Below are 144,179 nucleotides of genomic sequence, written 5' to 3' on the forward strand. Positions count from 1 at the left end.
TGGACCTGCCCTGCATAATTACTAACATTTACCTCTGACCTGTTCAGTAAGAATGTAATGATTGTAACGAGGTCAGCTAGGTGGACATTATAGAACATGAGTTCTCTGATTGGGGCTGTTAATCTGGTCCAATGAGGGAGCCCCGCCTGACAGATAAGAACAGGAGTGTCAGACATCCTGTTCACTCTGAGAACTGTATCTGAGGGAGCCAGGTCAGTGGCAAGTGCTAGATACAACAAAGAGTAACTTTGTGGCAGAATACTGGCCTCTGTGGAGCTGTTTCAAAGGGGTCATTGATACTGCACTTTGTGGAGGTTCCCTTGGATGGGGTGGTGCAGTGGAGGGACACCATCTTCTACCAGGGGAGGCCACAATGTCAGACCATGCCAACCAGGCCCCAGATTCCCACTCTCTTGGGACACCTCACCAACTTTCCCTTACCTGCACTAACAGTAACACCAACACTTTCACCTCATTTAATAACCCCCTTTCTTCCATTTGAGGAGAAAACGGCCCACAACAAGAAAGAGTCAAGGAATAGACTCTAATGAAGTCAGGGCCCTGAGTGGCCGGTATCTGAGGCTGAATACATGTGCTGACAGCCCCCTGGTTTGTCTCGCTTTGCTGTGCCTGAGGACTGCTGATAGCCATGGTCACCTTCCTGCCCTTTCCATCTGTGCTAAACAATAAGTAGGGCAAGGCAAAGCATGGAACCTGTGGGCATGAAGGTCGGCTCAAAGTGCGGGAGTGTCAGGGAAACAAATGAGCTGCCCCTATCATGCAGCCCAGTCCCAACCCCGGGTGACCATCCCTACATGTGAAGTGTCCTTGAGGCAGTATGCAATGGTAGTTGCTACTGCGCCCTCAGGTTTAGCTCTAAAGTGCTCTGTATTTGGATTGGAGATATTCCAACGGGATGCGGGAAGGATGGTATAGAATGGATGCAAATGGGAAATGCTTTTATTTTATTCATTCATGGGATGAGTGTGCCACTGGTTAGGTCAGCATTTATTGCCCACCCCTCACTGCTCAGTGAGTAGTTTAGAAACAACCACATTGCTGTGGGCCTGGAGTCACACGTAGTACAGACCAGGCAGTTTCCTTCCCTAAAGGGCATTAGTGATCCAAATGGGTTTTTCCTGGCCATCAACAATGGATTCATGGTCATCATTAGACACTTAATGCTGACTTTTTTTTGTTGAGATCAGATTTCAACATTTGCTGTGGTGGGATTCCAACCTGGGACCCGAGAACATTCCTTAGTCTTTGGATTAATAGTCCAGTGATAAAAGCACTAGGTTATCACCTCCCATTGTGCAATGTCTGACTGTGGAGCATGTGCTGGGCGTTGAAGGTGGAAGTCTGGAGGAGCACGTGGTGAGCTGGAGTCACCAGGCAAGGGGTATGGACCAAAGACCAAAGGTACATGGAGTTGGGTCACGGAGTGGTCTCATTGAAAGGCAGAACAGGCTGGACAGGCTGACTGGCCTACGCTTGTTCCCATGTACCCACTCTGACTTTCTTGTCAGGAGTTATGGATATTGTGTGCCCCCCCGTGCTGCCTGGTTGCTTTGGAGAATGCATACCAATGAAGTGAGATTTGCAATCAATGAGGCCAATAATGGCCCTTCATTGCTTTAGCGCCTTGTGAAAATCTCACCTCGATCTCCGGTGCTCTGTTTGAAAATGCAGTGAGTTGTACCAATTTTGAGAGAGGCCTTGCCCAACGTCTCACACGTTTGTCTCAGATTTCTCACTACAGCCCACATCATTCATGCCCCTGAAAGATTCTGCCTCCTGGCAGTGCCTGTGTCTCCCTGTGAGGAAAGGGCATGCAGATCTCACCAGGTTCTCTGATCTCCTGCCACCATGCCTTTCATCCTGAGGTCCAGTAGCTGGGGAGATGGAGTGCAGGCATGTGCTTCTCTCCAGCAGGCCCGCAGGATGCCAGGCCCGGTTCTCCACGGCAGCTGCCAACCTGTCTGTGGGGGCAGATGGATGTTAACAGGAACAGTGCATTGCTCTTCTATACGTGTCTGCCATTCTTGTTCCTCCCTGTGCATCTGGATTAAATGCTTGATTATCGGTGTGACAGCATCCCCTCCTGCCTGAGGCTTTGCAGATGCCTGACCTCTGGCAGTTCTCCATGTGCCAGTGTCTACCGAGTGCCAGTGAACTTGGGCATTTCTTGGGCTGGGGACAGAGCTGTTGCAGAGAGGCGCTCTCCAGCTTGTGCTTCCAACAGCCGGCTGTTGTACCGTGAGGTAAAGGGAAAGCTTTTGCAACCTGCAAGAACTGCCAAGACAGGGGAGTATTCCATCACACTCTTTATTAGGAACCGAAATGTAGGCACCTCTCCACCAGCGCTGGCTTTTTCTCCCTGTTATTATTTTTTCTAACAGGAAGAGAGGGGCCGAGAGAGATGGAAGTGTTTGATACAGCTTTCAGTGCTGATGAAAGGTGGTGAGGAATAGCAAGTGGGCAGCGCAGAGAGCTAGCAGAGTTAGTGGTGTGGGAGGTTATAGTGGTGACAGTAAGTAAGGGAAGATGGAGCAGCTATTAATGAGTGTGGCAAAGCTAAAGGCTTTGTTGGGAGGTGGGTGCAGGAGAAGGATTTGAGAGAGGGTGAGGTAACAGAGAGAAGAAGTTGGCACTTGTAATCTCACAGTGGAGGATGTCATTAACCTGCTTAAGGCACCGCTGATCGATCGAATCAGCATTGACCCAAACAGTGACCTGGGGCTTGGCTGCCAGAGTGTGATAGCATGGGTTCTCCTGCCACCCGCCTGGGACAAGGACTCCTCTCTTTTGTACCACTCCATCCACCAGATCCCTGTCAGAGAATCCCAGTCCCGCATCTTCAGAAAACATTCCTGACCAAGCAGGACAGCTTCAGAATGCCACTGCTCTGGTTACTCAGCAACCTTTCAATGGTGGCACCAGAGAAAGGAAATGTTGGTTTCTTCAGCAGATATCTGCTGCGTGGTGAATTGTTCTGGGGACAACATATGGTAAAATGGGATTAGAATGGATATTAGAGACACCACAGTACAGCGGTATGTTATTAATGAGGGTGCATTTGGTAAGATATGATGAGAGATCTTGCTGGACCTCATGGTGAGAATCTCCTCAAAACACAACTTGCGCTTAGCCTTAGAACGCATAAAGTTCACTCCAAGTTTATGATGTCAAGACAGAATGAACTGAAAACAGCATGGGTCAGAGGCTGGAAAGAGAGTAAGATTGTTACATTAATAGGAGAAAAGTCAAGCACTGAGAGGCATCACTTATGTAGGGAAAGAGAATTGAAAATGAAACCCTTATTTACAATGCTTACTGTTGACTTGCCTGGCAAAATTCAGAGGACTGTCAATTGGGGCGTTGTGAAGCAACTTGTTGTTGTAATCCACTCGGTACTTGTTGCTTTAAGTTTCAGTCTGGGTCTGGGCCCTCTTACAACACTACTTTGCTGGTGACCTTAGTAATGTAATCCTTGTGAGGCACTCTTCACCTCTCTAACAGTAGAACTATTGTGTACAGATTTAGTACTTTCAACAGCATGGTTACTTATGAAGGTTGGAACTGACTTTCAAAGGGGTATAAGGAGAGGTGGAAAGCAAGTGCAAAGAATTCCTGGCTGACAGCCTTTTCTTTTCAGGTTATTTTCCACGGTGACTTCATTACTGTGATCATGCTGGAGCTGGTGAAACATTAAGATCATAAATGAATTCTAATTACTGAGCAGTTCAGACATGCCAGTAAGGAGAACCCAAGTTTGGTCTCTTGTCTGAGTTGAATTTATTAACTGCAATGGGGAAGACGAGAAGAAAGGTACATTGCCTTCGGTATCCCTGGGTTAAGGAGAGAAAAAACAACCAGACTTTCTATTCTTGATGGTTATCAAGCAATTCTTGCTGTGTTTATGAGTATATTGGAGAAAGATATTGGTGTGCACTGTGAAAACTTCCACACGAACAAGGCTAAGCAGAATAATGGTGTGGTGGAGGGTTGGTATGGATACCTTTGGAATAATAACAGAAAGGGGAGCGAAAGCCTTCAGGTTAGGGAGCATAATTAGGAGAGAAAAGCAGACCAAGGAGAAACCATAAATTAAATTGTGGTAAAACATTACAATCACTTCGGTTCTGCATATCTGTTTTCTCCAATTAATTATACGTTAGGATAGTGTTGTTGGGTAAAGATTACTTTCTAGGGATTTTCTACACCAGAGTTAGAATGTGGATGCAAGGCCTACTCCAGATTTTGGGCACAAAAGTCTAGATTGACAATTCAGTGCTACCCGATGAGAGGTGCTAGCCTACATATCTGCGGCACACAGTGAGGTCTCCCCATTGCTGGCAAGGTCAAATTCACACTGGGCAACTAGTTTGCACAACGCATCGGCTCAATCCACATGTATGACCCTGGCCTTCCATTTGCTTGCTATCTCACCGCACCATCGTGCTGTTCTGCTCACATGTCTGTCCTCAGCCTGCTGCAGCATTGCAGTGAAACAGCATCTCAATTTCCATTCAGACATTTTGCAGCTTTCTGGTCCAATCAATGAGTTCAACTTCAGACCATGAGCTTTGCCCCCATTGCCCTCTCTGGCCATCCCCAAATACCTTTTCCATTGTTTTGCTTTCAGTCAGAGTTCATGCTTATTCTTCAGTTGGAACCAACACTGGATCGATTCAAGCATTACTTTGTATTTTGACTTTTCTTCTGTAACACCTTTGACCTCCAAACTCCCTTAACCTTTCCCTTCTGTTTTGCTTGCCTCACCAGGCTCTCCATCATGGTTCCACCTTGTCTTTTATTTATTCTTGGACGTGGGCTTGCGTGGGGCTTCTCCCATGTCCTTACCCCAGCTCCCACACTCCAGGCCTTGTTATCATACAGTCTGCTGTTACACATCACCCATCATTAGCCACTAATTACCCACTAATACCTATTCACTCTCCCTGCCAGATCGTTATTAACTCCTTTGTCTGTCCAACTGTCCTTCTCTCACTTTGGGCTATATCCCCATCTATATTTTATTCTCTACCCACTCCCCCCACTCTATCTAAAGCATAAGTACCAATCTTTTCCTAGCTACCATCAATTCTGAGGAAGGGTCACTGGACCCAAAATGTTAACCCTGATTTCTCTCCACAGGTGTTGCCAGATCTGCTGAGCTTTCCTGTTTTTGTGTCAAAGATGGTAATCTCTGGATTAGTCCTGATGACACATGGTAGTGAGAGTAGCACGAAGAAGAAAGGGCAGATAAATTAGTGGCAGAGGAGATGGTGCAGTGGGCAAGGATTCAGAATTTGTTGGTTCATTGGGATCTCTTCTGGAGCTCTTCTGGACCTGTTGAAAAGGGATGGGTTTCACCTGAACTGGTAGGTAACCAATATCCTGGTGGGGAGATTTGCTAGTGTTTTTCGGGAGCCTTTAAACTAGTTGGTGAGGGCATGGAATTAGTGATCTTACGTAATGGTGAAAATAGAAAGACAGACGAAGATGGTTCTGAAGTTAAAGAGAGCAAGTTAATTAGACAAGGCAGGTAAGAATTAAACCACATTTATTTCAATGCAAAGTGTCTTACAGGTAGGGCTGATGAACTCAGGACATGCATGGAGACATGGGGCTGGAACATCACAGTTAATACAGAAACTTGGCTGAGGGAGGGACAGGCCTGTCAGCTTAATGTGTGATGGTATAGATGCTGTAGGAAGGAGAAAAAGGGAGGTAAGCGAGGAGAGAGTGTGACAGTTTTGATTCGGGGAAATTGCTGCTGTACTCCGAGAGGATATTTCTGAGGGATCGTCCAGTGAAGCCATATGGGTGGAACACGGAAATAAGAAGGGGATGTTCACCTTAATAGGATTATATTGTAAGTCCCCCAATAGTCAGTGGGAAACTGAGGAGACAATATGTAGAAAGGTCTCAGATATATGTAGGGATAATAGGGTTGTAACAGTAGGGGATTTTAACTTGTTAAACATAGTCTGTTACTGCCATAGTATTAAAGGCTTGGATGTGGAGGCGATAACACAATGTGAGCTGGAGGAACATAGCAGGCCAGGCAGCATCAGAGGAGCAGGAAAGTTGATGTTTTGGGTCGGGACCCTGTCATTGGCTATTCTTACTACCTTTGGATGTGGAGGAATTTGTTAAATATGTCCATGAAAATTTTCTTTATTAATATATAGATGTATCTACTGGAGAAGGAACAAAACCTGACCTGCCCTTGTGAAACAAGTGACTGAGGTGTTAGTGGGGGAGCACTTTGGGACTAGTAATCATAATTTTATTAGTTTTAAAATGGTTATGGAAAAGGATAGGCCTCGTGTAAAAGTTAAAGTTCTTAATTGGAACATGTCTGGGCTGAGAGGTGGCAAATGGAGTTTAATGCAGACAAGTGTGAGGTGATGCACTTTGGTAGGAGTAACCGGAAGGCAAAGTACAGGGCTAATGGTAAGATTCTTAGTAGTGTAGATGAGCAGAGAGATCTCGGTGTCCATGTACACAGATCCTTGAAAGTTGCCACCCAGGTTGACAGGGCTGTTAAGAAGGCATACAGTGTTCTAGCTTTTATTAATAGAGGGATCGAGTTCCGGAACCAAAAGGTTATGGTGCAGCTGTACAAAACTCTGGTGCAGCCGAACTTGGAGTAATGTGTACAGTTCTGGTCACCGCATTATAAGAAGGATGTGGAAGCTTTGGAAAGGGTGCAGAGGAGATTTACTAGGATGTTGCCTGGTATGGAGGGAAGGTCTTACGAGGAAAGGCTGAGGGACTTGAGGCTGTTTTCATTAGAGAGAAGAAGGTTGAGAGGTGACTTAATTGAAACATTTAAAATAATCAGAGGGTTAGATAGAGTGGATAGGGAGAGCCTTTTTCTTAGGATGGTGATGGCGAGCACGAGGGGGCATAGCTTTAAATTGAGGGGTGAAAGATATAGGACAGATGTCAGAGGTAGTTTCTTTACTCAGAGAGTAATAAGGGAATGGAACGCTTTGCCTGCAACGGTAGTAGATTCGCCAACTTTAAGTACATTTAAGTCGTCATTGGATAAGCATATGGACGTACGTGGAATAGTGTAGGTTAGATGGGCTTGAGATCGGTATGACAGGTCGGCACAACATCGAGGGCCGAAAGGCCAGTACTGTGCTGTAATGTTCTATGTTCTATGTTCTATGGCCAATTTGAAGGTGTAAGACAAGAACTACAAAAGTTGGTTGGAGAAAACGGTTTGCAGGTAAAGGAGTGATTGGTAAGTGGGAGGCTTTCAAAAGTGTGATAACAGGAGTTCAGAGGCAGCATGTTCCTGTTGGAATGAAGGATAAGGTTAACAAGATTAGTGAACAATGGATGAATAAAGATATTGACGCTCTGATCAAGGATAAGAAAGTGGCATATTTTATATATAGACAAATGCGATCTCTTGAAAGGTATGAGGAGTGTATGAACACTCTTAAAAGGGAAATAAGAAAGGTGAAAAGGGGATACAAAATAACCTTGGCAGATAAATTTAAGGATAATCCAAAGGGATTCTAAAATTACGTTAAATGCAGAACTATGGAGAGAATAAGGCCCCTTAAAGACCGATGTTCTCATCTATATGTGGAACTACAGGAGACAGGAGAAATACTAAACAGGACCGAAGAGTTTGTATGTGTTCTGTATGATTCCATTACCCTATAACTGTAAGTATATTCCAGGATGTTGTGGGAAGCTGGGGAAGAAATTGTGGGGCCCTTAGAAAAAATATTTGTATCATCGAGAACTATAGGTGAGGTGCTAGAGGACTGGAAGGTTGCTAATGTTGTGCCTTTATTTAAGGAAGCCTGTAAGGAGAACCCTGGGAACTATAGTCTGGTGAATCTGACGTCAGTGGTAGGTAAACTGTTGGAGGTGATTCTGAGAGATAGAATTTACATGCATTTGGAGAGGCAGGAGCTGGCTAGGGAAAGTCAGCATGGTTTTGTGCATGGGAAATTGTGTCTCACAAACTTAATGAATGTTTTGAGGACATGAATGAAAAGAAAAATGTGGGCAGAATGGTAGGTGTTGTCTAATGGACTTTAGTAAAGCCTTTGATAAGGTTTTGCATGGTAGACTGCTTAGTAAAGCTAGATCACATGGGATTCAGGTTGGCTTGATGGGAGAAGACAGAGGGTGGTGCTAGAGGTTGTTTTTTGGACTGGAGGCCTGTGACTGGTGATGTTCCACTGGGACAGGTGCTGGATCTACTTTTCCTTGTCATTTATTTATTTGACAGACAGACATGCATACATACACACACAGACACGCACATGCCTAGTGAAAAAAGTATATCTAGGGAGATGCCTTCCTTTATCCATAGTCTAGATGACACATTTGGATTGGTTGCTGTCACAATCCTTTTGAGTCTTTGACGATAACATAATGTTATCTGTATGGTAATGTTCAGTGTTTTGGTTGATTGTTTGGACCAGGGTCTTTCTTTTTCCTTTAGGTTTTGGAATTCCATTTTTCTTTCAGCATCTCTGAGTGTAGATTTCCTGCTCTTTCACCAGAGAATTGGAGACAAGAACTTACAGGGGCCAGAGATAGTAATATTAAGGATGATAGCAGCTTCTGGTTGTTGCTTTGCTGAACTCACAACAAATGGTATCAATTGGTCTGGACTCAATGTCCACAAAAAGTAACATTGTCTGATGTGGATCAGCTTGCTTCACTTATTTTTCTAAGTTGAAAACAACTCCTGGTATTTTCTCCCTGTTTAAAAATGTCAATTTACCTCATTTTCCGTCCACAATCTAAAAACAAAAAAAAACATAGTCTGTACATACTAAATGTTCAGTGAAAACCAAGAGAACAGATTCATTTGGGAGAACAGGAGAAATGGACTTTGGGACACTGATATTGTCAAGCATCTTGGAGAGGCCAGGGAAGACTTTAACTAGAGAGGGCTGAACATTTTAAGGAAGATACATTGTTAATAGGATTAATTAATTGATAGGAATATAATCAAAGGTCTGTGCTATGAAAACAAATCTACTTGTGGACGTAGAAAATAAATGTAATTTACATGCAATGACATCTGTTGGATTATTTCAATACCATGTTACTTACATCTTGTTTCATACAAGATAAAATATAAACAGCAGATAAAGATACCCTGCTGGGGCAAGACACACATGGTTAGCTGCAGTGATCATTTATAAAGTGCTCCAAGATCTCAGTGGTAGATATTTGGAAGCATAATTGAAGACCAACTGAATAATAGTCCTGGACATCAAAGAATTCAGAGAATCAATAGTGCTAGCCTCAGTGAGTGTGAAGGGTGTAGACAGACAAATGCAGAAGACAGAGTAAATTTCTTTCCGATCAAACTTTAGGTTCCTACAAGCTAAAATCAATTTCTAGAACTGAAACCACAAATACAGGAAGGTTGAAGGTTACAGCCCTGTGTTGGTGCAATTGATATTCTACTTCTTTCTCTCTCTCTCTCTCTCTCTCTCTCTTTAAAAAGTACAAATTATGTAATGATCTTCCACTGTAGCATTTGGTTTTGGAAATGGAGTAATTTAACATTAGAAAATGGGATAAATGCAATTAGAGCAAGTTTGGAATATATTACATTTAAAAGGTTGGGGCCTTTTTAATTTAAGTGGTTAACAGTTGGAAAGGTGAGATTATAAAACAGCAGGTGGACTTACGTGGGGAAGTAGGAAGAAGGGATAAAATCTTCCAGGTCCCTAAATGATGTGGTGAGAGAGTTGCTTCATCAGGTAAGATGTCCAGTGAGAACTTTCTTGACTTTGAAAACAAAATTTCTCATTTTCTGATCATGTCTTGAAAGATTCTCACCAATGAGCAGTGAGAGGCTGATTTGTATGCATTAGTGTCCTTGTAGGCACCTAATCTCAGCTCATGGATATAATTTCTCCCATTCTCCCACTCATTGGACAGAAACGACACAGTCACAATTCCTGATATGAAAGTCAGAATTATTGCCTGGCAACACCAGTTTGCCGCTTGCTCCCCGTAACTCCATCTTAAACACCAGCTACCAATATCCCAGAGTGTGCTCCATGGGCTTTGACCGCAAATCCCACGTCCATGGGCCTTAGCATCCAACATAAACCAGTGTCATTTTTCTGAAGAAGGGTCCTGACTTGAAATGTCAACTTTCCTGCTCCTTTGATGCTGCCTGGCCTGCTGTGTTCCTCTAGCTCCACACAGTGTTGTCTCTGACTCCAGCATCTGCAGTTCTATCTCCCATTTCACTGTACCTGCATACCAAATACTGATCCATGTACAGTAAGGTTTTGCGCTTCAGTGAGTCAAGGGCAGCATCTCATATCAACCCAGGGTCTTGTGCAGAAATTGTTTGGCTGCTTGGGACAGTCATGGTCTGTAAACAGTAATCATAGGGATTATGGAGCTGGGTGGAGGGTATTGGGTTGGCTTGGAAGGTACTGGATTATGGCAGCTACCTGCCCTGCTGTGACTGCTGTGCAATGTACAGGAGAAGAAAAGGGAAGAGATTATTTAAAACCAATTTTACAGAATTTGCAATTGATACAATTGTTGCCCATTTTATAGGCTCAATATAGTTTGTACAATTTAAACAAAAAGTGCAAAATAGCTATCTCACTTCTGGCCACAAGGTGACACTATCTCCTAAATTGTACAGTGTACAGGGAATCACATGCATACTCCTCCAATCTGGAAACACAGACCTGAGCATTGAAGATGTTGGACAAACAGAATGGGGGCAAGGAGGATGCAAGAATGATTAAAGATGCTTATCCATAGGAGGATCTGGAAGATGAGGATGGCGATTTCAAAGCATTTGAGGGAAGGAGTTCCACAGTGAGAGACATAACTGCTGGAGGAACTGATGCTGATGATAAAATCGGAAAAGAGAATTGAGAAATGAGAACAGAAAATACTAGATGATCTGCGGGCCTGAAAGCAACATTGGAGAGAGAAACTGGGTTCATGTTTCAAGCCTGTGAGCTTCTATCACAAATTCTGATGAAAGCTCATAGACATGAAACATTGAGCTGAGTTTTAAGAAATCGGTTCAGTGTCAGTGTTTGGTGAGTTTCATAGAGGATTTCTCTGTTTTCTCAGGGTAGTAACTGCATCTCATTGGCTGTATCCTGTCTTTATGTCTTTTGGCTCATGCTATCCTCCCTCTTACCAGAGACGAAAGTACTCACACCTGCCAGGACCTCTTGAAACTTCTGGTGAAGGCACGATATTTACAATATACTTGTACACCAGATCCAAGCACTGTCCATCAAGAACTAGCCTGCACAGTCCCTCTTTACAGGAATTGCCCCAGAGCCAGTCGTCAGCAGCCACTTAGATCCATGCTTTGCCTACACAGACCTCGAGGTGCTGGTGGATTGGGCAGACTATCATCCTTCCTCAGCTCTGCCCGAGGAGACCACAACAGCAGACTCTAGCCCTAAGTTGTCACCCACATCAGGGCAGTACCCAGCACAGCCTACAGGATAAAGAGATGGCTGTTTTATAATCCAAGATGTGAGCAGCTCTTGCACCATGTGCAGGTTATGGGAACATAGAAGATACTTGTTATTTTAGCAGTGAGACAAGTCTTTCCAAGACACAAGACATTGGTTATGTATTACAGCAGGAGTATGATATGGTCCAGTTTGCAGGTCAATATGTGAGGTCTTTGTGTGATAACAGCTGCCTTCCACCTGCGCTGAGTGGGTGCCTGTTTAAAGCTGTTTGAAGGGCTTCACATCACACAGATCACACCATGCCCTCACAGAATGGAACACATCCCACCGCCCCAATCGGTGTGTTCCCATTCCTACGTACTTGCTCACTGCGTGAGGATGGAAGGAAACTGCGTATCATCCTCTGTATAAAAAGTTGTCCCTCAGGTTCCCATGTATTCTTTCCCCTCTTATCTTAAACTGATGCCCTCTAGTCTTTGATTCCCCAACCCTGGGAAAAAGACTGAGTGCATTCATCTTATCCATGCCTCTCATGATCTTATGTACTTCTATAAGATTCCCCCTCAGTCTCCTACACTTGGAAGAAAAGTGTCTTAGCTTGTCCAACCGTTCTCTCTAACTCAGTGCCCTGAGTCCTGGCAACATCCTTGTAAATTTCTTCTGCTCTCTTTCCAGTTTAATTATATCCTTCTATCCTTTGCTATCCTTCCCATAGTAAAGTGACCAAAACTGAGCACAATATTTCAAGTGCAGCCTTATCAATGTCCTGTACAATTGAAACATTACTTCCAAACATCTATACACAATGCCCTGACTGAGGAAGGCCAGCGTGTCAAAGCCTTTTTCACCCTGCTATCTACCTGTGACTCCAATTTCATAGAACAGTGCACCTGAGCTCCAAGTTCTCTCTGTTCCACCACACTCTTTTAGGCCCTACCATTCACCATGAAACTCCTACCTGGATTTCCAAAATGCAACACCTCACACTTTTCTATATTAAACTCCATTTGCCATTTCTCGGTCCATTTCCCCAGCTGATTAAGATCCTGCTGCAATTTCTGATAATCTTCTTCACTGTCCACGATACCACCTACTTTAGTGTCATCTGCAAACTTACTAATCATGCTTTGTACGTTCTCATCCAAATCATTGACATAGATAACAAACAGCAATGAGCCCAGGACTGACCCCTGAGGCACATCACTAGTCACAGGCCTCCAGTCTGACATACATCCTTCCACTATTAACCACCGCTTATTACCATCAAGCCAACTGTGTATCCAATTTGCCAGCTCCCTGGATTCCATGTGATCTAATCTTCCAGAGCAGACTACCATGTGGAACCTTATCAAAGGCTTAACTGAAATCCATATAGATTACGTCTACCGCCCTGCCCTCAAAGAACTCTAACAAATTTGAGAGGCATGATGTCCCATGCACAAAGCCATGCTGACTGCTCCTAATAAAACCCTGTCTTTCCAAATGCGTGTATATCTTATCCACCAGAATCTTCTGAAGTAACTTACTTACCACAGATGCTAAGCTTACTGGTCTACAGTTCCCAGGCTTTTCTTTGTGACCCTTCTTGAATAAGGGCACAACATTCACTACCCTCCAGTTTTCTGGGACTTCACCCATGGCTAACAATGATGCAAATATACCAGCAAGGTCCCCAGCAATTTCTTCCCTAGTGTCTTGTGGGGTTCTTAGAAATAGCCGGTCAGGACCAGGAGATTTGTCCACCTTCATACATTCTAATACGTCCAACATCTCCTTTACTGTGATATAGACAGTCCCCTATGATACCGCCACTTACTTCCCCAAGATTCCCAAGTCTTCATGTCTTTCTCCACAGTAAAATATTCATTGAGAAACTTGCCAATCTCCTGCCATTCCACTGATACATATCTTCTTTGGTCATTGAAAGGTCCTATTCTGTCTCTAGTTATTCTTTTTCCTTTAATACATTTTAAAAATCTCTTTGGATTCACCCTAATCTTCTCAACCAAAGCTATCTCAAGCCCCCTTTTCACCCTCCTGATTTTCTTCTTCAGTAAACTCCTGTATCTCCTATATACCTCCAGGGATTCCTTGATCCCAGCTGCCTGCTCCTGAGCCATGCCTCCGTTCTTGTGGTCAAAGCCTCAATATCTCTTGACATCTAGGGTTTCCTACTCGTGCGAACCTAGCCCTTCACCCTCAAAGGAACATATAGAACTTGAACTCTAGCTATCGCACTTTTAAAGGCCCACTTGCCGAAGGTCCCTTTGCCTGTGAACAATCTACTCCAATGAACTCCTGCAAGTTCTTGTCTAATTCTATCAAAATTCGCCTTGCCCCGATTTAGAAGTTGAACCCGTGGGCCAGTTATATCCCTCTCCATAACTATTTTAAAGTTAATAGAACTATGATCACATGTCCCAAAGTGCTCCCCAACTATCACTTTGGCCACCTGCCCTATTTCCCAGAAATATGTTGAGTTTCACCCCTTCTCAAGTAGGACCCTCTATAAACTGCTTGAGGAAACTTTCCCGAACACACTTAACAAATTCCACCCATCTAAGACCTTAACTCTGTGGCAGTCCCAGTCTATGTTAGGAAAATTAAAATCCCACACTATAACAACCCTATTGCACCTGCAAGTCTCCACAATCCCTGCATATTTGTTCCTTTAATTAGTGTCAACTAATTGAGAGCCTATAATACAACTGCAATAGCACCACCATCTCCTCCTTATTTTTTAGCCTCCACACAAAGCCTCAGTGACAATCCCTCAGTTGTTTCATCTCTGGCTACTGCTGTGATACTCCCTTTAATCAAAAATGCATCTTTTCCTCCCCTCTTTCCTCCACCTTCGTCCCGCCTAAATCACCTGTACCCCGGCACATTGAGCTGCCAGTCCTGTCCCTCCCTGAGCCATGTTTCTGTAAGGCCAAAATATCCCAGTCCCATGTTCCTATCCATGCCCTGAGGTCATTGGCCTGACCTGTCAGCCCTCTTGCATTGTAATAGATGCAATTTAACACAACAGGCATTCCTCGCTCCCTGTCCTGTTCCAGCCTGACCTATCTCTTCAACTTGCTATTTCTGTTTACTGTATCTCCTTCCAGACTCTCACTTGCCTTCCTGCTGTTGCGGATCCCACCCCCCCCCCCCCCTTCCAATCTAGTTTAAACCCTCCTTTGTAGCATTAGTAAATCTGCCCACCAGGATATTGATAGTGCATTGTCTCCCCACTGGAACCAGGAGCACTTACTGTCAATGATCTTCCCTCCTGTCTGACTGCGACTTCTCAGGCTGGTTATTCTCAATCTGGAGAATTGACCAGTGCTTGCTCCCCAAAGCAGTCCAGTGGACCTCTGACCCTGACTACCCCCAACTGGCTGACTGACCATGTTGGAACCCTTGCACTAACATTGTAGGTTGCTGTTAAGTAACTTTGCTGGGATCACCTGACTGTGGTCAGTCCGCCTTAAACTGACTGAGAGCTGCACCTCCCCGACCTCCCGTAGACTTGGTAACGTGGCTATTTGGTTGAAGCACACACAGTCTGTTTGCTACATATGTAGCTGTCAAATGATGCAAGTGGGAGTACAATGCAGCACAGGGCTGTGCAATAACATGTCGACCCCTTTGACTGATCATTGCTGACAACCGTCACAAGCTGACTGTGCTACGGGACAAGGCAAGACAGAAATACTGTGAGCTCTGGCTGAGGGCAAAGATGTAGAAAGGCAAGACAGAGGTGCTGTAACGTAGTGGACGAAACAAAATGAGTGAATGTGAAGAGAGAAAGAGAGCTGCCCTGAGATACAGCCTGGTCGAATCCATGAGCTGGGAGCATGCCCCTGTGTGCAAAGTGCCCTGGCAGCAGCAGTGCAATGAGGCTGCTGGCGCATTGCAAAGTGTAGCATTGAAGTGCACAAGTGTATTGGGTCAGAGAAATGCCATGAGTCTGCAGAGAGGCTGGTATGTGTTCAGTGCTGTCCTCTGTAGATGGGTGGTGCAGGTGGTCACTGCCTGTGGTGCATGACCAGAGATGTTGGTTACTGTTGTCCAAGGTGAAGGGCCAGGGGATCACATGGTGAGCTGGAGTCACCAAATTCCTGCTCTGACTTTCCTGTCAGGAATTGTTGCTAACTAGTTTCTACTTGGTGGCCAGGGGAAGAGAGAAATGCATATCGCTGAGGTAAGATTCAACATTAATGGCATACTAATATTGCGATTGGATGCTAATAGGTATCTTGCCACTCTTTAGTGAGATTCTTATTTCACTGATCAAAACTTGACTGGCATTTGTTGCCTATACCATCAGGTGCCTGTTCCAGACTGGCTTGTTTTCCAAACATTTTACTAAACCAAACAAAAGCTAACTGCCCAGAAAACAGCTGAGAAATGAACACCAGCTCTGAATAGAAACCCACATTGTATGGAAGCTAGTAGTTACATGGAAAACATTATGATACATAAGTTTAGAAATTAAAATGTGACATTTGATAGTAGCTCAATTTAGTGAATAAAAAAGCTTGAAGCACAAAACTTGAATGTAGAATGCAACATATTAGAATTTACGAAGGAGATGCAAGTGGTAAATGCATGAGATTTATTACCTGGGAGATCTGGGAGCAGGTATATTGACTCACACCCCAGAAAATTGACTTGTTGTCATTTTCCTTCCTGTATTTTACAATATTTTGAAATCTGTATCAATGTCTTCAAAGCCAGAAGCACGTTATGCAGTTAGTTAGTACTTTTATGGAAATAGCTGGGCAATCTTGAATTCAGAATTGAGTTCTATCCTGTGGGAATTTAGCTGCATTTACACTGTGTCAGTCAGTGAAATGAAACATTTACAACATGCACCAACAATAAAGCCCTGGTACTGCATCCCACGTGAACAAAACAAAGCTTACTATAGCATTTAGACCCAGTGATGGATTTTGTAAACACACCCTAGCAAATTGCAAAGGAGTAGGTCTAGCTGATTTAAGGAATAAACTCATTTAAGGGTATGCTAATTTAAATATTCTAAACTGAAGATAATTCATTTTAAAAATGTATAGGGAGGATTGGGAAGTCGATTAAATTAACAACTAATCTACACATGAGTTCTGAAGTGGAGTTTCCATTTGACATTATTCAAGCTACATTTCAGGTACTGCCTTTAAAACCCTTAAAACATGCATTGCATTTTTTTGATTCCATCATGTGAGGATTTTTTTGTCTTGGAAATAAAAACCATAAAGATAAGCTGAAATGAAATCTTATATATATGTAGAAAGGCAAGCATGTTTACAAACATGCTGCCCATGAGTGTGGTAGAGGTGGTGTGATGCAAGATTTCAAAATGGTATCAGATGGGCATTTGATAAAAATATCTATGCAGGCCTATGGCAATTGAGTGAGGACACTGCCTTCAGAGATTGACCTGAACTCAGAGGGCTGAATGGCCTCCCACAACTGTAGCACTCTATGAAACGCAATTTTAAATTGAAGGTAAATGTTTAAAGATTTGATTTTTTTTCCCCAGTCTTTTCCTCTCACTAGATACGTGATGCCTCTTCTTAACATAATTTAATAATCCCAGCTTGTCTCCCTTTGTGTTTTCAATTCTTTCTCTGTCTTGACATTATAAATTCCATATTTCTGACATCGTTCTACTGATCTCTCAATTTGTAACAAGTCTGTCACCGACAACATTCTGGGAACATATTGATGTGTACAGCAAATTCTTTTCAAATCTTTATTTTCAGCTGACAATGTATCACAATGGGAAATGCAGTAACAAATTAACTAAATGGATGAAGAAGTGCTATCCATACAAGTGAACTTGCTGTAGATAGGTGGTGCAATTCAAACCATATTCTGAAGGGCACCTTGTTACAGATCTATGTTTCTAAATTAGAACAATGGGAGGTTTCGTCACTAAACTGAGGTTATGAGTTTGGGGCTCTGGCTAAACTCTAGAGAGTAACTTCACTGATCCTACACCACTCAGTTAACAGACAGCACAGCTCAGAGAGAAGGCCCCAATATCATCTTTTATTCCCTCTGCGTACAACTCTCCAATGTAGATCAACTAATTTACCTTCACACAGTTTCTTACACACTTTTCTTGCACAAAATATAACTTATAAGGCTAAGCAACATTCAAAGAACATATTTTATACAAACTGAAATGGAAACAATTAAAGAATGGGACGTTACCATTTTCACAATGCCATTTGGTCATGAGTTGAAAGCAAAATTATAATGTGAAAATGAGTCTAAGGTAACGAGGATTTCTTTTATGTGATCTCTATTTTAATACAATGGTTTTCCAAAGATCACTGGAAGAAGCACTGGGTATGAAATTAATGAGTTTTATTCTCTTTATGTGCTGCTGTTAGCACATCTCTTAATAGATAGATAAAATGTATCTTGGTGTTGTTTAATAATGACATTAAAGCAGGGTGTACAAATGTGTTGATGGTATGGGGTGGAGGGAATGAGGGGTGTTGAATTTTATAACGTGGCACTATAAGCTTTCTTTTGACTTCCAAACTGAACAGCAGGACTTCTGATGGGAAATGTGCCAGGGCTGTTTGCATAAAGTTGATAGGACACATTAACATTTGCTGTTAAGTTTGCGGAACCATTATATTGTAACTCAAAGAGATTGATCAATGACAAGGAGTATATGAGATTTATTTGATGCCAGCACTGATATTTTAGAGCTCAGTTGGCATTGTCTTAACCTTGCACATTTGAATATAGGAAGGAATGCCCACTGCTAAACACCTTTGCTGTTTAAAGGGATCATTGGCTAGTTGTTGGTTTATCTCTTTTGACTGTTGCTGCAATCCCACATGTTAATGATACTTTCCATCATTGTTTTAAGTTTGAAAAATCAACAGAGGGTGTTGTGGCAAGAACTGAAGGCCATTTTACTGACTTCAAGACTTCTGTTCAACAAGTTGCTCTGAGACCTGGGCACACAGGTAAGCATTCTTTTCTGAATTAAGCATCAATGGGAGAATGAGCATGACAGACAAAGCAGAAAAGCTACTAGAAGAGAGAAGAGGAAATCAGGAGAGAAGTGCTCTCAGCAGGAGACAATATACACCTAGAATGTTCAGGAGCATTTCATATACTTGAATCACAAGGATGACTGATTTTTGAAATGAACTTCACTGAGGAGATTGCTTTGGGTGGCACAGTGGCTCAGTGATTAGCACTGCTACCTCCCAGTGCTAGGGACCCAGTTTCAATTCCACCTGCGGCCGACTGTCCGTGTGGAGTTTGCACATTCTTCCCTGTGTCTGTGTGGGCTTGCTCCAATTTCTTCCCACAGTCCAAAGATGTGCAGGTTAGGTCGATTGGCCATGCTATGTTGCCCATAGTATTCAGGGATGTGTAGATTATAGGGGGTTATAGGGGGAATGGGTCTGGGTGGATTTTTGGGCAAAGGGCCTGTTTCCACACTGTTGGGATTCTATGAATTCTGCTGCTTGTTGTTGCAACATGTGCAATCTCAAACAGAGCAAACTTTGTGCCAGTGGTTTTGAAGGTGAGCAAGACTAATAATATTTATATATCAGGCTCCTTCCAGTAAGCTGTTAGCTTCATTAGAAAATTCTTGCTGTTTCTAATTCACAGTTGTATAAGTGAGATCTCTAAGGTTCTATATTCAAAGAGATATAATTTCTCAACTTTGAGGATGAGTTTCAGCAGCTCTGGGTCCAAGAGAATTAACTGCACACTGCAGCAGCTTAGGATGAATGGGTGGTTAAGGGGTAATAGCAAGGGAGCTGGAGGGGAGAAGAAATGCTGTTATCCTGAGAGAGGTCAGCAGGCTGTATTCTATAGCACCACTTCCCAGCACCTCAGCAATCCTGATCAGCTGAAAGAGGACAGGATTCAACATTCTGCAGTCAATTCTTATACTGACTTCCATGAAATCTGTTTGAACTTCTGATGAGGCTCTCAGACACCTAGTGAAGCATGTTTGTGCTACAATGCAAACAGAGGTATTGACCTTAAAGACTCTCAATGGATGCCGTTCTTTGCTGGAAAGGGCGGGCTCCAAGCTCAGAGCACATCCTTGTGACAAGTTGGTGCCAGACTCTGGCAAGTTCTTTGGCATTTATCCAAATTAAACTCCATCTACCACTCCTCAGCCCATTGTTGTGCTCTGGAAAGCTAAAACCTGGGCTATCCTAGCCTTTTTTTCTAGCTGTAATGCACATTTGTGTTATCACTCCAGGTGCAGATCCTCTCTGTGGGTCATCTTCTAAGAAATGGATAGTGACAGTATTTGGGAACTAGTGACTGCGAGTGTGGAATCAAATGACAATGTGATTTCATTGATATGTTGGGTTTTGGGTGTGAACTGCTGGTGGCTTGTGGTTGAGCTCATTTGCTGGCACCAGCTTTCTTTGAAACTTGAAGCTAATGGTCTGTCTCATTCTCAGCTGTAGTGGACAAATCACATAAGATCTTATATAACATGATGCAGTCCATTGCATGATGACAATAAGCAAAAATATTAATGTAATAATTACATCTATCAGGAGATGGAAATGACCCATCTGACTTCATCAAAAGAGTTTCCCTTACAACATCTCCCCTCAACAGGTTTACTCCCCAAAGTTAACATTATACATTCAAATATCTAACTGCTTTCACATTTACCACTGCCTCATTTCCCCCAAGCCTCTGACCTCACATAAGCAGGTAGAGCGCAGTTTGCACAATGTCTCCAGAATGAATTCCCTTCTGACTTGGAAGATTTTTAGCCGAATAAATGTTTACCTTGCTTCAGATAATGACGTTTATTGATGTATGAACCATTCCTCCAGTGGAGGATCATTATTTCTTGGACGTTCTTCATGGAGCATGTTGTTACTGCTAAACCCAAAGATGCATTCATTACTTTTGCTGGAGGATATAAATCCCTGAAATGCTTTTGCAAGTGAACTCTTCCCTACTAATGCTTGTCCCATAATATCACCTGGGGGACTTTTAATCTCATGAATGACTACCATGAAAGATGGCTATGCTTTTAAAACCAGTACTATTTTTGCAGTCTCCTGGGTTTCTGTATCAGGCAATTGTTCATTGATTTGAACAGGCATTTCCATTTTTATAACATCCTAGATGCCCAAACCAGCCAATTTGTTCTTCTTGGTCAAGCCTTGGATGTTGAGACCATCAGTATTTAAAAACAAAACACTCATTTTTGGTTGGGATTGAGAGCTGAAGTTGAGAATAAAATTCTGAACTTTAAACGTCAGTTTATTTTAAATAAAGAGAGAACGAAGATGTTTATTGTTGGGAACTGGCCTGGAAAGATAATGCAACTTGATTACCACTCTAAGAACATTGTAAATCATTGACCATAGAGCTGTGCCATGCTCAGGGACGGATGGTAGGTTCAATGTTCAATTGCTCAATCAAGGGAGAACCGATGCTGGCCAGCCAAACACAAAATATTGGGAAAGCGTTAACTGGTTTGGACTGGCCCTTGTTTTGAAAGCATCCAGGTGGTGCAGCTTTTGGTTTGCTCTCTCTGGTTTCACTTCAGCTATTAACTTGTTGAATGTTCTGAGAAGAGAATAATTCTGAACATCTCCGGAGGCTGTTTGCATTGTCTGGTGACTTCAGAATTCAAGCAAGATGTAGATTCCTACCTGTAATAAATTGCATTGCCGGAGGATTTCACCAAAGCCTAGTATTCAACATCAAATCAGTTATCAAACTAATAAATTATGTTTGTGTTTTTAAAATTTATCCCTTAATTGTATCTGTCTGCAGACTCGATGGGCCAAAGGGCTTTTTTCTGTACTATATGATTCTAAGATTTTCAGATTGTAGCACTCCAGGCGTAGAAACATAGTGACCTGAAGTAATTTATCTAAACACTCTAGTTAGATGAGAACGATCTATTTTCATTAAAATAGAAATTTGTTGAAGAACATGTTATCAGTTGTACTGAAGTTTGAGGCTAGGTTGAGAAGCATGAAGAGACTCATCCATAGATATCTAACTACCATAGAAATCATCCAAAGTACCACATAAATGCTGATGACACAGCTCACCTGTGTCACAACTCTCAGCTTCACCACCTTCCACAATAACCTCATTTCAATACCTTTGTGTTTTCAGTCTTCTTACCTGACATCCTATCCCAGATGAGCAAAAAGCTATTCCAATTACAGACTGGGAGGAAGAAAGCCATCATTTCTTGACTCCTACCACAAAATCCATTCTGAGACCACCAACGGCATCCGCTGGTGGAGCAACAAAGGATGGAGGGATGTATTTGGACAGCCTGATGCAGGAAGAAATTGGCTTGAAATAGGTAAGTTGTGGTTGTGATAAGGACAATAGAGAAGCGGTTGGAAGAATCCTCATCACTGATCAAAACCACAGGTTGGAGAGGCCACAGCAGATAAAAATCAAAGCAGTTGGTGTGGAACTGAACAGTAGTTTAACAGATGGAGAGATCCAAGCAATTCAGGACAGCAGAAAAGTTGAGAATGAAAGGCAAGGTGGAAATAAAAATCACCAAAGAGATGTCACTCAATGTTTCATCAGTTTGTGGGTGGAATAGAGGGGTAATACTGTGGATGGTATGGCAGACAATAAGAATTCAAAAGAAGATACATGTGGTTTGGACCAATATTTGGGCATGATATAAAGCAGACAAGAATATTCCTTTCTGGTTAACAAAAACTGAGTTTGTAGAATTGAAGGTTAAATTTTGGAATTCCACTCAGCAATAATGTATGGACAGATAATTAGACTGCAAGGAAAACAGGAAGATGATAAATTAAAATACAAATCCAGAAGTGTTTCAGATGCTAAAAGGGAAACAAGCTCTGTTCCGAGATCAGGATGAACAGGCAGAGCTAAATCTACAAATATTAACAATACTGTGATGATAGTAATAAGTGAAAACTGAAAAGAACTGTGGATGCTGTAAATCAGGAACAAAAACAAAGTTGCTGGAAAAGCTCAGCAGGTCTGGCAATATCTGTGAAGGAAAACAAAATGGAGTTAACGTTTTGGGTCCGGTGATCCTTGCTCCGAACATGCAGCAGTTCTGAGGGTCACCGGACCTGAAACGTTAACTGTTTTTCCCTTCACAAATGCTGCCAGACCTGCTGAGCTTTTCCAGCAACTTTGTTTTTGTTTGCTAGTAATAAGTGAGGTGGTTTTCTCTGCATAGCTAAAATAGATTGGGGTGACATAACTATGGTTTGCTTAGAACCACGTTATGCTACATTTATGCGTGGTTCTGGTGTTCATATACAAAAAAGGATAAGGAAGCATTCAAATTTGGGCAAAACAGATTTACATAAGATGATACCAGAAGGTACCATCAGGGAAAACAAATTGAGATACTATTCTCTAGAGAAAGATAAAGACAATATTTTCACTCATGGACATATCCAAAACTATGAATATTGTGTAGAAACTAGTGGCTATTGCCACATTACCATTTAACATTGATTTAAAGGAACCAGGCACGACTGCAGTCTTTTTGGCCAAGACCTCCACAGGATTGTTATTTCTCTGACTAACTGGATGGAACAATGTTCAGAGTTCTGAACATTGGAATTCATTACTAAATAACTACTTACTTTGGATAGTATCTATAACATAGTAAACATTAGAAGCTGCTTCACAGGAAGGTGAAATATTTTGTCAATGAGTCATACCAGGAGAAATGACCAGAAGATAATAAAATGTGAGGCTGGATGAACACAGCAGGCCACGCAGCATCTCAGGAGCACAAAAGCTGACGTTTCGGGCCTAGACCCTTCATCAGAGAGGGGGATGGGGGGAGGGAACTGGAATAAATAGGGAGAGAGGGGGAGGCGGACCGAAGATGGAGAGTAAAGAAGATAGGTGGAGAGAGTGTAGGTGGGGAGGTAGGGAGGGGATAGGTCAGTCCAGGGAAGACGGACAGGTCAAGGAGGTGGGATGAGGTTAGTAGGTAGCTGGGGGTGCGGCTTGGGGTGGGAGGAAGGGATGGGTGAGAGGAAGAACCGGTTAGGGAGGCAGAGACAGGTTGGACTGGTTTTGGGATGCAGTGGGTGGGGGGGGAAGAGCTGGGCTGGTTGTGTGGTGCAGTGGGGGGAGGGGATGAACTGGGCTGGTTTAGGGATGCAGTAGGGGAAGGGGAGATTTTGAAACTGGTGAAGTCCACATTGATACCATATGGCTGCAGGGTTCCCAGGCGGAATATGAGTTGCTGTTCCTGCAACCTTCGGGTGGCATCATTGTGGCAGTGCAGGAGGCCCATGATGGACATGTCATCAAGAGAATGGGAGGGGGAGTGGAAATGGTTTGCGACTGGGAGGTGCAGTTGTTTGTTGCGAACTGAGCGGAGGTGTTCTGCAAAGCGGTCCCCAAGCCTCCGCTTGGTTTCCCCAATGTAGAGGAAGCCGCACCGGGTACAGTGGATGCAGTATACCACATTGGCAGATGTGCAGGTGAACCTCTGCTTAATGTGGAATGTCATCTTGGGGCCTGGGATGGGGGTGAGAGAGGAGGTGTGGGGACAAGTGTAGCATTTCCTGCGGTTGCAGGGGAAGGTGCCGGGTGTGGTGGGGTTGGAGAGCAGTGTGGAGCGAACAAGGGAGTCACGGAGAGAGTGGTCTCTCCGGAAAGCAGACAGGGGAGGGGATGGAAAAATGTCTTGGGTGGTGGGGTCGGATTGTAAATGGCGGAAGTGTCGGAGGATAATGCGTTGTATCCGGAGGTTGGTAGGGTGGTGTGTGAGAACGAGGGGGATCGTTGTATCCGGAGGTTGGTAGGGTGGTGTGTGAGACCAGAAGCTTGGTCACAGTGTTTATTTTTTTAAAAAAGGGGGCATTTTAGAGGAAAAAGGCCGAGCGAGAATTCTATGGGTCTGGGTGGGATGGTCCAAGAGTTGGTGTGGACTTATTGGGCTGAAGGGCCTGTTTCCGCACTGTAGGGATTCTATGATTCTATAACCTGGTGCTTAGACAGTTGAAGGCACAACTGCCAAAAATGGAGGCAGTAAAAAATGCAATATGCAGCAGCCTGAACTAGATGAAAATATTTGAGTGGGTTGCAGGGCTAGTGGTTAAGAATAGGGAATAGCAAAACCTTAGGGAGCTTTGTAAACAAGATTATCAAATGAGGTTTTGCCAAACTGGCAGTCAATACAGATAACTGAGAACAGAGGTGGTGGGTGAAAAGGACTGAGAGAGTTACAATACAAACAACTAAAGTTTGAGTGAGATCCAAGTATAGTATATAAAGGATGGAAAGCAGACCACTATTATAGCACTGAAATTGTAAGTCCTGAGATGCGAAAATAGTGCATGAGAGTTAAGTGGAGCAGACATGTGGTTGAACATTTGTCAAGAACAAATGTGACAGCAAGCCAGTCAATAGTCTGGTTCATTCTGAGACAATGACCAGGGAGAGGGGCTAACTTGGTAGTTACAGAATAGATGGTTAGATGGGGGATTTGGTTCTGCTCATCCAGAAATGGATTCTTGACATACAGCTTCATAATTCTGGGACAGTGGACAAGTTGAAAGAGATAGAGGATAGGTAGCGTTACCACTGCGCATATGGAACCAGATGATATCAACAAGGGGAACATGCAAAAGAGAAATACAAGGAGTTAGAGAGGAAGAAAAATCAATTCACCTGATGTCAATGGTAGAAAAATGTTTGGATCAATTATTGAAGGTGTTTTAACAAGATTCTTGGAAAATTACATGATGATTAGGTAGAGTCAACATACTTTTAAAGGAATCTGTGTTTGATAAATTATATTCTAGTCTTTTAAGGGTGTATCTTTTAGGAGAGATAAGAGAACCTGTAGATGTTGTCCCCTTAAGATTTTCAAAATACATTGATATGTTGCCAGTCTAATGGGAGGCTGATCATAAGTGAAAGAACCGGGAACAATGCAAAACAAATCTGTGTAATACATTTTTTATATTTAAGAACCTGGTGCAATGGAGTGGAATGGTGCAATCCACCATATCTGATTAGACAGAATTTAAAAGGCTATATCGGTGGAATTCAGAAATAGAATAAAGCATATTGGAATGGCCTGGGAGGGGTGGGATTGGGTCTTTACTATGTAGTTACAAAGATGCAAAATTATTTCATTTGTCAACTTGACATGTTTTAAACTAGCCAATAAACAGACAAGAATCAAATTAGATTCTTAAAACATTTAGAAAGCAGTTAACCCAAACAAAACTAGGTCATGCATCTGTGGAAATAAAAGCCAGTGAGATTTATACCATGAACTGCAATTTTTTTTATTTAGTTTACATAAGTATCTATCAGTACAGGTTGCAGAAAGAAAATGTTCAGTCATATTTACAATCATTGCAAAACTCAGCTCTATACAAATTTGATCCTGATCAATATGAACAATATTTTGTAGAACTATAGCATATAAAGCATTTTAAAAGCAAATAACACAGGTAAATGAAAAAACATTATGTCTACCTATGACATACACCATTGAATTCAATCTGAGCAGATGCTTTTATTAGATATAGAACACAATGTCAACCTGTGACTTTTTCAAGTTGCTATTGTTACTTACATAGTATATTCTATTATACTACAAGCAAATCTATACTTGTTAATAAGTTCTATACTCATGTACTGTATAAGATTCTTATTAAATATATTCTACATATCTGTAATTCAGTTGGAAAGAAACACCTCCCACTGAAAAATATAAAAACTTTATTTTTTTTTACAGGTTCAGATGAAAGTAGCTCATGCTCCAGTGCTGTGCAAAAATCTCTAGGTTTTAGTTAGCATATCATTTGTAATTTATACAAAAGGAAAGGGAAGGCCAACTTTCACATATTAGGCCCTTCTGATAATTTGGTTTCCCTATCTTTTGTATCATTGCAAGCACTAAATACAGAAAAGCAAAATATTACAAGTACTAAAATAGTTTATCATATTACTGAGAAAGAATATATGCTAATGCTTAATGAGTGCCTTTCTCCCATTAGGTTTCAAATCTGTAACAGGTTAAAAATAAGCCAATAGTGAATGGTAAGGTTATAAGATTTAAAAAAAAATAGGCAAGATGGCTAATGAGGCTTTACTACAAATACAGTAAACATACACAGCAGTGAGAAAGATGCTCGAGGAAAGCTTCTTCCTCCCTCATTAAGGCTACATATGCACTCAATGCACTGGTGTATGCTGCAAGATTTACTTGGTACAACAAATTAAGCTGAAGGTAATGCTCCATTAAAAAAGAATCTTTGAAATCAAATCTACAAACTCATCAAAACACAGGTATGTTTACTTTACTCTGAGCAGCAGACACACTTGTAACAACTTTAATGAGTATGGAATTTGCAAGCAATCATCAAAGATTTGAAGAACAAAAATTACTTTCACTATCATCTACCAAGTCTTTCATGTAATTTAATCTTTCAGTAAATCTGGTTTCATCATCTGGTTTAACAAAGCAACATTACACTGCAGTCAACAGTGTAAATTTCCTCCAGGAAGTGCCTGGATTTTAAAAAACTTCTTAAAAATGCCATGATATATACCTTCCAACTCTATAAAGTAGTGAGAACAGAAAGGATTCAGTGGTATGGAAATTCTTCTGTTTAATTTTATCTGTATATACCTATATAAATAAATACAGAAACTGCAGACGGCATTACTACCGTCCAAAATTTAAAAATGAACACTACAGAAAACAGATTTAAAATAAATCAAACAGTAATGCTCCAGTTTTTAATATTGGTTTCATGAACAATCAAGTTTGTTTTTATAAAAGGTCCTTGAAGCAACGTTACTTCTTTTCTATACCAGCAGCATGAATGACAAGGACTATATTACATCACGGTTAGCAGTTTGTCGGAGTATTTACAGAATCACACAACAATTGCTCTCTCCAGTCTTTTCACGGTTCCTTTGACCTATAGACATTAAAGAAAAACATTATGAGAAACAAATTCACAGAAAATACCCTCTTCCTCCCTATTTTCCAGAAAAGGCTTTCATTTTTATATAATCCCCACTAGATAAGAGTGGAACAACATTGATCATTCTCTCACGCTCTATCCCCTGATACAATGTATATAAACATGTAGTAAATACATAGAAAACTGAATGAACAGAACCTTTAAAATGAGTGTCCAACTTAATAGCTACTTACCCTGGGAATTTGGCTCTGGCAATGTCTCTCTTGCAACCAAATGCATCACAGTAGTTTTACCAAGAGGAAGCTTTAGTGCTGTAAGGAAAACGTTATGTACAATAATCAAACAGTCTGAAATTAGTCACTCACTCCAATTTCTTTCAAACCTACAACTGATGTTTCAAAATAAAAAGCAGAGTCAAACTTTTCCAAGAATACAGACAGATATTACCAGAGAGGTTTACTACATAACATTGACTTCTTTCATCTTGAAAATATTATTCATTCTGCCTCACCATTCCACATGGTGATTCTAATTTTATGCTTATTTCAACGGTGCATTCCAGTCAATATCAGGATTAGAACAACCTACGTACTTCGGTTGACAAGTGGCAGATAGTCACTTATGTTGCACAATTGTTTATCTCAAACACAACAATCCCAATCACCTCCCATCTTCAACATTATCATTATCAAGTTCCCTATTACCAGCAAGTGTGTTAGCAGCCAGCAGCTGAAGTTTACTGGGCATAGCTGTGAGAAGTATCTCACCTCATGAATCCTCAGAGCCTTTTCACTAGCTGCAAGGCTTCAGCCAGGAAAATAATAGAATATTCACCACTTTCCTGGATGGGTACTGCTGTAATAGCTGTCAGTTTGTATGCTCAACATTTTCTTCAAAAATCAGTCCTCTGACACAAAGCCTTGTGGGTTCCCTTGGTACTTAGGATTTTCTTTCTGTACCTCACCATCCAGAACTGAACAGTCTTAAACGTTAGGCCTGACTAAAAGCTCTATAACTTTAGCATGACGGCTCCAGATTTTCATTGATTTGATGTGCTAATAGTATCTTTTCTAGTGAAAACTTCTTGCAGCCAATCAGTGAACCATTTCAAACATTTTCAGTTTCAACCCTATCTACATCCTCAAGGGGATTTAGTTTAAATTTGTCCTTTGAGACTCTTCCTGCCAATGTATTACCAGAAAATATCCTTCTAAAGCATTGTAAAAAGACAAGGAAAGAATAAATTAGACTTTGTGTCACTTTTGTTCCGTTGAAGGACAGCTTGAAATTTCTCACTGCTTCCATAAGGAGACATTTGAGATCAAAGGCTCCATGAAAAGTACAGAAACTTATTCATGTCTATAAATACACCATACAGTAGGGCAGCACAAACAAAATTGGAAGATTTCTAGTAATACTTCATCCGACGATAAAGGAAGTGGGGGGGTGGAGAGAAAGAGGAAGGGGGAGTTGAAGGGAAATGAGGAGGAATGAGATACCACAAATTAGAAAGAGGGAACTAAAGAATTGATGAAATTCATTTGGCCCATCTAGATACATGACAATTCTGTTCCATCTTCACCCTTTTATTGGCAGCAAGCACACCTTTTGATCCAACGATATTTACCAAGCTACCTCTACCCCTTCCCATATTGCTCCTGCTGCAGTCTCTCCTCATGACAATGCTCTCTTTGCAATTCCTAGTTATGGTTCCCCCTTCAACTATCACTTGATTTACAGGAACACTATCTCTTTGATCTTTACCCTCCAGGTCCCAAGAGGCAACGTATCTCCAAATTCAGAGATACTTTATCGCCGCCTGATTCTTTTGATAAGAAGAATTTACTGAGCCATTTTTCTCAGTCCTCAGTTCTTGTTTTTCTGGCTTTAAAAGAAGCTGAAAAAGAAAAAGAATGCCCTTTTCACATCTTCTATCAGTGGAAAAGGCAAATGACCTTAACATGCTCTATCTGGAGCTTGTCAAATGGAAACAAAAGATCTTTACTCTTATATTTAATCATTACCAACAACTTCAACTTTTCTTCTGTCAAATTACAAAAGTACAAACTACAGTATAAAAACAAATAATTCTTGCACATATCCAAATATAATGATCAATGTTCTAGCCTAGTGATAATGGGAACTGCAGATGCTGGAGAATCCAAGATAATAAAATGTGAGGCTGGATGAACACAGCAGGCCCAGCAGCGTCTCAGGAGCACAAAAGCTGACGTTTCGGGCCTAGACCCTTCATCAGATGTTCTAGCCTACTTCTGTTTCAACATCTTAGGATGAAAGACGTGATCCTAAAATTTAAAACCTGTATTTCTAGTCGTCAGAATTCCTCTATACCAAACCATAAGCCAGTTATGTAATTTAATGTATACACTAACTACTATAGACTGAGCTTGTACCGATACAAACTTATTAGTAAAATAATTATGTGTCAAAGTACCTACTACACACAGTTTATTTTCCCTTTGCTGGTATGATAACTTTTGATACATCTAAACTCAGCCAAAAATGAAACATTTTCATGACTTGATTTTCTACAAGTTGAGTCACTGCTGTAGCGTAGGCAGCTTGGTAGCTAATTTGTACTCAGCAAGAAACTACAAACAGAAATGAGATGACATGACGGCCAAATTGTCTTCCAGTGATAAACATCAGCAAGAACACCAACTTTTACATCCACCTGAAAGGAGTCTTGTTTCAATATTGCATCTGAAAACTAGACCCAACAACGTGGTAGCCAACTGTCAACTTAGATTGTGTGACCTTGCCAGTTCCTTCAGAATACTGAGAAGACAGGATGAGAGGGTTTGTGATGATTGCATCATAATGGAGGTGATACAAACGATCCACAGAACATGGAGCTTATTGATGGAAGATCAGTGGTGGATCCCATCATGTTTCTGAGAAGGACTTGAGAGATACAACAGAAAACAGGATAGATATAGCTGAGATGCCTGTTTGGAAAGTGGAGGGAATCCACATCTGAAAATATTTCAGGATCTTTGTTGTGGAACGGAGCCCTATCAAAATATTCATGACAGAGCTGGAGATCTGAGAGAAGTGATTTAAACTTTTAAAGGAAAATTGGTGAGAAAAGATTCACAAATTCAGATCTTGACCAGTACATGCACACACTGGTTGCTTGGTGTGCCTTCTTTTTGTTGAATGAAGGCGTTATAATTAAGACTACAGAGGACGTGCCAGGAGCAGCACCAGGCATATATAAAAATGAGGTGCCAACCTGGTGAAGGTACAAAGCAGGACTACCTGTATACCAAATAGCACAGGCAGCAAATGATAGGGCGAAGTAATTCCATAGCCAATGGATCAAATCTAAACTCTGTAGTCCTGGCACATCCAGTCATGAACGGGGGTGAACAGTTAAACATCTCATTGTAGACATTTGTGAATATTTGTGGAGACTCCTTTAATGAGTGGGCTCAGGGAGCCGAGCACATACACACAAAAGAGAAGGCTCAAGCATTTGCAACAACCTTCAGCCGAAAGCGAGAATGAACCAGGGGACCTCTGGAAGAGCCCATTCTAGAACCCCCATTTCAGAATGGGCTCTTCCAGAGGTCCCCTGGATTACACACATAAGTCTTCAGCCACCCCACAGGATATGAAGAAATGGCTAGCAGCATTCAATGCTGTAAAGGCTGTGGACTCTGACAACATTCTGGCAATAGTACTGAAGAGCGATCAGAACTTGCACACTCCTAGCCAAACTGTTGTAATTACAACACTGGCATTACCTGACAATGTGGAAAATTACCAATGTAATTTTGGGTTGCCAATGCCCAGAACAGATCTAACCTGGCAAATTACCATCCAATCAGCTTACTCAACTCACTATCATCTGTAAAGTGATGGAAGATATCATCAACAGTGCCATTATGTAGCACTTGCACAGTAAGAGTCTGCACTCTAATACTCAACTTGTATTCTGCCACAACCACTCATCTCCTGACCTCATTATGATCTTGATTCAAACATGGGCAAAACAGCTGAACTCCAGAGATGAGACAGAAACACAAAGTAGAAGCAGAAGGACACTCAGGGCCCCTTCAAGCTTGCCTTGCTATTCAAATATGATTATGGCTGATCATCCAAACTGATCCCAGTTCCACTTTCTCCTCATAACCTTTGATCCCTTTATCCCGATATTTAACTTGCTCTCAAAACAAAAAAAAAAATCAATATTTTGGCTTCAGTTGCTGTGGCAGAGAACTCTACAGGCTCACCCTCACCAGGATAAGAAATTCCACATCTCAGTTAAATAGCTTATCTGCCAGCCTTATATTGTGACCTTATATTGTAATTTGGTAAACCTCTATTTCACTCCCTCCATGGTCAGAACATCCTTCTTCAGATAAAGTGACCAAAATTTCACAACAGTCCACATATGGTCTCACCAAGGCACTGTACAATTGCAGCAAGACACCCCTGCTCCTTTGCTCAATTTCTCTCACTATGAAGGCCAATATTTGCCTTCACAACCTGCGTGTTCTCCATACACAAGATGAGGGATCTGTCCTCAACATCAAGGCACCCCAGCAAAATTCTTCAATGGGAATCAAGGAAAATATTCTGTTGGTTAGAATGATACCGAGCAAAGGAACCTGTACTTGTAGAAGATCTGTCAGTTCAGCCTCAATATCTCTTTACAAGAGTTCCTCAGGGTATTTTTTTTTAAAAAAATCTGTTCAGCCCTGTTATGACATAACTTTGGAGCAGGTGGGCCTTGGACCAAGGCTTCCTAGCTCAAAGGTAGCGACTCTGCTGCTACACCAAGAGCACTATGGTTTATCTATTATTTTCCTTTATCCCCCTTGTCCAGACTGGCAAACTATAATTTCTAATTAACCACTTCAGAGATGTTATGACAAACGTTTGGAGCAGGTGGAACTTGAACCCGAGAATTCAAGGTCAAAGACAGGGACACTGCCACTGCACCACAACAGCCTAGTTTTCACAAGGGAAATTTTTTTTTAAAACAACCTGATAGGTTATTGTTTACCTCTGAAGCAGACGGAACTTGAACCCAGACTTCCTGAATCAAAGGTAGGGACAGTACCACTGGTACCACAGAAGTGTGTGTCCAACAGGGCAGATATTTTCTAATTGCTAACCTGTTTATAGATGTCATTACACATTTTCGGAGCAGGTGGGACTTAAACCTGTCTCTCATAGTCCAGAGATAAGGACATTACCACTGCACAAGAGGCCTTGTGTCCACAGGTCACAGGCGCAATAATCTTCAGCTGCTTCCTCAGTGATCTCCTTTTCATCATAAGGTCAGCTGTGGTGATGTTTGCTGATGATTGTACAACATTCAACACTATTCGTGACTCCTTTAGATACTGAAGCAGTCCATGTCCAAATGTAGCAAGCCCCAAACAATATTCAGGTTTGGTCTGACAAGTGAAAAGTAACATTTGCATAACACAAGATTCAGGCAATGGCCATTTCCAACAACAGAGAATCTAACCATAATCTTCTTGACATTCAATGGCATTACCATTGCTGAATTCTCCACTATCAAAATTTTCAGGGTTACCATTGATTGAAATCTGAACTGAGTTAGCCAAAGTACTGTGGCTACAAGAGCAAGTCATTCTCTAGGGAGTAACTCACATCCAGATTCCCTAAAGCCTGTCCACAACCTACAAGTCACAAATCTACAAGGACTGCAATGAAATTGTCCTCACCTGCCTGAATGAGTGATGCTCACACCCTTCTAGATTGGCATTCCATCAATAAAATCACTCCTTCCATCTCCAATGCTTAGTAGTTACAGTGTGTACCATCTATAAGATGCACTGCAGCAATTCTCCAAGGCTCATTAGATAGCACCTTCCAAACCCGTGACACACTACCATCTAGAAAGCCAAAGGCAGCAGATATCTAAGTATCTGCATCCAAGCTACTTACAATCCTGACTTGGAAATATATCACTGTTCCTTCAGTGGCCTCAATTCAAAATCCTGGAATTCCCTCCCTTTCACCATTGTAAGTCTACCTACGTCTAACAGACAGCAGCAGTTCAATGAGGCAGTGAACTACCACCTTCTCAAGAACAACCAAAAATCGACAATGTTGGCCCTGGCTGGCAAACCCATATCCTCCAAATGAACAAAAAACACCAAGAGTTCCACCAGCGAGCAAAACTTGTGCACTATCATCACTTGTCATTTTAGTATCAGATTCTATTCTGACCTCTCAGAATAGTGTTGAAGGCCAAAAACTAACAGATCTCAATAGAAACCTGAACATCAATATGTCCCTTTTCCTTCCAGGCATTCAACAGTCTCTTGGTTTTAATACTTCTTTTTAAACAACTGCGGACCTTACCTGCATCTTTCATGTCTTACCAGTCAACAACATGAATGTAACTGGGCAAGTTCTAGGTTGTTGCTTGGGGTGGGGATTGTCAGTGTTACGAACCCCTGGGGTGCATACCTGATTTTCTGTCCCACTGCACCTGGGCTACTGGAGAATCTTCCAAATTTTCAATCCTTCATCCCCTATGACCTGTTTCATACTTTCTGCAGAATTTCTCCATTTAAATAATACTCAGCTCCTCTTTTCTGCCTGCCAAAGTACATAACCTCACAGTTCCTTACATTACATTCCATTTGCCAAGTGTGCGCCCATTTTCTCAACCTGTCTAAATCCCTCTGCGTATTCTATGTCATGATCACCACTGGCCTTCCCACCTTTATATTATTTGCAAACTTCGCAATGGTACATTCACTTTCTTTTTTGAAACAGATTAGTTAAAAACAATGGCAGAAAAGCAGCGCAAATTGCTCATTTATAATCTTCTATAATTTAAACCCTACCCCCTTTAAAATAAAAGCATATAAACAGACACATTAAGAGACACAATAAGACACAAATATGACGGGTGCGAAGAAAGAAAAATGTTAGTAAAACTCAGTTTTGACACCAGTCCAGACTGGAGACAATGAAATGTTTATCTTCAATTTCTTTCTGATCCCTTTCAACTTGTTGAGGGCAAGCAGTTGTGGGCTCACCAATTCTCAAACTTTCATTTACTGTTCGAGGATCTGGCCTTATAGTGTCTCTGGTGGTAAGTCTTCCCTGTTTCTTCTTTTACTTCTCCACTAGGGAGAAGAGGGGAGTCTGGCATTGTCCCTCACTGCTTGAATAAAGTAGCATTGCAGATTCAACACATGAGTTCTGGTGATACATCTGCTAAAAATACAACATCCTCCACAGTTTCCTTGGTTTAAAGCAGCATGTTTTCACATTTTTAAGTCTAATAGTCCAAAAAAAATGGTCTTTCTAAAAGACGGCAAAGTACTACAACATACACAGGCCAAGATACTAACATGGCCAGAAGGTCATACCTGCAGAGCAGACGAAAGTTGTGTTCTGAGACCATGCAGCAATCAAGACGCATCCAACTCAATAGAATCAGACTGTACAGAAGAGGCCCGTTGGGCCAGAGTCTGTACTACCAAAAATGTACGATGGCCTACATTGGTCCTACTTTTCCACACTAGAACATAGCCTTGAATGTTACAACACTTCAAGTGCTCATCCAAGTACTTTTAAGAGATTGTGAGGTTTTCTGCCTGAACTATACACCCATAGAGTGTAATCCTAAGATTCTTGATTAGCAATTCCTCCCCACACTGAGCCATCTGAAAAAGCCCTTTAAAGTCAAACAGGATTCCAACTCAATTAAGCTTAATGGCTAACTGGAAACTGTTCGAAAATAAAAAGCCCATTCTAACTTCTGGGCAACTATTAAATTGAACCCCCAACTTAGCTTTGACCATGCTGCACACCTAATCCCTATTCCTTCCTATTCGTGACCCGATCATCCCTATACCTAGCCCAACATCCTTACTCCAACTCGCTGACACCCCCACCAAATTCCCTGATTTTCCTGACCTGACATCTACTTACCTGTCTCCTTACTCACCTGAACTTTTACAAAGGCTTTTCAAATGTCTGCTGAACATTTAGACTTCAGGAAATAGCACTCATTATTATAAAAAGCAGGGCCTTTTCTACACAATTTCTCTCTGCTGCTGTATTAGAGAATTCTTGGATGCTTCATAACAGGAGGTTGTGGTCCAGGAATCTCCAGCACAGAAATCAAAAGGGTATAAATAGAGATTTCAACCCTGATTGAAATTAGGCTTCACTGCCCAGAATTTGCATCCTTAGTGTAGATGTTAGAGAGGTAGCATTTGTATAAGAAATGAGGGAGTTGAGATGGAAATGTCAGAGAAGAAGGTTGGAAACCAATAAATGGTGGTGCTATGGAACTGGGTCACAGATGGAGGAGGAACAATCAACAATATTGAAAGCTGTAGAAATGACAGGAGAAAAGATGAATAATGATCACAGTCGATAGAATATCACAAAACAAAAAGCATGAAATTAAAAGTGTTTTACCTGATTAACGGAGTGGACTACTTGGTGCTGATAGTCAGTATTTATAATAGAAGAACAATTTAATCAATTTCAAGTGACGACTTTCAGTTTATAACGTTTCCACATGCCGAACACATTAGATTTCTTACCTCCTAGAGTCACATTTCCATGTAGAAATCTTCCTTGGTAGATAAGCCTTAGGATGCTCGGACTGCTGACCAATTCATCTTCCCAATCTGAAAGACAAATAAAAAGTAGTGTCTTTAAATTTAGAACAAAGAGAAAAGCTGAAGACGCTTTAATGGCGACCATGTGACCACTTTCAATTGTTGTAAAAATCCATCTGGTTCACTAATCTCCTTCACGGGAGGAAATCAGCAGTCTTCACCCTGATCTGCCTACATGTGACTCAGCCTCACAGCAATATGGTTGACACTTTAATTGAAATAATTGCTGGCATAGTCAGTGACAACCACATCACATGAACAACTTAAAAAGAAAATGCATCATATTCTACTTTCTGAAGAATTACTAATCTGGTCAGTAAAATATACAGAAAATGCCAGACAGGCCTCTGGCATTAGTATTCTATATCCCTGTCAACTCAATTTTAAAACACAACTGAAAGTCTTACTGCCTTCTTGGTAAGTTCTAGACATCTCACCTGGCTGAGAATAGAAAAATACGTTTACTCGTTGTATATCAAAAAGGAAACACTGATACATAAAAAAGGGGTCACCTACATCAAAAGGCACTTAAGGCAGATAACTTTAGCATTAATGTCTCAAACTGAATCAGATACTGTCTGTCTACCATTACTTTACAATATTCTACTTTCATTATTTTTAATGTGAAAATGATATGGACTTATGAAAAGAAAATTTGAGATTACAGACTACCACAAATATAGTGCCGATATTTTAATTCACTTGAAAACATACCGTCAATATATCTGTAAGCCTCAGAAAAGGCGGAGACCATACTGTCCCTTGAAGCTGCTTTAGCATTCTCCATAAATTTCCACTAAAGTATCCTAAATGACTAAGATTTGACAGGCTTATGTGGTAGAGATTCTGAAGTTTCAATATCTCCTGAGTAAAAAGGAATTAACCGCATTGCAAGACTGCATCCTTGGTTCTAGACTCCACAACCAGGGATATCTTACCTGCACCTATGTATCCCTGTGTACTTGATGAGTTTCAACTAGATACTAACAAGGAACAAGCCCTCAAGCCTACTCCGCCATCCAAGATAGCAGCTGATCTGATTTCAATCTCAACTCTTCAATCTCACTCTAGATATCCCTGATAATCTTTCATCCTCTAGTACTGAAAGATTTTGATTCCATAGCCTTTTGAAGAAGGGAATTCCAAAGGAAATTCCAAGTGCACTCAACCCTTAAAGGAGAATGTTTCCTTTATCGTCTTAAAAAGAGCGACCCCTTATTTTTAAACCTTAAACCCTTAATTCTAGATTCTCCCATAAGAGGAAACACACATGTACCTTTTAGTTGTGTTCTCTTAATACAATACTTCCTAAGATACAGGGAACAAAACAACACAGTATTTCAGGTATATTAAGAATTGCTGATGCTGGAGTCCGAGATAGCATAATGTGGAGCTGCAGGAACACAGCAGGCCAGGCAGGAAAGGAAGAACAGCAGGAAAGCTGGCTTTTCGGGTTGGGATCCTTCTTTAGAAATGCCAGAGAGGGAAGGGGGCTCCTGAAATAAATTGTGTGTGTGTGGGGGGGAGGGGCGGTGGGGAGGGGGTTTGGGTTGGAGAACGTGAGTGGGATGGTGATAGGTGAGTGCAGGCAGGTAGTGGTGGAGAGTGGAGATTGGTCAGTGAGGTGGGAGGAGTGGATAGGTGGGAGAGAAGATGGACAGGTCAAGAAGGAGGAGATGAGAGGGGCTGAGGTAAGTAGTGGGATAGCAATAGTTGAGTGCAGGTAGGCAGTAGCAGGGATTGGTCAGTGAGGTGGGAGGGGTGGATAGGTGATAGAGAAGACAGACAGGTCAAGGAGGTGGGGATAGAGGGAGGGCTGGTCATGGGATGAGGCTAGGGTTGGGGAGATTTTGAAGCTAGTAAATTCCACATTGAGACCATTGGGTTGTCAGCTCCCAAGGCGGAATATGAGGTGCTGCACCTCCAGTTTTTGGGTGGTGTCATTGTAACACTGGAGGAAGCCCAGGATGGAGATGTTGTCCAGGGAGTTAGTGGGGGAGTTGCAGTGGTTCGTGACTGAAAGGTGTTATCGTTTGTTGCGAACCAAGCGCAGGTGCTCTACAAAGCAGTCTCCAAGCCTCTGTTTGTTCTCACCAATATAAGGAGGCCATATCAGGAACAGCGGATGTAATAGACCACAGCAGATGTGGTGAACATCTGTCTGATGTGCAAGGTTTTTTGGGGGCCTGGGATGGAGATGTAGGGACAGGTGTGGTACTTTCTGCAGTTGCAGGGAAAGGTGCCAGGAGTGGTGGGACTAGTGGGGAGTGTGCAGCGGACGAGGGAGTCGAGGGAGTATTTCAAATACAGTTTAAACAAAACATTCTACATAAATAAAGCACATTTTTTCTGTTCTTGTACTTAAATCCTCTTGTGATAAAGGCTATCATACCACTTCCTTCCTAATACCTGCTGCACCTGCACATTAGCTTTCAGCAACTTAGTGAAGACAATTAGATACCTTGTATGTCCACACTTTCCAACCTCTTGACCATTTCAGCAATGCACTGCATATCTATTCTTCCTATCAAAATGGATAATCTCATATTCGTTCCATATTATGCATGTGACATTTTTCCCCACTCATTAATTCTGTCCAGATTTTCTTCGAGTCACTTTATATTTCCTGTATGTCATCACACATTTGGCAATATTGCATTTGGTTCCCACATCCAAATCATTGACATATATTTTAAACAGCTGGAACCCCAAGTAATGATTCTTTCAATAACTACTAGTTATAGCCTGCCAATGTAAGGCTGATCCATTTCCTCCTACTGTTTTCTGCCTGTTAGTCAGTCTTTAATCCATGCCAGCGCCTTACCTCCTATTGCACAAATTTTTATTTTGCTAACTTCCTTCCTGTGGGGTACCAATAGAAAAACTTCTGAAAATTCAAGAACAGGACACCACCTGATTTCTCTATCAATTCTGCAAGTAACATCCTAAAAAACAAATCCGATTGTGAAAAATAAACTTCCTATCTGCAAAACCATGCTGACCATATCCAACCAAATCATTATGACCCAAGTAGAGAGAAAGTAGAGTTAACAGTGAGTCCAGTGAAGGGTCACTGAATCAGAGACATTAGCTCTGCTTTCTCTCTACAGATGCTGTCAGACCCGCTCTGCTTTTCCAGCAATTTCTGCTTGTGTTCTTTGTCTTCTTCATTATGACACAAGTGCCCATTTATCACATTCTTTGTTACATTCTTACAAATAGCAGAGAATAAAAGTCCATTTTACTTTATCTACCTGCAAATGACAGCGTTCTCATCTCAGGAATCAATTTGGTAAGCCATCATTGCATCTCCTCTAAGACACGTGCACAAGAGACCTAAACTACACATTATTCCAGGGGTGGTCAAAAACATAATTGCAGCAAGGCTTCCTTACTCTAATATTGAAAAATCCCTCCCCTCTACCTGCACTGTTGACAAAGACTTCACATTTCTCCTTGCCATTTGCTTGCTGTACCTGCAAGTCAACGGTTTTTTGGCAACATTGTTTGCTTCTAATATTATTCTTAAACTTTCGTTGGCTACAGATGGATCATGCTTCCAGTGGACTTTATTCAAGGGAATATGTGTTAAAAATAATGAAACTATTTAAATATTTGCTATTGCAAAAGTACCATCATACCTTTTGATCCGATTTCTCAATGTGTCTCAATCCTATATATTTTTTCAACTGTCTTCACTTAAATTTTGGATACCAGTGACACAACTCTCTCCCAATATTTAATGTCTCACGCTCCCCTTTATCCATCACAGTAGCAATGAAAATGTCATACTTCCCCATAATTTATATCATCTGACACTTTCACATCCACTTGCATTAATATTCTTGCAGTGTGTCATTCTCAATTTACTTTCTTAACTGAGCAAACATGGATATGATACATTTCAGTCCCTCATCTAAGTCACTAACAGGTAGGTTGTAACTAGCTGATACCCAAACAAAAGTTAACAGTAAAATATGCAGATGCTTAACTTTAGAAATAAAAAAAAATGCTCAAGAAACTCAGGAGATCAAACATTTCAAGTCTAATACGATTCTTTCCTAGAATCCCAAGACTTGATCCTTATAACTTTTCATTGGTTAAAATCAAAAATGACTAGTTTCTTCTAACTGCGCAAGATCCTTTAAACAATTTTGAGTACAGGCTAATACATTATTCCGAATCCAAGAACTCCATTCTTGTACAACAACAGGTTGAATGGCACCTTCTAGAAACCTATGAAAATTCAAAGATATCTCATCCTTTTATCTTTCCTAAATATATCCTCAAAAGACAACAGCTTTGTCAAACATAATTTCCCTTTTATAAAACCAGTGTCAACATAGTTAATTGGAATGTGATATCCCAAATACCTTGTCACCCAGTGCTGAACAATACGTTCAGCATTTTCCCTATTCTAATGTCAGGCTAACTGGTCTATAATTCCCTATTTTCACTTTCTCTTCTAGTTTGATAGTGAGATATTTGCTACCTTCCCATCTATAGGATCCATGCTAAAATTTAAGAAATCACAGAAGATCAAAACAAATGCATTTTTCTTGATAGCCACCTCTTAAAACCAGAGTAGGCTCAGATATAAAGTATATTTGTTGGCTTTTAGTTTAATTCATTTTTCCACTACTTTATGAAATGTGTATTCGATGTCTGACATTTTCCTGTTGTAATTTCTCCTGCTGCCTCTAAGGCACCCAAATCACTTATTAATCGCTTCCTTTTTACAGTTCTTAAACGCCTGCAATTTTTTTTGTATTTGTGATTTACTCATGTTCTATTTTCTTTGTCAGCTTCTTGGCTATCAATTCTTGAACCTCTCACTTCCTAGCTTAATACCATTCAGAGTCCCAAAAGCTCCTTCCAGGTGCAGCACTAATCTATGTACATCATTGTTGCTCATAATGTGCCAGAGGATTGGAAAACCGTCAACGTAACATCTTTACTTTTAAAGGGAAGGAGACAAAATGGGGTTACTATAGATCAATTGGCTTATCATGTGTCGTCAGGAAAATGTTAAGAGTCTTTTTTAAAGGATGTACAGCAGAACATTTAGAAAAACATAATACAATCAAAGAGTCAGCATGGCTTCACGAAGGGGAAAGCATTAATATTCTGAGGAGATAATAAGCTTGCTAGATAAAGGTAAAGCAGTAATATATTTGGATTTTCAGAGTATGTTTAATAAGGTACAGACATTAGGCTATTTAATAAGAGCACATATTGTTGGAGTATATCAGTGTGGGCAGAGGACTGACTGACTAATAGAAGAGAGTTGGGAATTTCAGGATGAAAACCAGTAATTAGTGAAGTGCCAGAGGACCAGTTTTGGGGTCACAATTATTTACAATGTATGTTAATGATTTGGATGAAGAAAGTTAATACATTATAGACAAGTTTGCAGATGACAGAGGTGGGGAGGCAAGTGCTGAGGATGACAGTCTACAAAGGGACATGAACAGGCTACACAAATTAGCAAAAGCTTGGAAGGAAGAATATAATGTGACGTTGTGCACCTTGGCAGGAAGAATAGATGAAGTGAATACTATTCAAATGGAGAATGCAGCACAGAGGATTTGGGAGCCTTCATTAATAAATCACAAAAACCTAGAAGAGTTCTACAGATAATAGGGAAGGCAAAAGGAATGTTGGCCTTTATTTCAAAAGAAATGGAGTCTTAAAAAAGAAAGGTGTTACTAAAACTACACAGGGCAATACTAGACCACAGTTGGAATACTGTGAATTACTTTGTGTTCCTTAAATAGGGAAGATATACTGGCACTGAGGTAGTCTAGAGTAGGTTCATTAGGTTGATGCCAGGTATGGAGGAATTTTACAAGAGGAGGTTGAGTAGGTTCAGTCTGTACTCACTGAAGTTTAGAAGAACAAGAGGTGACCTTTTCAAAACGTAGGTGGTTTGTAGAGGTCCTGACATGGTAGATGTGGAAATGTGGTTTCCTCTAGAGTGTCTAGAACCAGACGGCATAATCTCAGAATAAAGGGTCGCCCATTTAATACAGAGCTGAGGAGGGATTTCTTCTCCCAGAGCGTTGTGAATCTGTGGAATTATTTACCGCAGAGGGCTGTAAAGGCTGGGTCATTAAATGTATTGAAGACTGACACAGACTGATTTTAACTCGCAAGGGAATCAAGGGTTATGAGGAGTAAAAGACAGAAAAATGGAGTGAGGATTACTGTATCAGCCATGAGCTAACCGGTTAGTAGGCTTGATGGGCTGAATGGTCTGCTTCTGTTCCAACATCTTACAGTTGGTCAGTTTCCTCTACAATGGAAAATATAGATGGATGCTCACTTTGCTGAGCATCTCTGTACAATCTGCAAGCTCTAATCTACTGGTTGCTTACCAGTTGAGTTTTCCACCTCATTCCTGCAGTGACTTCTGCAACTTCCTTTACTGTTCCAATGAAGCTCAATAGAGACTCAAGGAATAAAACAGTTCATCTTTCAATTATGCACTTGACAACCCTCAGGACTCACCACAAAGTTCAACAAACTCACTTCCCTACTTCAGACAGCAGGCATTGGTAATAGTTCTGCTTTACCACTTCTGCCCTTAACTCCATCAAATACTCTCCTCTTCCAGTTTTTACGCTTAAATTCTGTTATACATCAATAGCATTTTCTATTCTTACTTACAATCTATCTTTTAATTAAGATATACAGTGAAAATGGGAAATTGTGTGCAATTAGAATATTTTAGGGGTGTTTACTGGATTTTTAAAATGACTATTCAATTCCAGATTTTTTTCAACACTCACACGAGCAAGTCTGTTCTGTTAGACCTGCTAGAAAATATCAGCTCTAACTAAAGCAGTTAAAAACTTGCGGCAGATATGGAGACACAGTACAAAAAAAACCTCTGACAAGTAGAGCAGAGTTCACAATTTCTTTACTGGATGCGCAGTTAATACCAGTTTTTTTAAACACACTTCAAACAAAACTGGTGCAGTGTCCTTAAAATTACTGTGATAGCTCAAACATTATTTTCAATTTCAACCCTTTCATTAAACAGACAGTCACAATCCCTTTATATTTGGCTTATGATGATGATGTGGCATCTGTCCTGCTCTAATAAGATTTAGCAAGACAAAATTATTTCAAGTTTACTTGTTCACAATTTAGTTTCCACATTACCTTTCTAGACCATGACACAATGAGAAGAAAATTCCAACATCTTATTTGAAAAACTGGTATAGTAACTTAAAAATACATTCTGTTCTATGCACTCCACAGAAGCTTGTATTTCATGAGGTATTTAACAAGAGCAACACGTAAAATATAAAACAAAAGTCATATTGAAGGATTGAAAATTAATTCTGATCTACAGGAAAAACTAAACCTCAGTGCTGAAGTTTGTGTGCATTTTTATAGTTTTACCACATTATGGTAGGGACAATAATCTAAGATTTCTTTAATGCACTTTCATGTTTTATTACATTTGAGGTGTAATCCAAACCTTTAGAAATACCCAAGAGCCTTTGAGGAACGCCTATTATCTTAAAGAAAACATCTGCAGGTTACAAATAACCTATATAATCCCACCATTACCTACAGATGTAAAGTATTCAGCAGTTTTCATAGTAACACAAATACCTCTGTCGCCTGAAAAAGAAGTTTGGTATCTTAATTTTCCAATATATAAAACTTAGTCTGGAATGATAAAGATAAACACAAAAATTAGATCAATGGGAGGTGTTTTTCACTATATGAATATTGTTGAAGAAAAACAAGTCTCCATTTCTCACAGCCTCAGTGTTTATATTAATTCTGTTTTTTTCATCTGTTGCCAGTTGCCATGTAGAAGCACGCCCCAAAGTACTGAAAGAGAAATTCACCACACATGTAAATGAATGGGAAGATGCAAGGATATTACCTTCCAGAAAAGGGATTTAGTTGGAAACATGGAGATAACCGTGTTTACAGAAGAGCCTGAGACATGCTACGGGGGAACGAAGCTGTAAAGTTATGAAGTTATAAACTGGAACCAGCACTGTTTCAATGTCTACCATAAACAATTACTCACCCATTGGCCAATTTTCATACACATGTTTGGCAATGTCTGCTGCTGAATCGTTGGGTGAAAACAGAAATTCTTTTGTTTTTCCACTCACCAAGATGAGTCGTAAGTTAATCTGTTTAAAAGGAGAATACTGTACTTCAATATGGCATCAAGACACAACTGTACATATAGTTATTAATCAGTGCTCAAAATTAATGCTACCGAACCATCAAATGTTAGGAACAGCAGTTAAGTCATTAGTTCACACCAAAATGAATGCAATGAATACTCCAAATTGAAAAAAAAATTAATATACAATAAGTTGCCCTTTGCACATGAAAGAAAATTATTCAGCTTCTTCAGCCACTGGGTCACTTCAAATGGTAGGGAGAGGAAAAAACAACTTCCATTTGTATTGTGCCATTTCTTAGTTCATTTATAGGACACAGGAGTCACTGGCTGACCTTTACTGCCTGACCCCTGTTGCCCTGGTGGTAGTAGTAAGTTGCCTTCTGGAACAGCTACAATCCATGTGCTGTAGGTAGATTCACAATGCTATTAAAAGGGATTTAAAAGATATCAAAATCCCAAGATTTTTAATCAGTAACACTGAAGGAACAGTGACATATTCCCAAGCCAGGATTCTGAGTGGCTTGGAAGAGGACATGCAGGTGGTGGTGTTCCCATTATCTGTTGCCCATGTCTTTTTAGATGGAAGAGGTCATAGGTTTGGAAGTTGCTGAGGATCTTTGATGAATTCATACCGTGAATCTTGCAGATAGTATACAATGCTGACACTGAGCATCAGTGATAGAGGAAGTGAACGTTTATGGATATGGTGCCAAACAAGCAGACTGCTTTATCCTGAATGGCATCAGGCTTCGAAAATATTGTTGGAGCTGCATTCATCCAGGCAAGTGAGGAGTATTCCATCATATGTACTTTGTAGATGACAGACAGGTTTTGGAAGGTCAGATTATTTACTCTCTGCAGGATTCCCAGTCTCTGACCTGTTCTTGTAGCCACTGTTCAGATGAGTTTCTAGTCAATGGCAATTTTAAAGATTTGTTAATGGGAAAATTCACTGACAGCAACGCCATTGAATGTCATGAGGTAGTGGTTAGATAATCTCTTATTGGAGATGGTCATGGCCTGGCATCTGTGTGGTGTGTATATTCTTAGGACATTCCAAAAAGTATTTTGCCAAGAATTACTTTCCAAGCACCGTCATTTTGTAATTTCCTTCACTTATTCTTATAATGCATACATTTCCAGTCAGTCAGAATTTATTGTTCACCCCAAAGTGCCCAGAAGACAGTTAAGAATCAACCACATCGCTGTGGGTCCTGTGTTACAAATCAGGTATGGATGGCAGACTTCCTTCCCTGAAGGACATTTGTGAATGAGAATGGGTTTTACGACCATCAACTGTGGTTATGTAGTCACCATCAGACCAGCTTTATTTTAATTCCAAATTATTTTATTATTGAATTCAGATTTCACCATCTGCCATGATGCAATTGGAACTCTTCTCCCCAGACATTGCTTGTATTTACAGATTTCTAGTCATGATATTACCACCATGCCACCACCATCACCCAGGTAAGGTGAACACATCAGCCAAACAAAGCCCTGCAAGGCCCGACAAACACCAATGAGAAACTGATATTGTAATTTGTTCTTGGTCATGTTATTAAAGGCAACAAATACTATTGGCCAGAATGCCAAGTGCCTGTTCTTTATAAAGTTCCAAGGAACATGTTTTTGCCCACTTGAAGTCAGACAGAACCTTGATCTAACATCCCAGCTAAATTATGTCAACTTTCTATTGCAGAACTCCCTTAGTATTGCACTGAAGTGTCAGCCTGCATTACATACCAAAAACTCGGGAGATGGGCTTCAACCTACAATTTACTGACTCAGATGAGAGATTGCCATCACTAATCCTAGACTGCCACCTTAACCGAGGGGTCTAAAGCTATAAAATTACAATTCTAACCTAAATGCGTATACGTGTCTATAAAACTTCTGCAAAATGTTTGTGACTGACACCATGACTACTAACTTACAGGAGTTTGAATTAAGATTCATTTAAGCAATTATGTTTAAAGAAATACATTGCTGATACTAAGTATTGCTGGTATGTAGTATAGAAGGAAACATGGCATAAAGGGAATACGTTTCCAAAACCAACTGGAAAAACTGCCAAATCTTACAAAGGTGATCATTTATTAAACTTCTTCCTTTATTTCTACAACCAGCCCCCATGGCAACAGCAAACTCTCACTTACTACACAGAACGTCACAAAACATCTGCAAGTACAAGAGTCCAACACACGAGTTTAGCCAACACACACAAGATATCACTTTATTTTGAATTCAAAACAATCTACCAGTCACTGATGGGAACGTGAAAGTTGCAGAGACCTTCCAACTTGTAATTACAACAATTAGATCAATGTCAGTCTGTAACAATTCTGGTCTTACAACTTCACCACAGCACACTTCTTCATTCATTATTTGATTCTAGTATTTAGATAGTGCTGGTTACTCAAGAATGTAGGAATCATATTGCTGGAATCATCCTCATCAAAAGCCTCAAGAAATATTTTTGTTATCATTAGGACCTGAAAGTCGAATCTACCTGTAGCTCCAGGACAAAGTGTTCTTTCAAACAAGTTCATTTAAAAAAACAATATAGGGAGGCCAACTGCCAAAGTGCATTGCAATGGCTCCCAAAGATTGATTATTAAGTGTCATAACTTTCCCATGTGCCAGTTTAAGTCATTCAATTATTTATCTGCTTCCCATTTAAAAGTTATTACAGATTCTGCTTCCATCACTGCTTCTGGCAGTGCACTCCATGAGGTAATTGTGTAAATGCATTCACACTCTTGATCACTTGCAAATAAAAATTGTTTTTCCTCAGTTAATTAAAGCCTCTCATTTTGAAAACCACTATTAAATCACCTCTTCTGGACACCAACTGGAAAAATCACATTTTCTCTCATTCCTTCTCATAACTAAAGATTCTCAGCCATATCATCAAAGTGAATCACTACTGTGCTCTCTCCATGGTCTTATTATTGTAACTGTAAGGAGTCCAAATTTAGACATCATTATGTGGGTTTGGCATTACACGTGAACTCCATACTCCTGTCCAGGTTCCTATATGCTTTTCAAAAACAAACAAACTTATTTTCCCCAATTTAAAATGACAATTTTGCATTCCTTCTAAAGGTTATCGCCTACTTTGTAATACATTTATACTTATTCTTCCTAAAATGTATTCATCTGTCCTCTATTTGGTCCATCCACCAACAATGCAGCCTCATGATATTGTTTTAAAGAAACTTTGACCATTGCGCTCTCATTTCCAGATAAAAAAGGAACAGAGGTACATAAAAAAAATGGTTACACAAAGGACTTAACTTCTACCCTAGGCCACTGAAACTGTCTTACAGATGTTTCAAATTCAGAATCAATTTAATATCTTTTTTTGGATTGCTATTTTAATAGAAAGTTAATTAAATTTGAAAGAAAGGTAGTAAACCAATGGAAAATTGTTCTTGTACAATGGCGTAATTATTTAACAACAAAGAAATCTATTTTTAAATTGGTTGTGTGTCTACTAAAGCACAAAGATAAACACAAAGAAAACATCAGTGCAAGATTCTGATTAAAACAGAAAATCCTTGTCATCTATGACCTTCTTATCAGGAGGGAACAGCTCATCTGGTTGTAATTATTGATGAAATGTTACTATTCAAGTGGTAAAGCACTAATGGGGTGCATGGGACAGGAAGGAGTTGATGTCAGTCCTCAGCTGGTACCCTTGGTGGAAAGGTCACAGTAAAAAATGAGAGAAAGGAATTGATGCTGCTTTTGATGAAACCCTTAAATGGACCTTTTGGATGCAGAGGTAGATGTAAGCCAGGCTTATTTTAAGATTAAAGCTTACACCGGCACAAGTAGATAGGCAGACGAATACAGATGATTTGGATTAGGGGTGCAAAGAACTTGAAGAACAAAAATGAGTAGTGACATAATTTGTTGCCAGGAAGAAAAGTTTAATCTTACATAAATCCACAATGCCAGCCACAACATTTGCTCTACATATTTTAAAATATTTCAAAGTAAATTCTGACATCAACTGGTCAGAATGCAACACCCAACCGTCAGAAGTATTATCTAACATATACAATTTGGACATGAATTATAAAGAGCAAGTTGGATATGGCAAAGATCTTGTTTTCTAGCTAACAGATAAACTAGAGAAGATAGCTGTAACTGTTGACCTACTGCCACTGTCCAAGCGGTAATTCATAATGCCTTTTCTCAAAGAAAGAAATCGGGTTTAAAATTTAGAGAATTTGCTACAGCATATCACACCTTGAATAGTGTATCCAAACCTTTTTTTTGGATAAACGTTCTACATCAAGCAATTCAATAATATCTTAGCATTGTAACTGAAGATAACCATCAAGGGAATTCCTTTCCTTTGCATAACTGTACCTACAAAAACAATTCAAGTCGATGCCTTGGGCTGAACCCTAAACAGTGCTGAGATAGGAATTTTGATAGATCAATTTTGCATTGTGAAGGCTGCAACACAAATGTCTCTGTCGGGGGATTTTTTTTTAACAAGACTGCATTTAAAAGTACAGAATGATTTTAATTTTGGAAACAAAATTGGCTTAGCCATCTAGATTTCTAAAAATTGCTAATGCAAATTTTGCCCGTAGGTTTTGGAATATGTACTCCATTCCTTCAAATAACTTATTTTTAAATTCATCTTTAAAGGACTAAACCCCTTAAATTCAATACAAAGCCTTAGCAAGTGAAAATATACAATGAACCTAATAACATCTCTCCAATCTGCTCGACCCAATCTCCCCACTCCTCTTCTATCTACCACACTCAATGGTTAAACTTTGTAACAGTTTGATATGACTGACTGGCTTGGTCACCCATTTTAGAGGGTATATAAGAGTCAGTTCAATCCTACTGTGGATCTGGAGTCACACGTAGGTCCAAGCAAGGAAGGACTGCAGATTTTTCTGCCCTAAAGGATATTAGTGAACCAGATGGATTCTTACACCAATCAACAGTGGTTTTATGGTCACCATTAGTTTATGTTTAAATTCCAGATTCATTAAATGAATTTAAATTTCATTATTTATCATTTGGGAATACACTCAAAGCTACATCTTAACAGGACCGGAACAGACATCTTCTCAAGGAATAATGCTGTTGGTGGATTTAAAATAGCTTGAGGGGACAGCAACCTGAGGGATAACGCAAACTGGAAGGAAGTAAAATTGAAACAGAAAACCTGCTAGTGAGACTACAAGAGATGACTAACAAAGCCGACCATCAACCATCCTTCAAATGTAAAATAATGTCAAACAGACAAAGTTAAGGTACTCTACCTGAACATATGCATAATTCATGTTGATAGATGATCTAAATACACAAATACAGGGAATGATCTGGATGCTATTACAGAAACATGACTACATAATACCAAGGAGTGGGAACTGAATATTCAGGAATATTCAGTATTTTGGAAGGGCAGACAAGCAATGAGCTGAAGTTGCAATGATAAGGATCAGTATATTAGTAAAGGAGGATCTCAGATTGGAAGAACAATGTGTGAAGTCAGTTTGGGTGGAGCTAAAAAACAGAGCGACACCTGACATTTGTTGCAGTTATTTATAAGTCAAGTAGTAATGGTGACGTGAAGCATAGTATTAATGCGGTGAACAAAGCTTTTAGCAACACCGATATTATGGATGACTTCAATTTGCATACAGACTGGGTAAATCCATTGGACAATAAATCTGCCCTGGAGTGTGTAGAGATGGCTTTCTAGAGCAGTACATTGAGGAGTCACTGCTTCAGGTCATGAGAAAAGGCTTAAAAGTGAAGTTCCAACATCTGTAGTTTTAATAAGTGATCTTATTGTAAAAGAACACGTAGGGATACGTGACCAGAATATCACAGAGCTTTGCACGTTTGAAAGTGAGGTAGATATATCTGAAGCAAGGATGTGAAATTTGAATACTGGAACTTATGAAGACAGAAGACAGAAATTAGATGAGAATGATTGGGAAAATACATTGGAAGTCGTAAAGGGGATATAGTTAGTACAGATGACTGAATGGCTGGTTTGTGACACACAGAGTGATGTCAAGAGCATGGGTTCAATTCCTGCATTGGCTGAGGTTACCATGGAGGCCTCTGCTTCTCAAACTCTCCCCTCATTGTAGGTGTGGTAACCATTCAGTTAAGCCACTACCAGTTGTTTCTCTCTAATAAAACAGCAGTCCTATGGTCTGGTAGGACTACGGCAATTTTAGCTTTACCTTGAAAGTGTGGCGGGATGTGAACAAGCTTACAGCTTTCTTTAAAGCTTACAGCAGCTACAATTCATTCAAGGTACATAAGCACAAAAGATCAGTCAACTGTGGTCAAAGGGAGTTCAGGATTGTACAAGACTAAAAGGCTTATAAAATTGCCAGAAATAGTCTCAAATCCGAGGATTAGGAGTTATTTAGAGTACAGTAGAGGACTACCAAGAAACTGATAAGAAAATGAATAGAATATAATATGAATGCAATCTAGCAAGAAAAAGGCTGTAAAATCGAAGGTAAGTAAAAAGGAAACATTTGGCTAAGATGTATATGGTTCCATTACAGGCAGAGTCAGGAGACTTTGTAATGGGCAATGAAGGGCAGAGAAGTTAAATTATTATTGTGTCTGTTTTCACTGAGAAGGATACAAGAAATCTCCCAGATTTAGAGATCCAAGTTAATCAGGAGAATAAGGAGTTGAAGAAAATTAGTACATGAGACATTTGTACGGGGAGATATTAACAACATTGGAACTTTGAAGGAGTGGCTATGGAAACAGTCAATGCATTTGTGATTATCTTCCAAAGTTCTCCTGACTAAGGAATGACTCCTGCAGATTAGAAGGTAGCAGATGTTTACTCACTATTTAAGAAGGGACTACAGATCTGTCAGCCTTACATCAGTAGTAGACAAAATACTAAAATCTATGATAAAGGGGATAAATGGAAGCTTGGATAATAATGATCTAATTGAGCACAGTCAAATTTGCAATTATGAAATCATATTTGACAAACATGTTAAGAGTTTTTTTTGAGGATGTTACTAACAAAATTAATAAAGGAGTGTTATTGGATGTAGTACAATTAGATTTTCAAAAGACTTTTGATAGGGTCCTGCACAGGAGAGTGGCTAGCAAAATCAAAGCACGTGATAGGAAGTAATGTAATGGCATGGAGTAAGGATTGGCTAACAGGCAGGAAACAGACAGGTGGAATAAATGGGACTTCCTTGCATTGGGAAGCTGTGACTAGTGAGGTACTTTAAGGATCAGTACTTGAGACCTGGTAGTTCACAATATATATTAAGGATTTGTATATGGGGACCAAATGTAATATGTTCAAATCTAATAATACATAGTTAAACCAGAATGTGTGTCACAAGAAGATGTAAAGTAAATTCAGGACAATTTAGACAGATGATTTACAATGGGAGGGAAAAATGTGTGGGTATCAACCACTTTGGTAGTAAGAATATATACACACAGCATTTCTCAAATGGTGAGAAGCTGCCAGCTACAGAAAACTATTACAGAAGCTAATGGAACATTAGCTTTTCTTGTAAGGCGTGTGTACAGTTGTAGCAAGGACTTGCTTTACTTGTGTAGAACCTTGGCTGGGCCACATCTGGAGTACTACATGCAGTTCTTGTCTCCTTCCCTCAGAGGACCATTGCCAGGCAGAGTGTGCAATGGAAATTCATCGGAATTATTCCTGGAATGATGAGACTGTCCTATGCAGAGAGGATGCGCAAGCCAGGCCTGCATTCTCGAGAGTTTTGAAGAAAGGTGAAATCGACAAAGGTTAGGGAGTCTAGAACCAGAGCAATGGGAGAATTATTTTTACTGAGTTCTGAATCTTTGGAAGTTTTTGCCCTAGAGGGTCGTGGAGGTTCAGACTTTCAGTATGTTTAAAATGTCATGACCCATTTGGGAAACTGTCAAGCTCCATCATTCCTGGGGTCATCATAAGAGATAGCGATTAAATCAAAGTACTCAAAGTCCCTAATTAAACCTATCTGATCTGTCCAGGTTAAAAAAACTGATCAGGTTTTCATAATTAACAAGATTTATTTATTATAAATAAATCAATTCAAGCCACAGGTAAACAAAGCTATGAATTATCAACATAACTCTGCTGGTTGATACACTACCCCACTTTTAAAATCAGCACAAACAGACAAAAAAAGCTGTGGATGCTGGAGAGGTGAAACAAACAAAAATAGCAATTGCCGGAAAAAAGAGTTAATACTGAATCCAGTAAGCCTTCTTTCGAACCCTTCTGAAGGGTCACTGATCTCAAAACTTTGTTCCCTGTCCACGGATGCTATCAGACTTCTGAATTTCACTATAATTTTAGTTACAAAAAGAAACTCTATCATAAACACTCAAATCTTTGCTACTACTGTACACACATCTTACAATAAATGCTGACATTCTTTTAGCTTCCCTAAGAGCTTTCTGCAGCTGGCAGCTTCTCACCATTTAAGAAATGCTGTGTATACCTACCCTTCCTACCAAAGTGGTTGATAACCTCACATTTTTCCCACACTGTAATCCACCTGGGTTCAACAGCACAGTTCACAGGATTTGAGAAGATGATCCTTTTGCTTCTTAAGACTTCTGCTCTCCAATCTGCTATCTGGGTTCTTTCACTTCTTTACAGGGGCTACAGGAACATAGGTACATTAATTGTAGAGTCTATTGAGACACTGGTTAAGTAGCTCACAGAAACTGATCAAAGAAAATAACTAACTTTCTTCAGGCTTTAGTTACTTTCATTGCAGAGTAGCAGAACCTGTTTGTCAGCAATCTGGAGCTTTAAGTAACTGCATCATAAACACCGAAGTTGTTCACCTATCCAAGAACCAAAGAGTTGTCGTCAGGCTGGTGACGTTCGGCATCTACATCAGATCATATGTGCACAAGTAAATTAGCAATGCTTTTTGGACAAATCTCAATCTGCAACACAAACTCCAGCACATGACATCTCATCTCTCTTACCGCATCTAATGGAATTCAAAGAAGAGTAACTCACCAACTGTCACTACAAAGTCCATCCACCATCTACAAGGCACCAATCAGGAGTATGAGGAAATATACTCCATTTGCCTGAATGGTGCATCCCTAACAACACTCAAAGCCAGAAACCACAGAGGACAAAGTAGCCCACTTGCTTGAGATCCCATCCACCACCTTCAACACACATTCGCTCCACCACTGACACAGACTGGCTGCAGTGCGCAGTATTAACAAGATGCACTGCAGCAATTCACCGTAGCTGCTCCAACAGCATGCTCTTAACCCAAGACATCTACCACCAAGCAGAACAGTGGTAGCAGATACACAAGAACACCACATTTGGAAGTTGCACTATAAGTCACAATCCATTCTAAATTGGAAATGCACCACTTCTTTCCTTCACCACCACTGGATCAAAATCCTGGAAATCCTGTCCAGATAGCACTGTACTTGCTACTCTCCCCAAAAACTGCCGCAGCTCAAGGGAACAGCTCACCACCATTTTCTCAAAGGAAATAATACTGGCCAAGCCATCAATATCCACAAGCCATGCATGAACAAAAATGTTATTTTAATTATTATAAGCTATTGGTTATTCATTTTTAGACAAAATTTCCAGTTATGATGCAAATAAAAACGTGGCTTTTTTTAGGACAATTACTAGTGTCGCTTAAAACACTAAAGAATTTAAGCAAACTTTCAGAGAGCAAAATAAAGTCAGCATATGGCACATCTGTTCCCTAGTAACTATCTTTTGACATCTCAGCAGTTAATGAGGTACTGAAGTTGTGCATCAGCCACAAAAATTTCCAATGATGCAGTAATTGTCACATACTTTCATTTGAACAGGAGAAATATCATGTGGAATTGTACAAACTGTATTATACATAGTCACAACAAGCCTGCACAGTCCCCTTAACTCAAAATAATTCTAATGTCTAATGTATGTAGATCTAATGTAGATATGCAAGATTTCTTTTTAAAAATACTCATTTGATGTTTCTTCCTGCAACAATTTGCTTTCCAGAAATACAATTCATTTACATCTTTGATTCTAAAAAGTATTCCTGTCCATGTCAGTTTTTTTTAATGGATTGAAGGAAGTCAAAAATACATTTGTGCTTCCAATAGAAAAGGAACGTCATTTAAGATTTAATAATTTGCTTACAGGTGTTTAACATACAGTGCACCATGATTTAGCCTGATATAGATTGACAAACAGGTTATTCTGAGATTACATGGAACGTTTAGCTCTGTTTATTACAGCACAACAGAAAAAGAACAGACAGAATTAGTATCAGAGATAATGGGAACTGCAGATGCTGGAGAATTCCAAGATAATAAAATGTGAGGCTGGATGAACACAGCAGGCCAAGCAGCATCTCAGGAGCACAAAAGCTGACGAAGGGTCTAGGCCCGAAATGTCAGCTTTAGTGCTCCTGAGATGCTGCTTGGCCTGCTGTGTTCATCCAGCCTCACATTTTATTATCTTAGACAGAATTAGTCATTGGTTTAACAGCTTAGACTCTATGAATTTATTTTCATTTTTGTTTTGGGGCTTGAGAGTACAATGTAATATTTTAAATTATTTCAATAACCAGATTATTTAAACACAAAGTAACAATTTGACTATGCATGTATTATCTTGCAAATATACTCTGCCAAATGAGCATTGGGTCAGATTAAGTTTTTCAAATAATGTGCATGTGACATTGGAATTATCTGACTACATTGTCTTTTTCATCAATTCCATGATCTCAAAAACTCTACTCAACTGCTGCAAATTACATTATAATAAACTATGCAATTAAAATAAAAACAAGTGCTTTTCTTTCTATTCATTTATGGGATATAGGTGTCACTGGCTGGGCAGCATTTCTTGTCCATTCTTAGTTGCCCTTGAGATGGTGGTGATGAGCTGCCTTCTTGAACCTCTGTAGTCCACTTGCTGTGAGTTGACTCTCAATGCTATAGGCACGGAATTCCAGGATTTTGACCCAGCGGCAGTGAAGGAATGGCAATACATTTCCAAATTAGGATGGTGAGGGACCTGGAGGGAAACTTGGGGGTGTTGTTGTTCCCATATATCTGCTGTCCTTCTCCTTCTAAATGCAAGTGGTTGTGGGTTTGGAAGGTGCTGTCTGAGGTCTTTGGTGAATTTCTGCAGTGCATCTTGTAGATGGTACACACTGCTGCTCCTGAATGTCAGTGGTGGAGGGAGTGGATACTTGTGGATGTAGTGCCAATCATGCCATCTGCTTTGTCCCAGATGGTGTGAAGCTTCGAGTGTTGTTGGGGCTGCAGTCATTCAGGCAAGTGAGGAGCATTCCATCACACTCCTGATATGTGCCTTGTAGACGGTGTACTTCTTTTTCAGCCAGAGAGTGGTGGGCTTGTGGAATTCATTGCCACAGAGTGCAGTGGAGGCCGGGACATTGGATGCCTTCAAGGCAGAGATCGAAAAATTTTTGATCTCACAAGGAATCAAGGGCTATGGGGAGACTGCAGGGAAGTGGAGTTGAAATGCCCATCAGCCATGATTTAAACTGCGGAGTGGACTTGATGGGCCGAATGGCCTTACTTCCACTCCTATATCTTATGGTCTTATGGTCAGGCTTTGCGGAGTCAGGACGTGAGTTAATCACCTCAGCATTCCTAGCTTCTGGCCTGCTCTTGTACCCGCTGTGTTTATGTGGTAAGTTCAGTTGAGTCTCTGGTCAATGATAACCCTAAGGATGTTGGTAATGAGGGATACAGTGATGGTAACACCATTGAAATTCAAGGGGCAGTGGTTTGGCTCAAATGTCACTTGCCACTTGTCAGCCCAAATTCTGGATATTGTCCAGATCTTGTTGCATTTGAACATGGACTGCTTCAGTATTTGAGGAGTCACGAACGGTACTGAACATTGTGCAATCATTGGCAAACATCCCCACTTCTGACTTTATGATAGAGGGAAGGTCAATGATGAAGCAGCTGAAGTTGGTTCGACTGAGGACACTATCCTAAGGAACTCCTGCAGAGATGTCCTGGAGCTGAGATGATTGACCTCCATCAAGCACGACCATCTTCCTATGTGTCAGATAGGACTGCAATGACTGGAGAGTTTGCCCCCAATACAGAATGATTCCAGTTTTGCTTGGGCTCTTTTGATGCCACATTTGGTCGAATGCAGCCTTGATCTCAAGGGCTGTCACTCTCACCTCACCTCTGGAATTCAGCTCTTTTGTCCATGTTTGAACCATGGAGGTCAGGAGTCAAATGGCCCTTGCAGAAAACAAACTGGGCATCGCTGAGCAGATGCTGCTTGATAGCACCTTTGATGAGACCTTTCAACATTTTACTGATAATTGAGAACAGACTGATGGGGCAGTAACTGGCCGGGTTGGCTTTGTCCTGCTTTGTGTACACACATACTTGGGCAATTTTCCACATTGTCGGGTAGATGCCAGTATTGTAACTGTACTGGAACAGCTTGGTTACAGGAGCGGCAAGTTGTGGAGCACAAATCTTCGGTGTTATGGCAATAATGTTGTCAAGACTCGTAGCCTTTGCCGTATCTAGTGCCTCCACCTGTTTCTTCACATCACGTGAATCAAATTGGCTGAAGGCTAGCATCTGTAATACTGGGGACCACTGGACAAGGCCAAGATGGGTCATCCACTTGGTACTTCTGCCTGCAGATTGCTGCGAATACTTCAACCTCATCTTTTGCATTGACATGATAATGGGAACTGCAAATGCTGGAGAATCCAAGATAATAAAATGTGAGGCTGGATGAACACAGCAGGCCCAGCAGCATCTCAGGAGCACAAAAGCTGACGTTTCGGGCCTAGACCCTTCATCAGAGAGGGGGATGGGGTGAGGGTTCTGGAATAAATAGGGAGAGAGGGGGAGGCGGACCGAAGATGGAGAGAAAAGAAGATAGGTGGAGAGGAGAGTTTAGGTGGGGAGGTAGGGAGGGGATAGGTCAGTCCAGGGAAGACGGACAGGTCAAGGAGGTGGGATGAGGTTAGTAGGTAGGAGATGGAGGGGCGGCTTGGGGTGGGAGGAAGGGATGGGTGAGAGGAAGAACAGGTTAGGGAGGCAGACACAGGCTGGACTGGTTTTGGGATGCAGTGGGTGGAGGGGAAGAGCTGGGCTGGTTGTGTGGTGCAGTGGGGGGACGGGACGAGACGAACTGGGCTGGTTTTGGGATGCGGTGGGGAAATCTGCCAATGTGGTATACTGTATCCATTGTACCTGGTGTGGCTTCCTCTACATTGGGGAAACCAAGCGGAGGCTTGGCAGAACACCTCCGCTCGGTTCGCAACAAACAACTGCACTTCCCAGTCGCAAACCATTTCCACTCCCCCTCCCATTCTTTAGATGACATGTCCATCATGGGCCTCCTGCAGTGCCACAATGATGCCACCCGAAGGTTGCAGGCACAGCGACTCATATTCCGCTTGGGAACCCTGCAGCCCAATGGTATCAATGTGGACTTCATCAGCTTCAAAATCTCCCCTTCCCCCACCGCATCCCAAAACCAGCCCAGTTCGTCCCCTCCCCCCACTGCACCACACAACCAGCCCAGCTCTTCCCCTCCACCCACTGCATCCCAAAACCAGTCCAGCCTGTCTCTGCCTCCCTAACCTGTTCTTCCTCTCACCCATCCCTTCCTCCCACCCCAAGCCGCACCTCCATCTCTTACCTACTAACCTCATCCCACCTCCTTGACCTGTCCGTCTTCCCTGGACTGACCTATCCCCTCCCTACCTCCCCACCTATATTCTCCTCTCCACCTATCTTCTTTTCTCTCCACCTTCGGTCCGCCTCAACCTCTCTCCCTATTTATTCCAGAACCCTCACCCCATCCCCCTCTCTGATGAAGTGTCTAGGCCCGAAAGGTCATCTTTTGTGCTCCTGAGATTCTGCTGGGCCTGCTGTGTTCATCCAGCCTCACATTTTATTATTTTGCATTGACGTGCTGGGCTCTTCCATCATTGAGGATGGGGATATTTTTGGAGACTTCTCCTCTGGGCAGTTGTTTAATTGTCCACCACCATTCACAAGTGGATGTGGCAGGACTGCAGACCTTACATCTGATCTGTTGGTGTGGGATTGCTTAGCTCTGTCACTTGCTGCTTTCGCTGTTTGGCGTGCAAGTAGTTCTGTTTGGTGGCTTCACTGGGCTGACACCTCATCTTCAGGTATGCCTGGTGCTGCTCCTGGCACACATTCCTGCACTCTCCGTTGAACCAGGGTTGATGGTCATGGTTGAGTGGGGGATATGCTGGGCCATGAAGTTACAGATTGTACTGGAATACAATTCTGCTGTTCATGTCCCACAGCACCTCATGGATGCCCGGTCTCGAGTTGCAAGCTGTTCAAAGTCTGTCCCAAGTAGCACAGTCATAGTGCCACACTCCACGATGGAAATTATTCTCAATGTGAAGGCAGGACTTCACTTCTTAAAAGGACTTTGCAATGGTCACTCTTACCAATACTATCATGGACAGATGCAACTGCAGCTGACAGAAAAGTAAGGACGAGGTCAGATACGTTTTTCCCTCACCCCTGCCGCAGACCCAGTGTGGCAGCTATGTCCTTTAGGACCCAACCAGCTCGATCATGTGTACTGCTGCCGAGCCACTTTTGGTTATGGACATTGAAATTCCCCCACCCAGAGTACATTTTGTGCACTTGCCATCCTCAGTGCTTCCTGTAAGTGTTGTTCAACATTGAGGAGTATGGATTCATTAGCTGAGAGAGGATGGTATGTGGCAATTAGCATGAGGTTTCCTTGCCCATGTTTAACCTGAAGCCATGAGACTTCATGGGGTCCAGAGTCAATTTTGAGGACTCTGACAGCAACGCCCTCCTGACTGCATACCACTGTGCCGCCAACTCTGATGCGTTTGTCCTGCTGGTGGGACAGGACTTATCCAGGGAGAGTGGTGGTGGTGTCTGGGACATTGTCTGTAAGGTATGATTCTGTGAGTAGGACTATGTCAGGTTACTGCTTAACTAGTCTGAGACAGCTCTCACAATTTTGGCACTAACCCCCAGATGTTAGTGAGGAGGACTTGTACGGTCCACAGGGCTGTTTCTGCCATTGTCTTTTCCGGTGTCTAGGTCGCTGCCAGGTGATCCGTTCAGTTTCATTTCTTTGAGACTTGGTAGCGATTAGTACAACTGAGTGGCTGGGGAGGCCATTTCAGAGGGCAGTTGAGAGTCAACCACATGCTGTAGGGGTCTGGAGTCACATTTCCGCCAGACTTCCTTCCCTGAAGGACATTAGTGAACAAGATGGGTTTTTCTGACAATTGGTAATGATTTCATGGTGATCAGTAGACTCTTAATTCCAGACTCCTTTTTATGGAATCCAAGTTCAGTAGTGGGATTCAAACCCACTTCCCCAGAACATTAGCTGGGTTTGTGGATTAATAGTTTAGTGATACTACCACTAGGCCATTGCCTTACTTTTGAAAATACAAAAGCAAACTAGTACAGATAGTAATAATGGTTAGCACTGCTACCTCACAGCACCAAGGACCCAGTTTAGATTCCACCTTCAAGTGGCTGACTGTGTGGAGTTTGCACATTCTTCCTGAGTCTGTGTGAGGTTTCACCAGGTGTCCGGTTTCCTCCTGCTATCCAAAGATGTGCAGGTTAGGTGGGTGGGCATGCTAAATTGCCCATAGTGTTCAGGGATTTGTAGATTAGGTGCATTCATGATGGGAAATGCAGGGTTACAGGGAAAAGTGTGTAGGGGGATGGGTCTGGGTGGGATGCTCTTTGGAGGGTCGGTATGGGCTTTTTGGGCCAAATGGCCCGTTTCCACACCGTAGGTTTGCTGTTCTATTCACTGGAAATAGTCAATAGATCAGATAATATGTGTGACGAGAAAAGCACAGTTGAATTAAATAACCTGTTGAAAGGCCATTGACATGAATCTTTACCTCCTCTTTTTTCTCCAAAGATGCTGCCTGGCCTGGTGAGTATTTCCAACATTTTGTTTTAAGTAAAACCTGAGACCAGACAAAATAACATCTTGACATTCGAGGTTGCATAAATGTAGGGGCCACTATACTAAGGCTGTGGGATCGTCAGAGAGTAGGACAACACACAAAGCTTCAAAACATGAATTTAGGGCAGGCAAACATTACGTAGTAGCATATCAAGATAGTACTTTGTTGCAAGGATCTCGGGGACAGGCATTAAGTTAAGAAAACAACATCTACGGTGTACAGAATTTGCCAAAACTGATTACAGCTGTGCCAGTTAGTAAAAAGCTCTCTAAAGGACACAGTGACTTTTCGCTGAGCCTTGAGTAACTAAAAGCATTGCTGCGATAAAAGGGATGAATCATTCTTTCAGATGCATCTCTTGAGAGCTTTCAAGTGTTACTTGTCCTGTGTAACATGCTTCATATCTTATTTTCTTTTATGCAATAAATTATGTTCTTTTGTTAAAAACATATTCACAACAGGTAGTGTGTTCAGTTACTGATCTCAATGGTAAGCAAATAAATAAAATTTTATGGTCAATCATGCCTGGTTTCACACTCCGATCTGACAAGCCTGGCGTAACAAAGGGAAGGAGCCAAGATCTCGCAATAGAGTTAGGTGGTTTCATGATCTAGAAGTTGGGCCCTAGATCCAAGGGGTACTGGATAAAAGGTCTCCGAGTTCATTTTCCTGTTGAATTAAAGTCATCTAGAAAAAGCACCAAAGTTGCATAGGAATAACATTTAATTTCAAGGATATTCATTCATAATTCTCTCTACTGTTTTACTCAAACACAACAGCAAGCAAGGGGCGGCCGGAGGGGTGGCGCTGGGGGAGGTCGGTGGGATGGTGATTGGTGAGTGCAGGTAAGCAGTGGTGGGGATTGGTCAGTAACCTATCCGCTTCTCCCACCTCGTTGACCAATCCCCACCAATGCCTACCAGCACTCATCTATCACCATCCCACCTACCTTCCCCAGCCCCACTTCTCCTCTCTCAATATTTCGGAGCTCCCTTCCCCCTCTCCCATTTCCAAAGCATCCTGACCCAAAATGTCTGCTTTCCTGCTCCTCTGATGGTGCCTGGCCTGCTGTGCTCCTCCAGCTCCAGTGTTATCTCTGACTCCAGCATCAGCAGTCCTTACTATCTCTGAGCAGGCAAGTGGGACTGATTTAGTTTGGGAAACTTGGTCAGCATAGAAACGGGTCTGTTTCAGTGCTATATGACTCTATAACTAATGACTTTTGTGTTTTATGTTGCAATGAAGTCAACCTAGTTCAGTCAAACTCTCAATACAGCAGCATCATCCATCTATTATGGACCAGACCAGAACCCCTCAATACATGTTAAGAAGGTAGCCTAGAACCTAAATTTGTCTTATTTCAAAAGATAAATCTAAGGTGCTGTGTTCCAGATGTAATTCAATTGGTCAAACTACTTTGTTAAGCAAAACAATTTATTCAAACACTATTGTAAACATTCAACCAAAAAATGGAAAAACACCAAATTAACTTAACTCTATTGGAAAACTTAACAGAATAATAGATTCAGTAACTATTACTAATTAACTATTTCAGAACAGTAACATTCCATAAACATACCCTTGGAAAAAGACAAATCCAGAAAACAGATTTGTCTCACATGCAGTTCTCCAATCTAGAAGGAATGAACAAAGACAATTCTGAGAGAACTCAGAAGCAGGCTGGAGAGATTCACTGTCTTCCAACCCTGCTGAGACCTCATCAAGAAATGCTGACAACTAAAAGTCCTGAATCTGAGTGCGTTAGACCACACCCACTCTGGCTACTTCTATTGTTCAAAATTTAAAAAGAACCCAAGGCCTCAAGTTGTTTATCTTCTCAGTCTGCTTGTCACCAGTCCTCCAAGCTCTCTCAAAGAAACCAGGCCAAAAAATACCTCAAAGCTACAGCATCATCACAATCCTTATAGAAGATAGTAGCGATATTGTAAGAACAAGTAGTTCTGATCCCACTCTTTGAAATCACAATCAGAAATTTATAATGAATCCTAATTCCAAAAGGAAGAAAAATATTTAATAATGATATTAGAAAGGTAAATTACATGACGACTAATGACTCAATTCTGTTGAAAATGTTTCAAAGAGCCATTAAAGATATATTAAGATTGCACTTGGATTAAGTTCAAGCAGGCTATAATAAGAATATAGTAATCATATAATTCTGTGCAACATCCTGCTCACTGTGAATTAAGGAAGTCTGATGACATTAGCCAAAAAGTGAATCTAGAGATTCTAGCTCAAGTTGCGAGGGACGCCTTTAATTTCAATTAAGCATCCAAATGTGAAGAATTAATTTTTCATAACTTTTTTAACGTATATGAACTGAAAACTTATTGTAAATTATCTGTGTTTTGGCAGATTATTACTTTGGCAAGAAACAATCTTATACTAGTTTCCTTCCCATTGTTCAGAGGTCTGGTATCAACTTTTGCCTGACTATCCTCCTGTGAAACACCAAAAAATATTTAAATAGAAAGCTGTTCATCCATTACTTTGATTGGATATATTTTGATTGTTCAGATAGTCAAGATCCTCTAGTGTCTTCAAATTCCACTTCAAACATTTCTGTTATGTTCTGCTTCAGTACACAATGCTAATAAAGAGACATAGAACATAGAATAATACAGCGCAGAACAGGCCCTTCAGCCTTTGATATTGTGCCGACCTGTGAGCTCATCTAAGCCCATCCCCCTACAGTATCCCATCATCATCCATATGCTTATCCAAGGACTGTTTAAATGCCCCTAATGTGGCTGAGTTAACTACATTGGCAGGCAGGGCGTTCCAAGCCCTTATCACTCTGAGTGAAGAAACTGCCTCTGATATCTGTCTTATATCCATCACCCCTCAATTTGTAGCTATCTATCTAAATGACAATCCATCTAAGGCTACCATTTTTTAACAACTCAGTTTTTGTTCAATGGCATGTAACATTTATTAAATATTACAATACAAGAGTATGAAACATCAAAGAAAACTTGATATTACAACTAGAATTTGCAGCCTACTTTAACTTGACCTCTGAAATTGCTGATAATTCAGGTAGTGAGAAAAATATCAGTGTGTATATAATTAGTTTCCAGGAGATTATTTTCACATACATGAATGCCAAAATAATGATAAATCAAATAGACATGAAACTTGGTTATAAAATGCGTAAAATATTGCCATCTCATGCTACGCAGTATCAAGGTATTGCAATATTGGAAATCTGAAGTAAAAGCAGAAAATCAGAGAAATACTCAGTATGTCAGACAGTATCTGTGGACTGCCAAAAACATTCCAGTTTCCAGGCCAAAGAAGTTCCATCAGAACTGAAAGAGAGAGATTTAACCAGTTATTAGCAAGAGCAGTGTAGTAATGTCAACTAGGTCAGGTTAGAGATGGAAGGCTGGTAAGGAATGGACGAAAGGGTAAACTAGTGATAAAGTGAACAGTGGAAGCAACCAAATTATAAAAAAGATGGTGGGGGTTGAAAGCAAAAATGGGGTATTAATAGGACAGAAATATAAGCCGGATCTAAAGGTGCAAGTGGCAACAGCAAAACCACTGCTAGTGTGAAAAAATGATCAGAAGGAATAGTTATGATCGTCTGCTAGTTAGAACTGAATATTGGGTCTGGAACACTGAGAACAGGCTAAGTTGAAAGATGAAGGATTACTTAAGCAAAAACAGAAACCCAGCACATCTGGCAGCAACTGCGGAGGAAAGCAGAGTCAATGTTTCGGCTCCACTGACCCTTCTTCAGAACTGATCATATCTAAGAAAAGGTACAGACAGGCAAGTGTTGATGCAGGGGAGGGGGTGGGGATGGGGATAAAGGATTAAATGAGATGTGGAGATGGAGAACAGCACGAGACCAAATGTGTGCACAAGACAGCGAGAGACAGAACAACAGTCCGGCAAAGGTGAGAATGACAGATGAAAGGTGAGCCAGAGAGAAAACTGATAACAGGCACCATTTGTGGGTGAAAATGGGTTCGCTGTGATGAAAGCAGCCCATTAGATGATAGGACCAGGTGTGGAGACAGGCAAAGGACATGGAAAATGGTGTTCAGGCCTTACAATTATTGCACTCAACAGTGACTCCTGAAGTCACAGGGGCCCCAAGCAGAAAATGAAATGCTTTTCTTCGAGTTTGCCCTCTGCCTTGCTGGGGCAGTGCAACAGGCTCAAGACACATGCTGGCCAGGGAACATGATGGTGTGTTGAAGTGGCAGGCAACTGAAAACTCGCAGTCAGTTTTGGGGACAGAATTTGTGTGTTCTGTAAAACAGTCAAAGTCATACATGGAAACCGAGCCTTCAGTTCAACTTGTCCATGCTGACCAAATTTCCCAAACTAAACTAATCCCACTTGCCCACCTTTGGCCCATATCCCTCTAAACATTTCAATACATGTACCAAATGTCTTTTAAATGTTGTACCTATACCTGCATCTACCAGTTCCTCTGGCAGTTCATTCCAGATACAAAGCACCCTGTGTGAAAACGTTGCCCCTCATGTCCCTTTCAAACCTTTCTCCTCTTTCTTTATTTAAAAATATGTCTCCTAGTTTTGAAGCCCTCCAACCTAGGGAAAAAAATCTTTGCTATTCACCTGATTTATGCCCATCGCGATTTTATAAACGTTCATCATCCAGTCTGTGATGCGTCGCCACAATGTAGAATAGACCACATTTGAACAGCAAATACAGTAGGCTAGATTGCGTGAAGTGCAGGTAAATCATTGTGTCATCTGGAAGGTATGCCCGGATCCTTGGATAGTAAAGAGGGAGGAAATAAACAGACAGGTGTTACACCTTGTCATAAGATAAGGGTGCCATTAGGGGGTTGGGATGTCTTAGCAGTCGACTAAGGTGACCGAGAGGGAACGGTTCCTGCTGAAGGCTGGTAAAGGAGGGGAAGGTGTGTATTTCTGGAGAAATCCACTGGAGGTGGTGGCCACGGCGGTTTATGATTCTTTGGATGTTGCTGCTGGTGCGATGGTCAGGGGTCCCTAGCGGTGTCGTGGGTGGGAAGGAAAAAGATGAGGGTAGAAGTGCGAGAAATGGGTCAGATGTGGCTGAGAGCCCTGTTAAACACAGTGGTGAGGAATCTTCAGGTGAAAATTTGAGAGGCCACTCTTGCGAAGCGGTCATTATCAGAACAGATGCAACAGAGATGGAGAAACTGGGATAATGGAACAGACTCTTTACAGGAGGCAGGTTGGGAGAATGTATTGTCAAGCTAACTGTGGCAGTGAGTTTGTAGTGGATATTGGTGGCCAGCCGATCCCCAGAAATGGAAACAGAAATGTCAAGGAAGGGCAGGGAAGAGTCAGAGATGGGCCTAGTGAAAGTTATAGAAGGGTGGAATTTGGAAGCAAAATTGATAATTTTTTCCATTACCATACAAGATAGGGAAACAGCACCAATGGTGTCACTGATATACTGGAGAGAGTTGTAGGGAGGGGCATGAGAAGGATTGGAACCTCAAGAAGAGGCAGGTATACCTGGGACCCACACAGATATCCATGGCCACACCTTTGATCTAAAGAACGTGACAGGGGTTAAAAGGGAAGTTATTCAAGCAAGGATGAACTCAGCCAGGTAGAGGAGAATGGTGGTGGATGAGGTGGTTCAGACAGTTTTTTTTTCTAGAAAGCAGACAACCCCAAGACCGTCCTGATGGGGGAAAAAAATCGATTCGTAAATGGATTGCAATTCCCTTGCGAAGATGAGCCAGCTGGTGCCTACAAAGTGGAAATTTCAAAACTCATGTAAAGTAACAGGAATATAAATGAGAAGTGGCTGGACAAGGGGAGAAAAAAAAAGTCAAATAATGAAAAGATGAGTCCAGTGGGGCAGGAGCAAAGTAGAAATAGTCAGTCAGTCTGGGCAGTCCTGTTTGTGGATTTTGGGAAGAAGGTGGAAGCGGGCTGTTGGGGAATTTGGGGATTATGAACTTGGAGGCATTTCAGAGGATGAGATCACCAGATAAAATGAGATTAATGGCTGTTGTGCACACAATAGCCTGATGTTCAATGGTGAGGTTATAGTCCAGGAGCCAGAGATGGATAGAGTTATCTGAGGGCAGGCACTCATCCTCTGCAATGTAAGAGTCAGTATGTCAGGCAACAGCAGCACCACCCTTGTTGTCAGGCCTGATTACAAAGTTAGGGTTGGGTCTCAGAGCACAGATTGCAGTCAGCTCAAACAGAATGTTTGTGCAAGGGGAGCAAAAAATTTAAGGCAGCTGATATTACATTGATAGTTTTCAATGAAGAGGTCATTTGCAGGAAAAAGACCAGGAGGCAGTATCTGAGTGGAGGGACCTGTGGAATGCAGACGGGGCTCTATAGAAACGGGCACAGCGGTGAAGGTGACGGAAGAAGAGGTCAACATCATGTCATGCCCAAAATTTATTAAGGTCAGAACACAGAGCGTTAAAACTAACACCTTTGCAGAGTGCAGAATGCTCGGCATCAGACAGCAGTAGGACAGTGGGTTAGTAAAAACCTGACAAGTGAGGTTAGGAGGAGGGCTGGAGAGGGTGAAGGGAGGAAAGGCTCCAGAGGGTTGTGGTTACATCAGAGTTGCTGCAAACGTCTGAAAGGGAAATAAATGTTTCTTGTTAGAATATTAAATGAGCCAGAGAATCAAGTGGAGCGGAGGGCAGGGCAGCTCTGAGATAGCATGAGGCAGTGCTGATAGAGAAAAAGCTTGAGAATGGGCATATGGTGACATGGGGCACTGAGCATGGATCACAGGATAATTTCTCGGGCTCACGAGAGTTTTATTCTGACAGCGTGGGTGGCCAAAGATGTAGAAGTTGGAAGATGAACGGGTCAGAGAATTAAAATGGCAATTAAACAGCTCCCACCAGACACAAGGGGACAATAACTACTGCCAAGTTCCCCTCCAAGTCACTCACCATCCTGACTTGGAAACATACTGCTGTTCCTTCAGTATCACTGGGTCAAAATCCTGGAACTCCACAACAGCATTGACAGTATCCCTATACCAGTTGAACTGCCATAGTTCAAGGTAGCAGCTCATCATCACGTTCTCGAGAAAAACTAGGGAATGGTAATAAATGCAGGGCTAGCCAGCAAAGTCTACATCCCATGAATGACTTTTAAAACAAAAAACACACTTAAAGACTGACCAGAAAAATTCAGTGAAGGGATTGTTCAATCTGCATTTCAGGAGCACCAAACATAGCACCGAACAGCAAGTTTAAAGGAAAACTAAAATATGGGTTCCACTTGAGACTCTGGGGTCTGAGCACCGAGAAATGTTAAGGTAAAACGGCAGGTGTTGTATCTAGTGTATGGCAGATTGGGCAACAGCCTTCTTGAATACTTCCACTCAAACTGCAAATGTGATACTGAGTTTGCAAAACTGTTTGCCATTTTATTTCTTTATCCCAGTCTCACTACCACTGTTATGTTAGCTCACTTAACATGCTGTTTTTAGAACTCAGGTTCTGATACTTTATTAATTATTATTAGCCAAAGCCCCTTGCAACACCAGGTTGGGAATAATGGTCGAAATTTTATCGCGAACCCTAAAGGGAACAACTATTTACTGTAAGATTCTGGATTTATAATCTATTCTAATCATCTACTTAGCTCATCCTGAAACTGGATTCAATTGATTGATATTGAAGAAATTATTGCAGCACTAATGCTGTTGAGAGGCATATGCAGCACCATAGCTGGATAATTTTCCAGCTAGAGAAAGGCTTGTGCAGCAGCTCTTCAGGGGTTGTGACTGGAATCTTTGCTTTTCCATTTATTTTCAGGTGGTGCTAATTTTGAAGAACTATAAACGACAAGAAGGGTTGTGTGAAACTCCAAAAGAATTGACCAGTTGGTGGAGTGGGTGGATGGGTGGGTGGGTGGCAGATGAGGTTTGGTGCAGAGAACGAGAGGTGACGCACTTTGGTCAGAAGAATACAATGATAATAAACAGTAGGGGGCACAATTCTAAAGATGGCGCAGAAGGAGAGAGAATATGGTGTATACGTGCATGGATCATTGAAGGTGGCAGGACGGGTGGACAGAGCAGTAAATAAAAAAGGGAAAGATGTTCTTTGCTTTATTGACATGGGCATAGAGTACAAGAGCAAGGTGGTGATGTTGAACTTGAACTTATACAAGACATTTGTTAGACCTCAGGTGAAGTACTATGTACAGTTGTAGTTGCCATACAATAAGAAAGATGTAAGTGCATTGGAGAATGTGCAGAAATGTTTAGAATAGTTGTAAGTATGAGAAATTTCAGCTATGCAGGCAGATGGAAGAAACTGGGACAGTTCTTCCTGGAAAGGAGGCTGAGAGGAGATCTGACTGAGATTTTCAAAATCATGAGCATGTTGGACAGAGTAGAAAGGGTAAAACTGTTTCCACTTGTAAATAAAACAAGAATAAGAAAGCATTAATTTAACATGGTGCACAAACAAAGGATGATGTGACAAAGAACTTCTCACTCACAGCAAGTTGTTAAGGTATAGGATGCACTACCTGGAAATGTGGCTGGAGACAGGTTCAACTGAGATTTAAAGAGGACACTGGATTTTATTTTGGATAATAATGGTGCGCAGGGATTTGGGAAAAAGTCAGGAAATTGGCATTGAAAAATACAGTTGGTATAGGCACAATGGGCCGAATGGCTTCCTGCACCGTATTAACCTTGTGGTTCTGCGTACTGTTGAAAAAATTGCTTTTCATCTTGCATTTATTATGTTATTTGAAAGATCACAAACATAAAGGGGAACAATTTTTTTTACTATGAGGGAGGAGTGATTGCATGGCAAGTGAATACTGCTTGGTGGTAATTTCAAATCTTGGAGGATCATGATGCAGGGTCAAATGAAAGACACAAACATCACCCATCTGTCAGAACTGACCTTTTGAGAATAGACAAAATATTGGGACATGGATAAACTCCAGCTTGTAAAAGAAGCCGGTTCTGACTAGACTTGAAAACCTAACTCAATTTTCTTTTCCACAGATGCTGTCATACCTGCTAAATTTCTCTTGCAACTTATGTTTTTGTTTCAGATTTCTAGCATCTGCAGTTCTTTACTTCATTTTATATTATTTTGGTAAAAGTAGCAATTTGACAATTTGGGATGGTTTGTTTCCCTTACACAGATCATAAAAAAATACATCTGTTGCAATTAGTAGTGATCATAAGCTGGAAATTGATTTAATGCTGAAGTTTTATCCAATGCTGACAGCTGTATTCACTGTTTTTGGTGCCACAGGGAGGGAATTTCTAAACATCTTGAAAATTTGCATTACTAAACATGTCTGGCAGCATCTGTGGAAAGAAATAGAGTTCATGTCCTGAGTTTGGTATAACTCTTCAGTTCTGACAGTCATACCAAACTCAATACATTAATTCTTTCTCTTGACAGATGATCCCCGACTTGCTGAGATTTTCCAGCTTTCTCTGTTCCAGATTTCCAGCAATTTTAGACTGGCCAACAATAGTGAAGTGAAAAACAAGAGGCACTAGCTAATCAATATACAGTCTTCTGCAAAGTTAGGCAATAAAGTTGTAACGATTCAGCAGAATACATCATTTCCTCAAACAGAGGACGTATCAATACAAAACTATTAATTCCAATTCTGTGCATTATTATTCCACATTTAAAAGGGTCACTCTTTGACAATGGACCAGTTTTTTTAAAAATCTGCACAGTCAGAACACTATCACTTTTTAATCCTTGTGACAATTACGTATTCACTTCATGAAAATCACCATACAATCCAGTTTGTGTTGCATTTGCTGAAAAATGCACTGGTAGTTTCCTTTTCCTACAATGGCAGTACTGTTTCTCTTGACCTGTCTGCTACTTAAGAAGAAATTACCCGGCACATATTTAAGATCAATGCAGTACCACTCTGAGGGCCTAACACCATGAATCATCCCTAGCTTTTCTTTCTGAACGAGCAATTTGAAACTAATTTCTACTACAAAGTCACCTAAAAAATGCCTGTTTTCCCAAAGGTAAGTGACACAGAACAGAATGAAGTGATAAAATGCAAGCATTTGTAAAAGTAGTATATGGCTCAAAACATCTCACTTTCACAATACCTTCTAAATCTGAAACTTGACCACCCAAAAAGACAAGGGCCGCAGTTTTATACGAGGTTCCCTCTAAGTCACATTTCATCGTAAATGCAAAATATATTGCCATTCCCTCACTGCCACTGGGCTAAAACCTAGAACTCCTTCCTTATCAGAACTATGGATGTGCATGCATAAGGACAGTTGAAGGAAGATGCTCACCAACACCTTCTCAGACCATACAGAGATAGGCAATAACAGACCCACGAAATGTGGTTGATTCTAAACAGCCCTTTGAAATAATCCAGCAAGCCACTCAGTAGAAGGGCAATTAATAATAGATAATGAAATGGTAAGTGTTTAATAAGCTTTCTTAAACAGATTAATTGGTGATAGAAATGTCAGTTAGTGGGGTGAAGTGCTGCTCTCGTGAGATGTGGGAGATTTGTGATGCTTCCAGTGTCTTGGACGACTACATTTGCAGGAAGAGCACCCAACTACAGCTCCTCACAGGCCGCATGGATAGGTTGGAGCAGCAAATCGATGCACTTAGGAGCACAAGGATGGCAGAAAGCATCATGCACAGTAGTTTTAGAGATGTGGTGACACCCAAGGGGAAGGCAGATAGATGGGTGACCACGAGAAGGGGCTGGCAGCCAGTGCAGAAATCCCCTATGGTTGTCTCCCTCTCTTAACAAGTATACTGTTTTGGATGTTGTGGTGGGGGAATGACCTATCAGGGGATAACAACAGCAGCAGCCAGACTGATGGCACTACAGTTAGCTCCACTCTTAAGAAGAGAAGGACGAAGAGCACCACAGTCATAGCTAGATGGCACTCGACAGTTACAGATACAGATAGACGCTTCTGTGGACGTAAAAGAGACTCCAGGATGGTATGCTGCTTCCAGGGTGCCAGGGTCCAGGATGTCTTGAATGGGCAGTAAACATTCTGAAGGGAGGGGGTGAACAGCCAGAGGTTGTGGTACATCTTGGAACTAACAACATAGATAGGAAGAGTGACGAGGTCCTGTAGCAGCAGTTCAAGGAGTTAGATCGAAAGTTAAAGAGCAAGACCTCCAAGGTTGTAATCTCATAATCATTCCTTGTGCCATTTGCCAGTGAGGCTAGAAATAGGAGGGTAGTACAGCTCAACACGTGGCTAAACAGATGGTGTATGAAGGAGGGTTTCAGATTTTTGGACCTTTGAGATCTTTTCCAGGGCAGGTGGGGCCTGTACAAGAAGGACAGGTTGCACCTAAACTGGAGGGGCACAAATATTCTGGCTGGGAGGTTTGCTGGTGTCACTGGGGAGGATTTAAACTATTTTGGTTCCCACCCGAGCCAAAGGTGAATGGAGTGAAACAGAGCTACAGAATAGGGCTAGTAAGACTCAAAAAGAGCAGGCAGGGTATGGTTGGTGATTAAAGTGGATCTGGCGAACTGAAGTGCATCTGCTTCAATGCAAGAAGTATTAAGGCAAGACAGATGTACTTAGAGCTTGGATCGGTGCTTGGAACTATGGTGTTGATGCTATTACAGAGACTTGGTAAGGGAGGGACAGGATTGGCAGCTTAATGTTCCAGGATACAGATGTTTCACGCAGGATAGAGGGGGATACAGAAGGTGGGGGTGCTGTACTACTTGTCAAGGAGAATATCACAGCTGTACTGTGGGAGGACGCCTTGGATGGCTCGTCAGCAAGGCAATATAGGCAGAACTCAAACAGGAAAGGTACAATCGCAATGCTTGGGGCTTACTATAGGCCTCCCAACAGCCAGTGGGAGATAGAAAAACAGATACGTGGGCAGATGTTGGCAAGATGTAAAAAAGTAACAGGGTTGTTGTCGTGGGTGATTATAACTTCCCGTACATTGACTGGGACTCACTTAGTGCTTGGGGCTCAGATGGGGCAGAGTTTGTATGTAGCATTCAGGAGAGCTTCTTGAAACAGTATGTAGTTAGTCCTATTAGGGAAGGGGCCATACTGGACCTAGTACTGGGGAATGAGCCTGGCCAGGTGGTTGACATCTCAGCAGGGGAGCAGCTCGGCAACAGTGATTACAATTCAGTAAGCTGATGGATACAGGTAAGTGTAGTTACCAGGTGAAGTTGCTAAATTGGGGGAAGGCTAACTACAACAATATTAGGAAGGAACTGAAGAATGTAGATTGGAGACATATCGGAGGGCAAATCAACATCTGGTTTGTGGGAAGCTTTCAAGTATAAGTTGCTGGGAACTCAGAACCAGCACATTCCTGTAAGGATGAAGGATAAGTATGGCAAATTCAGAGAACCTTGGGTAATGAGAGATATTGTGAGCCTAAGCAAACAAAAAATGAGTAGGAGGCTGGGAACACATGAAGCAAGGGTGAAATACAAGGAAAGTCAAAAGAAACTTAAGCAAGGAGTCAGGAGGGCTAAAAGGGGCCATGAAAAGTCATTGGCCAACAGGATTAAGGAAAATCTCAAGGATTTTTTTATATATAAAGAGCAAGAGGGAAGCCAGGGAGAGGGTTGGCCGAGTCAAGGACAGGGAAGGGAATTTGTGTGCGCAGCAAGAAGAAATGGGCAAGTTATTAAATGAGTACTTTGTGTCAGTTTTCACCATAGAAAAGGACTTGGTGGATGATCAGACTGGGGAAGGGTTTGTAAATAGTTTGGGTTATGTTGAGATCAAAAAAGGGAGGAGGGTATTGGGGGTCTTTGATACATTAAGATAGGTAAGTCCTCAGGATCTGATGGGATATACCCCAGAACACAGAGGCAAGGGAGGAATTTGCTAAGGCCTTGAGAGAAATCTTTGTATTCTCACTGGCTATTAACCTCTGAATTCAATGCATCTTTCTTCGCCACCTGCAATCTGAACGACTACAAAGGATATTTCTTTTCTCACTCTTATATGCCTTCTAGAGGGACTCGCTCATTCGCTCCACACTCCCCACCAAGCGCAGCATCTTTCCCTGCCACCACAGGAGGTGCTACATCTGCCCCTACACCTCCCCCCTCACCGCCTTCCCAGGCGCACCCCAAAAAAAACTTCCACATTAAACAGATGTTCACCTGCACATCCACTAATGTGGTCTATTGTGTCTGCTGTTCCCGATGTGGTCTCCTCTACATTGGGGAGACCAAGCAGAGGCTCGGAGGCCACTCTGCAGAGCACCTATGCTCAGTTTGCAACAAAACGACAACACTTCCCATTCACAAACCACTTCAACTCCACCTCTCCGTGTCCCCGGATGACATGTCCATCCTGGGCCCCCTCCAGTGTCATAACGATGCCACTCAGAAACTGGAGGAACAGCACCTCATATTCCACCTTGGGAGCCTACAACCCAATGGTCTCAATGTGGACATTACTAGCTTCAAAATCTCCCCACCTCTGACGTAATCCCATGACCAACCCTCCCCCCTCCTGCTGTCCCACCTAAGCCCTCCACTGTCTACCTGCTATCACTGTGCCTCCCCTCCCTCTATTTATTCGAGCACCCTACCCCTCCCCCATTTCTGAAGAAGTGTTTTGACCCTAAACATCAGCTTTCCTGCCCCTCTGATGCTTCCTGGCCTGTTGTGTTCCTCCAGCTCTACACCTTGTTATCTTTTACCAAGATGTTGCCTGGAATGGAGGGTAGTGGCTATGAGGAGAGGTTGGAGAAATTTGGGTTGTTCTCACTGGAACGATGGAGGTTGAGGGTCAAGCTAATAGAGGTCTACAAGGTTATGAAGGGCAGGGACAGTGTTCAGTCAGAAGCTTTTTCCCAGGGTGTAAGAGTCAGTTACTAGGGTGCACAGGTTTATGGTGTGAGGAGCAAAGTTTAAAGGTGACATACGAGTTTTTTTTAAAAGAGAGAGTGGTGAGTGCCTGGAACCCGTTGCCTGGGGAGGTAGTGGAAACAGATCATAGAATCCCTACAGTGTGGAAACAGGTCCTACGGCCCAGCATCTACACAGACCCTCAAGCATCCCACCCAGACCAATCCCCCTATAACCTACTTAATCTATACATCCCTGAACACTGCAGGGCAATTTAGCATGGCCAGTCCACCTAGCCTGCTCATCTTTGGGCCGTGGGAGGAAACCGGAGGAAATCCACACAGACACGTGGAGAATGTGCAAACTCCACGTAGACAGTTGCCCGAGGGTGGAATCGAACCAGGGTCCCTGGCACTGAGAGGCAGCAGTGCTAACAACTGAGCCACTGTGCCCTCTGATACCGACTTTTAAAGGGTGTTGTGATGCATACATGAATAGGATGGGAATAGAGGTATACGGTTCTCAGAAGGGCAGGGGTGACAGGCAACATGTTAGTGCAGGCTTGGAGCGCCAAAGGGCCTGTTGCTGTGCTGTAATTTTCTTTGTTCTTAGCTCTAAATGCCTTGACCGCGATGTCCATATAACAAAGGAGTAGGGAAAAACAGGTAAACATTATAGTGATTCTTAATATAGACGAAACATAGAAAATAGTAGTAGGGCATTCAGCACTTTGAGCCTGCTCCACTACACATTATGATTATGGTTGATCATTTAACTCAATAACCTGTTGCTGCTTTTTCCCTATATCCTTTGATCCCTTTAGCTACAAGTTTTTTTTAAAATATATAACTTAAAACATAACATGTATCCAATCCTTCTTGAACTCATAGTATGTTTTGACATTGACTACTTTCTGTGGAAGTGAATTTCACAGGCTCACCTCAATCCTAAACGGTTTAATCCCTTAGATTGTGATCTGTGGTTCTGGAATTCCCACCATGAGGAATATCTTACCTGTATTTACGCTGTCTAGTCACATTTGAATTTTACAGTTTCCGCAAGATCCTCCCATCATTCGTCCAAACAGAAAGTTAATCATAACCAATTTAACCTCTGCTTATACATCAGGCTTGCTATTCCAAGAATCAGTTGAGTAAACCTTTACTGCACTCCCTTGGATAGAAATAACATCCTCCCTCAGGTAAGGAAATCAAAACTGCACTCAATATTCCAGGTGTGGTTTCACCAAGGCCTTCCATAATTCCAGCAAGACATCCCTGCTCCTGTACTCAAATCCTCTGGCTCTGAAGGCCAACATGTCATTTGCCTTCCTGACCTTCTGCCTCAATAGCATGCTTACCTTCAGCGATTGGTCTGTGAGAACACCCAGGTCTCGCTGTACATTCCATTCTCCCAATTTATAGCAAGATAATAATGCATCTTCTTGTTTTTGCTTCCAATTTATCTCACATTTATCCTCAATATCCTGTATCTGCCATGCATCTACCGACTCACTCAGCTTGTCCAAATCATATGGAAGCATCTGTGCATTGTCCTCATAACTTTGTTTCATCCATAAATTTTGACATATTACATTTATTTGCCTCATCTAAACCATTAACATATTGTGAAAGCTGTGGTCCTAGCAAAGATCCCTGTGGTAGGCCATCAGTTACTGACTGCCAGTCAGAAGAAAAACTCATTTGTTCCTATTGTTTCCTATCTGCTGACTAGTTCCTATTCATTTCAGTGGACTGCCTCCAATCCTGTGTGCTGCAATTTTACCTAATTTCTTAAACGAAATTTTTCAAAAGCCTTCAGAAAGTTCAAGTAAACCATAACAACAGGCCCTTCTTCCAACTCTACCTGTTATATCCTTGAAGCACTCCAGATTTGTCAAGCTAGATTTGCCTTTCATAAATCCTGTTTGATTCTGTCCAGTCCTGCCATGGTTTTCCAAATGCTCAGCTATTAAGTATTTTATCAATACTTTAGTGTTTTCACCACTAACAATGTCAGGCTGACTGGTCTATAATCTCTGGGTTTCTCGCTGCCTCCCTTTTTTAATAGAGGGGTTACATCAGTTACTCTGCAATCTATAAGAACTGTTCCGCAGTCGAAAGAATCTTTAAAGAGGACCAAAGCATCTATTACTTCTGGGGCCACTTGCTTAACTACACTGATATGTAGATTATCAAACCCTGGGGATTTATCTGCTTTCAATGTCTTGCATTTCCCCAATACCTTTTCCTTTCTGATACTTATTTCCTTCAGTCCTCCCTCTTTCTTAGCCACATGTTCCCAACATTTCTGGTATGTTGCATCCTGATGAAGGGATCATTTTCAGGATGCCAGCCAGTGACTACTGGAATTCTGCAGGGGCCAATGTTGGGACCACAACTATTCATGCTAACCATTAACAATCTGGATGAAAGAACTGAGGCACCACTGCCATGTTCGTAGATAAGTGGAGGGTCATGTTGTGTCTAGGAAACGGGAAGGGCTTTGACAAGCTAAAAGAGTGGGCAAAGAAGTGGCATGTGGTAACAAAATGTGAAATTTTGAGGTCATGCACTTTAGTAGGAAACAAAGGGACAAAGACTATTTTCTAAACAGGGAAAGGCTTCTGTAGTATGAAGCACAAAGGGACTTGGGAGTCCTACTTCAGGATTCTCTTAAAGTTAACATGGAGGTTCAGTTGGCAGTTAGGAAAGCAAATGCAATATTAGCATTAATTTTAAGAGTGCCAGAATAGAAAAGGCTCTGGCCAGACTGCATTTGGAATATTGAGAGTGGCTTTCGGCTCTGGATTTAAGGAAGGATGCCACGGTGCTGGAGCGAGCCCAGAGGAAGTTCACAGAATGATCTTGTGGATAAAGAGATTGAGTCCTCACTTGCTCTTCAAGAGACAGAGTCTTTACTTGGAGTTTAGAAGGCTAAGGAATGGAATCTCATTGAAACTTACAGAATACTGGGGGGCCTAGATATGGTGGATGTGGAGATGCTGTTTCCAATAGTATGAGAGACTAGGGTCCAAGGGCATAGCCTCAGAGTGAAGGAATGACTCTTTAGAGCTGGTAATTCTGTGAAAGTCATTGCTGCAGAAGGCTGTGGAGGCCAAGTCATTGAGTGACTTTAAGGCAGAGATAGATAAGTTCTTGATTAGTTAGGGGATCAAGGGCTGTGGTGAGAAGGCAAAAGAATGGGGCTGAGAAACAAGATTGATTGGTGGAGCACATTCCATGGGCTGAATAGCTTAATTTTATTCCTATATCTCAATTGGTCTTCCTTTGTGAATAAAGGGCCAAACTACATATTCAGTCAGTCAGCCATTTTTTTGTTCCCCATGATAAATTCCCCCATTTCTGGCTGTATCATAAGGGGAAGTACAGAAAAGGAACTTGAGAAATGCATGTCAGTGCTTGAAGCCAAGGATCAATCCCGTCTGCTGGAAATACTTACCAAAGTGTGGCCAAGATGGAGCTCTACGAGCAGGCTCATTATCCACGTACGGATCTACAACCAGGCAAGCAGAATTTCCTAGGTAGACAATCATACTCTTTAGCAAGTGATTGCTGCTGACAATAAGGTGGCTATTTAAGATAAAAGCCCATGACATTTTGGTGGCAGCATGTTAACATGGATAGAGAATTGGTTAACTAATAAAACAGAGTTGAGATAAAGGGAACATCTTCAGCATGGCAACCTGTAAAGAATACAGTGGCAGGGAATCAATGATGGGGCCTCAATCATTTTAATGGTTTGGATGAGGGAAGTTGAGCGTACTTTTGCCAAGTTTGTGAATAAAAATAAGTGGGAAGGCAGGTTGTGGGGGAAGGTAAAAGACATTACAAAAGAATAAAAACAGACAAAGTGAGTGGGCAAAAACTTGGTAGCGGGAATATAATCTAGGAAAATGTGAGGTCATGCATTTTGGTAAGAATAGAGAAGGTGAACACTATTTAAAAGACTGACTACAGATAGTTGCAGCTCAGAGGAATTTAGAAGTCCGTGTGCATTAATCACAAAAAACTAGCATCCAAGGTCAGTAGGTTACTGGGAGGCTAATGGACTGTCAGCTTTTATTTCAAAGGAAATGGAGTATATAGCATTAATGAGACTGCATCTGAGGTATTGCAGTCAATTTTGGTCTTCTTATTTGAGGAAGCATGTCATTGTATTGGAGGAAATTCAGAGCAAGTTAATTAGATTGATTCCAGTGATGAGAAGTTTGTCTTTTGAAGAGAAATTGAGCAGTTTAGGCTTATGGTGGCTGGAGTTGAGAAGAATGAAAGGATTAATTGGGGTTTATAGGATGCTAAAGTAGATTGACAAAGTAGACATGCAGAAATTGTTTCTTCATGTGGGGCAACCTAGAACGAGAGGTCATAGTTTTGGGATTAGGGGTGGCAAATCTAAAACAGATGAGAAATTACCTCTCTCAAAGGCTTGAGAATCTATGGACTTCATTACCACATAAAAATTAAAATCCCTCCCCTCAAATTTAATTAATTTGTAATCAATTGACCATTATGGAGAGCAGACAGGAAAGTGGAGCTGAGACAGATCAGATCAGCTATGATTGTATCAAATGACAGTGCAGTTTCAAGGGGTTGATTTGCTTAATCCTCGTTCTTACTTTCTCAAAAATAGGAAGTCTTGCTAAAGCTATGCAAGGCATTTGTCTGACCACAGAATACTGACTGCAGTTTCACTCCCCCTATCTAAGAAAATATATGCTGGCATTGGACCGTCCAGAAAAGGTTCACTAGTTTGATTACAGGTATAGAGAAATTTTCTAATGAGAAGAGTTTTAGCAGGTTGGGATTATACAAATTGGAATTCAGGAGATGCAAGGAGGTTAAAATTGTATCAGAGATAATGGGAACTGCAGATGCTGGAGAATCCAAGGTAATAAAGTGTGAAGCTGGATGAACACAGCAGGCCGCCAAGCTGCATCTCAGGAGCACTCTCTGATGAAGGGTCTAGGCCTGAAACGTCGAAATGTCAGCTTTTGTGCTCCTGAGATGCTGCTTGGCCTGCTGTGTTCATCCAGCTTCACACTTCTGGATGTGAGTTTGCTCGCTGAGCTGGAAGGTCAGTTTTCAAAAAGGCTAGTTTTGAAAACTAACCTTCCAGCTCAGCGAGCAAACTCACATCCAGAACCTCAAATGAGCTACAAATCTTCTCAAAACTCGCTAGCTTCACACTTTATTATCTTGGATGCAGGGAGGTTGTTTCCTTTTGTATATGAACACAGGATCAGAGAATATAATCAAAGAATAAGGGGTCACCCATTTCAATGGGGATGAGGAGGAATTTCTTCCCTCAGAGAATAATGAATATCTGGGATTCCTGACCACAGAAGGCTGTTGAGTCTCGACCAATAAGTATGGTCAAGGCTGATATGCACAGATTTTTAATCCATAAAGAGAGTTGATGATCGTGGGGAAAGACAAGAAAGAAGCATTGTGGATGATCAAATCTGTGATTCATTAAGTGGCGGAGCTGCCTCAAAGGGGTGAATGGCCTGCTTTTGCTGTTATATTTAGTGGGGCAGCTTCCAATCATGGCTCAAATACAAACATGAAGGCTGACAGGAAGACTGCGCCATTGAAATGCTTTCAGGTGAGTCATTAAACTAAGGACGCATCTGCATGCTAATCGATGGCAATATCTTTAAGAACGCTAGGTGAGTTGTCCCTGTTGATATGTTCCAATCAATGCGTTCAGAGATGTTACTATATACTGGGCTTTGAACACAGGTCGCCTCGCTCAGAAGTAGGGACACTACCACTGCACAACAACAGCCCTAAGTTGTCCCTAGTGCATTGGCCAATACTGATCCGTTATTGAAAATTTTTTAGAAATCTGCTATCAGATATTTTCTAATCAACCTGTTAACAGATGTTATTATTTACCTCTGCAGCACATGGGACTTGAAACTGGGATTCCTACTCCAGGCTATTAATGCACCACCAGAGCCCTCCCCCCCAAAAAAATCTGGTAATCATTATTACTTATAAGATCCTGCTGTTTGCATTACAGCTGCCATATTTTCTACACTGCTACAGTGACAGCACCTCAAGTACTACACTGGCAGTCAAGCACTTTGTGACATCCTTAAGTTATGAAAAAAATTACAAAAACGCATGTCTTTCTTTCTTGACAGCATTTCTAATTTAAAGCCAATTACTAATGACATGCTATTCTATTCCTTAATCTACGCTACACAAACTCAGGACAGCATTTTATGAACTGTCATTCTCAGGATGTAGGTGTTAATACCAAGGTTAGATCTATTATCAATCTCTTGCCTTGACAAGATACTGGGTTTTATTGAACTGCTACAGCTTATGTGATGTTGATTCGAAACTGACGTTATAAAAGGTGTTTCAGGATTTTGACCTGGTACTGATGATGTAATCGCAATACATGTCCAAGTCAGAATAATGTGTTTACGGGGGACTTCAAAGTAATGGTATTCCCATGTGCTAGTGGTCATTCTATGTAATGCATATGAGATGTTTTGGAGTACTGTTGAAGAAGCTCTCTCAGCTTGCAGCAGCACATCCTACAAACTGGACACACTTAAGTCAAGGAACAATTGCAATGAAAGAATGGAAATTTAGTTTAATTGCTGGTAAAATGCAATGCCTTAGCCTAACAGATGTCAAACATGCATTGCTGAAGCTCCATCCATTGAAGTAAGCAGAAAATATTCCATCATACTGAATATTCTCGTAGATGGTGGAGCAACTATGTAGAGTCTAGGTGAGCTGGTTATCTAAGTGTACCCAGGCTCACCTGTTTTAATAGCCATATCAATTAGGAGGCTGGCCCTGCTCAGTTTTCAATCAACGAACTTGACAAGAGATTTGACAACAATTATATGACAGCATGAAAATGGGGAGTGGTTCTGCTCTTCCTTGCTATTGGTCATTCCCAGGTGTTACATAAAACTTATAGATTTAAGACTGGGTATCAGATGAAATATGGTGAAGTTTGCACGATGTAGGAATATTGTGCAACTATTAGCAAGAGGTTGCACCTACGCCAAGACAAAAAAGGGAAGAAAGTTTAAGAAGGAACTGAAGATAGTTGGTCTTTGGACAGTGATATCCAAGGCAAGATTATGACTTTCCAAAAACCATGACTGTCATTCATTACACCAAATACAGCTCTGCTCCCAAAGACATGTCCTCTTAAGACAATTAACCTCAGTTTTACTTGAGATTCTCAGTAGCAGGCTCAGTTCAATTCTGCCTCCATATTAAAGACAGTCATAGGATCAGCTCACTTCTGAACCATGCTTGGACCAAGAACTGGAGCTACTTGCCCCACTATACCTCAAACGTAGTATTAATGATGTATTCACAGATACTAAGTGCTTCTTGATGGTATAGTTGATGACTATCCATCATAATTCTGATGACTAAGAGTTGGGCCAATAGGAAAAGAAATGGGCTTTTTTGGATCCATCCTTGTACTTTTACGTAATTTTTCATCTGGCTTTGCGTAGTGGTACAATTATACCAGGGCAGCTGAACTGGGGACTGAGCTAGTTCTGGCACACAGGCCTTCAGCAGTACACAACTTGCTAGGCAACTTGGGATGGCAGTCATAAATCAAATGCATTCATTTGGGTCAGCAAATCAGATGATAGATCATTGAGCATAAAATCCCTACAGTGTAGAAACAGGCCCTTCGACCCAACGGCAGATCAATTTACAGATTGCGGCTGTCCATCCACGAAGGATACTAAACTGTTAACCAATAACAATTCAGTTTAATTCTCATGTTTACTGATGTAATTTTATTTTCCAGATGCTTTTTAAATAGACCAAATTTCAATTTTAAAGCTGCCATGGTTGGATCTGAACTCATTCTGTAACTACTGAGAAAAGGTTAACCTCAAGCAGGGTAATCGTAAAGACTTATGAGCTCAGCACCACATACTACCACGGGTATAGTTAAACTGTACCCTGAATGTCATTCATTAGTAAAGGGTCCTTAATTTTAGTTGGAATTGCACTGGAATAGTAACATCCAAAAGCAAGAAATTAATCCTGGTCTGAGACACGAGAGACAGTGAAGAAAAACAGATCTCTGTAGAATGTGCTATATGTTACGATGTTCCTTCAGGAAATATGGATGCTAGACTACCAAAAAAAACCAAACAGAAATCTCAAATTTAACCTGTAGCAGCACTATTTGCTGAGGGATAACCACTGGCCAGATGAACATCCCACTCCCCTGTCCTTTAAACAGGGTCATGATCTTTCACAAGTCCATTCAAACAGTTTTCAGCTTAAAAACTTATTTCAAACAATATTGCGGTCCTTCAATTCTGTGCTATGGAGGTGGAAAATTGCTTGAACCAGAAACTCTGACTCAAGAGACAAGAATATTTGCTGTCAGTCAAAATTATAGGAACAGAATTACATCAGTAATATTACAAAATAATGCTAACAACTGTGTTATGTTCACCTTGTGTGGCAGTTGCACTAGATTTATGTATCTAAAAGTCTCAGACATTGATCCAAAAAAATGTCGCCAATATCTGATTAAGACATTATAAAGGCATAGAATAAAACACCACATTGTACAGCCTATACAAATTGCCGACACACAAGTGGTTAAACAAATCTATTATTTCCCTTTTAAAGTTGTAAAAAACATCTAAAAAAAAATTTAAAATTAGACAAATGAAACAAGCAGCCATCAAGTTTACAGTGGGGGTTAAGGGAACTAAAGAATTCTGAGATAATAAAATGTGAGGCTGGATGAACACAGCAGGCCCAGCAGCATTTCAGGAGCACAAAAGCTGATGTTTCGGGCCTGGACCCTTCATCAGAGGAAGAATTCTGATCTTATTTTTGATTTTCCATTGCAACAGTTCGGTGCTGCAGTACAAATCACTTGGTGTCATTCCAGGAACTGCTACAGAATTCTCGCCAGCCCATACAATGGAGTGACAGATTTGAATTGACATGTTTATGGTGCTTACTGAAGCACCGGGGGGGGGGGGGGGGGGGGGGGGGGGTGAGGAAGGAAGGAGATACTAATCACATTTCTTTCTCCATGTACTCAGCCTCTCACACCATCCAATTTCCCCAGTCAGTAAAGTTATAAACACTTACATTTTTATTTAAAAGCTATAACAATTAAAAAGCACTAAACTATGGACTTTAACACAACTTGGCAGTCTGGATTTCATAAAGATGAAATACAAGTGACAATAACTGAAATGGCAACAGGAATACAGCCTATTACATCTTTTAACTCAAGCCTCATCCAAAATACATAAATCAATGCTCATTGCTAACGTTTATAGTTGAAGTTCAAATCAGAAGCAATATTCAACATATCAAAGACCGTTGCTCAGAAACTCTTGCTATTCTATCTACTTCAATCTGAACACATATCATTAGATTTAACAATGAATAATCCCATTACAGTGCAATAAGCTTTTTAATGGCAAACAATATTTAACTCCCTGTCAATGCGATTTCACCACATAAATGATGCAGAACTACAATAACCATGCAAAATAACTAAACCAAAACCTGAATGAGAAGTCCGTGCAATAAATAAAACTGAAAATATACAAATTAGGTATATCTTGCTAACCTGTAGATGTTTAAAGAAATATGATAAAAACACCTCAAAATATGACTCATCTTAATTATCGTAATGAAAATATTACATAGTTTTGCCTGCCACTGTCTTTGTGAAGCACCTTGGGATATTTTTCCGCAATCTGTTTAGTTGGTAACCTAAATGCATATATTTAATGTTGCCTACCTCTGCTTGCAAACCGCCTCATTCAAAAAAAGTTGATTTGCAACACTATTTCCTATCCACGCATTCTCCCAACAAACAAAATAACTGAAGTCGGTTAAGAAGTTCATTCAAGGAGTTGAGCAATATTAGAGGAAATCACCAGGTTCCTTGAGATGTATGTGTTCCTTTCAGATTATCTGCATTTGTTCAAGAACATAAACAAGTAGAAACGTATACGATTTGATCCTTTCAGCCTAGAGCATTATTCAACTGTCTATCTCAATTCCACTTCCCCCAGTCCTGGTAAACAATGTGAATTATGAACCATGGAACATGAAGTATTAACCAAATTGATAGCAGTCAAAAATGCAAGAGAATCAAATTCACTTTGAAAATTCTAATATAGTCAGAAATAGTATGTAAATCTAACCACTTAATAAAAGACATTTATTTATGTCCTGTTAAATTACACTTGAATGTAATTACAAATTTGAATCTCTCAATCTCAGTTACATATCAAACTCTGTGCTTAACTACTGAGGCATATGACTGATTTTTAAAATCCTTACTCCAAGCTAGTTCCTACTAATGAATATACTTTTGCATATATTGAGATTAATTACAAATCTTCTCAAAAGAACAAACAAATGCTTGAAAACATTGCTCCAACAAAAAAGCTGCAATAAAGTAATCCTGATGTCATGGGAAACAGACACACCATCTTTAATTAGACAGTAAAATGCACACATGGTTCGCCAGACAGATAATAAATACTGACTACCTTGCATCAGTTACAAATAGCTGGAATAAAGTACTTCATTGTACCTGCCATACTTCTCAAATACAGAATTTTGTCAAATTTATTTATCCCTTTGTTCATTTGGAATTAAAAAGAGTATACTTCGACATGAATCTTTAAGATTTTTCTGATTTTGATTCTAATTTACCTTAAGTGTATGAACAATCCAACATTTTTAATGTTTCCACAATTCTAATGTTTATCTCAATATGATAAATTTAGTTGAAAGCTTTTGGTTTGACATTAGTTATTTCCCAGAATGCACTCTCCACTGTAGTTCTAATTCCCTCTCATTTTATACATTGGTATTACAAAAATACTGTAATTTAGATGCAGGCCCCTAGTCATTCAAGTGTGCGATGCAATTCTGAGCACACCACTTAAAGCTGATCTTTCAGAAGACAGCTAGGCAATAACATTTCAACAAGGAATTTGCATTGATATCACAACCTTCACGAATTCAGGACTTTCCAAATTTTTCACAGCCAGAAGTACTTCTGAAATGAAGAGTAACTGTTATAATGCAGAAGAATAGAGCAGCCAATTTGCACAAAGGAAGCTCCCAAGCTTCCAGCACTGACCAAAAAAATCTGTTTTTGGTGTCTTTGTTTGAAGAACACATATTGGCCAGAAAACCAGGAAAATGTTTCTGCTCTTCAATAGTGCCTTTGGAGTTTTTATATTATTGCTCAGTGGGTAGCACTCTGACTGCGTGAGAAGATTATGGGCTCAAATTCCACTCCGATGCTTGAGCTCAAAAAATAAAGGGCGATGAATGGAAAAGATTTCATGGCACTAGTTCAAAGTAAAGCAGAATTATTCTCAGCACCCTGGCCAACATTCATCCTTCAATCAACAATTACATTAGATCTTATCAGATTATCTGGCCATCAGCATACTGGCGTTTATGGGATCTTATGGAGGAAATACAGCAGCCAATTTGCATATAAGTGGCTACACCAAAGTACTTTACTGCTTGTATACAGCTTTGGGTCATTTTGTTGTTTTGAAAGGTACTATGCAAGGCCAATCTTTCTTTTTACCCGAAAACGTCAGCTATGTCTCAGTTTAACATCTCATCCTAAAGACAGTGCAATTGACAAGGCTGCAATCTCTTCATCAGCCATGCTTTTGACCTAGATAATGGGCTCAAGTCTCTGCTTTCAGGCTTGTAGCTGCAACCTTTTGATTCTGAGGCACGTGCTACCACTCAGCTAGCATGAAGACTTACACACTGTAGAAGTTCTGTCGAAATGCCTGATAGTTCCTGGTCTGACATAACAATCATGTGACATAATTCAGAATTAGTCCACGGAATATTAGAGTATAAATACATGTTTTGCTGATGTCGGAATTAAGTAGCATGAAGGCAGAGTGTGACTGAGTGCAGCAAGACAGACTGCTTAAATCTGGCAAATTGATTAAGTTAGAAAATTCAGTGTAGTGAACGAACAGTGGCTGTTCTGGTCTGGCACCGGAAGAAAGCTATGCACGCATACATGCACATCCACGTGGAAGCCTTTTAGTTACAAAGCTGTACTTAACGGACAAATCCAAAAACAGACAGACAGTCAAACTTGTAGATTGGTTAGGCCACTTCTGGAATACAGTGTGCAGTTCTGTTCTCCCTGCTATAGGAAAGATGTTGTGAAACTTGAAAGGGTTCAGAAAAGATTGCCAGGGTCAGAGGGATTTGAGCTATAGGAGGCGGCTAAACAGACTGTGGCTATTTTCCAAGAGCGTCAGAGACTGAGGGGTGACTTATAGACATTTATAAATCATGAGCAGCATCGATAGGGTGAATAGCTGAGGTCTTTTCCTCAGAATAGGGACTCTAAAATGATGGCATAGGTTTAAGGTGAGAGGGGAAAGATTTAAAAAAGACTACTTTTCCATGCAGCGGGTGGTGTGTGTATGGAATTATCTGCCAGGTGAGATGGAAGAGTCTGGTACAATTGCAACATTTAAAAGGCAAATGGATGGTTATATGAATAGGAAGGGTTTAGAGGGATATGGGCTAAATGCTGGCAAATAGGACTAGGTTAATTTAGGATGCCTGGTCAGCATGTACAAGTTGGGCCGAAGGGTCTGTTTTCGTCTGTTTTATGGATTTCCTCTTGGGACCTGAAAAGAGAACTATTCAGAAATTTTGAAACTAAAGAAGGGTCCCAACTCGAAACGTCAACTTTCCTGTTCCTCTGATGCTGCCTAGCCTGTGTTTCTCCAGCTCCACACTGCGTTACCTTAGATTTAGGGAAGCTTGTTTCAGAGTGGAAAACAACTATCATAATTCTTATTTAGAAAGGTAGAAGGGAGGCACAAAATAGGAAATTGTAGACCAGCTAGCTGAACATTTGTCATAGGGAAAATGTCTGAAGCAATTATAAAAGACAAAATAACAGGGCAATCAGATAAGTTCAAGGTAACTAGGCAGAGGCAACATGGTTTTGTCAAAGGGAAATCATGCTTAACTAATTTAATCAAGTCCTTTGAAGAAGTAACTTTTGGTGTAGATGAAGGGGAATCAGTGGTTGGACTATATCCAGCCCGCATCTGGCAAGATGCCTCAAAGGTTATTGCAGAAAATAAAAGTTCATGATGAAAGGGCTAATATATCAGTGTGAATAGAAGATAGGCTTCTTCAGGAAGCCGAGAATTGAAAGAAGGTGGTCTTTATCTGCCTGGCAGGCTGTCATGAATCATATGCCTCAGTGTCAGTGTTGGGACCTCAACTCTTTGAAATTTACATACGTGATTTGGATGAAGAGATTGAAGGTATGGTCGCTAGATTTGCTGTTGACATAAACTTAGGGAGGAAAGCGAGTTGTGAGGAGGACACAAGCCACCTACAAAGGGATACAGACAGGTTGAGAGTCAGATGGGCAAAGGACTGGCAAATTGAGTACAATATGGGAAAGTGTGAAACTGTCCATTTTGACAGAAAGAATTTTAAAAACCTAAATGGTAAGAGATTGCTGAGTTCTATGATGCAGAGAGATCTGGGTGCCCTTAAAGAAAGGTAGCATGCAGGTACACTAAATAATCAGGAAAGCTAACAGTATGTTATGGTTTATTGTGAGGGAAATAGAACGCGAGACTCGGGAGGACATGTTTTAATTATATTGTGCATTGGTGGGACTGCATCTGAAGTACCGTGCACAGTACTGGTCACTGTACATATGGAAAGATGTTATCACATGCATTCAGAGAAGGTTTACAAGACTGACACCTGGACAGAGCAGATCACTTAATGAGAAAGGCAAGACTGGCTAGATGTATATCCTCTGGAATTTAGAACAGCCGCAGTTGACTTAATTTAAACATTAAAGATCCTGAGGGGACTTGACCAGATGGATGCTGAAATTATGTTTCCGGTTATGGGAGAATCTAAAGATCATAATTTAAAAATAATGGGGCATCCATTTTCAAACAGAGAAGAAACATTTCTTCCCCTCAGTGGGTTGAGGGCCTTTGAAATTCCCTTCCTCACAATGCAGCGGATGCAGAATCTCTTTTTAAATGCAAAGATAGGTAGATTCTTGCTTATAAAGGAGTGATAGATCATCAGAGATATTCAGCAACGTAGAGTTGGGGTTAAAAGTAGATCAGCCATGACCTTATTGAACGGAATAGCAGACTTTAAGGGCTGAGTAGGCTACTTTTGTTCCTTGTTTGTATGTTCAGAAGCTGGAGACAGTGAAACGGGATAGCTGAAGTCTGGAGGCATTCAGTTTGTAGGTGAGTGATTGCGAAATTTATTCCTCCATAAAACAGAACAATACTTTATCCTGGAGTGTTATTATTAGAAGTTCTAATTAGAAATACTAAGAGCCAAACAAAAAGTCGTGTAAATCTGATGAACTGCATTTTTGTTTCTTAAAAGAAGTGTCCACAAGAATAGTGGAGGCATTAGCTGTACTCTTAAATACCCTTCAGCTTTTGTTAAAAGTCACAGCAGTTTGGAAAAACGCAAGCAAATTGCCTCTATTTAACAAGGAAGGAAAACAGAAAACAGGAGCTTTTGGCTTGTTAGTCCAACAAAAAAGCTACTGGGTAAGCATTAGAATTCAATAAGGTGGTAGAAGCAGGACATTCAGAAAATAACACAACCAGGTAGGGTCAAACTGTTTCTTTATGTATGGGAAATCACGTTGGACGAACTTACTAGAGCTCTAGATTATAGAATTTAACCAGAAGGATGATTGATGGGGGATCAGATGTGATGCAATTTGATTTTCAAGAAGTATTTGATAAGGTGTCATTTAAAAAAATGTTCAGAGTGACACGGGAACATTAGTCAGTCCTCAATCTAAGGTAATGTTCCGGAAATAATATTGAAATAAATCAGTCTTTTTCAGGTTGACAGACTATAACAAGGGGAGCATCAATTGGATCAATGCAGGCCTCAATCGTTTAGGATCGATTTTAATGGCTTCAAGAAGGAACCAATCATCCTGTTCACAAAGATAAATTTGTCAAGATAGGTGGGAAAGCACGTGGACACAACAACCTGCAAAAGGATATAGATAACTTTGTAAGTGGACAAAAATCTAGCAGATAGAGAATAACATGTGAAGTTATAAAGTTAATCAATTTGGCAGGAGGACTAAGGAAAGCTTGCTTAAGTTATTAAATTGAAGGAACAGTGCAGAATGTAGAGGAATCTGAAAATCCTGTACGAAAGGTTAGCATGCAGGAAGTCTTACTACTACTGTACAATGCACTGATTGGATGACACCTGGGGAATCACACGCAATTTTGATCAACTTATTTAAGAGATATGGGTGCATTGAAGCAATTCAAGAAAAGGTTTTCTAGGCTGTTTCCTGGAGATAAATGAGTTGTGTAATGATGAATAATTTAAAGTTATATTTTACGTTCACTGATATTAAGAACAAAAGGAGAATTTAAGGGGTACAAGATTCTGAAGGGGATTGACAATAGGTACTGAAAAGATATTTCCCTTTATGGGACAGTTTAAAAATATGGGGCCTCCAATTTCAGATGTACATGAGGACAACTTCCTTCCCTGAAGACCATTAATCTTTAGAATTCAACCCAAAGAGACCAGTGGAGGCTGCACCACCAAATACATTCAATCTAAGGTGCGGAGATGCCAGTATTAGGGTGGACAAAGTCAGAAATCACATGACACTGGGTTATAGTTCAACAGGTTTATTTAAAATCACAAGCTTTTGGAACGTAGCTCCTTCATCAGGTGAACCAAAAAAGATGCACACAGACACAGAATTTACAGGCAGAGAGATCAAAGATTACACAAATCGAGAGAGTGGAACGTTGAACAAAAAGTTTCTGCAGGCAATCGAGTGTCCGATGGGGTGGGTAAAGTGTCAACAACTTAATAACGAGTGAAGGGATGACCTATAATTCGATTAAATGAGGCAGAAAGATAATTACAAAAAATTTTTAAAAAGCAGCGCTGGAGAGAAATCAAATGACTAGTATAACATGATAGAAATTTTAAAAAACACACGCTGAGGGTCTAACCAAAGTCGTAAGTAATCGAAAACTGTACAAACTAATTAAAATGTGGAGATGCCAATGTTGGACAAGGTCAAAAATCACACGATACCAGTCTCGGTCTGAAGGCTTATGTTTCCAAATAAACCTGTTGGACTATAACCTGGTGTCATTTAATTTTTGAGCAAACTAACTAAGGTAGAGTGATCATAATTAATCAAGGTGATGGTGTCAAAACAGGACAGTAAGGAAGATTTTACAAATTCATTAGTGTGGTGGGATCACATGTTGTGCGACATGAACCCAAGATCACAGCTAAGGCCATCTTCATGGGTACAGGACTTGGCTATCAGTTTCTGATCAGCAATTCTGCGTTGTTGCAGATTTCAGAGGCCCCTTGGAGGAAGTTTACCCGAAGATTTGAGGCTGAATATCCTTGACCACTGAGGTGCCAAAATTAAACATGTTGATTTACTAGCAAATCTCAGGGTTACTGCAGACATTCAGGCAAGTTGCGTCAAAGTCACAATCACATCCGCAATGGTCTTACCAACGGACAGAACAGGTTCAAGGAACTGAAATACCTACTTGTTTGGGTTTATTCAACTTGAGGAACATGAAGTTAGAGCCCTCTTTAGGTGGATATAAAAAAAATCCCAAAGCACTTTTTCAAAGAATGGAGCATTTTTCCTCATATCCTGGCCAATAATTCATCCTTTTAACAAATCACCTGGGAAAAAAAAACACAATCTGGTGCATAACTCACTACTATTCCTTAGAATTTGTTACATACAAATTAGTTGTTGTATTTCCTACATTATGAGATTAGACGTCAATAGTATTTAATTGGTTGTCAAGAACCTTGGGACATTCTGAAGTAATGGAAGATGGTATATAGTTTAAACACTTCAAGCAAAGATTTCTTGACATGTTTTCTAAATTTTAAATTTCAAAACATATCTTCTGAAAATAGTAAAGTCAATTCTACTGTTCTTCATAGACTGCTGATCTTAGACACATTCCTTTAACCTTCTGGAGTGGCAGCCACTGGTTATATGATTTATGCTGTGCAAAATCAGCCATAGTAATTTTATTGTTAATCGTGGTTAAATAGTCCTTACCTGAAATATAATATTTAAGACTAGAATGCCTGATTCAAGTTAACAATTGCAATTTAAAACCTACCTATCGTAAATTCAATTTTCTATCAAATCTACCTAGTAACTATTTCATTAAAGCATCACTTTACACATTTGCTCAAAATAAATCTCGTGAAAGCAGAAATGAAGTCATATTACAGCATCAAATACTTTAAAGATAAATCAAGGGGAGAACATCACACCAGACAAGTGAAGACCGTGAAGGTCAAAACCCTTTGGGGATTGAAATATTCAAGTCAGAAATTCACTCCTCTACCTCTCTTCCTACCCAATAACTTGCTGCCTCCCCAATCAACTGCATCTCTTTTTAAAAAAACCTGGAAAATACCAGATTCTTGTAGAATTTTACTGCATGCCGTCATTAGAATTCAGACCTCAAATGATTTCCAATCTGAGTTAAGCATCTACATAACTGCAACCTTTTGTTTTAATCATACACATTTCTTAAAAACTGAGAGAAAAACATTAAGACAACTATCATTTAACTAAGCTATGCTCGAGACATTGCAGGGATATGTTACGTGGTTCAATTAGTCAAACATGGTTTGTTATTGAAGGATTAATGACACGAATATTATACTACTGGTGAATCCCAAAAAAAAATTTGCTGTGTTTCTGTTACAATAAGTCATGGACTCAGAAGTAGGCCATTTGTCCCATCAAGATTGCTGCCATTCAATGGGATCAAGACTGATCTGAAATCCTCGACTCTATTCCCCTGCATTTTCCCCTCAACTCTTGATTGCTTTAACAATTAGACATCTATTTTAATGTCTTGAACAGACCAAGAATCCAGCCTCAATAAATCTCTTCTGCAAAGAATTCCACTGTCACTTACGCTCAAAGAGGAAATTCTTCATCTGTCTTAAATGGGTGACTTCTTACTCCTGAGATTATGCCCTCTGCTTTTATATTCTCACACAAGTACAAATAACCTCTCTGCATCCACCTTGACAAGCCCCCTAAGAATCCTATATGTTTTAATAAGGTCTCCTCTCCTTAAGATACAGTGGTGGCTAGGCAATAATTAGATCCATTTTTTTGTCCTCTTTCCAGTGACAAAGTAGTAGTAATAACAGTATATGACCAAATCATGAAATTGTACAGCTTGGAGAGGAAGCTGAATCTCAAGGATGCTGCAGCAACAGCACTGATGGAAGATGATGAATTAGGTTGGAGCCAGCATATGTTCCTGCATCACACCACCGGAGAATCAGAAGTGATTCAACAGGTTGCTGTCATATTTAACTTCCATGCTGATATGAATGAAGCTGCTATATTATGGCCAGGAAAGTAGGTGGGTAACCAAGTGCATCAAGCATTTCTCAAGTCTATCTCTGTCCACAATGTTGAATGCCTTGGCATGGTCTACAAATACGATGTATAGACTTTTGCTTTGTTCATGAAACTTTTCTTACATTGGTTTGTTTGGAAGTACCATGTCATGAGTGCTTCTGTAGCTCTGAAAGTGCACGGAGGGCAGTATTCAGAAATGGTAAATATGGGTTGTCATTCAGGATCTTCTCATCAAAGGAAGACTTCAGTATTCATACAGAAATGGAAATATGGGGTCTTAGTCATAGAATGTGCTCTTAAGCTCATCTCGCAGTCAAGATTGTGAACTGTCTGATTCGGCCTTAGGCAGTAACCAGGGAGAAGGACAGAGTCGATAATGAGGTTGAGGGGTTTGTGGTAAGTACAAAAACAATGATTTCGTCATCGTAATATTTATTTTGATATTTATGCAAGCCAGTAGAGGATGTTAGTCAAGCAGTCTGACAATTTATGGGCAAGATGAATTCAAGTTAGTGCTGTTTATAAATAAAATTGCATGTAGAGGCCATTTTTTACAAAAACATTAAATTAGGCTCTTTATTCCTTCAGTTACCAGCTAAGGACATTATTATCTCCCCTAGCAGCACTTCACAAGGTAAGGAGTGGTATGATGTCTTCCTTTACCACTGCAGTCTACGGGGTAGAGGTACTCAGTGTTGTCAGGTTGGAAATCGCAGGATCCAGCAAAGTAGCAATTAGAATGCATGATCAAATGAGAAAGTCGAGAGACTTGGACGAAAAGTTGAATGCCATGTGCTTTAATGTCTAAAAGCATTGCAGGTGTTTTAATCGCTTAGGACTACAGTGAGTTCAAGGCAGCAGCTCACCACTACCAGTTGCTAATTTCCCTCGAACAGGTTATAAATCTAACAGCAATATTTCTTTAATGAATAATAAAACTAGTCTGCCTGTAAATCAGTTACATTCATTTCATGCATAAGCAGACCATCCATGGCAATTTGTGTCAATGAGTGGTTGTGGGTAGTGACACCATGATGTCACAACAGACAGCATAGCCTAGGGTTTTTGCAGCACACAAACTGACAACACAATGAATACACTGAAAAAGTACTTCATTGAGGGCAAATGTCATAAATAGCCTGTTCCACAGGATGTAGCTGGTTGTCAGGAAGGCTAGCCCAATTCCAGGAAGAAAATATGGGCCACTAACGCAGTTAACTCTCTTTCAAAGTTCACAGTTTCAAAGCTGTGAAAGGCATTGCATAAATTTAAGTCTGGTCAGGGTGGAAAGGGTTCCTTTCCCGAGTCAGCCAGGGGTCAATAGATTTTAAGTCCTCTAGCTAACCAATTAGGTACTGAATCAGAATTGTGGAAGTCTCTGGCAAACTCAGGGAAGGAGACATTTCAGACAGCTCCAGGCACTGGGTAATTTCCGAAGCGCTTCAACTTCCCAGGAAATTCCAGTGGATTTAGCTGCACTGCAACTTCCATGTGGTCCTGACATGTAAAATGTATCTTCCTATCAAAAAGGCCAATATAATTTGCAAATGTACTGCATGAACTCTATCATGATAGAGAGGGAGTCAAGCTTTAGTTCTGCATAGTCGCAAAAATTGAAAAACAGCAAGGTTAACAATTAAAGATGCGGATCAGCGGCCTCATTTGGAATATTGCGTGCAGTTCTGGTCACCCCATTACAGGAAGGATGTGGAAGCATTGGAAAAGGTGCAGAGGAGATTTACCAGGATGTTGCCTGGTCTGGAGCGCAGGCCTTATGAAGAAAGGATGAGGGACTTGGGTCTGTTCTCATTGGAGAGAAGGAGGCTAAGAGGGGATTTAATAGAGACATACAAGATGATCAGAGGATTAGATAGGGTGGACAAGTAAGAGTGTTTTTCCAAGGATGATGACTTCAGCTTGTACAAGGGGGCATAGCTACAAATTGAGGGGTGATAGATTTAAGACAGATGTCAGAGGCAGGTTCTTTACTCAGAGTGGTAAGGGTGCCGATGTACTTAACGCAGCCACATTAGGGGCATTTAAACAGCCCTTGGATAAGCATATGGATAATGATGGGATAGTGTTGGGGGAAGGGCTTAGATTAGTTCACAGGTCGGCACAACATCGAGGGCCGAAGGGCCTGTTCTGCACTGTATTATTCTATAAGACAATAAGATATCGGAGAGGAATTAGGCCAATCAACACATCAACTCTGCTCTGCCATTCAATCATGACTGATATGTTTCTCAACCCCATTTGCTTGCCTTTTTCTCATAACCCTTGATCGTCTTACTGATCAAGAGCCCATCTATTTCTGACTTAACTGCACTCAATGACTTGGCATCCACAGCCATCAGCAGCAATGAGTCCCACAGAGTCACCACCCTCTGAAGAGTCTCCTACTCATCTCAGTTCTAAAGGGTAGCCCTTTCACTCTGAAACTGTCCCCTTGGGTCCTAGTCTCTTCTACTAGTGGCACTATGTTCTCCAAGTGCACACTATCCAGGCCTCCCAGTATTTTCTAAGTTTCAATCAGATTTCTCCCTGACCTTCTCCATCGAGTACAGACCAAGAGTTCTCAATTGCTCTGCATATGATATTCTCTTCATCCCTGGAATCATTCTTCTAAACCTCCTCCGGACCCTCAAGCCAGCACATCGTCGCTCAGTGATGGAATCCAAAATTGCTCACAATATTCAAAAGCAGTCTGACTGCAGCCTAATCTACATCAGCAGTATATCTCTGCTCTGGCATTCTAGTCTTCTTGAAATGAATGCTAACATTACATTTTCCTTCCTGACTACCAACTGTACCTTATGTTAACCTTAACAGAATTCTGAACGATGATTAATTCCCTTCACGTTTCAGATTTCTGAAGCCTTTCCCCAATTAGAAAATAGTCTATGCCTTTATGCTTCCTACCAAAGTTCTTAACCTCACATTTTTCCACATTGTATTTGCCATTTCTTAACTCACCATCCTAGCCTGTCCAAGTCCTTTTACAGCTTCCCTGCTTCCTCAACACTACATGTCCCTCCATCTACATGTGGTCATCTGCAAACTTAGCAACAATGTCCTCAGTTCCTTTGTCCCGATCATTAATGTATAAAGTGAATAGTTGTGGTCCCAACACTGATCCTTGTAGAATCACAAGTCAGCAACACCAACTTGCAAAAGAGCCCTTTATTCCCACTCCCTCCTTCTGCCAGTAAGTCAATCCTCCATCCATGCCAATACTTTCTCCCCAACATCATGGGCTCTTATCTTACTTAAGAGCCTTCCGTGCAGCAGCTTGTCAAAAATCTTCTGGAAATCCAAACAGACCACTCTCCACTGGATCTCTTTTGCTTAACTTGCTTATTATTCCCTCAAAAAATTTTAACAGATTTGTCAACCGTATTTTCCATGCACTTCCAACTATTCCGCAGTCTCGTCTTGAATAATGGACTCCCATGTTCAAGCAATCTATTAACATTCACCATGAAAGCACACAACATGGTTATTTGGATAATGGCAACAATAGATCTGTATATAAGAATGAGCTATTTCAAAGTAACAATACCTTTAGATATCAGATTCAATTGAAAATAAGTTTGTCACAAATCTACCTAAGTCAGAAAAAATTCATAATTGCTACAATGAAATCAAAATAAACACCACTTCAATCAAATTACCCCTGAAACTTAAATTAATAAACACCTATGCAATAGTTGATGCAACATATCCACAGTGAAGCAATGAAAAAATTACTTAATTTCTTGTTCAATATCACACATTGGTATTATTGCAGATTTCTAAAAACAAAATCAGCAAGTTGCAATTACCTAGCAAATTTCAAATTACTGCAATGTAACAAATGAGAGGCAGGAAAAATCTAGTTAGTAACCAGAATAGTTGCACTGTGAGTTTTAACAGCTACATTATTAAGCCAAGGAGCTCATTGTTTAGCATGCTTAAGGTTTCACAGGTCGGTGTAACATTGAGGGCCGAAGGGCCTGGACTGCGCTGTAATGTTCTACGTTCTAAACATGACAACTTGCACAACTCAAATTCAAGGACAATTATCCACATCGCTCTGTTGGCATCTGTGTCTTGGCTAAAGGGGATGTGATATCATTGCTGAAATTATACTAGTGCAATTAGGACGTTCTCCATCTTCCAACAACTGCAGATGTGAGGCTGAAGACTCCCATCACAGCTAAAAATTAGAATGATTTTGTTATTCTACTCCCATTTACAAAACAATAAGAGAAACACGAAAGTCATATGACTTACAAAACAATATGATTTCGAAGACCTCTCCATCGTTGACCTAAGTGACGAGAGTCACCTGAACTCCAGTAAATCAATCACATTTAGCTCAGACACAACAGGTTCTCAAGATCCTTAAAGAAGCTATTCCAAAGCCATCTTTAACTGAAGACATTACCTAAATTTTATACAATTATCAAGATTCAGAAACAACACTCCTCCAAGCACATATTTAGTAATTTCCAATAATCTACACTTTAATCTTCAGTTAGAAATTACTTGCACATCAACTGAAAATTCCAAAATGAAAACATCTTAATACCAACATGCATGATAACTTCACATAACAAAGTGTGAAGCTGGATGAACACAGCAGGCCAAGCAGCATCTCAGGAGCTTTTGTGCTTCCGAGATGTTGCTTGGCCTGCTGTGTTCATCCAGCTTCACACTTTGTTATCTTGGATTCTCCAGCGTCTGCAGTTCTCATTATCTCTGACAACTTCACATAATTCAGCAACCTCAGAAAGACAAAATACTACAATATTTCGCTGCTTTGTTATAAGAGTAGTGAGTGCCAATTATCCTTTAATATTTATTCACCAATACGAATTCACTAAAACATTGTGTACTAATCTTTCCAAATCAATTTCAAAACTATTTTTTCTGATAAATCTGTTTCATAGGGAGCACAATAGACTACTGGGGAAATAAGTTCATAATGGACATTATGTAGATAGCATCAGTATGCAACTCATCTATGAGCATAATGCATGAAATATGTGGAGTCATATAACATATCAACAAATTGCAGGTGAAGTGGTTCTAGTTTTACTTTGTGTGTTACCATATCTAACTTTTTTACACATTTACTAAGCTGTGAAATAACTGAATTGCTTTGCAAGCTGAAATCATTAATTTTAGTCAAAAGCTTGTAATATTCTTCACTTTCATTTATGGGCCAATATTACTTTGTATACAGGATAGAAATTGGCCAATAGTGCCTCAATTTCAACTGGATCCTTGGTAAAGTAAGAAATGAAAAGTTACGTTTTTAACTACAAGTTCAGTGACCTGTTATGAGGGAGAATAATCAGAAGCTATGAAGCCTCCACTTCACTGGACAGGAGAGGGGGTGGAAGGTAATCGAACAAAGAAAGTTATAAATGCTCTACTGCTTTTTCTTATACTTCCACATGAAATTACTATTGTTACAAATTTGACTTAGTTGAAGGAAAACTAACTTTGGATGGACTGGATCAACTCCTGATCACACCCTTAGGTGGACATCTCAAACCAGAAAAGCAAAAGTTGAGAGGACCATAAAGCAGAATGGCAAAATGCTCGCAATCTACAGGCCTGCTTAAAATTTGACAGAATACACAAAGCAGTTTAAATAATAAAATTATGTGTAGTATTCTTATTGATTATGTATTATGCTACAATTAGGAATAACAGAATTGAATGAACTGCAGTATTGGTAAATATTTTAAGCAAAACTGACAGACGCCTTGCAATCTAAGGTTTACATCAACAGCACCATACTGACAGCTTGACCTAATTAAAAAATTGGAAGCTGGTGCTGAACTAGGGAAAGTGGTTTGTGATGTGCAAAGATAACAGGGATTTTCTTGGTTACTCCTAGGTTATACCGTAGGTTATTCTTGGCAAAGTTCATTCGCCTACCGAGGCCATCAGCACTGCCTACTACCACTGCCAATCCTACCAAAGATATATAATCTCAAAAACAGTTCTTTCATAGCCAAGTTTCACCCATTCATACAACATTTTCCAATCCAAAGTCCTATCCTGTAATCTCCACCACAACTCTAGCCTACTGGGCATCACACTAAATTGCATAACTACCGAAGTCCTTATTTACTACAGTACATCACTCTCATTTAAGATGTCTCTGACCAAACATCTAGCTTGATTTCTACCACTTTCTTTGCTGTCAGAGTTGTTTTGCTAGATCAGAAGGAACTAAGGAAGTGAAAACTGTTCTTCTGGAAGAATTACTAAATATAATGCCTACAAGCTGAAAGAAAACTGTCTAAGTAGGGAAGCAGTGAGAAAGAAAAACTATGCATGAGGGCAAAATATTTAAATTCATTTGTGTTTTGTCACGTGTTATTTTTCAGAAGGTTACAGGAAACAGCAGTGTACACAGTGGAGGAGTAGTCAACCACAGTTTGAACAAATTAGAATGAAAACGGTTTGAGAGAGCATGCAAATGGATTCCCACATTGATATCAGTACTGAATTAAATGTCAAAGCAGAAAACACAAGTGCAATAAGACAAAAAAAACTTACAAAAGTTAAGAACCACCTAAATCACAAAGCGCACTTGCTGAAATAGTTGCCCATCTACATATGTTAAAATGCAGACACATAACAGTCCAGCACAAAATAATGCACTGTTTTCCTCAAATACCACTGCCTGTTAAAATAACTAGACATTGCCTTTCTTGGTTCACCAAGGTTATTACCTTGACTGAACTGTAGTGAAGAAAAAATGAAAAAGAGTCAGAAATCAAAACAAAAAGGTGTTTCTATTGTAAGAGTCTTCTAATTACAATCAAGGTTGTAAAACACAAAGTATACGCTTGTATCTCCATAAAATATTTTAAAAGATCTAAACACAACGTGTTAACTGTTAAATAGTGACCTATGTATGCAAACAAATCAGTCACTTTGGGCACAGACAACCCTATTACCTGTTTTAATGATCTTGATCCAGGGAGGAGTTGGCCAAGTATTTGCTCTTCAAAAGGAAAGATCCACTTGAACATGGTGACAGAAGTGTGGTTTCGTGTCTGATCTAGGTTTGACAATGCACAAAAAAAACATACTTCTATCTCAGCGCTGCACTTGACACATCACTTAGATCACAAATTCACCCTACCATGGAACTCAAAGTAACAAATCCCAAAAGGAAACCAATATCAGATATGCTGCTTAGGTGCGTCGCCCAGATAGCTTATGGATTTATAATACACTGGTAAAACTCTCAAATACACATTGTGTAGAAGACGCTGAAACTTAATCCATTTCTCATTCAATTAGTATCTATAGCAAAAATTCAAACAGGACAAAGAATACAATATCTTATCCTTTACAAACCAGTGACACTACTTTCAGATGAGAGGAAACTAGCTAATCATCCTATGAAATCACACATTTCACCATGATTTGGTTAGCCATTCTAGGAAGAATAGCAAAATACAGCAGACATACCTCACTATGTACTCACAACCAAAGCTGTTTCCAGCATCTGCAATACCGTGCTTTTATTAAATCCCTCTTTAAGCCTGCATGCATACTATTACAAGCATCCAGACCTTATATTTAAACAAGCTTTGTAGATATGCAATGACACATCTCTATAGCAGGGTGACTCAAATCCAGTCATCTGGTTCAGAGGTAGAAACACGACCACTGCACCATAACAGCCTTCTGGACCTGATATTATTTGAACAGAGGCGTTCCCAATAAATACAAATCACCTGATGCAATTAAACAATCACAATTCACATTTTTTTAGTGTTGTTCTTACAAAAATTCCTTCTCCTTTTAAATCATGTCCTGAATATGCTGTCACACGGAACAAAACTTAGGAATGTACTTCTTATAACTAGCTGAACAAACCTGCTCAAAAACGAACGAATCTAAAGATTATTATAAACTGTCACTTCAAGTTTCAAACTCAATAGAACATCAGGGGACACTTACCAACTTCACAGCATTAAAAAAAGTACAAAACTGAAACTTAAATTAAACAAATGGCATTTTACCTATTCCAATTAATCTTATTGCTTGTTAAACTGAAAAAAGTCAGTGAGGTAATGCCCAGATGAGAGAATCTGCAAAATTTTATGTCGCTATTTTCCTGGAATAGTGAGGACCCGAAGGTCATATCTGTCTTTTTAGTATTACTTTCCATAAGATCAAAAACTGAAGTTAATATTTTCCATTTACTATTCCATTTCAATTCCTTTCCTGCTGTAAGTAATAGCTGATTCGCCTGAGCTGCATACAGTCTCAGCAAGTCACCTAATTGCAAGTACTTTAAAGGGAGGGGCTCATACGATCAGACCGGTCTAGAGACATAACATTACTACCGACTAGGTGCACAATATAACATGATTCCAATTCCCCAATCTTAATTATGACAGGATCTTCAGATTTCAGAATGACATATGAATACCTTGTGCAAAAGCTGCAAACAACTGAAAGCTGTAATGTTTAATTTTTAACAGTATTTTTAAACACTAAGAGTGACTGTAATGTTTAATTTTTAACTTTGTTCCTTACTTCTTTCTACCTTAAGTTTTTATACACAGGTACTTGTACCTAAGATGGCACCATGTGGCAACACTGAACATTTTCCACAGTACATCTGCGCTTTTGTACTGGAGTACATGTGACAATAAGATCTAAATCTTTAATTTAAATCTAATCTAACTTCAGGTCTAAAAGAACAACATTCTAATTATATCAAGCTCCCTTACATTATTGCCTACTTCACTCTCTCCTACCCATTGCCAAAAAGGCCCTGTCATATGACCTAAGTAAATCTTAATTTTTAAAAATCAATATAGATTTCCATACTAAATGAGGTTTGAGCAAACAATTATTTTCAAATCTCAAAAATTAAACAAATTGTATTTCAGTAAACATTGGATTACACTGCCTTTACAGTTCGATGCTTGTTTTAAGAAGTTATTTACCGCACCACTGAAACAGAATTGATTTTTTTTCTTGTAGTACGTCTCTTGAGAAATGGCAACAAAGAGTAACTCAGAAAAATCTGCAGTGATTTTAGAGTGCATCTGGCTGCTGTGGAAACCATTCTGGAACGTGAAGCAGCCAGTTTCTACGTCTATGGGAGCAGCACAGTACTGTAGAAATTATAGATGGCATCTTTGAATGCATGGAAAAGGTTGGAGAACATATAATCCAGGAGCTCACTACCGAGAGTGAGCTTGGCCATCAGAGGTGCTGCCTTTCACAGAAAAAGGATCTCTCCCTCTCAAATGAACATATAAATTTGCAAGGTAGCATTTTGTACAGTAGAGGCATCATAGCTTGTGTCCTGGCCAATCTCTGCTTGCTTGTACAACACTGCTGAAACAGATGATTGCATTCTGTTTACAAGACCTTGCTGCACGCAAACTGAAAGCTGCATATCCTACATAACAAAAATGATTACACTTCAAGGAGCACTTAACTGGCTGTAAAATCATTTAGCATTTACTCAAATGAATTATATCTTACATCCATTTAGTGACATTATGTAGTCGTTTCAAAATCGTAATACTCCCATTTTGCTATTTGTCAACACTTCCACTTACAAATGCCATAGTCGTGAGAAGTAATATAGAAGAAATAAAATAAGTAGTTATTAAATAAAATTAGTAAAATAAAACAGAATGAAAATACATTATTTATTACTATTTCTTGTAATATGTGGTTACTGTTTTAGAAAGTTGGAAACTTAGAATTCTACAACCTTGTTTAATCACTTGAAATGAAACACCGAGTCAATCGAGACTGGTTAATATCTGTAGTATTATTATTCAAAAACTTCAGTCATGTTTTTCTCCCTAACATCGAAAAACGGGAACCAACCGATGACCAAATATTGCTTCAGCATAAAAAAACTCCACGTAATTCCTCACATTTTAACTTGTGCATCATTGCTGTATGAGCAAATGCAACATTAATGCAATGATGCATGAAACACACTTTCAATGGTTGAAAAATTAGTTTGTCAAATTACGTTTCAAAAGGTGAGCGTATGCAAACCGGTTCTGTTGCATTTTACCCCCGTTGCTGGCTTAACCAAACATTCAAAGTAGGAACCACCCGATTGCCTGCGTACATAAAATATATTAACGCATTATTAAGGCACAAAGAATTTGAGAAAACGCATCTCTTCAAAGCCCCGCTGATTATCCAACCCCAGTTTAAAGACATCACCAAATAAAATTTGTATCAAGCAAATAACCGCAACCCACGGTTCCCTGGTTATTCTCCACTTCGACATGATTAGTCATAGAAACGAGAACTCACCTTCGTAAACACAATCCTTTAACATAAACACACTGCGAACTTGGAAGTGACAGCGGAAGAATAAATAAAATGTGCAATACTTCTTACCATGTCCACCGGTACACAGCTTGACATTTTTAACTGTATCCGTTTATTAGACGACGACTGCCTGGGGTATTCGCAGCTCAATCCGCTCAGTCTCCAAGCTACCTCAACACAACGGGCGGAATTCAATCCAAAACGAAGGAAAAATAAACAAATAGAAACTCAGAAGCAATCACCAGCTCTGTCTTCAAACAACCTTCCCGATTCACAGTAAAAACACAAGGAAGGCTGAGCAAACAGCGAGAGACGCTGGTCGTTAAATGTAAAAACGTGCGAACTGCCTCAACCGCAAACGGAGCAGAGCGGGACACAACTTGCTTCCACCGCAAGTTAAAGAGAGACAGAGGGGGGGAGGGAGGGTGAAGACCAAACAAAAATATCCGGTAAAGCAGGCGGCTCACAGTTGAGTCAACACTTTAAACACTGACAAAATCAGAACTTCTACGTTGTCCCTTTCATATTTTGATAAGACAGGTTTGCTGAGTTCTCATTGTGTTCCTCTGCAAGACGACACCAGTCCAGCCGCTCATCCTATCATCTTCACCCTCTCTCTCAAACTCAATATGGCGCACGGCGAGAAGTCCGATCGCTGAGCGACGGGGCCTTGCGTCGTTTCCGGTCCGGTTGGCACGCGGGGCGTGTCGCGAATTGAAGTCGAATCCGGCCGCGTATACCGTCCGTAATATGCGCAATATGCGGAAGAATTGACTACAACTCCCAGAAGACAGTGCGAACCCCATGCCGCATTCGGAGCGCATTGGCGGTGGTCTCCGAACGTCACCCCCACGTTGTCTGTGTTGTGCGCATGTGCACGGGCCTTTAAAGGCTGAGGTCTGAAACGAGCTAAGCTTTGGGCAGATGAATTGATTTATTTGGCTGTGTAGGTGAATTGCGTCGACTTGTATTCATTAAGATGGTTTTAGAACTAAGTGAGAATATGTCTTCACTTCGATGTAGCTACGGTTATGCCGTTAGGTAGGCTGTGCCAGATTGCTGCGCAAACCTGGGGAACACTGCTCTTATTCTGCACCTTTACTCTAGCATTTTCTGGGACAAAGTAGAGGTTCTGATTTTGTCAGTGCCCACAATAACTGTGTGATTGTACAGCGTTATGTTAACCCGCTTTCACAAACACTGCAGAAACTGAAATGTTACTCATGAGCTGGATTATCTCTGGCTGGTGTTGTACATTTCAAAGTGACCAGCAAACGACAGCCGGAATCGTTCTAAATATTAATTTTTTTGTGCCGCAGCAACTACAGTAATTGTTTGTTTTCGCAGTTTTGTTTAACGAACATGGAGTTTAGAGACCGGCCTTTCGGCCCATCCGGACTTCAAATGAACATTTGGCCCTCGATCCTGTATCAGCGGGGACAGTTCCTCCCTGTCCAACCCTGTCATAATTTTGAAAGCCTCTATCAGATCTTCTGTTAACTTTCTGTCCGTTATTTAGGCATTTGGGTAGTGTAAATCATGTTGGTATCACGTTAGTTGGGCCCGGAAATTAATTGTTCATCTTCTCGTGTAAATTTAAATGTTACCAATTAAATTCCAATTTGATACCTTTACTACTGACATTAAGGCATTTGGAAAACACAATCAGATCAGTGTAATGTCTTCTAGGTAACTGCATTTAATTATTCCCCGAGAAATGTTCAGTGTGTCATTTTGCCTGATAGTTCTAGTAAGAGTCTTTCAAATTTCTACTTTCAAAGATTTTGTGTTACTTTTCAAATAGACACCCAACTCTACTTCAGTTGTCTCCTCTTGATTCCTCCACATTTTCTAAACTGGCAGATTTGTATTTAAAATCCATCGCTGACTGAATAGAAAATTCCTCCACTGAAATATTGGGAACACTGAACCCATTGTTTTCTGTCCCTACTCTAACCTCTCTAACCAACTTCAATCCACTCCCTGGCATTTATCCCCTCAAGTCTGCTTTGCCATTGTTTAAGGTTGTAGTTTATCTATCCCAGGCCTCAACTCCCATTAACGTGCAAGCTCATTACCCCATTAAATTCTGATAGTTCAAAAATCTACCTACCTCACTTTAAATGCTTTCAGTGATCTAGCCTCCAACTGTAGATAGAGAATTCCTAATATTCAGCACCTACTAAGAGAAGAAATTCCTTTGCATTTTAGATGTAAATGAATGCCCCCTAGTTCTGTAACTGTGCCCCTAGTTTGAGATTGTTCCAAAAATGGCAATAAATTCTGAAGGTCTACCTAGTCAAGAAGCTGTACTTTTCAACACATATCTCAGATATTAACGTCATATTCTTTCAGATTAGTAAGTACAGGATCAGTTAGTTAGAACATAGAACATAGAACATAGAACAGTACAGCACAGAACAGGCCCTTCAGCCCACTATGTTGTGCCGACCATTGATCCTCATGTATGCACCCTCAAATTTCTGTGACCATATACATGTCCAGCAGTCTCTTAAATGACCCCAATGACCTTGCTTCCACAACTGCTGCTGGCAACGCATTCCATGCTCTCACAACTCTCTGCGTAAAGAACCTGCCTCTGACATCCCCTCTATACTTTCCACCAACCAGCTTAAAACTATGACCCCTCGTGCTAGCCATTTCTGCCCTGGGAAATAGTCTCTGGCTATCAACTCTATCTATGCCTCTCATTATCTTGTATACCTCAATTAGGTCCCCTCTCCTCCTCCTTTTCTCCAATGAAAAGTGACCGAGCTCAGTCAACCTCTCTTCATAAGATAAGCCCTCCAGCCCAGGCAGCATCCTGGTAAACCTCCTCTGAACCCTCTCCAAAGCATCCACATCTTTCTTATAATAGGGCGCCCAGAACTGGACGCAGTATTCCAAGTGCGGTCTAACCAAAGTTTTATAGAGCTGCAACAAGATCTCACGACTCTTAAACTCAATCCCCCTGTTAATGAAAGCCAAAACACCATATGCTTTCTTAACAACCCTGTCCACTTGGGTGGCCATTTTAAGGGATCTATGTATCTGCACACCAAGATCCCTCTGTTCCTCCACGCTGCCAAGAATCCTATCCTTAATCCTGTACTCAGCTTTCAAATTCGACCTTCCAAAATGCATCACCTCGCATTTATCCAGGTTGAACTCCATCTGCCACCTCTCAGCCCATCTCTGCATCCTGTCAATGTCCCGCTGCAGCCTACAACAGCCCTCTACACTGTCAACGACACCTCTGACCTTTGTGTCGTCTGCAAACTTGCTGACCCATCCTTCAATCCCCTCATCCAAGTCATTAATAAAAATTACAAACAGTAGAGGCCCAAGGACAGAGCCCTGTGGAACCCCACTCACCACTGACTTCCAGGCAGAATATTTTCCTTCTACTACCACTCGCTGTCTTCTGTTGGCCAGCCAATTCTGTATCCAAGCAGCTAAGTTCCCCTGTATCCCATTCCTCCTGACCTTCTGAATGAGCCTACCATGGGGAACCTTATCAAATGCCTTACTGAAGTCCATATACACCACATCCACAGCTCGACCCTCATCAACTTTTCTAGTCACATCCTCAAAAAACTCGATAAGGTTTGTAAGGCATGACCTACCCCTCACAAAGCCGTGTTGACTGTATTTGATCAAGCCATGCTCTTCCAGATGGTCATAAATCTTATCCCTCAGAATCCTTTCTAACACCTTGCAGACGACAGACGTGAGACTTACCGGTCTATAATTGCCGGGGATTTCCCTATTTCCTTTCTTGAAGAGAGGAATTACATTTGCCTCTCTCCAGTCCTCAGGTACGACTCCAGTGGAGAGCGAGGATGCAAAGATCTTCGCAAGTGGCGAAGCAATTGCATTTCTCGCTTCCCAAAGCAGCCGAGGACAAATCTGGTCCGGGCCTGGCGACTTGTCAATCTTAATGTTTGACAAAATTTTCAGCACATCAGCTTCCTCTATCTCTATCCATTCCAGCATGCACACCTGCTCTTCAAAGGTTTCATTCACTACAAAGTTGGTTTCTTTCGTAAAGACAGAAGCAAAAAACTCATTTAGGGCTTCCCCTACCTCCTCAGGCTCCACACACAAGTTCCCTATGCTATCCCTGATCGGCCCTACTCTTTCTTTGATCATTCTCTTATTCCTCACGTAAGTGTAAAATGCCTTTGTGTTCTCCATAATCCGTTGTGCCAAGCCTTTCTCGTGCCCCCTCCTGGCTCTCCTCAGACCATTTTTGAGCTCCTTCCTTGCCTGCATGTACTCCTCTCTAGCTGAACTTGACCCTAGCTTCCTCCACCTTATGTAAGCTACCTTCTTCCTTTTCACTAGAAGCTCCACCGCTCTCGTCATCCAAGGTTCCTTTATCTTACCCCTTCTTGCCTGTCTCAGAGGGACATATTTACTCATCACTCCCAACAACTGTTCCTTAAACAGTCTCCACATGTCTATAGTTCCCTTACCATGGAACAACTGCTCCCAGTCCATGCTTCCTAACTCATGTCTAATCGCATCATAGTTTCCTCTTCCCCAATTAAATATCCTCCCGTTTTGCCTAATCCTCTCCTTCTCCATAGCTATGTAGAATGTGAGGCAGTTATGGTCACTATCACCAAAATGCTCTCCCACCACAAGATCTGATACCTGCCCCGGCTCGTTTAGTTAGTTCTTCCCCTGTAGACTCAACCCTTACCAATATCCTGTTCCACTTAGCCAGCTGATGTCTCAAGGAATCTAACAGGAATAGGCATCTTTTCAGAATGGCTCAATCTGGAGTCCGGTCAGGTATCACTAAGAATATATTGCAACACTTGCTTTGCAACTGTATCAATCGTCTCATTGTTTTATTGTAGTAGTGATCCTTCACCTCCCTGGAAAGTATAATTGCAAATGGTCTTTTGCTACTTGTTGTATTACATACACCAAACTGAGGAGGTTCCCATTATTCAAAGTGAATAGCCTGCCAGAACTTGGAAAGTCAGCTATTATTAGAAAGATAAAGTATTATTGTCATGACATATGAAAAATTCTCCCATTATTTTGACTCTTGTGTGATCAAACATTGAAACTTCCTGTCAATGCAATTATCCTTTCAATTTTTGCCCTCCTTCCACCACCTTCAATAAAAATTGGAGTGATTCAGCAATTTTTCATGATATACAAGAATTAGAAATTGTGCATTCGGTCATTCGACTGTTCTGGGGCGATTTTTGAACTGAAGTTGAAGAACTTGCAGTAGAAACTGAAAACCTTACCAAGGGGCTCACAGTCAAACAGCCAGCACCACTTCAGAACTTTATCATTTCTACATAAAAACATTGTAGAAAAATGGTACATTCAGAAATATCCATGGGAGGTGAATCCTTTCCTCTCAAGCAACACCTTTACCATTTGGGCCCAAGTGAAAGCAGAAACCCAAACCATGTTATAAAAAAGCATAATTATAGAATCCTTACAGTGTAGAAACTGGCCGTGTGGCCCGTTATGTACATGATGACCTTCTGAAGAAGATCCCACCGCATCCATGTAACCCCACATTTCACATAGCTAACCCACCTTTTCTGCACATATGTGAACAATATTGGAGATTTAACATGGCCAGTCCACCCAACCTGCACATCTTTGGACTGTTGGAGGAAACCCATACAGATGATGTGCAAATTCCACACAGTTACTGAAGGGGGTAATTGAACCCAGGTCCCTAATGTTGTGAGGCAGCAGTGCTAACCACTAAGCCACCATATCAAGCCCAATCAAAGCAACTGGATTTCCCCAGTCATGTCAAAACCATAAAACCATACAACATAGGAGCAGAAATAGGCCCTTCTGTCTATTGAGTCTGCCCCACCATTCAATTAAATTTCCCTGATCTGAAAATCCCAAATTTCACTGATTAAAAAAATCAGCCTTGAATAATAATGAATGTTCCATCGTCAAAAGTCCTCCAATGTAAAGAATTCCACTATCGAAGAGAAGAAATTCCTTCTCATCGCTGTCTTAAATGTGTAATCCTTTATTCTGAGATTATGCAAATCCAGGGTCATTTCTTATTCCATTTTCTCCAGGGCAAATCTTCTAGTGTTACAGAGTCATACAGCATGGAAACGGATCCTTTGGTTGAACCAGTCCATGTCAACCATGTTCCCAAACTAAACTCGTCCCATCTTCCTGCATTTGGCCCATATCATAAGACCATAAGACACAGGAGTGGAAGTAACGCCATTCAGCCCATTGAGTCCACTCTGCCATTTAATCATGGCTGGTGGGCATTTCAACTCCATGTCCCTGCACTCTCCCCGTAGCCCTTGATTTCTTGTATAAGACCATGTCACTCCAAACCTTTCCTATTCATGAACTTAGCCAAATGTCTTTTAAATGTTGTAACTGTGTCTGCATCCACCACTTGCTCTGGCAGTTCATTCCACACATGAACCACTCTGTGTAAAAAGATTGCCCCTCATATCATTTCTGAAACATTCTCCTCTCACCTTAAAAATACACCTGTTTGTTTTGAACTTTCCCACCTTTGGGAAAAGACCCTACTCATTCACCTTATTTACACTTCTCATGATTTTAAAATCCTCAATAAGATTACCCCTCAACCTCCTGTACTCCAGTGAAAAAAACTCTGTTTTTATATTTCAAACCCTCCATTCCCAGCAACGTTCTAGTAAACCTCTTCTGAACTTCTTAAGTTGCCTTAAGGTCTCTCTCTCTAATTAATCAGCAAGTTTTTCCCACCATTGACACGGATATGAATGTAAAGGTATAATTAATAAGTTTGCAGATGACATGAAAACTTTTGGTGTTGTTGATCGTGAAGAGGATGGTCTCAGGCTGCAGTCTAATCTTGATCCTCTGGTAAATTGGGCAGAGCATTGGCAATTGAAATTTATTCTTGATAAGAGTGAGGTGATGCATTTTGGGAGGTCTAATATGGAAATGATGTACACAGTCAGTGGCAAGTCCCAAGGGAGTACTGAGACACTAAGGGACCTTGGCGTATAAGACCATTGATCCCTGTTACAGCTTTATGAAACATTGGTTAGCTCATAAATGGAATACAGTGTGTGCTGTTCTGGTTGCCACATTATGGGAAGAACATAAAAACCAAAAGAACTGCAGATGCTGTAATTTAGAAACAAAAACAGAAGTTATTGGAAAAGCTCAACAGGCCTGGCAGCGTCTGTGGACAAAAAAATAAGAGTTAACATTTTGGGCCTGGTTACCCCAACTCTGAACAGAATGAAAGGACATGATTACACTGGAGAAAGTGCAGAGGACATTTGCCAGGATATGGACTGGGATGAAAAATCTCAGATATGAGGAGAGACTGGATAGGCTTAGTTTGTTTTCCCTGGAGAAGAAAAGGCTGAGGGATGATTTGATTGAGGCCTACAAAATTGAGAGGCACAGACAGAGTAGATTGTGAGAATTTCCCCCCCCCCCCCAGCCATGTCTGGGACCAGAGGGTATCAGTTTAAATTGAGGAGTAAGTGGTTTAGAGGAGATCTGAGGAAAAGGTTTTTCTACCAGAAGTTTGCAGAATTATGGAATATGCAGCCTGAGAAGGTAGTGGAGGCAATGCTTTTGCAATATTTAAGAAGCATCTGGATGATCGTTTAAAATGCCCGGGCATTGTAGGGTGTGGACCAATTGCAGGTAAATGGAATTAATATAGTTTGATGTTTGTTGGTTGGCATAGACATGGTGGGCCAAAGGGGCCCATTTCTATGCTGTATGACTCTGTCATTCTACCTATTGTAACGGGGAGAACAGCATTTTCTTCTGCTGACCACTGTGACTGCTCATCCTCTGGAGACCCCTGTCTCTCTCTCTCTCTCTCTCTCTCGCTCTCTCTAATTCTGTCCAAAAAGACGAAATGTGTCCACAATCAACACAGCTGCTCCTGCCTTTGCTCCCAAGTTTGATCATCTTGCATCATTTTTCTGTAAATCAAGCTGGGTCCCAGTCTTCGCAGCAACCAGACCACCTGGCCAATGGTTGAGCAGTGTTCATAGATCACATGACTTTCTTCATTGCCTGATTTTACCTAGAATTTAAAAGACCCATATAAAGCCTCACTCTCGTAACTGGAAATTAATAAGAAATAAATGCTGGGTAGAATTCATATCTTACCGTCCAAGGCACAATATGTTGAAGTATACATACAATGTTGCATTGTATAGACCATATATTATTCAAAGCCATTACCGATGCCCTTAAATATATCTCCTGCAGTGCTGATGTGTCATTACCGTTCTCAGATAGTTATTTGTATTAGTTAGGACATGACAAGTTATGTAACAGCTTTTTGATCAAGAATGCATGGATCAGTTTTCAGTTTGCCTAAACTCTTCACTGACTCATTGAGCTCTCACAAGAAGATGTCAAGGGCCAAAGCCATAAACCATCTTTTATTTTTACTAGAGATAATGGGAACTGCAGATGCTGGAGATTCCAAGATAATAAAATGTGAGGCTGGATGAACACAGCAGGCCAAGCAGCATCTCAGGAGCACAAAAGCTGACGTTTCGGGCCTAGACCCTTCATCAGAGAGGGGGATGGGGGGAGGGAACTGGAATAAATAGGGAGAGAGAGGGGGAGGCGGACCGAAGATGGAGAGTAAAGAAGATAGGTGGAGAGGGTGTAGGTGGGGAGGTAGGGAGGGGATAGGTCAGTCCAGGGAAGACGGACAGGTCAAGGAGGTGGGATGAGGTTAGTAGGTAGCTGGGGGTGCGGCTTGGGGTGGGAGGAAGGGATGGGTGAGAGGAAGAACCGGTTAGGGAGGCAGAGACAGGTTGGACTGGTTTTGGGATGCAGTGGGTGGGGGGGAAGAGCTGGGCTGGTTGTGTGGTGCAGTGGGGGGAGGGGATGCACTGGGCTGGTTTAGGGATGCAGTAGGGGAAGGGGAGATTTTGAAACTGGTGAAGTCCACATTGATACCATATGGCTGCAGGGTTCCCAGGCGGAATATGAGTTGCTGTTCCTGCAACCTTCGGGTGGCATCATTGTGGCAGTGCAGGAGGCCCATGATGGACATGTCATCAAGAGAATGGGAGGGGGAGTGGAAATGGTTTGCGACTGGGAGGTGCAGTTGTTTGTTGCGAACTGAGCGGAGGTGTTCTGCAAAGCGGTCCCCAAGCCTCCGCTTGGTTTCCCCAATGTAGAGGAAGCCGCACCGGGTACAGTGGATGCAGTATATCACATTGGCAGATGTGCAGGTGAACCTCTGCTTAATGTGGAATGTCATCTTGGGGCCTGGGATGGGGGTGAGGGAGGAGGTGTGGGGACAAGTGTAGCATTTCCTGCGGTTGCAGGGGAAGGTGCCGGGTGTGGTGGGGTTGGAGGGCAGTGTGGAGCGAACAAGGGAGTCACGGAGAGAGTGGTCTCTCCGGAAAGCAGACAGGGGAGGGGATGGAAAAATGTCTTGGGTGGTGGGGTCGGATTGTAAATGGCGTAAGTGTCGGAAGATAATGCGTTGTATCCGGAGGTTGGTAGGGTGGTGTGTGAGAACGAGGGGGATCCTCTTGGGGCGGTTGTGGCGGGGGCGGGGTGTGAGGGATGTGGCGCGGGAAATGCGGGAGACGCGGTCAAGGGCGTTCTCAATCACCGTGGGGGGAAAGTTGCGGTCCTGAAAGAACTTGGACATCTGGGATGTGCGGGAGTGGAATGAACACCTCCGCTCAGTTCGCAACAAACAACTGCACCTCCCAGTCGCAAACCATTTCCACTCCCCCTCCCATTCTCTTGATGACATGTCCATCATGGGCCTCCTGCACTGCCACAATGATGCCACCCGAAGGTTGCAGGAACAGCAACTCATATTCCGCCTGGGAACCCTGCAGCCATATGGTATCAATGTGGACTTCACCAGTTTCAAAATCTCCCCTTCCCCTACTGCATCCCTAAACCAGCCCAGTGCATCCCCTCCCCCCACTGCACCACACAACCAGCCCAGCTCTTCCCCCCCACCCACTGCATCCCAAAACCAGTCCAACCTGTCTCTGCCTCCCTAACCGGTTCTTCCTCTCACCCATCCCTTCCTCCCACCCCAAGCCGCACCCCCAGCTACCTACTAACCTCATCCCACCTCCTTGACCTGTCCGTCTTCCCTGGACTGACCTATCCCCTCCCTACCTCCCCACCTACACCCTCTCCACCTATCTTCTTTACTCTCCATCTTCGGTCCGCCTCCCCCTCTCTCTCCCTATTTATTCCAGTTCCCTCCCCCCATCCCCCTCTCTGATGAAGGGTCTAGGCCCGAAACGTCAGCTTTTGTGCTCCTGAGATGCTGCTTGGCCTGCCTTTTATTTTTACTATTTCTCTTATTGGCTTCTTCAAATTATACATTAATTGAATACATATAATTTTCAGTTAGGATGATACTTAATGTAAAATCTACATTTAACTGGCTCTTACAATGTGAGGAATAGATTACCAAAGCTTAAATATTGTAAAAAAAATTAATTTTATTGTCCTTATGTACTATATTTATAATATTCAGGTTTAGTTCAAAATACAAAGCCTGTTACTTCGTACAATTTTAAAGTGTCCTTTGATCTTAGTTTTTTAAATCTGCACAGTCCTTTGTTCATGAACCTAGTAGACAACTTTTTCACATGCCTTTACCAATAGCATGGGAGCAAACTGCTAAGAACTTCATGAGGCCAACATAAGATAACTTGTCCTTCAGTTTTCCTCTGTCAGTGTGTTACACTGTTCCATTCATTCTGAATGAATGCATAATTCTAAATCAAGCATGAAGCACTGATCCAAATTTGCTCTTATGGGATTAATTGTTGTACTACTGTTTCACTCCAGTATAATTTATTGTGTGTTCAGAAAGGTTCTTTTTAGATAAATGATTCAATAATCTAATGTCAGGGTGCAGATATAGCAAGTACAATGTCAGAAATCCCTACAACACCATCTTGACTCAGGATCTGGATGAAGTTGACTTTCACGTGAAAACCCAGTCCTAAACCCTTGTGATCGTGGAGTCTATGGGGAATTTAACTTCTGCAGTTGGCTAGGAAAGTTTTGATTATTTGATCCATAAATGAAATCTAATTGTGTTTACCATTTTGAGTCTTGAAGTGTCTTAGTTTCAAAAGAAAACTGATGTACTTTCTTTGAGTCTTTGTTCAGCAGTTCATTTCACATATTTCTCTTAATTTACTGAATGTCATAAATTAGAAATTGTTGATTTTCTAGCCTGCTTCCATTTGAAAGAAGTATCACATTGGACTCAAAATGTTACTTGACATCAAAATTGACAAAGTTGTTGAGGTTCTCCAGTACTTTCCATTCTCGTTTAGATTTCCATCATCCCTAGTAGTTTGCTTTTATTTTAGTTTGTTTTTGTTTCAGCTTATTGAATTGTATCAATTACACTATGGTACTAAACTGTTCATTCACAATCCGCTACTTGGAACATTTTATCATGGTAATTGAAAGTCACAATTTGGTAAATGCAAATTTAGAAGGACAAGGACATTTTTGGGGACAAAAGATTGAGCATGAGGATAGAACAAGGAAGGTGAGATGAATTACAATGACTTTGTTCATAAAGGGGCTGAACACATCTCTGCCAAACGTTGGCAAGCTTCTGAGGAATGTCAGCACCAACACTAATTATTGCTTTATCTGTACAAATCTGTAATTTATTTAATTAAACCACTGGAAACACTTATACTGCAAGCAGCACTTTTGCAAAATGCTTTTTTCTCTTGTATTTAATGAAACAGTTCACAGTCAACATGTTAAGCCCACAATGAAAATCTGTAACAAGCTGTGCTATTTGTCCTGTGTTATAGTTTTGATCACCATTTGTTTATGCTATTTAATTGCGATTTCAAAACTACCTGTTAGGTTATTATAAATAATAATACCCTCTATCTCTCCTGCACATTATTTTTCATTCATACAGTGGAATTATTCTTTGATGAATTCATGAATAAGATCATTTAATACTAAAACGTTTTGAAATTTCCAACCGTAAAGGATCTCCTGCTTCAATTCCGATTGCAGTAAATTAGTCAGAGGCTTTGTATATAAATAACATTTCAACTGCACTCCCAGCTTGTTACTATTGCTTTAAAACTGTTCTGGAATCATAGCATCCATATAACTATTGTATAGGTATTCATAATTCCTTGATTAAATAAATAATCAAATAATAATGCATAGAAAAACATTCAATATTTACAATCCAGTCATTACTGAGTTAAAGAAGCAAGGTAAAGATGATTGGTCAAACAAGTGACTTCTTGGCTCACTGCCAGCTCCCTCACTGTACTTGGGTCCATTTAGTAAAATTTCATCCTTTGTCACTGCAGTGTTTTCCTGCCCTTACAGCTTGTCTAATCTGTATGATTTTCTCTTTTGATTCCTATTCATCAAGTTCCTGATCACTGATTGACCTTTCTCAGCTCCAGTGCTGTTGATGTGTAGCATGCAGTGCTGTTGCTCACATACTGGCCCTGATCTTTTTCATGAAATTCCACCTCACCTCTAGCTTTGTCCCTTGGTATTAAATTGTGCACCAATATCACTTGTCTATCCTCTAATTCTGCCTCTAATTTTGATGTAATTAGAATTTAGTCCACTTTCTCCCTCTCTGTTTTATTCTTTCTGTGAGCTTAAAAGCTTTGGAATTGTTTATAATTAAGACAAAAATTTTCAGTTGGCACCATCCTTAGAAGTGAATTCTCTTGGTTATTCTTCACAGAAAACTGTTAGTGGAGACCCGTTTTATATAATTTACCTGGGATTCCACCAACATTCCACAGAAGTTAAAGTATCAATTTGGGACTAACCCTGAGGAAGTTCCAGTCTTTATTTAATATTGCTTTTTGAAGATAGCTGAATTAAGAAAGATAATGTTATCTCTGTTAAATTTTAAAAATAGAAATCGTCAGAAAGTGACCAGTGTGTTAATAATGTGACAGTGTTCAGAAATAATCAAAGACAGTGTTACTTAGGTAACTGAAAAGGCCCAATTGAAAGGCTGATGAGTGCAGTTTGATACACAAACTCTGTTTGCTGTTGGTATATGAAGGAATCCAGAAATTGCAAATCATTGACCAGTGCAGAAAATGTTAATATCTTTGTTGCTTGTTTACATCAAAATAATAATATAAAATTAAACAAGTATCATGGATAAAATTACAAGTCCAATTTCTAAGTTTTACTCTTGGCAAAACATACCCAGGTTCTATCAGCATGTACTTACCCAAATGTCTTTTAATTATTGTAACTGTGCCCTCTTCCACCACTTCTTCTGGAAGTTAATTCTGCACATGAACCTCTCTGTGTAAAACAAATTGCCCCTCATATCCTTTTTAAATCTTTCTGTTCATATCTTAGAAATATGCCCCCAAGTCTTGAAACCCACCACCCTAGGGTAAAGACACTTGCCATTCACTTTATCTATACCCCTCATAGTTTTATAAACTGCAATAAGGTCACCTCTTAGGTCTCCTACACTCCAGTGAAAAAAAAGGTCCCAGCGTATCCAATTTCCACTGGAAGGTGGCTGCAACCCACACCCAGCATGAGTGGAGTCACAGTCATTTTGTTTTCTGCCTTATCATGGGGATTTCACTTGTGAGAGAACGGGTGCCTTTCAAGGGACAATTGTATTAATCAAACACTTTCACAGAATGGGTTGAAATCATCTGTAATGATAGCATTGTTTATGTGAAATGCACACAGTGGATAGTTGTGTGGAATTCATATCCTGGTCACAAACTAATCTTATCCAGGTCATAGCAGATTGAAGCTAGTTGTCTCTGCTGTAGAAGTAATCAGAGGTGGCATTAAGAGTGGCACCTGCAGGCCATAATTCACAAAGACAATTGAAAATTTCATTGGCTGCGTAGGTGCAAGCACCTGACTTCCTCACATCTTGAGCAGTGAGTGGTGTTTGCCAACAAGCTGTCACCTGTAATGGTGCCTTTGATCAATGATATGGAGCTGAGACAATAAGGCCTTAGTACTCCTGTAGCATTTACAATTTCTTACTGTTTCTTTGTGAAATGACTGTTAAAGTATTTCACTGGAAGAAGGTTCAATACCTAAGTTCCATGGAGAGATCTTACGCAGCTCTCCTTGTCCGAGAGTTGCATGCACCACTTTGCTAAATCATCTTTGTGAGTGATGATGGTACTCACTACTCAGGACCTGTTCTATTTCTAAGGTTCCTCACAGGATCGTTGCAAGTGTGTTTGATAGATCCAATCACAGCAGGGATTATCATCACTGTTGCAGTGATCATAGAATAGATCATAGAATCTTGAGTGTGGAAACAGGCCCTTCAGCCCAACAAGTCCACACTGACCCTTGGAGCAATCCACCCAGACTCATCCCTCTATAACCGACCTAAGCTACGCATCCCTGAACACTACGGGCAATTTAGCATGGCCAATCCACCTAACCTGCACATCTTTGGACTGTGGGAGGAAACCCACGCGGACACAGGGAGAATGTGCAAACTCCACACAGACAGTCGCCTGAGGATGGAATTGAACCCGGGTGCCTGGTGCTGTGTGGCAGCAGTGCTAACCGCTGGTGTAATGAAGGCATAGAACAAGGGATGAGGAACAGATGTGCCAGGAAAACTGGGACCAGTAAAAATCATCAAAGCTATTACCAATACAACTTATGCGAGATCAAACCACTTCAACTTGTTTCCCCATTATAAGGTCAGTACTGAGGCATGGAGAGTAGGGTTTTGCAACATAACACCCTTAAATTATGAAGAAGGATCACTGGACTTGAAACGTTAACTCTGCTTTCTGTCCACAGCTGCTACCAGACCCAGTTTCTCCAACAGTTTATATTTTTGTTTGTCTTTGTCTGTTTATTGTTGATTACTGCTGTTGCTGATTAAAACTAGATGTTTTGAACTGTTTGAAGGCTTCCCTGTATGTGATGGGCCCACATTAAGTAATGATCAGATGCTGGGTGACACTGAGAACTGGGGAAAGACAAGCACTGACAGGATTGTAAATTAGGATGTGATTTAGGACAAGTCAGCTGCTTGGCTTGGGTTCAATGTTTTACTTGGCGCATGGCTGGACTTCAAATAAGGTGCTGGTGCCATGAATCCTGGGAGGTCCAGTCAGTGGGGGCCTCTTCTGAGAAGGAACATACTGTGAACAGAGGTTCAAACAGGCATGGTGCATAGGTTATGGGGTGAATTTGGGATGATAATCTCAAGAGAAACTCTCCATGAAACTCTCCATAAATTGCATATAGCTGATTTCTGGTCAGAATCTGCTTCGCATATTTTGGATGGTTGGGGTGTGATCAGTTATTTCAGTTAGCTGGATGGTCAGTTTGTGATGCAGAGTGATGCCAACGGCATGGATTTAGTCCCCACACCAACTCAGATTACCATGGAAGGCCCTCTTTTTCAACCTCTCCCCTCACCAGAGGTGTGGTAATCCTCAGGTTAAACCACCACCACTCCAGTGAGAGAGCAGCCCGATGTTCTTGTAGGTCTATGCCAGTTTTATATGCATTTTAATTTTGGGTGCAAGAGATTTGTCAAACTCAGCTTTCCCAAAGAAACAATAATCGAAACAGTAAAGACCCTGTTCATTTTTTCGATGCTGTCAGTCGTATAGCACATCTTTCCTGTTTTTATTTTGGCTTTATGCGCTACCTGCAGCTTTCCTTTCCTTCCAGCCTCAAAATGATATATCCTGTAAACATCTTGGATGCAGTAATGAAGAAACGGTTAGAGGCAATGGCCGCTGCAAAGGCTATGTGCTCCGACAGCATCCTGACAATATCACTGAAGGCTTGTGCTCCAGAACGTCGCTCTCGTGGCCAAGTTCTTCCAGTACAGTTACAACACTGGCATCTATGTGACAATGCAGAAAATTGTCCAGGTACGTCTTGTAAATAAAAAGCTGGATATATCCAACCCAGATAATACCACTCCATCAGTCTACTCTCAATTATCAGGAAGGTGATTGAAGGTTTCAACAACAGTGTTATCAAGCAGCACCTGCTCAGCAATAACCTGCTCAATGTCACCCAGTTTGGGTTCCGCCAGGACCGCGCAGTTTTCAACCGCACCACAGCCTTGGTTCAAACGTGGTTGAAAGAGCTAAATTCCAGAGCTGAGGTGAGAGTGACAGCCCAAATCATCAAGGCCGTATTTGACCAAGTGTGGCATCAAGGAGCCATTTCCAAACTGGAATCGGGGAATAGGTATCGGGGGTAAACTCTCTAGTCGTTGGAGTCATAGCTGACACATAGGAAGATGGCCATAGTTGTTGGAGGTCAATTGTCTCTGCTCCAGGACACCTCTGTGGGGATTCCTCGGGATAGTATTCTAGGCCCGTCTACCTCCAGTTACTTAATCAATGACCTTCCCTCCATCATAAGGTCAGAAGTGGGGATGTTCGCCAATGATTGCACAATGTTCAGCACCATTTGCAACTCTTTAGATGCTGGAGCAGCCCATGTTCAAATGCAACAAGATTTGGACAAAATCCAGGCTTGAGCTGACAAGTGGCAAGTAATATTCACACCACATAAATAACAGACATTGACCATCTCCAGTAAGAGCCAGTCTAATCACTGGCCCTTGACATTCAATTGTGTTACCATCACTGAAACCCTGCTATCAATATCCTGGCAGTTGCCATTGACCAGAAACTCAATTGGACTCACAGTATAAGTACGATGACGACAAGAGCAGGTGGGAGGCTAGGAATCTGCAGTGAGTAATTTACCTCCTGACTCCCCGAAGCTTGTCCCACCATCAACAAGGCACAAGCCATGAGTGTGATGGAATACTCCCCACTTTCTTGAGGAATGCAGCTCCAACAACACTCAAGAAGCTTGACACCATCCAGGCCCAAGCTACACACTTGATTGGCATTGCATCCACAAGCATTCACTCCTTCCATCCCCATTGTTAGATGGATTGCAGAAATTCAGCAAAGATCCTCAGACAGCACCTTTCAAACCCACAACCACTTCCATCTAGAAGCAGCTGATACAGTGGATAGCTATCACCTGCAAGTTCCCCTCCAAGTTACTGGCCATCCTGACTTGGAAATATATCCCTGTTACTTTCGTGTTGCCAGATTAAAATTCTGGAACTCACCGCCAAATGGCATCGTGGGTGTACCTACAGCAAATGGACTGCACCTCTTCAAGAAGATGGCTTATCATCACTTTCTCAAGGGCAAATCGGGATGGGTAATCCACGCTGGCCTAGTCAGCAATGCTCACATATTATGAGACAATGAAAGAAAAAGTTCAGTTTAGCTAGTTTTGCTATCATGCCTTAATTATTTCCCTTACTTAAGTCTTAAGTGCTGGTATTGAACCTACTTTTCTCTCCTTCAAGCTAAATGCAAAATTCTATCATTTTATGATAACAGCTACCATAGAGATACATTCACTATGAGGTCATTAATTAATTTTTTTATGTTGCATAACACCAAATCTGCTATAGCCTGCTGTCCAGTCAGCTCTATAATGTTCTATTCAAAACTGTCCTACAATTGAAAATATTCAATTAACTCCTTATCCAGGCCACATTTGCCTGTTTAATTTTTCAAATCTATATGCAGATTAAAATCCTCCGTGACTATCTCTGTATTATACGGCCTCCCACAATTTTTTCCTTTATATCCCATCTGACCATGTGATTGTTGTGAGGGGGCCTGACACTATTGTATAAATAACTTCTGTCACTGGAATATCTGGCGCATTAACTCAGCTCCTCTCCACAAAAGCTGCTAGATTCACTGGGTAGTTCCATCATTTAATGTTTTTACGACTAATGTGCCACATTGTGAGCTCTTGATAAGTTTTTAAACTTTTGCCAAAGTGTTAGCCTGTCTCAGTTGTCTCACTCTCCCGAGTCTGAAAGTCATGGATTATAGTTTTACCTCATCGAGCTAAATATAAAATCTGAATTGACACTTCTGTGCAGCACATTGATGGTGCGACACTGCTAGATGGACTGTCTTTGAATGAGAATTTAAACCGAAACATAGTTTGCTCTTTCAGGAAGCCATTAATAATCCTTCGGCGCTACTCAAGTTTTGACGTGTCCTGGTCAATGTCTTATCACAAAGTCAACATCACTATAAAGTAAACAATGTATTCATTATCACCTTTTACTGTGCAAAAACAGGCTGCTATAATTCTTACAACTGTGACAATGTTTCAAAATGCTTCTGGCATGCTTCGGTGAAGTCATTTTCACTGAATGGAAATTATTCTTTGAATGGTCTGCAGTTTGGGACTGGGTTAGTACATGGCACTACTACCACCTCCCTCCATGTGGCCTTCAAACTCATTCCTCTTGTGGGTACACTGCAATCTGTCCTCCTTGACTGCATTTGATCTAAGGGTGAGGGTGTAAAAAATTTGGCTCCTCTTCTGTGCCTCTTTCACAGATTCACAGAGTGGATACAGCAGAGCAGGAGGCCAATCAATTAGTCATGTCTGTGTGGGTATTTGAACAAGCAATTCCCCTCATTCCACTCCTTCACCAACTCCCTTTAGGACTGTATGTCTTTCCTTTTCAGATAATCAATCTTTGTAACACCTTGTTCACTGCGTTATGTTTCTGTGCCAAATTCTACACTTGAAGATATGCTCGTGTTCACGTGAAGCTTCAGATTCTGCAATATTCAACCATTTCTTACTTGTTAAAGTATGGTAAATTCCAAGTTGGCCCAGGATATTTCTCTGTGCAGATTCCTACTAATACATTATTAATGAACATGTAAATGAAGTGGCCCTGTAAATCACAGCAGGGTCAATAATAAGAATCACTCGTGGCCCTTTTGTTTCATGATGATGTCTATGGTTTGGATAACTGCTCTTGACACTCTCTGAATGTTTCTGTGCTGTCTGATAATGAGCCAGTACTTCAATATTATTGCGAACTGTGAAAGAGTGCTGGTTGACAAATGTTGAATACTGTTATGCTCCATATGTTAAGTAAGATATTTTGAAATGAAGGAATAGTGAAGTTTTGATCAGGAGGTGTTGATAACTCACTTCCGTGTCTCTGTCAGTCTGGCATGATTGAAAACTACAGTGTTTGCAGACAACTTACATCTAGCCCGTTGACTCATCACATAATTGTTGGGTATCTAGCAAGACCCATGGATGTTACAATATCGGAATGAACTATCTGTGATGGTATTGTTTGTTGTTTATTGTCTTTGAGCCAAATGGGCATGAGTAACACTATTGCTGAGGCAGACTGCTGTGACCTTCATGCCTCCAATTAGGATAAGATCATACTGAGCTGGAACAGATTGTATCACTCTTGTTAACTGCACATTGAAGTTGTCTATGTTGGCCTTCCTGACTTTTTCTGTTGTCTGTGCATAATGGTTTCCTTATTTGGAAAGTATCAGTAAACAAACATCCCAGCTAAATGGTGTAGCAGTCATGGAAATGGCTGTAAAATGTGGACACTGTTACTTAAGAAAAAGTCAAAGGCCGCAACAATGAACCAAAAGAGAATAATAGGACGTTATTATTGATGTTAGTTGAGCAAAGGTGAAGCATTTTTGAATCAGTGGACTGAACTTTTGTATTTTTGGCTCAGTTCAATTTGCATTGAGATTTTTTGGAGTGTTTTCCGTGAAGCCTAAACGCGATTTCTTGCAATATCTTATAGAACCCGCCTCATTAACTAGCTAACCCACCCCAACATCCCTCACATCCAACTCCATCCCCACCATAGCACATGTTGTTCCTGGACCAACTACCCACCAGACATCAGCTGGAAGACCAGTATCCCTTGCACCTGTACTGTCTTTGGCCACCCAGACAAATATTAACGATCTGGCATTGCCTCTCACTGGCGAAATAATGGAATAGCAGCTGCAAAGCCATGCCGCTCATGGCATGGAATTGGCATCGTTGACCATACATTTCACCTGTCTTTAGCTATGGTCCATCTATTCGCCTTCTCCAGGTAACCTTGACTGTATTCTGATTAGCTGCTGGAGACCCACATCCTGGCTTTGACAGATGGGGAAATGTGTTCTGTGTACTGTGTTCATCCAGCTTCACACTTTGTTATCTTGAATTCTCCAGCATCTGCAGTTCCCATTATCTCTGGGGAAATGTCACATTCAGTTGAGCAATCAAAAAATTCTAATTGTAAACTTCTGTTTATAGCCAGCAAAAGCAAACACCAACAAAATAAATGGAGGCTGCCATTCACACCCCACAATGAATGCTGGCATCATGACCAATGGCAAACTTCTATTCCACGTTGGGTCTGCTGTGTCCAATGCTCATCTCCTGGAACCAGGTCAACCAGGTCCTGTCTGGCTTGTAGTGTATGGCACAGTTCAACTCTGTTTTGCACAAAGTGAGCTTCCTTCACCTCAATGTTCGTTGAACGACTGCATCTCTCCCTCAGGTCATCAGCATTGAGCAAAGCACCCTGTTGCTTGTTCTGTTTGTGCAGAGCACAGCACATGAGGATGATGTGGCATATTCTGTCTGGAATTTACTGGAGGGACCCTCTGACCCAGAACAGTCTATACAGCTGAGCATTAGCTCTATTGTCTGCTCCACCACAGACAGGGTTGGAGCATGGGCAACATTGTATCAGTTAGGTGATGATGCTGATCACAGATCATTGGATACTAATCGAATGTGCCCTCTTTCTACTGATGAATTTCACAGTGTTATGAGATGGCCCTCTCAGTGCCGCACATGTGCAGTCGATGGCACCCTGCACCTGGCGTCACTAGTTATGTTTCCGAATCCTACTGCCTGGGCTCCAGCACGTACTCATCGTCAGGGAACACAATGACCTCATATGATCTTGTACAGATGGCATCAACACTGTGCTGATGTACTTGAGGATGCACGACTGAGAGATCCCATACAGGCCATCTATCACTCCTTGAAGGGAGCGGGACCATAAAATTTCAAAGGGGATGTTCTCCTACTCCTGCAGCTCTCTCGTATTACTCTAGCATCCAGTATGGTTTCAGCTCCCGGGAGCTTCACGATCCCAGGATTACAGAACTCAGGTCAACACAACACTCTTCTAATTCCCAGGAAATGGAGTCAGGGTTGGTAGGGTCTAAGGTATCGGAGTGACAGTGCCTCCACCCACAATGTCTAGTTGTAGTTAGTATCTGAAGAATGGCAAATGATGGAAGGGAACGCAACTCTTGGTGGACACCATCACCACTGTGTACTGCATGGTCTTGGAGTGGCCCCCACAACCTTCTCAACCCACCACATCTCACTTTAACTGACATCACCCTGGCAGCCCATTTCTACCCATCACCTACCATGTGAAGACCCACTACACTGAACCTTGCTCCAACTGTCCTGCCTCATGCCTGAGCCCCAACATTATACCTCCATGATGGCCACAGTGTTTCCCTACACTCCCTTGTGGTAGCCATGGTGATGGTCACTAACAATACTCCCCCCTCCTGCAGCCTACCATGATGTTGCTTAAATGGGGACTTGTGTATGTCTGAATATACAAGGGTGATTATATTGGTTGAACTCAAAATTATGGAGGGGTGGAATGTGGAAGCCAGCCAGGAATGCATTAGAACAGTCATATCTGAAGCTAACACTGATATGAATGAGGGCTTTGGCAGCAGATAAACTGTGGGACAAGTGGGATGGGTAATGTTATCAAGGTGGTGGTGATGTCCGTATGGTTGAAAACACATCTTGGGTGAAGTATGATATCAAGGATGTGAACAATCTGGTTCAACCTTAGAAAGTTGCCAGGGAGACAGATGAAGCTGCAACGTGCCACATTTTGTGTTGAAAAGTGAAGACTATGGCTTCAGTCTTCCCAATGACTAACTGGGAGGAAATTCTGGGCATTTAGGTCCAGATACCAGGTAAGTAATTAGAGACAGTAGAGGAGATGAGAAATGTGGTGGTGAGTGAGAGCTGGATGCCATCAGCATTCATGTGAAAACTGACTTACATTTGAACATGGTTGCTGAGAAATAGAAGGAGGCCAGGTAGAATCGAGAAAAATGAATAAAAAGGGAAAGGAATATGAGAAACACAACAAAGTATTCTTAGTCCGTGCTGATCTCAGTACACCATCTGCGTGGTTGCTAAAATCAGCTTGCATTCCTAGACTAGAGAAAGAAAAGCCTGAAACTGATCAGTGACCTCTGCTGGGAAATGGTGCTGCTCAAGACCAAACTGCTCACTAATATTCACTGATAATAAAATGTGAGGCTGGATGAACACAGCAGGCCAAGCAGCATCTCAGGAGCACAAAAGCTGACGTTTCGGCCTAGACCCTTCATCAGAGAGGGGGGTAACTTCTTCAGGTTAAGCATCCCTGGAAGAGGCTTCGCAGTGAGGTTAAAATAGTATCAGAGATAATGGGAACTGCAGATGCTGGAAAATTCCAAGATAATAAAATGTGAGGCTGGATGAACACAGCAGGCCAAGCAACATCTCAGGAGCACAAAAGCTGACGTTTCGGGCCTAGACCCTTCATCAGAGACTAATATTCACTGAATAGGTTTGTGCACATGCTAAATAGTTGCTTGAATGATGAATTAGGGCATGGCCAATGCCTTTGAACCTAGACTGTCATATGAATTATCATTTTAGAGAAGTGAGATAAGAGAAGTAAATCTGAGGAAAATAATTGCACCCCCAACAAGGACATTTTCAGAAAAGAAGCTCCCAGCTGAAGATGGCTAAATGGTTGGAAAATGTTACACTTTAGAATTTGATCAGATACAGTACACAGTACTGAACTGTATAATTGAGGTGAGCATTGACATTGATAAACTCTCACACTTTAGACATAATTTTTCCATTCAACAGACAGAAGTGATGTTTCAAGGCTATGCATGAATCGTAAGTGGCCTAATGTTAATCCATTACTACTTTTCTATCGGCATGACAGAATTAAGTTGGAATTTGGAGAGGAAATGGTTTCATCATAAAACTCTGAGGTAATTTCTCAACATTGCTTAAAATGCCAATGAGTGCAGTTTTGGTAATAAAAAGGTTGTTTTCTATATTGGATACCTGACCCCATTAAGCCACCATAAAATTAATAGACCACCGTTTCCTATTAAAATCATGAAATTTATAGCATATCAGGTGGATTAAGGGTACATTTACAATGGTGAAATGCATTTGAAATTTGAAAGAAACTGTGAAGCAACGCAAATGAATAGGGATTTATAACCTTAAATGATGCATTAATTCTAGTTGTTAATCTATATGTGATCAAAATTATCCATGATGAAATAGTATGAAATAAAATCAGAATATCAAAATTTAAAGCTACATAACTACATGGCATAATGGTATAATGGTATAATGTTAATTGGAGTTGGAGTCAGTTATAAAGTTTGGCACATGGTTTTTCCTCTTGGTTTCAATGCCAGGCTACACCATCAAACAGAGAGGACACACTTAGCTTTAGAGAAGGCAGAACAATAAGAGGTGAGTGACTCAAAAATAGCACTTCCTTCAAATGAGGGACAAAACCTTATTCAGCCCAGATTGGAACAGTGGATCTGCGATGCTAATGATTTTTCTTAAGTTGAAATGAATTGATGGAAATTTGAGCTAGTGCACGTAAGATTTTCTGATACGTACATGTCAGATGAAGAAGCAAAATGTTTTCCTAAAGAGAAAATTTGCCTCAGAAACATATTTATTGACTTGGCAGATGTATAAGATGTGGTGTGTCAAGCATATAAGATGCAATTTGCAAGGTCCCATACAAATGCCACTTCTCAGACTTGGTCCAGGAAACCTCCTGCTGATTACAGTGTGCTGCATATAAAACTGTGGCTACAAGAACGGATCACAGGTGTTGATAATAGTTTGTAACTCGACCTCAGTGTGCGCAATCACAGGTGGCAGCACGATGACAGAAGTTAGTGTTATCTTGGTTGTGGCTTGTGGTGTCAAAAATCGTCCTGTAGGTTAGCTTCATTCTGGTGGGACGCTCTGTGGGGATGGAATGGAGTGTTGCAGTGGGGAAAATGGAGAAAAGCATTGGTGCGATGCTACAGCTCCGCTTGACCCCAGTTTGTGCTGGTATTGTGTCTGTGGTGGATCTGTTGGTAAGGATCATGTCATCATGAAGAAGGTGGAGAATGGTGAAGAATGTTTGTTGACAGCTCAATTTGAGGAGAATATTCCACAATCCCTCATGATTATTAGAGCCTTTGAATGATCAAAGATGGCTATATACAGAGGAGGTGCTGTTCCCTGCTTTTCTCAGATTTGTCGTGGTCTAAAATTATGTCTCTTTGTCCATGGAAACTGCAGTGAGACTTGGGGAGGTGCTCTACAGCCAGAGGGAGGAGGTGGTGGAGGAGGATTCTCAAGATAACCTTTCCTGTAGCAGATAGTATGGAAAACCTTCTAATTTTCATGATTAGACCTGATTCCTTTCTTGAAGATGTTCACAGCTATTACATCTCTCAGATCTCCTGGTTTGCTCTCTTTAGACAATGGATATAGGAGCAGAATTAGGCTCTTTGGCCCATTGAGTCTGCTCTGCCATTCAATCATGCCTGATATGTTTTGCAACCCCATTCTCCTTCCTTCTGCATGTAACCCTTAAATCACTGACTAAGTAAGAATTAATCATCCTTCCTTTCAGACAAGGGGAATGAGTCATGAGTTCATGACATGCATGGCTGTCTGTTGTATTTTGGTACTTCAGTGGGGTTTCCATTTGTACTGGAGGCCTTGTTGCTTCTCAGCAGCTGAATGGTTTAATAAACCTCCTGGAAGGTTGGAGGTGCGCTGAGATGGTAAGGATAGTGTGTGGCATGGTGTTGAGAGCACTTGCATCAAAAGGCTAGAATAGAATATCCTTTATTGTCAAGGATAGTAGGAACTGCAGATGCTTGAGAATCTGAGATAACAAGGTGTAGAGCTGGATGAACACAGCAGGCCAAGTAGCATCAGAGGGGCAGGAAGACTGACGTTTCAGGCCTAGACCCTACACCATGTTATCCTTTGTTGCCACATGTCTGTAGAAGTACAGTGAAAGCTTTTACAATATCTGCCTCTTACTGTGACATCATAGGTAAAAATACCTATGTACAAGTCTTGGATACAAAAGTGGAATAAAAATTAGTTATATTACTCTACAGAGTTTAAAAAATAAGTTAGATGTAAGATATTGCTAAAGGATTGACATTACACTCAGATAAAAAATTTTAAATAAACATTACAAACAACGCAGGGTCTCCACATGTGGTCTGACCACCTGCGCCAGACCCCAATCCAACAGCCGTCCCTGCACCGGTCCAAGCCTCCACCCTGCTCCGTAACAGCACTCAGCTGCTCCAAGGTAAGTTCGAGGACTGCGCCAGTCACTGTTTGAGATTCACTGTGTTTCGGGACTCACTGCCCGTGCTGCTCCGGGGCTGCTTCCCCTATAAACTGGCGCTGCTCCTGTTTGAGTTGGTCTCCAAAGTTCTGTCGCCAGCGATTGTCAGCTGCCCCTTGGCCTTTGATGAGAGACTGTGAACATTGTGCAATTACTTATGCCACATGGACTGCTCAAGAAGGCGGCTCACCACCACCTTCTCAATGGTAATGGGCAATGTAAGCTGGCTTAGCCAGCAAAGCCCACATCCCATGAATGAATTGTAATAGTTGACAGGCTGCTTCTAATTGTCAATTCATTGAAACCCTGTTAAGCGCAATAAGCACGTTGAAAGTGAATGGAAATAAAAGGCATTAGGGATAGGGTGAAATGAACAGGGTAGAGACTTGGAGGGAATACTTGTGAATGCAAGGAGCTATTTGGAAAAATGCAGCTGTGCTTAGTGTGTTGGCTGGCTTGCTGTGGACATGTAACCTCTACCTCTGCTACATCTTTTCCTGCAGACTGTGGCAGCTATTGAACACATTGCTTGAAAGGCAGCAGCAGAGTGGTGCGGCTAAAAACGAATGGATTTTTGAGTTGTAACAGAGTCCTCCACACAAAATGACAATAATGAAGATGCTTAGAAAAAGAATGCAGGCTCCAATTTTAAATTAAAAACAGAAAGTACCGGAGAAACTTATCGGGCAACATCTGCCATGGAGAGAAACAGAGTTAACATTATGGATCTGATCTGACTCTTCTTCAGAACTACAACTTTTATTTGAAGGGTGAGTCAAACTGTCTGTACATTTTCCACTTCCTGCTTCTTGGAAATAAAAAGAGATATGAAACTGAATCAGAAATTTTCTTGCTCAATGGCACAACTATGAAATAACTTGAACATTAACTTTAAAATGTGAGCTATTAGTACCAGGGAAGTGTACTCCAAAGTGTGTTGCAGCCTAGATCTTGCTCAGAAGCAGATAAAAAATGCTGCAGAGATTTTGATAGTTTTGAAGAAATACTTTAGTCCCATAATTGATGTTACTTAAAAGCAGTACAGTACAACGAAGAACAGTGGAGGCTGGAGATCTGAAATACCCCAAAAACAGAAATTGCTTTAGAAAATCAGCAGCACCTGTGGAGAGAGAACAGAGTTACATTCTGAAGTAGGGACACATGGTTTAAACATTAACTCTGTTTTATCTACATAGATACTGCCAGACTTGTTGAATTTCTCCAGCAGTTTCTGTATTTATATGTTCCACATCAGAGCTGAGGTAGAAAGTGTGACTTGATCAGTAAGTCAATTCACTGATACATCTAGTTGGATGCTGTGAGTTTGGACAACTGAAAAATGATCTCATTAGAGGTAGGATCATTACAGGTATAAAAGACCCTGTCATAAGAGCACATCTGATGAAAGAAGAGAAACTTACTCTGAAATAAGTTATAAAAATGCACAGAAGCCCAGTGTTAGTCGATCTTTACCTTGAATATATCAATGGGAGAATAGATGAGGCTTTGTATTAAGCTAAGAGACATTCCAGGCCAAATGAGGACAACACATTGAAAGGAGGGAAGAAATATTTGCAGAAAAGCCAGCATAGATCAAGATCAGAAGATAGAATGGTAATATTGCTGAAGGAATCACACCAAAGAAAAGGAAACATGCCGAGCACGGGGAAAGCTGTGCTCTAACTGCGAGAAGTTAAAACACTTTACATGCAAGTGTTTAGCTAAGAAAAAGCAATGCAAGCCTATAAAGTTAGCTATTGAAAAAAAATGACAGTTGATGAGTCTACACCATGAAACAGGTTGACATTATCAGCACTAAAAGAGATAAATCAAGTGAATGTGAAAAATCAGATGGACCTTAGTCCTTCATACATCATCATTGGATTGGAGGCTTGTGACCAGCAGTGTTCCACAGGGATCAGTTCTGGATCCTCTTTTGTTTGTCATTTATATGAATGATTTGATGGGAATATAGAAGGCATGGATAGTAAGTTTGCGGACAACACCAAAAATGGTGGCATAGTAAACAGTGAAGAAGGTTTTCTAAGATTACAAAGGGATCTTGATCAACTGGTTCAATGGGCTAAAAATGGCAGTTGGAGGTCATTCTGGATAAATGTGAGGTATTGCATTTTAGTACAACAAACAAGGGTAGAGTTTATACAATTAATGGTAGGGCCTTGGATACTGTTGTAGGACAGAGGGACATAGGGGTGCAGGTACATAATTCTTTGAAGTTTGCATCACATATAGACAGGGTGGCTAAAAGGCCATCTGGCACACTTGCCATGATTGTTTAGTCCCTTAAATATAGCAGTTGGGAAGTCATGTTGAGGTTGTACAGGACATTGACGAGGCCTCTTTTGGAATATTTTGTTCAGTTCTGATTACCTGGTTATGGGAAGGATATTATTAAATTGGAGAGGGTTCAGAAGAGATTTATCAGGATATTGCCAAGTATGAAAGTTTTGAGTTATAAAGAAAGGGTGGATAGGCTGGGCTTTTTTCACTGGAGTGTAGGAGGTTGAGAGGTGACCTTATAGATGTTTATAAAATAATGAAGGGTATAGATAGAGTTAATGGTGGTTGTCTTTTCTCTAGGATGGGGGATTTCAAGACTGGGGGCACATTTTTAAGGTGAGTGGAAAAAGATTAAAGAAGATATGAAGGGCAATATTTTTACATAGAGTGTGAAATAAGAGAGTGTTCGTGTGAAATAAACTTCCTTGAGGAAGCGCTGGATATAGGTACAATTCCAACATTTAAAAGACATTTAGATAATGACATGAATAGGAAGGATTTGGAGGAATTTGGGCCAGGACCAGGCATGTGGGACTAGTTTAGTTTGGATTATGTTCGGCCTGGAGTGGTTAGACTGAAGTATCTGTTTCCATGCTGTGTGACTCTGTTACTCTTTATCTGTGAGTTTCACAGACACACACAGAGTAATTCAAGATGACAACCTTGAATAAAGCCTTTGAGAGGTTAAGGCTATATGATAGAATGATCCTGTTGCCAGGAGAATGAATATTCAAATACATATTTAAATATCAGGAGCTTGAATAGACCATTCAGCCAGTCAAACCCGCTCCATCATTGGATAGGATCATTGTTGTATAATTGTAACTTCAAATTCACATTCTCATCTCTCCTAATGACATTTCAATTCCTCGTTTTAACAAGAATCTATCAACTTCAAGGATCCTGTTTCCACCAGCTTTTCAGGAAGACTTCCAAAGACTCATCATCCTTTAGAGAGCTATCCATAGAATCCCTACAGTGTGTAAACAGGTCATTTATCCCAACAATTCCACACTGACACTCTAAAGTGTATCCCACTCAGACCCATCCCCCTACCCCTACATTTCCTGTTGCCAATGCACCTACCCGACACATCCCTGAACACTATGGGTAATCTAGCATAGCCAATCCACATAGCTTGCACATCTGTGGACTGTGGGTGGAAACCAGAGCACCTGGCAGAAATGGATTTAGCTCAGTTGGCTGGATGGCAGGCTCACACTACAGAGTGATGCTAATAGCATGAGTTCACTTCCCAGACTGGCTGAGGTTACAAAGATATGAAGTATTCCTTTTCTCAATCTCTCTCCTTGCCTAAGGTGTGGTGACCCTCAAGTTATGCTACCATCAGTCATATCAGTCAAATGAGAGCGTAGCCCTATGGCCTGGTAAGTCTACAGTGAAATTTACCTTTAGACTGGATACAGTCTCACCAGTGTCTATATAACTGAAACATAATGTTCACACTTCTGTATTCAATTCCCCTGCCTATAAATAACTCTACTATCTTTCCTAATTACTTTCTGTACCCGAATACCAATCTTGTGCAATTCATTCTCTCTGTATCTCAAAGTTCTATAATCTCTCACTACTTTGATAGAATGCTTCAATTTGATTCTTCCTGCCAGATAGCAGACATTAGAAATTTCACTCATTACAAGTTTAAAGCAAAATCAGAAATCACACAACACCAGGTCATAGTTCAGAGAAAATGGGAACTGCAGATGTTGGAGAATCCAAGATAACAAAATGTGAAGCTGGATGAATATAGCAGGCCGAGCAGAATCTCAGGAGCACAATCAGAGATTTCAAATAACCTTGTTGAACTATAACTTGGTGTCACGTGACTTCTGACTTTATCCACCCCAGTCCAACACTGACAAATCTAAAACTTGGACCAGAAACCGAAAGGCGCCAGAGATTTGCAGCATATCATAAGTCAGTAATCCCATTGATTGATGAACACATCCGAGACATGCATAGATCCAAGAACATCAATAAAACTTTTAACTGATCTCATTATCCAACCATGGAAAAAACTTCGCTGCAACATTCCAAGGCAATTTTTCTTACTCTGTGTGATACAAAGATGGTTACTGGCAAGTGAATCTGGATGAAGTTAAGAATTTCCTATCCACTTACTGATCACCTTTGGGAGATGCAGATAGTTTCATATGTTAAATAAAAACCAAATGTACTGCGGATGCTGTAAATCAGAAACAAAAACAGAAATTGCTGGAAAAGCTCAGCAAGTCTGGCAGCATCTATGGAGAGAAATCAGAGTTAATGTTTCAGGTCCAGTGACCCTTCCTCAGAGATGGGGGAGTTCTGAGTCCGCAATTTGGGCGCGTGGGTTATAGGGGGATGGGTCTGGGTGGGATGCTTCAAGGGGCGGTGTGGACTTGTTGGGCTGACGGGCCTGTTTCCACACTGGAGGGAATCTAATCTAATTTCAGTTTAATTTCATATGCTGTTTGGCATACCCATTGTCCCAGAAGAATAACAATACAGACAGCGTAAGATAGTCGATGATCTTCCCAGATTGGAAATGATTTTGGATGATCTGCCCATTCATGTCCAGGAAGACACAGTGGAAGAAGTCATTACAGATCACAATTAGAATTGTATGTAACTGCTGGAGACAGCTTCCAGATGAACCTAAAGTGGAAGAAGAAAATGTTGTATTAAAGATGCTTGATGTCAAATACAGACCTCCTGTACTGACAGCAAAAGTTTTTGACCAGAGTATCACAAGGTTAGAGATGTAGCAATGATTCAGTGACTAAAAAAATGTGAAAGCAGTGCGATGACTTGTTCAATGTGTGAGCTATTTTAGCGAAGTTCATGTCTAACTTGAACGTCTACTGAAGCTCACTCATAAGGTTATAAAATGGCATTGGGGAACAGAAGAAGAAACAACTTTCATTCAAATCCAATGTCTAATGATAGCAATGCTTGGAAACATCAAGAATACATGCAGTGCTGTAAGAGAGAATCAGGCACACTGAGCTGTCCAGATAGCCCAAGATGGCATCTTGCACAAAGGAAATCAAGAGATTTCACAAATAAGATGAGAAATGAGAAAAAATGCATCCATGCAAGTAATTCACGTATTGAGTCTAGCCTGAGTAAGGCAAGTGAAGGGGTCTGCCAGCAAAAAATGAGCAATGAGATTAAGAACTATATTAACTAGTGCAAGGCTCATAGCAAATATCAAGCAAAGCAAGCTAAAGAGCTGCTTATTACATATGACATCCCAGACAGAGCATAGATGAATCTTGCAGTAGAGCTCCTCACTCTCGCAAGAACTGATTATCTTGTCACCATCAACTAATATTCTGACTACGGGGAGGTAGGGCAGCTGATGTCAATGATTACAAGTGAGATTGGGGAATGCCTGAAAGCACACTTCTGTCTTTATAGCATTCCTGACATTGTGATGAGTGACAATGGCCTATGATTCAGAAATGAAGAATTCAGCTGTTTCATAAAGGAAGCTCATCACCACAAATCAACTTCACAATAATTCCATTCAAATGGACAGAAAGGCTCAAGTGGCAGTAAAAATTGACAAACGGACCATAAGAGATTGTGCAAATCCAGCACAGGCTTGTACGCAGAAATTCCTTGAGTGGGGAAATACACTTACTGAATGCAAAGAAGGTAGTCCAGTTCAAAGACTCATGTCATGGAACACCCAAACTACTCTCCTAAAAGCAAAAAGGGCCAGAATTAATGATAGGAACGAGAAAGTGATGAAATGAGAACATGACGAAATCAATGTGAAATGATGCAAAGCCTACTTTCAAATCATTGCCAGAGCTGACCATCAGAGAGCCAGACAGAGTACAAATGTTCCCTGCTCTCTTCAAGAGTCAACCCATGCAGCAATGCTCTGGAATGAACAATCTGTGTTGAGCAGTCATTACCTTGATCATAGATAGTGCACCCTAACCATTAGATAGGCTGTTGCAACTGTAGATGGTTATGCATGACTAAAGGAACTGCAGGAAGTGGATCAGGAAGAAGTGATCTCACCACCTGCATAGAGTACACAGGAAGACCATTAGTCCCAGAGTGCCACTGTTCCCTAGCAACAGAAATGGATCAGTGACAATGAATACCATGGCAACAGCACTCTACTTGAATGACACTCCCTGGAAAAGGAGCATCACCTTAGACATGAGGAGATACCAGAGGAGCAGCCACAACAATGCATATTTATAAAATGAGGAGACCAGACTATTTATAGACTCCATATGCTAATTATGTGCAAAAACTGATAGAAGTGAAACTAACTAAAATTAGCACACTTCTGTTCATGAATGACAATTTTATTTGTCACCATATATGTTGGGTTACTTGAGTAATTTGTAATTGCAAATATAATGTAACACAATGCGATTTTTGCTTTGGTAAAAAAAGGAGAGGTGGAGTTTGAGATTTGAGGCTGAAAGACATTCACAAGTCATCTTCTCCATTGAAATAAGGGAACTCAGGAAGCCCAGTCATCCATCCAATTGACCCACTCAAATGCAATTCCTTGAGTTTCAGAATACACACATGAAGGACTCTCTTTCTCAATCATTCCCCTCATCTGAGGTCTAATCACCATCAGTTAAACCACAACCAATCGATCCTCTCTAAAGAGAGAGCAGCCTTACAGTCTAATAAGAGTACAGCGACTTAACACCCTGCATATCTAACCGAATAAAACAAAATCCCTATAGTGCTTACCATTACCACTGTGGAATCCTACAACCCTCCCGACCCCATCAAACTCCTGATATGCAGACCAGAAAGTGAACTTGAGCAGATTCTTTATGGATCTGAAAACCAATGAATGGCACCAATACCACCCATCAACAAAAGAACAAAGGAACAAGAGAACAAGGAAAGAAAGAAAGAAGTAAAGGAAACAACTCAGTAAGAGAATACTTAAGGGGAAAATTAGGAGGATAGAAAAGGAATAGGAGATAACTTCAGCAAACAGAGTTTAGGAGAATCCAAAGAGATTCTTTAAGTAGATTAAGGGCAAAAGAGTAACTAGGGAGAGAATGTAGTCCTTAATGTTCAACAAGGCTGTACTTGTGTGGAACGGCAGGATATTAAACATGGACTTCAGATCAGTATTTACTGTGGAGAAAGACATGGGAGCTAAGGTACTTGGAAAAATAAATACTGGATATTTTGAAAAGAGTTCGTATTACAGAAGAGGAGGTGCTGGAGGTCTTTAAACATATGAAGGTAGATAAATCCCTGGGGTTTGATCAGGTGTTTCCCAGAACTTTATGGGAAGCTTGGGAACAGGTTGATGGGCCTCTAGCTGAGATACTTATATCTTTGACAGCCATGGGTGAGGTGCTGGAAGATTGAAGTTAGCTAATGCGGTGCCATTATTTAGGAGAGGCTGTAAGGAGATGCTGGGGAATTATAGACCGGTGATCTCAACATCAGTAGTGGGCAAGTTGCTGGAGGGGATTCTGAGGGAGAAGATTTACATGTATTTGGAAAGACAAAGACTCATTAAGGATAGTCAACCTGGATTTGTGTATGGGAGATCATGTATCACTAACTTGATTGAGTTTTTTGAAGAAGTGACAAAGAAGATTGATGAAGCCAGAATGGTAGATACTGTCAACAAGGCTCTGCATTGTAGACTGGTTAGCAAGGTTTGATTATCTGGAATCCATGGGGATCTTGCCAACTGGATACAAAATTGGTTTGAATGTAGGAGACAGAGGGTAATGGTGGAGGGTTGTTTTTTCACACTGGAGGTCTGTGACCAGTGATGTGCAGCAAGGATTGGTGCTGGGTCTGCTGTTTTACGTCATTTATACAAATGACTTGGATGTGAATGTAGGAGGTATGGTTAGTAAGTTTGCAGATGACACCAAAATAGATGGTATAGTGGACAGTGAAGAAGATTACCTCAGAGTACAACAGGACCTTGATCAGATGGGCTAATGGGCTGAAGAGTGGCAGGTGGAGTTTGATTTAGATAAATGAGAGGTGCTGCATTTTGGTAAGGCAAACGAGGGCAGGAGTTATACAGTTAACGATGATGTCCTGGGGAGTGTTGCCGAACAAAGAGAGTTACAGATTCACATGCAAAGTTCCTTGAATGTGGGGCTGCAGGTAGTCAGGGTGGTGAAGAAGGCATTTGGCAGGCTTGCCTTTATTGGTCTGTGCATTGAATATAGGAGTTGGATTGTCATGTTGTGGTTGTACAGGACAATAGTGAGGCCACTTTTGGAATACTGTGTACAATTCTAGTTGTCCTTCTACAGAAAGGATGTTTGTTAAACTTGAGACAGTGCAGGAAAGATTTATAAAGATGCTGCCAGGATTGGAGGGTTTGAGTTATAGGGAGAGGCTGAATAGACTTGGGCTTTTTAACTGGAGCATTGGAGCTGAGGGGCAAACTTATAGAGGATTATAAAATCATGAGAGGTATGGATAGGGTGAATAGCCAAGGTCTTTTCCCCAGGGTGGGGAGCCCAAAACTAGAGGGTATACATTTAAGGTGAGGAGGGAAAGATTTAAAGAGGACCTGAGGGATAAATGATTCACATGGTAGATGGTGCATGTATGGAACGAACTGCCAGAGGAAGTAGTGGAAGCTGGTACAATTGCAACGTTTAAAAGCCATCTGAAAAGGCTATATGAATAGGAAAGGTTTAGAGGGATATGGGCCAAATGCTCGCAACTGAGACTAGGTCAGATTGGGATGTTTGGCCGACGTGGATGAGTCAGACCGAAGGGTCTGTTTCTTTGCTGTATGATTCTATGACTTCATAAAAAGCAGATAAATATGCGAATAAATGAAGTAGCAGGAAAGTATAAGGCCTGACCCAGGAAAAAAATGAGTACCAGCAATGGAAGTATGTCAAACAGAGGAAACAAATCCTGCAACTTGCTGTAACTGAATGAGATCCTTTAGCATTTTGGATTTGCAAGGAATAATTTTCATTTCCACCCATAAATTGTTGATTTACAAATCCTGGAGAATAACAAGAAACGGTACAGGTATCCACGGCTAAAGTTGTATTTTTCTTCTGTATAGTACAGTTCAGATGCAGTCCCAGCGTGGTGTTAATTTCCAATTTAGTTCATGATTTAAAGCTCCTCTTCATTTATTAAAGACTGCAGAAGAAGTTCGAGTGATTGATTAGAAAGGATTCTGTTTGGTGAGCTATATTAGTGAGGTTAAAGGCCACTATCAGACTGAGGAAGAAAGCTAAGACAATTATGTATAAATATTTACTTAACATTGTGTCTGTTCCACATTATTAATATGTAATCTGGACCAAAGCATCCACGATCTGAGTTAGCTGTGTGTTAACAGAAATGAATAATATAGTTGGTATTGTTGAGCAGCTTTTGTAGAAATAGACACCATTCTATAGTTTCAACATTTTCCCATGTTTACTGCTGTGATTATCTGTCACTTAAAAGGACACAAGAGTGGAAATGGGATCTTGGAAATGAGGGAAAATAGTTTGTACCGCCACGCATGATATATTATTTCTTAAAATGTGAACACATTCATGGCTTTCTGAGCAATATAAAAATAATCCAGTCACCATTTCCTGGAAACAGTACAGGCTCAGTCTGCTCTTCAGGCTTCTGCCTCATATCTAGCCATTTAGTTGTTTCCTGTTTTCAATCTATTAAATCTCAAAGGATGGCCTTGCTAGGTTCTTTTCATGGACCGAGCTCCCAGGGCAATCATTTTGCCACTAAGATCAGCACTACTAAGGAAGCAGCATATTTAACCTGTTTAATGGAACTCCTTTGGGAATATTTCACTGCACTCTGTTTCTGCATAAGAGCTAGGAATTTCTTTATAGCTATGAGGTAATCCCTAAATCAGTGAAAAGGATAACATTTTGTATAACTCTGACAGCTATATTATGGACTCAAATACTGTACTACAGAATTTCTAATGGTTTGGAAAATGTGAATAGTTTGGAAAACGTGAAACTCAGTGTGGTCTTTGATATTATAAGCTGCTACAACGGGGACTGGAAGCTTTCCTTGATGCATAATATAAGAACAATTTTAAATTGAGTCGTCTGCATGAGAATTTATTGTTTACTGAAGCAGTTATATTGTCCATGTCCATAAGACCATATGGCATTGGAGCAGAAGCAGACCATTCAGCCCATCAAGTCTGCTCCGCCATTCGATGAGATCATGGCTGATCTGATGATCTTCAACTCCACTCTCCTACTTGTTCCTTTTAAACCGCAATTCCCTTACTGATTAAAAATCTGTCAATCATAGAATTAAACATACTGAACGACTCAGTGTCAAAAGCCCTCTGTGGTTAAGAATTTCCAGATTTACAACTCTTTGAGATTGGGAGGCACGGTGGCTCACAGCTCCAGGGATCCAGGTTTGATTCCAGCCTTGGACGACCATCTGTGTGGAGTTTGCATATTCTGTCTGTGTCTGCATGGGTTTCGTCCGGGTGTTCTAGTTTCCTCCCACAGTCCAAAGATGTGCAGGATAGGTGGAGTGGCCATGTTAAATTGCCCATTTGCGTCTAGGGATATGTAGACTAGGTGGATTAGCTGTGGGAAATAGAGGGTTACAGGGTAGGAGGATGGGTCTGCGTGGGATGCCCTTCAGAGGATCAGAGTAATCCTGATAGGCCAAATGGCCTGCTTCCACACCGTAGGGATTCTATGATTCTATGAGGAGAATATCTTCATCTCTGTCTTAAATGTGCGACTCCCCATTCTAAATTATACCCTGTTGCCCCCGACTCTGCCACAAGGAGAAACAACCAATCCATGTGCACCCTGTGAAGTCCTCTAAGAATCTTGTATGTTTCAATAAAGCTGCCTCTCATTCTTCTATATTCCAATGGGTACAGGCCCACTATACTCAACCTCTCCTCACAAGATAGTCCCTCCATATCTGGTATCAACCTATTGAATCTGCTTTGGACTGCCTTCAATACCATTATATTTTTCTTTAGATAAGGAACCCAAAAACTATTCACATTATTCCAGCTGTGGTGTGAATGGTGTCTTGTATAGTTTTAGCAAAACTTTCCTATTTTTATATTCTATTGTCTCTGAAATAGAGGCCAAAATTCCATTTGCTTTCCCTTCTCCTGCTGGACATGGGTGCTAGATTTCTGTGATTCATGGATGAGGAATCCCGAATTCCTCTGTTCTGCAACTTTCTGTAATCTTCCTCCATTTAACTCCTATTTAGCTTTTCCATTCTTCCTGCCAAAGTGCAAAACCTTACGTTTCTCCACATTATATTGCATCTGCCAAGATTTTGCCCACTCATATAACCTGTCTATATCCCTCTGTAGGTTCTGCCACGCTCACCATTTGTCTTCCTACTTATTTTTGTGTCTTCTGCAAAATTGGCATTAGTACATTCCTTCCTGCATCCAAATCATTAATATATATTGTGAATAATTGTGACCTGAACACTGATGACTGCGGCACTCCACCAGTTACTGTTGCCATCCTGTAATTGTCCCTGCTATCCCAAATCTCTGTCTTCTGTTTGTTAGCCAATTCTCTATCCAAGATAACCACTTCCAACACATGGCCCCTTGTCTTACTAAGTAGCTTTATGTGTGGTATGTTATCAAATGCCTTCTCAAAATTCAAATATGTTACAAAGCACTCAGAGTTAGCAAGAACTGCAGATGCTGGAGTCAGAGACAACACAGTGTGGAGTTGGAGGAACGCAGCAGGCCAGGCAGCATCAGAGGAGCAGGAAGGTTGAAGTTTTGGGTTGGGACCTTTCTTTAGAACTGGGGAGGGGGAAGGGAACTCAGAAATAAATAGAGAGTGGAGGGGTGGGGCTGGGGAAGGTAGGTGGGATAGTGATAGCTGAGTGCAGGGAGGGAGTGGTGGGGATTGGTCAATGAGGTAGGAGGAGCGAATAGGTGGGAGAGAAGGTGCACAGAGATAACAAGGCGCAGAGCTGCATGAACACAGCAGGCCAGGCAGCATCAGAGGAGCAGGAAAGCTGATGTTTCGAGTCTGAGCCTTCTTTAGAAGACGAGTCCAGACCAGAAATGTCAGCCTTTCTGCTTCTCTGATGCTGCCTGGCCTGCTGTGTTCATCTAGCTCTGGGCTTTGTTATCTCAGATTCTCCAGCATCGGCAGTTCCTACTAACTCAGAGAAGATGGACACGTTATGTTAGATGAAGGAGGCTGGGATGAGAGGGAGGGTTGAACATGGGATGAGGCTGGGGTTAGAGAGATTTTAAAACTGGTGAATTCCATATTTAGGCCATGGTGCTGTAGGATATGAGGTACAAAAACAGTAGTTGTTGGAAAAACTCAGCAGGTCTGGCAGCATCAGTGAAGAAAAAAATAGAGATAATGTTATGGGTCCAGTGACCCTTCGTCAGAACACCCCAACCACAAATTCACCTGGATCATCTCTGATACCTCCATCTCCTTCCTGGACCTTTCTATCTCCATCCCTGGTAATTGCCTTGAAACTGATATCTATTTCAAGCCCACTGATTCCCACAGCTACCTGGACTACATCTCCTCTCACCCACCTTCCTGTAAGAATGCGATTCCCTACTCCCAATTCCTCTGCCTCTGCCACATCTGCCCCCAAGATAGAGTGTTCTACTCACAGAAATCTCAGATGTCCTCCTATTTCAAGGACTGAAACATCCCTCCTCCAGTGATCAAAAATGCACTCAACCGCATCTCTTGCATTTTCTGCACTTCTGCCCTCACACTCCTCCCTCCAACAAAAATAAAGACAGAGTTGCCCTTGTCGTCACGTATAATCCCATCAACCTCTGCATCCAGTGTATTATTTTCCACCACTTCTGCCACCTACAATTCGACCCCACAACCAAACATATATTTCTCTCCCCACTCCTATTTGCCTTTCGAAGGGACTGCATGATTCCCTCGTCTGCTCCATACTCCCCACTAACCCCACCACCCCCCGCACCTTTCTCTGCAACAAACCTTTGGGCCCAAAGCAAACCTTTCATACCAGATAGGAGTTCAGTTGTGCATCTGTCAACTTGGTCTACTGTATTCGCTGCTCAATGGCCTAAACATGGAATTCACCAGTTTTAAAATCTCCCCACTCCTGGCCTCATCCCATGTCCAACTGTCCCCTATCATTCCTGCCTCCTTGACCTGACACAATCTTTCCATCTTCTTTCCCACCTGTCCACCCCTCCCACCTCACTGATGAATTCCCACCACTGCCTACATGCACTTACCTATCATCATCCCACCTACCTTCCCCAGCCCCACCCCTCCTCTTTCTGTTTATTTCTGAGCTCCCTTCCCCCACCCCATTTCTGAAGAAGTGTGCCGACCCGAAATACCAACTTTCCTGCTCCTCTGATGCTGCCTGGCCAGCTATGTTCATCCAGCTCCACTCTTTGTTGTCTCAAATATGTTACATCACTGTTTCCGCCTTTTTTTATCCTGCTTGTTATTTCCTCAAAGAATTCTAGTAACTTTGTCAGAATGACTTTGTCTTCATTAAGCCATGCTGACGCTGCTTAAGCATATAATGCATTTCCAAATGCTCTACTATTCCATCCATTATAATAGACCCCAACATTTCCCCAATAACAGACATTAAGCTAACTGGCCTATAGTTACCTGTTTTTGTCTCCTTCCCTTTTTAAATAGAGAAATTGCATTGAAAATTATCCAGCCACTGGGACTTCTTCAGAGTTGAAGAAATGCCAGAAAATTACTTCCAACTCATCCACTATCTCTGTGGCTACTTTGTTTAATATCCTAGGATGCATCCCATCAGGTTCAGGGGACTTAATGGTCTTTAAGCCCATTAGATTCACTAGCACTTTTTCTCTCATGACAGTTATTGTATTTATTTCCTGTCCTTTTGTCCCTTGAATATGTAGTAATTATCAAATGCTTTCGGTTTCTTCTACTGTGAAAACTGTGAAGTCAGTTAGATTTCAAAACAGGCAAAGGAAAAATGGTGAATCCCAGCAAAGAGTCATAGAGATATACAACACAAAACAGACTCTTCGGTCCAACTTGTCTACACTGACCAGATATCCTAAATTAATTTAGTCCCATTGGCCAGCATTTTGCACATATCCTTCTAAACTCTTCCTATTCATATACCCTTCAAATGCCTTTTAAATGTTGTAATTGTTCCAGCCTCCACCACTTCCTCTGGCAGCTCATTCCATACATGCACTCCCCTCTGTGTGAAAAAGTTGCCCTTTAGATCCGTTTAAAATTTTTCCCTTCTCACCTTAAACCCATGCCCTCCAGTTTTGGACTCCCCCTAACTCGGGGAAAAGACACTGTCTATTTACCCTATGCATGCCCTTCATGGTTTTGTAAACCTCTATGAGGTCACCCCTCAATCTCTGACATTCCACGGAAAATAGCCTCAGTCTATTAGCTATCAGAGATAATGGGAACTGCAGATGCTGGAGATTCCAAGATAATAAAATGTGAGGCTGGATGAACACAGCAGGCCAAGCAGCATCTCAGGAGCACAAAAGCTGACGTTTCGGGCCTAGACCCTTCATCAGAGAGGGGGATGGGGGGAGGGAACTGGAATAAATAGGGAGAGAGGGGGAGGCGGACCGAAGATGGAGAGTAAAGAAGATAGGTGGAGAGGGTGTAGGTGGGGAGGTAGGGAGGGGATAGGTCAGGCCAGGGAAGACGGACAGGTCAAGGAGATGGGATGAGGTTAGTAGGTAGCTGGGGGTGCGGCTTGGGGTGGGAGGAAGGGATGGGTGAGAGGAAGAACCGGTTAGGGAGGCAGAGACAGGTTGGACTGGTTTTGGGATGCAGTGGGTGGGGGGGAAGAGCTGGGCTGGTTGTGTGGTGCAGTGGGGGGAGGGGATGAACTGGGCTGGTTGAGGGATGCAGTGGGGGAAGGGGAGATTTTGAAACTGGTGAAGTCCACATTGATACCATATGGCTGCAGGGTTCCCAGGCGGAATATGAGTTGCTGTTCCTGCAACCTTCGGGTGGCATCATTGTGGCAGTGCAGGAGGCCCATGATGGACATGTCATCAAGAGAATGGGAGGGGGAGTGGAAATGGTTTGCGACTGGGAGGTGCAGTTGTTACCAACACCTTCCACCCCAACCTTCAGTTCACCTGGGCCATCTCCAGCACATCCCTCACCTTCCTGGACCTCTCAGTCTCCATCTCAGGCAACCAGCTTGTAACTGATGTCCATTACAAGCCCACCGACTCCCACAGCTACCTAGAATACACCTCCTCCCACCCACCCTCCTGCAAAAATTCCATCCCCTATTCCCAATTCCTCCGCCTCCGCCGCATCTGCTCCCACGATAAGACATTCCACTCCCGCACATCCCAGATGTCCAAGTTCTTCAAGGACCGCAACTTCCCCCCCACGGTGATTGAGAACGCCCTTCCCGCATTTCCCGCGACACATCCCTCACACCCCGCCCCCGCCACAACCGCCCCAAGAGGATCCCCCTCGTTCTCACACACCACC

The 144,179-nt window shown here is 41.2% G+C and overlaps 1 protein-coding gene across 7 annotated transcripts; it reads right to left on the bottom strand.

The window, feature by feature from the left end:
* Window positions 1–25,761: 25,761 nt before the first annotated feature.
* Window positions 25,762–103,645, bottom strand: ubl3a (ubiquitin-like 3a). 7 transcript variants are annotated; one of them, XM_048532799.2, is made up of 6 exons: window positions 103,053–103,645; window positions 99,608–99,711; window positions 44,144–44,252; window positions 36,010–36,096; window positions 27,664–27,741; window positions 25,762–27,424 (listed from the first exon to the last, which is right to left on the bottom strand). In XM_048532799.2, exons 2-6 carry the CDS (start codon window positions 99,680–99,682, stop codon window positions 27,372–27,374), a joined length of 402 nt encoding a protein of 133 aa, XP_048388756.1. In that variant the 5' UTR covers window positions 99,683–99,711; window positions 103,053–103,645; the 3' UTR covers window positions 25,762–27,371. The 7 variants fall into 7 exon arrangements, with proteins under 7 accessions (XP_048388756.1, XP_048388759.1, XP_048388755.1 ...); XM_048532802.2 differs by lacking the exon at window positions 99,608–99,711 and adding an exon at window positions 90,775–90,916 and having other exon boundaries at window positions 103,053–103,644; XM_048532798.2 differs by lacking the exon at window positions 103,053–103,645 and adding an exon at window positions 102,673–102,727.
* Between the last annotated feature and the right edge of the window lie 40,534 nt (window positions 103,646–144,179).

Source organism: Stegostoma tigrinum, chromosome 6 (assembly GCF_030684315.1).
Source record: "Stegostoma tigrinum isolate sSteTig4 chromosome 6, sSteTig4.hap1, whole genome shotgun sequence".
NCBI classification, from domain to species: domain Eukaryota; kingdom Metazoa; phylum Chordata; class Chondrichthyes; order Orectolobiformes; family Stegostomatidae; genus Stegostoma; species Stegostoma tigrinum.

What these genes read in the sequence shown, in the direction of transcription:
- ubl3a (XM_048532797.2), bottom strand. Translation starts at nt 101,722, where the DNA reads ATGCACTCTAAAATCACTGCAGATTTTTCTGAGTTACTCTTTGTTGCC. An exon ending in AAATCAATTCTGTTTCAGTG is followed by an intron (nt 99,712 to 101,625) that starts GTGCGGTAAATA and finishes TGTCAAACCTAG; the next exon opens with ATCAGACACGAAACCACACT. An exon ending in GATCAAGATCATTAAAACAG is followed by an intron (nt 44,253 to 99,607) that starts GTAATAGGGTTG and finishes CCTTTTAAACAG; the next exon opens with ATTAACTTACGACTCATCTT.